Source organism: Rattus norvegicus, chromosome 17, assembly GCF_036323735.1.
Source record: "Rattus norvegicus strain BN/NHsdMcwi chromosome 17, GRCr8, whole genome shotgun sequence".
Classification (NCBI taxonomy): domain Eukaryota; kingdom Metazoa; phylum Chordata; class Mammalia; order Rodentia; family Muridae; genus Rattus; species Rattus norvegicus.
Window position 1 is genome coordinate 41500961 of NC_086035.1, and position 119199 is coordinate 41620159.

General features: G+C 42.6%; 4 protein-coding genes and 1 pseudogene across 22 annotated transcripts in view; 3 read left to right on the forward strand and 2 right to left on the reverse strand.

Moving 5' to 3' along the window:
- The window catches only part of Carmil1 (capping protein regulator and myosin 1 linker 1), a 280386-nt gene extending 265142 nt beyond the window's left edge, over nt 1-15244 (forward strand). For 3 of the 19 annotated variants that reach the window (XM_008771642.4, XM_008771644.4, XM_063276424.1), the window contains 5 exons: nt 1436-1517; nt 2826-3038; nt 5192-5332; nt 8093-8236; nt 14229-15244. In XM_008771642.4, the coding sequence (XP_008769864.2) occupies nt 1436-1517; nt 2826-3038; nt 5192-5332; nt 8093-8236; nt 14229-14362 (714 nt within the window). In that variant the 3' untranslated portion in view covers nt 14363-15244. Of the gene's footprint in view, nt 1-1435; nt 1518-2825; nt 3039-5191; nt 5333-7724; nt 7750-8092; nt 8237-14228 lie in introns of those variants that run through there. The other 16 variants (XM_063276422.1, XM_017600541.3, NM_001191692.1 and 13 more) reach the window with 12 other exon arrangements.
- An 18353-nt stretch (nt 15245-33597) lies between these two features.
- Nucleotides 33598-75565, forward strand: Scgn (secretagogin, EF-hand calcium binding protein). The gene is made up of 11 exons (NM_201561.2): nt 33598-33808; nt 34852-34922; nt 42866-42958; nt 45908-45997; nt 49221-49277; nt 50009-50086; nt 61622-61677; nt 66651-66696; nt 67347-67406; nt 69259-69327; nt 75032-75565. Exons 1-11 carry the CDS (start codon nt 33727-33729, stop codon nt 75158-75160), a joined length of 831 nt encoding a protein of 276 aa, NP_963855.2. The 5' UTR covers nt 33598-33726; the 3' UTR covers nt 75161-75565.
- LOC100909739 (uncharacterized) lies at nt 62367-98244 on the reverse strand (annotated as a pseudogene).
- Nucleotides 98235-98712, reverse strand: H2ac1 (H2A clustered histone 1). Its single transcript, NM_021839.2, has one exon. It carries the CDS (start codon nt 98685-98687, stop codon nt 98295-98297), a length of 393 nt encoding a protein of 130 aa, NP_068611.1. The 5' UTR covers nt 98688-98712; the 3' UTR covers nt 98235-98294.
- A 239-nt stretch (nt 98713-98951) lies between these two features.
- Nucleotides 98952-99421, forward strand: H2bc1 (H2B clustered histone 1). Its single transcript, NM_022643.1, is given in 1 exon segment — nt 98952-99421. A coding segment is annotated over 1 exon segment (384 nt). The 5' UTR covers nt 98952-98992; the 3' UTR covers nt 99377-99421.
- The last annotated feature ends 19778 nt before the right edge of the window (nt 99422-119199 follow it).

A 119199-nucleotide genomic window follows, 5' to 3' on the forward strand; every position in this document is an offset into this window, starting at 1 on the left:
GCACCCTCAGGGGCTGAGAGACCACTGCAAGGCTACCTCCTAGCAATGATCAGCATGAAAACCAATGTGTCACGGCGAATTAATCACCTACACTATGGACTGGATGCCATATTGAATCTAGAAGTGGGTAGCGGATTCTTGCTTTTTAAATGAGGAGTGGTAATCAGGAGTGGCTGTAGGTCAGAATACCTATTGCTTTACCTAGTCACCTCATTTTTGTATTTTAATGATTATTTAAAAAAAATTTTTGAGACAGAATCTCACACTGTAGCTCAGGCTGACTCCAATCTCACTATGTAGCCCAGGTTGGCCTTGAATTTGGCCGTATGCTTCTTATTTCAGCCTTCCCACTGGTGAAACTCTAGGCAGGAACCAGCACCCCACATTTTGGGGTTATATGACCTGATCATGCAGGTCATCCTTATGGGATTCTTGGATTTTATGCAAATGCTGGGCCTTTGGTTCCACCCCTTATTTCAGCCTGGCTTTAACATGGCCTTCTGCCCTATGCGGGGGGGGGGGGGGGGGAGCTGCTTTTCCTTCTCCAGTTTCAGCTCATACCCTCAGACTGCTGCAGCCTGCCCCTCCTAGGCTATCCCAAACTCCTCTCTCCAGCAGGTTCTTAAAAATCCCATTGGGAGCTGAGGTATAGCTAGGTGTTGTGTGTTTGTCTCACGTGTCAGGCCCTGGGTTTCGTTTCCATCACTAGAGCCCTGTCATCTGCATTTGTCGCCTACTGGCAACTCTATGTCCTAAGGTTCTGCTTTAGTGACAAGGGAGATCAAGCATACTGAAGGCCCTTAAGCCTGCGTGCTACACCAAGGGTGGAAAAGCTTCAATTGTGTTTAAATCTTTATGTATTTCATGTGTATATGTTTGCATGTGGTATGTATGTGCCACGGTGCATGTGATGAAGTTAAAGGAAAACATGCAGGAGTCAGTCCTTCTGTCACCTTAACACAGGTCTTTGCCTTGGCAGAAAGCACCTTTATCTCCTGAGCTGCCTCTGTGGCATCTCTGTTGCTTTTAAAACTAGATTTCCTAAAAGCTTATGGCTAAAGATCCCGCATTTGGGAAGATAAGATTGTAGGATCATAAATTTGAGGCCAGCCTGGACTGCGTATAATGAATTCTAGAGTAACCTAGGCTACAAGGCTGGAATCCAATCTTAAAACAAACAAAAGCAAATACAGACATACAAAGAAGTAGATTTCCTCCTGGCCAGGAAACCTGGGATTCTCTATCTTTCTAGATTGTGACCCCTCGTGTGGATCTTGTGGGTACTGCAAGCCCTCGTGCTCTTCAGTGATGGTCCCTTCCATAGTGAGAGAGTGCAGGAGCCATTATCTGTTGTTATTCATTATCTGCTTTACTGATTCTTTCCCATTATATTTCAAATGTACTCGGGGGGGGGGGGGTGTCTTGATTTTTTTAGAAGCTTGGCAACGATGTCATCTCCCAGGATCCCTCCAGCCCAGTCATGAGCAACACAGAGCGATTAGATGGAGGGGCAACAGGTAAGCAGAAATATTGATACATCCCCTGAGGAGAACCATTCACCTTCTGATTTTGGGACTCACCTGTGACTGGAAGAATACAAATACAAGAGCAAGCCTCAGTGTTCTCCCCTCTAACCTAAAACACCAGCTCCTTCCCATCCTGGGTCCTCCTGGGGTGTTACTCCTGTCTCTGTAGACATCTTCTTAGGGAACATTTTTTTTTTCTGATTTCCCAGATGTAGGAAATTCAGATTAATACACAAACACACACACACACACAGACACACACACACACACACACACACCATTTTGTTTTTTTTAACAAATTCCTAAATTGTGGGCATTCTGAAGGGATGAGGTGTGATGTTTTGAGCAGTAAGCTTTGTGCATGGAGTATGGAGGGAGGGCCGGGGTTTTGTTTGCCAGGAGGAAATACTTTTCTCCTGTAACTCCGGTGTGGATGGAGTCCCCCAGGCTTTGCTCCCCTGGGGTTTTAGGTATAGTAGATAGAGATAAGCTTCACTGGATGGAAACTAGAGGTAACTTGTAAGTCCTCTTAGAATGCTTACCGGTCTTGACAGCTGCATGTTAACTGCAGACAGCAACTGTAGGGAAGGATAAGGTGACATTTCTGGAACCGTTTTCTCTATTAAGCCTGAGATCAGGTCCTAACCCTTCCTTCAACTTGTACCCAGATCCCTAATGGGTTGGTTGCTGATCAGAACTGAGGCATTTCCTGTTGTTGTGCCTGTCCCGGCAGTCAGATATCAGAAAGACCCAAAGGCTTCAAACTTCTGAAGAATCACCTTTACTTGCATATGAAATTAGAACTGCACAGTACAGCATTTTAAAAAAATGACATCTGGCTGCAAGCATCCCTCAGTTCTTGTCTTCCAGAAGGAAAGAATTCAGTGGAGAAAAACAAACTGTTGAAGCCGTTTATTTAAAGCAAGCCCTTCACAGAGAAATTGAAGTGGGTGGTCTCAGAATGGGTGATGAGCCCAGCAGGTTCTACAGACAGGAAGGACGACTGAGGCCGTTATAGGAATCCTTTCCCCAGCTCTGCCCCTCTGTAAGCTCTGCCTTCTACCTGGCAGTCTCTGAACCAGTGAGACCCTTCTGAGACATGCTATCAAGTCATCATGTTTCTATGAAGAAAATCAGCCTTTCACTAGTGTTTGACTTAAAAACCCATTCATGGATACTTTTGTTCTGAAGATCCCTGATGAGGGATGCTAACCAGAGTCAATACCAGAGCTATATTTAAATGATTGCTTTCTTGACCTTTGATGTTCAAAATGTGTTTTGGATCACGTCTCATTTTAGTGCCTAAACTGCAACCAGGTCTTCCAGAGGCCCGCTTTGGTTTGGGAACACCAGAAAAGAATGCCAAAGCTGAACCCAGGGTGGATGGAGGCTGCAGGTCCCGAAACTCCTCCAGCATGCCCACCAGCCCGAAGCCCCTCCTTCAGTCCCCTAAGCCCAGCCCTGCAGCCCGGCCGTCTATCCCTCAGAAGCCAAGAACTGCCTCCAAACCTGGTAAGGGCATCAGTAGTCTGGGAGTCAGACTGGATATGGTCTGGCTGCATCCACCGATGGCCTGCAAGAGTAGGTGAAATGTGGTAGACACCTTGGAGGGGCTGGAGGTGGGGGGCGGAAATGGGTAGAGAATAGGAAACTGGAATTGGGTAACACTTGAAACCTGAAGGACCTGGGAACTGGTGAGGACTAACAGATTCAACACCAAGGCCCACCGTATATGAGGGATGGGACCCAAGACTTCCCTGGTGTCAGGAAAACCACCCAGGGTATGCTGACCATTGCTTCTGAAATCATCCCCCAGGGTATTCAAACAATGCAGAATGCAAACAAAGGCTGCCAATGAGATCAGCGCAGGCTTGTGTGGCTGTACATCATAGCTGCCAACATATCAGAAGTTTAGAACAGACTTTGGCAAACTGTGGGCCTGTTTTGAAAATAAGATTTCCTCAGATGGCGTGAGTGTTCTCTAGGTGCATTGTTGATGTGGCCATGTGCTAAGTACAGCCAGGGCTACCCAAGAGGTTAATCCTCTGGCCAGTTACAAAGGTGTTTGCTGATGTAGAAAGTCTTATAGAAGAAACTTTAAAATATTAGGAAGGGGTTGAAGTCTGCCTTAACTATTTTATGCAAAAAAAAAAAAGTTATGTATCAGGACTTCTTAAAAAATACTGTAAAAAATTTTCAAACCCTCCAAAGTTGAATCAGTAATGTGATGAAATATGATGTGCTCCCCTCCTCTTCTCTATAATTTCCCCAGAAAACCTAAGAAACAGGTAGACCTTCACCATCTTCTTCAAATTGTCGTCATCTTCCTCTGCATTCTCAATTGAGAAGCTAAGGCGGGAGAATTGCTGAGTTTGAAGTTAGCCTGGGCTGCATAGTGAATCCCAGATCAGTCTAGTCTACAGAATGAAACATGTCACAAACAGACTAAATTCCTGGAAAGCAGGAGTTTGCCAGCAGAAGGCTTGGTGGTTTTCGGGGCTGCATGTATATCTTATCTGAAGTAAAGGGAGCAGCCCGTAACATCTAGCCTACTTCCTGGAGACTCTCCATTGTTGTGAACGTTCCCTTTCGGCTGTGCCATTTATCACACAGTACACGGTACACCAGGAGCCGTTACTCACCAACTCATGGGTGCTTTATGAGTCAGCATTGTTTCAAGTCTGTCTTCTGGGTAGCTCTTCTTCAGGATTCTGAGGGATTATTGGGTCTCCAGGTCTTGTCATAGCTTTACATCTGAGACTAGAAGTGGGGATGTAAGGCCAAAGAGAGCCTGCGCTATCTTCTACACATGTGTAGGTGGACACACTGCCTTGAAAATCCCACATGCTAATGGAGCAGAGAAAGCATAGTTCTTTAAGTCCTTTCACATAGAAAGAACCTAGAATTCTAATCCTGGCTGTCTACACCTTCTTAGCCCAGGAGATCATTTAGTCTCTTTAAGGGTCCAGAAACCAAAGTCCTTGATGGGCCCAAAAGTCCATGATTTCAAATTACTCCTAAAGCACTGGATTCCACATATGCAGAAACATATATATGTGTATGTGTGTACATGTGTGTTGTGACTTACTAGCTCTGAAAACTGATAAAGGCATTGTGTTACATACAGTGCATGTTTTAAGACAATCAACAACTTTATGTCTGAGGCAGAAGGAACCTATGGTTCACTCATTGTCAAATATTAGCTCATTGAATATTTGCAGCATAGATTCAGATCTGTATGTATTTCAACTTTTCATAATTGTCACTGCTTTTTCTTTATTGTTCATGAATTCTAATTACTTCACTTAGCAGAAATACAGAAGCGGTCTTTGGCTGGGACCAGTCTATGATAACTTTTCTTTTTTTATGAGTCATGTGTATATAAGAATTTACCTGGCCTATATGGTGAAGTGATGCTGGCTTTCAAATAAGAATGGAGAATTCTAATCCTGCATGTCTACACGTTTTTAGCCCAGGAGACAATTTAGTCTTCTTGTAGTCCAGAAACCAAAGTCCTTGATGGGTCCAAAAATCCATGATTTCAAATTTGTCCTAAAGCACTGGGTTCCATGTATGCAGAAACATGTACATATGTGTATGTATGTACATGTGTGTTGGAATACAAATTGTAGACCAGTTTGTTTTGTGTCTTTGTACTCCTGTAGAAGATACCCCAGACTCTCCATCTGGTCCTAGTTCCCCTAAAGTTGCCCTTCTTCCACCCATCCTCAAAAAAGTCTCCTTGGACAAAGAGCGTGATGACCAGAGCAGCTCACAGTCCAGTCCTAGGACCTTCTCCCAGGAAGGTAAGAACATTTTTCCTTTTATTCTCCCCAAAGAGTGTCATTTCAAAAGGAAATAGTTAGTCCCAGTCCTAGGCGGTATCTTGAAGTTCAAGTCAGCATGCCTTGGATTTAACAATGGGAACCAGCAGGGCTCATGAATTGTCATTCTATTAGGACTTCATGTAAAGAACAGCTGAGCCACCTAGCCAGAGACCCACCTTCTCTACAGGAGTAATTGCTAGATACTACTCCTCTGGCCCAAAGCATGTTAGGGCTCATGGATAAGTTTCTAGATCCCATTATTTCTAAGTATATCACCACTGTCACAGTTGAAGGGCAGCTGTAGTACATTAACTTTGCCATGGCTCAGAAGCACACCATCTGCCCTGTGGAACCTCAAGGTTCACTGGACTCTCTGGGTCATGAGTAAATGTTCTACCTTTTTAGAAGTGTGGGCCCTGTGTAGACAGACACTCCCAGAGGATCACTGTACACTCAGTATCACTGAGGTGGGAATGGTGTTTTCCTTTGATTTGCATGCTAGTCCCCGTAGCCCCCCAAAACAGACTGAGTGGGGTAGGAGAGACTGGGGTAACTGTAACGTGTATGTTGTTTCTTTCATTTCTACTGCTTATTTTATTTATTTACTTTTTATTTTACATATTTTTGTTAGGGTCGTTTGTTTGTTTGTTTGTTTGTTTGTTTGTTTTTTGAAGCAGAGGTCTCATCATGTTGTGGCTGGCCTGAAATTCACTCTAACTCAGGCTGGCTTCAATCAAATTCATGGTGAGTCTCTTGCCTTAGCCTCTCAAGTGCTGGCATTACAGGAGTGAGTCACCATGCTTGGCCTTTCTTTGTTATTTCAAATGCACAGTTGGCTTTTGGGTAAAGTGTCCTACAATGCTGTCTCTAAACCAGATATGCACTATAAAAAAGCAATTAATCCCCATGTCCTGATCCTTGCTGTGGTTTGGTCTGCATTGCTAACGTCATGTTTAGTTTGGTACTTTAGGATTCTGTCATCTCTCTGGCTCTGGTAGCTCGTTTTTCTTCTCTTGGTAATAGTCTTAGGCCGGGTTAATGGAAGGCAGTTGCCTATTATCCTTGTGGCTTAGGAATCTAATAGAAAAGTAAATAATGCTGTTTGCTCTTCTGTCTCCACTCTGCAAATTTTTTGATAGGTGGAAGTCTCTCTCTCTCCTATGTTTAGAGGCACATGAAGGTGAGGATTGGACAGAAGCTGGGAAACTGCTTTTGTCACAGAAGCTAAAAAGGGAGCTGGTTTTACATTCTCATTTCACAGTGAGGGGGATAGATGCTATACTTGCTATCACAGCTAGAGCTTTGGAAGGGGTCACTCTACGGAGAAGAGCCTTTAGTAGTGTCATCCAAAGCAACCTTACGGCCCCCAAGAGTCCCTCGAAGCCAGGTCTCCCACCCAGTGCCTCTCCATTGGCACCCTTCTTGTCTTCCCTTTCTGCAGTTTCTATCTTCACCCCTTAGCTTTTAGAGAAAAACAAAAACAAAAAAACAAAAACCTTTGAAAAAGCCTGAGAGGATTTTAATGGGGAGAAATGGGGGAAAAGGTTGTGTTGTGTGGGGACATTCATCTTATTAAAACCAATTGAAATGCCCGTGAATTTACACATAACAGGGTGGGTAAGGGCCAGAGAGTTGTAAATTTCTGAGTAGAATATTTTTGTGAAAATGATCCCTGCCTGGGAGTGTCCATTTTATAACTCAAGAGCCACCTGCAGCTGAATTTGGCTGAGAGCAAATATGACTGCAGCTCAACACAAAACACCATTTTACTTTTAGCAATTGGACTTTCAGCAGGTGTTTGTGGTTTTGTTTTTAACTGAATTGCATAGTTCCCAAGTGTCAGAAAGTTGGACATACCCAATAGGTAATCAAAACTGTCAGGAACCTCTGGTGACAACGCAAGTAACACAGGATACCACTAGCAAGCTCAGAGCTGCTGTGGAAAAGTGAGGAACTCCAAACAGAGGAGCCAGCCCCTGGAGAATCCAGTATTAGGATAGGTGTTTGAATCAGACCCTCCTTCCCAGCAATAGCAAGTGCTAGTGACGCTTTATCTGCTTGTCTGCTGGGGGTGGACTGAGACTGCAGAGCCCTCCCTGAGCTTTCTTTTCTATCTGGATCCAGAAGGAACTACTGACAGTCTTGGTGCTCTGTACTGATGTCAGACTGAAACTACACCAAGTGTAAAGATGTTGAAGGGGTAAGGTGCTGGCCAGCCAGTGAACTAGCTGGTCATTGGTGGGATAGAAGACATGGCAACCACTCCTGAGCTCTGCCTTTCTCTCTAGAAGCCGTTCTATTCTCTCTTCCTGTTGTGTGTTATTTATGCTGGTTACTTCATTTCCTTGTTCTCTGCTTCCCTCTGGATTAGCGTGCCCAACTAATTTCTGAAACAGGTAAATGACTGGAATTCTCCCAGATTATTTCATAGTAAATGTGATTTTTTTTTTTTGTTAATCCATCTTGGAATCAAAATGATAATATGGGGGCATTTTTGTTACTCTTTCTGGGGCAGGATCAGAACGCACCTCATTTTGCACATTCCCATAATGTTGGCTGATGAATTCTGTAGACAACAGTAGATCTATCTGCCCAGGACCAGCACTCTTAAGTTCTTTGAATCCTAACTTGGGGTGAATGAGCTGATTTTTAAGTTTTAACATTTATCATTTTAACACGGATGTCAACACATTGATGTATTTGCTACTATAAAGGGTAAAATGGATCCCTTTTCCCCAGTAGTGCAGAGAGGAGATCATTTCAAAAGGCATTCAGATCATGACAAGCCTTCCAGTAGAGGGAAAAGATCTTCAAAACTCTGCTTCGCCATTGCGGAAGAGGAAGTGAATGCACCTGGGTACAGGAAGTCACAGCCAACAAATGGTTAGAGTCTTTGGTTTTCATGCCTCGCTGACCTGAGCTGACGAACTGGCACTAACAAACGAGCTTTAATTGAGTAGCTGTTGGTGGGGGCTGGGTCAGATCCTTTAGAGGACTGAATTCTTACTCTATACAGTAACAGGATGGTCCCTCCACAGGGAAACAAATATTAAATCAAAATCTAAAACTAGACTATGGGGAGCTTCAAGTTACCTTGTCTATTCAAATGTTATTGGGCATGAATATTAATTTTTCTATTTGGGATCATCTATCTTCTTTCTTTCTTTTTTTTTTTTTTCATTAAGTTTTCATTGGAGTTAAGCTAGAATTTCATAGAACAAGTAAGAACATGTCCCTATAGGACATACTCACTGTTAGGAAAGATCAATGAAAAGCACCCAGTGAAATGGTAGACCTTGGGTCACATACATGATTTTCCTTACCTGTTAGCTTTTCCATCTTAAAAGGCAATTCATTTTAGCTTTTCCACCTTAAGAGACAGTTCATTGGAAATACCAGCATGCTCACTTTTCTGCTCTCTCTTCCATTAGGCCCTATGGTAAACTTTCCTCCAATGAGAATTGTGCCAAGAGACACAAAGGGGAGACATCTGGTGTTACCCTGTGGAGGGAAATTTTACAGTCAGTACTGCTGCTGACTTTGAGAAAACGCATTCCAATGATCACAGTGCAAAATTCATGTAGAGGAAAATGTAGCAAATTGTGGAAGAAGAAGAATATAACTAAAATACTCTGCTATGTGAGATCTCCTTAAAGAATGTCTGCCCTTGGAGTAAGGCTCTTTTCTACCCATAAAACTTTATCAGAGGTTACCATGTGCAAGCATTTAGATGCCTGTGGTCAGACATGAGGCCCAGCATTCCAATGTAATGAACACCATGACCTTCATTTTCTCTAAGCATTCTGGAAAGAAGCTGATGAGCATGACTTATGATAGGGAAAGCTTACTCTTAGAGAATGTGCTTGGGGACAGATGCAAGACTCACAAAGTCCCTACCAACCCACCATCAGCAAGAACACCCAGGGCCTGGCTTATAAGCCAGTGTTATCAGAGGACCCTTTTGCCTGCCGCTCAGATATTATAGCCAGATAACAAGGCAGAGTTAAGGGATAGCCCACAGCACAAAGCAAGAAGAATAACTCATAGAAGGGTAGAGCATTCATTCTCTCTGTCCAAGTAGCATTTGTTCTGTAGAAAGTCAATTTAATTGGTCCTTTATTTGTACTGGACGTGGTCAGTGTGTGCTGTGCTAAGGATAGAATGGAGGACCTTGCACCTGCTTAATGGGCTCCATATGGCTCAGCTACACTCCATACCTGGGCTTTACTTTCAACTGATTCCCTGTGTAAGAAATGTGTTTTATGACAGAGCTGCGGTAATACTTTGAGTTATATGAAATGTAGTCTTATGTTAGCAAAAAAAAGAAAGGAAGAAAACCTCTTAATTTCAATCATAAGAAAGTCACATCAGTGAACAGCTACGTATATAAACAATGAAGGAGTTATTTTTTGAGATTTCATAGGACAAAATCTCTAGTCTTTTATTAAGCACAGTTGAGGTTACATGGAACTCTAGAGCCTGGAAATTTACATTTTCAACTATTAGATCCATTTACAACTCTTACTGACAAGGTTCCCTTGGTGCAAAACCAGAAACCCCTGAAAGCACTCACACAGCGCACAAGAAGCCACCCCTGCGACCACATCTATCAGCCAATAAAACAGAGTAATAGGGGATAGCAGTGAGAAGAAGCCCTGTGTCCATTTCTGACTTCCCCATGAACTCAGTAGTTTGTTTACCAGTCTCTTTGTGACGAGTTGGGTCAAATTTTGGTAAGATTAAAATGGGACCATCTTGTATTAGCTTTTCTACCTTGTTTCTTGAAAGAGGGAACCCCAAAATGTTCACAGGTACTTCAATTAAAGTGGTTTGTGTCTACTGTGTCGTTTTGTTAGTGCCTATTCTCCTTGCTCTGCCTTCACCTTTGAGAACGCCATAGCCTCTGCTTTTTCAATCGTTCCTGGTTAGTTTGATTTTAATACATTTAACAGAGCAACTGAAAGAATCATGGGTTGGACTCTCAAGTCTTTTAAGAGCAATCTCATTGACTCTAAACCTGCTTCTTAATTTCCCGAGCCTTGTGTTTATGAAACAAATGAAAGCTATTGTTCTCAAAGCACGCTGCATATTTAATCACACTGGATGTGGTTTAATCATGTGGCTATTTTGATACTGATTTCGTGTTCTTTCCTCTTTGATGATAAGATGTGATGTTTTTGTTAGCACTTATCCTATTTTCTTGAAGAAAATAGCCATAGCCGTGCTATTGTTTGGCTTTGTTTGTGTCGTGACCTAATTCTGGGAGTCCCTTTCTATATCCTTTGCTGGTTCCAGAATCCAAACTGCAGCCACAGACTCTTGCCTGGTCTCACAGTCTGTGAGCTAGTGCCTGGCTCGACTTTCTTTCCCTGGCTCCAGATCCAGGTTCCACTTCCCACTCCCCCTGTAAGACTTCTTCAGGAGCAGAAAACTATAGAGGTGCACACCTACAATCCCAGCATTTGGAAGGTAGAGTAGAGGCAGGAGGGTCTAGAGTTCAAGGTCATTTTCAACTACACAGAGAATTGGGAATAACATAAAACTCTGTCTCAAAACAGTTAACACATTTTCAGGAAAAAGTCAGCAGTTGCTTGAGATTTTTTTCCAACTATTGCTAGAAAGATTTTAAAAATCAGGGCCACCCGCAGAGTATTATTTTAAAGCAATGCCCTGTTTTATCCTAGTAGATATATATCTCCCTTGAGTTTATGATGGCAAAATTATTTCTAAGCTTGCATCTGAATCTCTTAGCTCCAAGTCTGTATGCATATTTCAGAAAGCTTAAAATTTGCATATATACATATGCAAAGTTGAATCAGCTTCAAGAAAAGAAAACCTTATGTTTGAGGTTCTCAGCTACACTTATCTCCACCTCAGACAGGATTTGAATATGTAAGGGAGTATTTCCACTTAATAAGTTACCGTTCAGTTCACATTCTTGAGTATCTTTTATCCAGCAATAGTACCTGGGATGATGATAGTTACCTGTATAGATATCTCATACCTCAGGACACCCTAGCATCCTTAACTCTACTGCAATTGGCATCTTAATAGCATGCTATTAAATAGACATCTTCCCTACGGGCTGGAACATTCCTTCTACAAGGTTATTTGCATCAAGGATTAGGATTGAATAGATTAGAAGATCAGTAGGGTGCTGAGCTTAGTTCTTCAAGTTCTATGGTTCTTCTTGCCTGCATCTAATACGAAGGACATGCCAGATGCTACTAGGACCCTTTTCACATGCAATCACAGTTTAATCAATGAAGGTGAATGTGTTTAGAATGAACTTTCACCCATTGGTCCTAAGTATCAAACTCAAGGCCTCACACAAGCTCTGCTATTGTGCTCCACCTCTGTTCTAGGATGTACTTTCAGTGTTCTAATCATAGTGAAATGTATAGCCTTCTTGAAACTGTTATTTTTCCTCTTAGTCACCATTGTGGTTGTTACTTTTATGGCTAAGTAGGATTGTGTTAGCAACCAGAATGGAGAGGATTAACTTGGTGATGTTTGCTCTCCCTTCCTCCCCACTGCCAAATTTTGCTGCCCCCCCCCCCCCGCACCCCTGGGGCCCACATCCCACCTCCAATTCCCTAACCTGGAGGACACAGAAGCCCAGTATCAACTTAGAAGGTCAGTTCCTGGCTGAAGTTAAAAGAAACGTGCTGCCTTTTCCAAGAATATTTCCATCATGTATCCCTCTAGATTTCATTCATGCTTGCTGGTATGGCCCTGATCTATGGGGTTACTTCTGGATTTACCTGACATAAAATTTTGGTTCCTGAATGTCTTCATATTTAAAAAGTATTTTTGTGTCACTCCATATAAGATGGATTGGACTGTGTTTCCGGGAAATTAAAAAGTATTGTGAAGGATGGGAAGGTTGATTACCTTAATCTAGGGACTCAAGCAAATGAGTTTTCTCTGAAGACAGATGCGCTCCCCCTTCCCTGATTATTTTCCCTTGAATTTCCCACTGGAGACATTCTTCCCATTTCTCTGTTATGGAAGAACAAGGTTTTGGGTTAAATTTGAATGCAGAAGTTCTACGAGACAGCATAGGTCCCCTCTACTTTTGAGGTTGGATTTCTTGCCAAGTGTCCTCAGGATAATTTTATTTCTTCTCTGACCCCAGCATGCACCCAGGCTGAAAGCTTAAAGACTCTGTGGGTATGAACATCAAATTGCTTTTCTGATGAAGGGCAAAATATTTAGACACACCTATTTATCTTTTTTTTCCCTGCAAACCTGGCTTGTCAACAGCTTCCAAAGGGCCAACCACACAAGTACATTTAGATTTTTTTTCTTCCCCCTCCCAAAAAGAAAAAGGCATTTAAAAGCAACTATTTGTTTCTAATGTCTCAGTCCTCTCTGAAAACTTGCCGAAAGCTACTGTCAAAAAGGAGACACAGTTTTAAGGGACTGGAGAGAAGGTTCAGTATTGTAGAAGTCAGTCAGGAGTTTGCTTTCCAGCATCCAGATCAGATGGCTCACAATACATCCAGCCTTTATAGGCACCTGTGTGCGTGTGTACACACATACAAGTCATATCTTTAAAAATAATTCAGTTACTTGTTTTTATCAAGAGATGGAAAAGTTGTTTGCCCTCCCTCTTCATTTCAGGAATTTTGATGATTTCAATATAATGCTATTAACTGAAAATCACGATGCTTTTTGTTAAAAGCTAGAATCTGATTGTGTCAACTAAATTCGAAAGAGATATAGTTGTGCATAGGTTTTGATTGTCCCTTCCTGAAACACTAACTTGATGTAATCATTTAAACCCCAGGACCCCTAGCAAGAGGAGTTTTAAAAATATAGCATAAATATCAAAGTAGTCAGAAGCAGCGAGTGAGTCATGTGTCCGATGTCTTTCTCGGGAGCAGAGACTATTCCTGCTTGGACTCCTGGGGTTTGAGTGACAGAGCAGCTATGCCTTTGTTTAAGCAGTTTTCCACGTGGCGTGGGTTTGGTATTTTCAGCTCAGATGGCGTCTCAGCAATAGACATAGGAGAAATATTAAATATTACTAAATATTACTGGAGTTAAGCCTCTGATCCAACTCTCTCCCAGGAGTGATGACAGAGAAACCAGGATGTAAGTAAAATGAACATGGGCTTTCAAGAGAAAAACAGACAAAACCTACCTATGTAATTGGGAAGAGCACCAGCCATGACTCGGAAAGTTCTAGATAAATAACAACAGCCCAGTTCCAACCAAGCTCAGCCCTCACTGCTGTGTGAACACTTCCAGATTACCTATCACCTGTTACCAGTCAGAAACAAGCAGTAGGAATTCGTGCTTTACTTGCAGGGTTGAATCTGTCACCGGCTTTATTTAATGCTTTTCACAGACTTAATCTGTAGGGAGTGAATTCCAGGTCAGGTGGCCTGAGGCACAGAAAGTAACCAGCCTTCAGCCCTCTGTCTAAGGCATGGCATTGGAACACAGTCCAACCAGCATCTCTGCAAGCCTCTGTGTGCCCTATCCTCTGTGCTGTGTAAAAGGGCAGTCTTGGCTGTGGAGGCCACCCGGCTCGGAGCAGCCTCGGTGACTCCTGACAGCTTCTCCCTCTGCTTGCCTACCATCTCCTCCTCCAGTTCTCGTTCACATCTATGCGGGGCTCACCCCATCATAGACTGGTCTTGCCCATGTCTGTTTGCTTGTGTTCACTTACCTGTGGCTTCATTGGTTTGTCCTCAATTTCTGTCTAGAGTGTGTCGAAGCTTAATGCAGGTTTGTTACTGAAGTAGTCCATCATGACCAGGCCCAGCCCCATTTCTCATGGCCCCGCCCCTTGCCCAACTGTTCATCAGATACTTTTAATTGCCTTGTCAATAAACTGTTCCTCTTCCTTACCCTCTGATTTCAGTCTCAAGGAGAAGCTGGGGCCCAGCCCAGGAGTATCAAGAACAAAAGCAACGGAACTTGGGCAAAGATGGTCACCAGGGGAGCAAATCCAGTGACTCTGGAGAAGAGGCAGAAAAAGAGTTTATTTTTGTGTAATATAATGGTGCCCACCCCAAGCCTTCCCATGCAAGGTGCTCTCTGCAGCCCTCAGATGCAGGGTTCTCTCTGCGGCCCTCAGAGCTGGGAGCAGTGCCTCTTGTCTCTTCTCTTGGTGCTTTCTTCTTTTTCTCCTTTTCTTCTTTTTCTTATACCTCTATATTAAAACAAATTTTTGGTCTTCTCCCCTTCTTGGCATTTGATTTCTAAACATTGTTTCTTATGCCTTCAACAAAAAGCCAGCAATTATTCCATGGGCCCTACTTGAATTTCTCTAAGGCAGCTACACATTGCCCTGCACGGTGAGTTGTTTTTGGAAATTAATGAAGTAACTGGACTCACACCCAAGTAACTATCCAGGAGATCCTGGAGTGCTACAGGGTGTGTTTGTGTCAGACCCACACATGACTCAATATAGCAATTTATTCTTGATGTATGCAATTGCACATTGTAATTATATTAACAGCACACTAATAAATAATTTGTATAAATTATATATATATTAGATCTTGGGCACTGTTCTTAACATTCTTTTGTGGGACATTTCCTTCCCCATGTAGAATTGTACATTTAAAGCTTGTTTGGTAATATTTGCAGACCATCAGCAAGCACAGCTAAGAACAGAGTGTGTGAAGCCCAGATTCATGTATATAGTTGATTGGAATGAGGTCTTATGAATATTCATGTTTTTGAAGGCCTTTAATTTCTGTCTGCTTATTAGTTTTTAATGTGTGGTTTTTAAAAGAAAATGTTGGCACCTGTAAAAAAAAATCTAAATACTACTCTTTATAAATCATCTCACAAATATTCACTTACATTACAAGCTGAAAGTATTTTATTCATATGTATATTTATACCAATAAAATGATTTTACAAGTGGAACTTGACTTCTTCTAGTTCTTTTGTTAGGATTGACTTATACAATGAACCTGTATCTTATTAATAAAATTTAGAATAAATACAGCCCACAGATAATCATATAATCTAGAAATTATTACTTTCAAAGTAAAGATAATTTGATAATTCCATAGTTTGTGCTTTGCACTGGAACACAGATGAAATTTACTGAAAGGTCACAGAGTTCTTTGTGTGCTCCATGAATTTAAGGTCATATGAGTGGTGCTTGCTTGAGGCAGTATGCTTACAGGATGGTGGGGGAGGGGAGGACCAACAACACAAATGGGGCTTCTGTGGTGTCAGTTTGCTTCATCCTCTTCCCTTTACCACCCCTGGGTGACTGACCTGAAAGTGGCTTCCTACCACTTGATTTCATCATATGACCTCATGGTAAGACAGATGACTATTCTATTTATGTGTGGCCAGTGCAGACATGACCAGACCCATGTTGGTGCTGCAGTGGGAGAAGGATAATGGGTGTGGACCTGCAGGCTGTTTGGTGGTGTAGTCAGCAGAACCACAGTCCAACTAAGCCCACACTTGGAATAATCAGTCCTATTGAAGACGTCAATTTTCCCTGCCTCCCAAATTGAGATGTTCTGGAAATCTCAGAAAATGACATTATACAAAGCCTTGAAGTGACACCTTTCTAAGTACATGGACTGTGTCTGATTCATAGGTATACTGTATTATTATTTGAAGACAATTAGGACTGAGGACAAGTTCATTAGCATTTAAAAGGGAAAGCTCAGATAGCTGCCACAGAAGGGAGAAGAGAGAAAGCCATGCCTTTGAGTCAGGAAGCAGCTGCATGGCAGAAGGGAGGTAACTTCAGAGAATTTGTGAAAACAGAACAAAGGACCACAGAAAGCATACATAGGCTCGGACCAGCATCACAAAGAAAACAGCAAATTGGTACACCTTTCTGAGTGAGGACCAGAGAAGTCAGGCAGACATAACAGAGCACCATGGTGGTTCCATAGTGGCTCTGTCCACTCCCTTAAAACATATATAGCCTCAGATTGAGTCATAGGGAGTAGTAGGACAGTATACAAAATGCTGTGATCAGTCATAAAGTCAACGGTGATCAAATTTGCCAGCAAGGTACACCTGCTGCCCATAACATGCCTGGGGTTTCAGTGTAGGAGAAGACCAGGCTGTGACTATCTGCACTTGCCTCTGCAGTAGAAACCACTGTCAGTTTTTAAGCAGTGATGTGATCAGAGCAAGGAGCCGTCACTGAGTACTGCAGGCAGACAAGGACCCAGAGAAATAGGAGAGTAAGATTAGCTATTCTGTAGGGCAGAAGGAGCCCGCTCCTCCTCATTACCCCTAAGGTAACATGGTGACACGCTAGGCTGACAGCCCCCAGCAGCTGGCTTTCAGCTTGGCTGAGGTGGCCATGCAAAGGGTAGCCTTTACTCGTAGGCCATCTACTGTCCTGCCCTGAATATCTGCCTTCTCAAGTCTCCATTGCTTCTTCCCAGGCTCCTTCGTGGTGACCATCAGTGTATAAATGTGTGCTACAGGTATTTCCTGCCTCCGATTCCCTCCAGCACTGTTCTTTATAGGATCCTCAGAAGCATATCTGTAGGCTCAGCCCATCTCAGCATCTGTTTCTCAAAGATTATGGAGTGATTCATTTCTCCATACCTCATCATCTTCCATCAGTCAGTCCCCAAGAGCACAGGAGGAAAGGCCACCTAGGACCTGTAACCAGAGGCCATCTGCCGTCATTCCTAACACTCTTAACAAGTTCAGTGAAGAGCACCAGTCTTCAGTTAGAAACGTGGTGGAGTCAAATGCTGGGAGAACAACAGAGTCTTCAGCTGCAGGATCCAGAATGGGAGACTGGAGGAGAGCAGGGGCTTCTATAAATCAAAAGGCCTGTGTGTGCAGAGCAAAAGGACCCTTAGGAAGAGCCTGGGATTCTAGCCCAGTGCTGGGCTGCATGGCTTTAATTTGTTCTGCTTGTACAGTATGCAGACCCAGAGTTAGGGGCAGACATCTCGGTGATGTGAAACAGGGGACACTTACATTGTGTGGCTTTAATGGAAACTAGTTTTCCAATTTTTTTCTTTGCTTGGCTTGCCATTGGCCAGTTTGGGTCAATTGTCAGTCATACATTACAAGTAAATTTTCCATTAAAAATTGGCAACTGGAAAACTTGAGGAGGATCCTGGATGGGATGATGGGTTTATCAGGAAGAACAGTATTCGAGAGTGGAAGCCAGCGCCATCTTGTGGTGGCGAATGTTATAGTAGAGGGCCGCTATATTCGAGAGACAAAATGACTTTGACCCTTTCCTGTGGTCGGCTCATCTTGTTGATTACTTGTTTGAAAACTCCATTTACCACCCAGCCCTGGGTTCTCAAAGAAGAAATCTCTGCCCCCAGCATGGCATTGATTTTTCAGAGGAGTTTTGCCTGTCAGAATCCTAACTTGAGATGACTTTGGAAAGATGGTTCTACTCTCTTTGCACTTGCTAGACTGAAAAAACACTACCATAGTAGGTCTGCAGTGAATACCAGTACTCAGGAAGTGGAGGGGAGAGATCAGGAGTTCAAAGTCATCCTCAGCTACATAGTGACTTTGACATAACTTAGACGCTGGCTCAGTGCAGGGGAAGACATTTCTCAAAATCAGAAGAAATGGATTGTGTTGCCCAAGGGCACTGTTCTTGCTATCCTGGACTGATGACAAATTTCAAGGCAAGTAGGAAAATGCAACCATGCTTCATCCTTATGGCCTGCACTAGATTCAGATCAGCAGAAGATGAACTTAAGCTCCAAGACTCCAAATCACTGCAAAGATTCAGAATAAAAATGCATGAACCTGCATGCAGGAGCGCATTAAATCCTGTAGTGACCAGGGAGGAGGGCACCATGCAAAGGAGGAAATGCTAGTGCCAGGAGAACCTCAGAGGAGGGACATTCCTATACTGATCCTGGGAAGTCAGCACATCTCCCCTGATCTTCCCTCAGCAGTGTCTCTTAAACACTGGCTGCTTCCCTCTTCCCAGGAGCACATGCTCTGTGGACTTCTGGGCTCTAACAGCACTGCTCACATAGAGCCCCTGGCATATTTCTCTGTGGTCAGGTCCCTTAGAGGCTATCGCTTGTCACTCTCATTGATGTTTCCTGGTCTCTCAATGCTAACTCTATACAGTCAGGGTATATCATGGGACATCATAAACTCCTTGAGCCCCATTACTGAAGATCCATGAGTATAGTGGTCCCATACCATGCCCATGAATGTCATATTATCTCGAGATGTTTCTAGGGATCATGAGGCTGCCAGAAAGGACCAGAACTACATCACCCTATCATCTAGAGAGGACAGAGATACCATGCCTTCCAGCTCTAGAGACACATGCTACATCTCCTCCCATGCATCAGTGATGAGGCCTTCGCTGTCCAACTACAGAAGAAAACTCTGGCCTTTTTCCTTCCAAACCATCAAGGACGTGATCTGTTAGCTTAACTGCTAGGCTCCAGGAAAGGGTTTCTGAGCCACAGCCAGTCCCACTATGGCCCAGGCACACTTAACAGAACACAGCTACTTCACTGGTGACTTTAAAAGCTCAAGACAGGGACCTTTGGTAATCCACAGTCTAGGGAGGATTTGGGGTGCCTGAGAGCTTGAGTTCTAAAACTAAAAGCTTCATTCTGTTGAACTTAATACAAAACTGAAAGTTCCTTTATGAGTGCTGTGATCCCTAACGTCTGACAGAGATTAGTTCCAGAATTCCATGCCCATGGATATCAAAATCCACAGGTTTACATAAGGCCTTTACATAAAATGGGATCATATTTGTATATAACTTACTCACATCTCCTGCATTTTAGGAATCTCTAGATTACTTATAATACCTAATAAAATGTAAACACTGTGAAAATAGAGTCTATGTGATACCGTTTATTAAATAGTGATATGGAAAGTCTCGGAATATCTTCAGCATACGATTCCTATTCAAATAGAGTCTGACAGTGTATCCTAGGCTAGCCTCAAACTCACCATGTAGCCCAGGTTGTCCTTAAACCTCTGCTTGCTAACTGTAAGGATTACAAGCATGTTCTACCAATCCCAGCAGACACTTTAAAATTTCCTTAATATTTACATTCCCCAAATGCTGGATGTGTGGAAACAGAAGGTTGACTGGACATGCTACAAACCATGTTATTTGTACCTTGGACAGTATAAATCACAGATAAGATTGTAATTGGCACAGGTATGACAAACATTATCACAGTCATCCATCCCTACTTCACAGTTGTGGTACTTAGAGACTACACTCTGCTATACTACACTCTGTTAGTTAATGAATTAGTAAAAAATTTCATCCATTTCTAAATTAGTGTGTATTTGTGGTTGTGTATGTGTAACATGCATATTATATGCTATTGATAAATTGAACTCTAGGCCCCAGCTTTAGAATGTTTTAAACTATATTTCAGCATAGCTAATTGTCTTCGTAAGACTCTCCTCTATTTTATTCATATTGAACTTAATTCTAAGCAGTTCCTAAGCTTCACATGATAACCCCAAGGGTTATGGACAAAGATGTCAGGGCCAACTCAAAACCTTCTACTTAAGCCCAGCAGGACAGAAAAATGTATGTTCTCTTAGATGTTTCTGGAAATAAGTTAGAAAGGAGTATGGTTCCTTCTTCTGCCTTCCATGTACCAGGTATTTCCCTGCAAATCTTTCTCACTGGGTTGGGAAGATGTGTCAAATTTATGTCAACAGCTATTTAGAAGGAGATAGTGTCTTTCAAAGTTGGAACAGGGATACAGACTTCAAAATATGGTGTCATCTCAAAGGCTCTCAGGAGGCAGGGTGAGTCAGCACTGTGTGCCTGCTGCCTCTGGACAGACAGGAGAGAAATTATTTTCCTATGTCCAAAGGAACACTGAAGACATTCTGTCTTCCTAGAGATGGCCTAAGAGAATAATGTCATTCCTAGAGATGGCCTAAGAGAATAATGTCATACAGTTAAGACTATATGATAAGATCTTATCTCAAAATACAGGAGAGAAACTGAGGGGTAGGGAGGAGAGGGAGGGAGACAGAGACTGACTCCCAGTTAAGTGTGTAGTGTTCTCTATGCAGGCTCACGTAGGAACAGTAAGTTTGATCAGGCAACAAAGGGAGCAAGGCCTCAGATTGAGTTTTCTGCAAGAAAGGATGGTGAAGTCGGGTGTCATAAACTGAAGGTGAAGTGTCCTCCATAGGCTCATGTATTTGATTTGGTCTTCAGCTTGTGGCACTGTTTGGGGAAGCTGGTAAAGTGGTCACTAATAGGTGGTGACTAATGGGTGGTGACTTACAGGTGGTCAGTTACAGGCAGTCACTTACAGGCAGTATCTTTCAGGTGGTCACTTACAGGTGGTGACTTATGGGTGGCCACTTACAGGTGGTCACTTACAGGTGGTCACTTACAGGTAGTCACTTACAGGTGGTCATGTGCCATAGACCAAGCTACTCTGCTTGTCTCCCCCACCATGATGGACTGAAATCCTTTTGAGACTGGGAGCTGAAGTAAACCCTTACTCCCTTAAGTTGTTTCTATCACTTACTTTGACACAATGGTGAGAAAAGTAGCACAAAGAGTACCAAGGCTTGGGACTGGCTCATTTAAATAACTTTAATTATTGGACCCCAGATCTTCATTTAGGGATGTATGCCTTTATTCATTCATTAAAGCTACCACAGAGTCTTTTAGCTACCACAACTGTGCAGTAGATAAGTATAGGGGTGATTTGTAGAGTATCAGGAGTTGTCTAGTTTTCTAGTACCAGATCCTAAAGGTGAATAATTCAGGGAAGTATGACCCAGAGCACGAAGGCTGCTTAGACTCAGGAGGCTTTGGTGAGCAAGAGACTGAGGTGGTCTAGAAGCCAGGAGACTGTGGGGACCCAAGGCTACGGAGGAAGGAGGTTGGAGGGATATGCGGCACAGGAGACAATGGAAGCCAAAAGACTGCAAGACAGGAGGTTAAAAGGTATAAGAGGCAGTAGGAGGCAGGAAGCTGGATACCAGAGCAGGAGACTTGCTCCCATGTGGACTTTATTATCTTTCAGGACTGACCAGCTTTGGGAGCTGTCAGCAAAACCAGGATTTACTGTCAGCAAAACCAGGATTACAGAAAATCAAAGGTCCCAATGATTTAAAGAAGCCACCCAGAAGCCCAGATGAAGGAGGGCTTACTCTGTGAGCATGTCTGTCCCCACAGCTCATCTTCCATGAGGAGTGACCCAAGTCCCTGTGCACAGCCTGTTGTTTAGATGGAATGGTTTTTCTGGGCATCATCCCAACCCCTTCTGTCCCTACCACGAAGCCCATGTCCTCCTGCTAGAGCAGTGAGCTTGAAAGAAGCTCAGCTGTCCTGGCTCCTGGCCCTAGGTAGTTTGAGCTAAGCAGCAGAAGGCTAGAGAATGTCTGGGACTAAAGTAAGCTTGTGGTCCAGAAGTGACTGGCCTAGAGAAAGCTGGTTCCACAGACTAAGCCTAACCTAGCAGAAAAGCAGCTGCCCAGTCTTGTTGACTTTGTGATGTCACTGTAAGAATGGCTTTGATTAAGCCTGGCTTGGAAACCACTCTAACTTTCCAATAATGCAAAAAACAAAATCCTCTGTTACTGATGAGTTCACCGGACAGTAAAAGACAGGGATGAAAGGGAGGGAGAGGGAGCTGCAGAGGGACAAGGAGAGGAAGTGGTGGGGTGAGAGAAGGGACTAGTGAGAGAGGGAGGGAAAGGCTCTCTCTCTCTCTCTCTCTCTCTCTCTCTCTCTCTCTCCCCCCCCCCCACCTCTCTCTCTCTGGAGCACAGACATGGTAATTTGATTGGTTCTTCTGGAAAGGGCAGGAGGAAGGAACTCCAATCTTTAAATCTGATTGCACCTAATAGAATACTGACATTTACTCTAGATGCTCATAACAAAGGCCCTGAGGAGAATGTGGAGTGTCACCCAGTCTGGATGTCTGATTCCCCTGTGCTATCAGATGCAGGGGAATGGAGCTGAAAACATCACACCCATGGAGATGTCTAGAAAAATACATCTTGCTTTGGGCATTCTAACTGCTGGAGGGCTAGGGAGGAAGGCTGGGCCGGCACTCACACTGATGCCTCAGACTGCCCCTTGTATCCTTTAATGTCCTGTCCTGCCTCCCACTGCTTCACAGACTGTCAGCTCCCTAAAGGGCTTGCTTAAAGTTGTGTTCCTTTTCTTGTTGGTACCTCAAATGACTGAGTAAAGCAGAAATATGAAAGTCCAACCCCTCCACAACACCATTGTGAAAGGGTCCATCTATCTTCTGAATGCTACCTCAGGTAGACTGTGGCTTCTTGTGGTACAGCACCGGGTCATGGTTCTCTCTGCTCACATGACTCATTCATTTCCAAAGAGATTGGCCTGAGTGTGACTCCAAGAGACTTGGACTCCATCTCAGCAGTGGCTTTCTGGAGAATATTGCCTGGGGTGACATTGAATTAGTTCCCATCTGGATGGTGTGGAGTAGAACAGATTTCCAGTGTGTAGCTGACTGGGCAGGTGTCACAGACTGGATCTCCCAAGTCAAACCCTCAAGCCCTTCCCAGCACAAAGTGCCAGTATGTTTCTTTCAGGATCAGACAGTCTTCTCTCCTCTTCTCTACAACCTCCTGGCACTTCCTGGTGAGAGGGAGGGTACATTTAGGGGACAACTGGCACCCCTGAAGCCTCTTAAGGGGAGAGCTTTACAAAAGCTGTGCTGTGACCTGGTCATTAGCCAGCAAGAAGCACTGAATGACTGCTACATGCTAAACATTAGCATCCGAGTCTCCCATCTCTGGGGGACCAGAGACCCAACACCACAATTGGCTTGTCCAACCACAGAGCTAGGCATCCAGACAATTTTGCATGCCCAACAGCTCTGCCACCTGCCTTTGTTATGGTCAGGATTCCTGGCTCTGGAATCTGGCAATGTAGTGGCTGATCACTGCTTGTTTAACCCCCACGTGTTGCCTCTTCTCCTTGCTGATGGGTAGCTGTGGTGGAATGGGATGTAGTGTGTGGTGCAAAGCCCAGAGCACAAAGACTGGGAGAAGTGGAATGCACACTTGAGACAAGACCATAATACAGAGATGTTGGAAAAGGGCCACAGGCTGCCACCGATGGGCAGTTGCAAGGATGAGGCCAGGAGGAAAGTAGGATTCTCATGACGTTGGCTGCTGGAATTAAGCTAATTACTCTAACTGACATAGCCTGCCATGGTTTGCATATAATTGTCCCAGAACTTGTGCAGAGGCTTAGAAACTTAATGCCTAACATCTTAATGATATCAAGAGGGTAGAAACTTAATCCAACTATTGCGTTAGAGGTGGAGCCACTGGGAAATGATTAAATTAAACTCTTTGGGGTAGAGCCCCATAATTGAGTCGGTGCTTTCATAAGGAGGAGAGAGATGGTTGTTTTGGAGATATACAGGGGCTACTGCCATGAAGTGATCAGCCAAGGGAACTTATGCTATTTGTGCTTCCAACCTCCCAATGAGTGAGTTAAATAGACCTATTTTCTTCATGGAATAGTCTGCCTCGGATATTTCACTGTAAGAATAAAACTCAGGCTGACACACTAGAAGTTTTTCATCTAGAAGCTGGATATATTGAGTTTCTATCTCTTAAAGTCATTGTAAGATTAGAATATTAATTCACAAAAAGTGCCCAAAATCTAGGAAGTTTTGACAGCAATATGGACTGAGTAAGATAGCCCCACTTGGCCTCAGCCCGGTTAATGTTGTCTGTAGTTCATAAGGACTACAGAAGGGCTCAGGGGATTACCCCACAAAGCTGTATCAGATAGATTGGCTCTTGGGGGAGGTAGGGCAGGGCAATCTTTGTCTGCTCTAGGGAAACTTCACATGTATGAAAATTACCTCACTGATGGCGATACTGATCATGGGATTTGAGTCACCAATTTAACACATGGTCACTCTGTTCTGTAACTGTCACATGTCCTGGGAGTCTAAATGGGTGGACTCCGTGCCTTACTGTTTTCTAATCTTCTAATGCAGTTACTCATATTGCTACTTTTATATTGTGTTATTATGAATTATTTTTCTTATGTTATACCCAGAATATGACATTCTTACATTTGAGAAACAGTTTTATTGAGACAATTCACATACCCATCCATATTCAGATACTTAAAACATGTGATCCAATGACTCTTATTATTCTCACAGATCTGTGTTTGTATTACCACAATGGGTTTTAAAATATTTGCATCATCCCTAAAGGAATTCTTCTCTCCCTTGGCTCAGATTCTGCCTTCTCCATCCCCCCCACCCCCAGCACTAGGCAGCCACTGATCTGCTCCTCAACTCTGCCTCTCTCCGGGTTTTCATAGGTACAGTGAAACAATGTATCCTCTTTTGATTCTGCCTGCTTTCATTCAAAGTTCAAGTTTCTCCCACATGTATGTAGTACATGTCAGTTTTTCTTTCTTTTTTAATAGCTGGATTCTATTCCATCACATAAATATATTGTGCTTTCTTTTTCTTTTGTCCTTTTTCTGTTCCTTTGCTTTTTTTCCACTTCTTACCAGGAATAACAGTGTCAAAACCTGTGCATACCCTTTTTGTAGATGGGCTATATTTTTGAAAACTAAGTTATATATATATATATATATGTATATATGATACATATACATGCATATATACACACTAAGTTATATGTGTATGTGTATGTGTGTGTATGAGTGTGTGTATGAGTATGTGTATATGTGTGTATGTGTGTGCATGTATGTGTATGTATGTGTGTATGTGTGTGTGTATATGAGTGTATGTGTATATGTGTGTATGTGTGTGTATGAATATGTGTGTGTATGTGTGTATTAGTATGTGTGTGTATGAGTGTGTGTATGAGTATGTGTATATGTGTGTATGTGTGTGCATGTATGTGTATGTATGTGTGTATGTGTGTGTATGTGTGTATATGTGTATGAGTGTGTGTGTATATGAGTGTATGTGTATATGTGTGTATGTGTGTGTATGAATATGTGTGTGTATGTGTGTATGAGTATGTGTGTATGTTTGTGTATATGAGTGTGTGTATATGTATGTATGTATGTATGTATGTATGTATGTATGTATGTATGAATGTGTGTGTATGTATATCTGGGCTTGAACTTAAGACCCTTCTCCTAGCTCAGCCTCCCCAGTGTTAGTATCACAAGTGTGTGCAGCCACTTTACCTGGATCTCCTTTTTTTGTTTGTTTGCTTTTCCTCCCAGATTTTCTTTCTGTATTTAAAAATACTTTGTTTAATATGTATACATATGTATAATGTATTTTAATTAAATCCATCTTTATTTCCTCTCTTCAATCCACCCCTCCATACCCCACCACAATCTTTACTTCTTCACTTGATGTGCCCTTTTTTTAATACCCACCGAGTCCATTTACTGTGCCTTTGTTTGCATGGATATAGGATCATCTGCTGGACCTGGACAGCCTCCCAGGGCCCATGTGCCTAAAGAAACTGCTTCTCCCTCACCCAGAAGCCATCAGCCATCAGTAGCTCTTCAGATGGGGGTGGGTCTTCACATTAGCATTGTGAATTGGCTTGAGCTTGTGTGTATAGTTCCTGCTGCTATGAGTTCATGTGTGCCACTGCACTGTCCTGACCCACAAACTGGTCAACACACAGAGAATTGGAAACTGTGGCAATTCTTTCCTCTTCCTTCTCTTATACTTCATCCTGTGTGGTCACAGTCACTTGCAGACACTGTGGACTCCATCTTGGGAAGAAGTTGTCATCTGAGTTCTTATCCAAGGCCACCATTCTCTGATGACTGACACATGTCTCCTGTAGGAACATTGGATTTATCGTGCTTCTTCAGCCTTCCCTAAAGGAAGCCATGAACTCACACATTCAGAACAATCTCACCATATGGCACGATTCTCAAGAATTATGTACTGTTTTGTAAATGCACCCCGTGCCTTCTCCTTCACCACCGCATAAAACTCAGTCTATCTCTCAGGACTTTGGACTTTCTGATAACGTAGATGAAAAACATAGGGGAGATTGATGTCGCAGGTACCTCGCCCTGCTCTTGCAGCTGGTATCCTCCCTAGTGGCTCAGTGCCATCAGGCTGCTGTTTGGATCATCACCTGTCTGGCTCTGTGACTTATTTCTCAAGCAGGGAATGAGAAGAGTGCTGTTTAATGCTTCCCTCCCTGGAGCAGCTGGAAGCTGGACCCTCTGGCCAGCATCATGTGTCATTTCTAGTCTGTGCTTTAGCTCCGTCTTCCAAATCTGTGTGCCTTTAGACAATCCCAGCAACTTAAGGTTTTGAGATAATAGAATTCATTTTTGGAATACGGGGCCACCCACAGGCCACTCTGCTTTTTCCATTTAGATCTAGTATAGCATCTAGGTTCGCCTTTTCTCCCCAAAGGAAATATCACATCAGAGGATACCAGAATAACAACTTGAAATCCCCCCTGTGTAAATATTGACATATCAGATCTTCCTGCAAATAAAGTAGCCCTACAAAATGTGTTCTACTCAGTATAGAGTCAGGGATACAAGGCAAGGAAGGAATTCTAGATTGTTCTTTAATGGGACGCCTAAGTCTCACTCCAGTGGAAGTCTGAGTGGATTTCTAGAAAAAGATTTACTTTTCTAAAAAGAGGTTGCTCTTAGCTGTCACTCAAATATATTCTCCCAATTCCTCTGGTCAGAAGTTAGCCCTCCTCTGTCCCAAGCAGGGACTCGGGCTCCTACTGGAATGTAGAGCTGAACTTAGATTTTCCCAACATGCACCTAACTCAAAGCCTCTTTCTTGTCTCCAAATGGAATAGTGCAGCCACCAGAGCATAAGCTTAGGCTGACACTTCCAACATTTATAGTGGTGGCAGACACTGCAGTCCAGTCTTGACCCTGAGCTCAGCGGACTCCCAGTTGGAAGGAGGCAGGACCTCGGGGGAAAACAGGCAACCCAGAGACCCTGCAGGTCTTCATCTCCCAGCTTGAGGACTTAAAGAACTTGTAGTCTGTTCCATGTGATTCTTCAGAAGATGCAATCCCTAACGCCTCTTTCTTGCTCTTCTTGCTCACCACATGCCCATAACAGCCAAGTACTATTCGTGGACAAGGAAAGTCACAGAAGGCATGCTCTTCTGCCATTCTTCCATAGTTGGGAAGGGAGGACAGAGTGCTGGCCCGTGTCTTATTCTCCTCATGTCCTCTAGATAATCGGTGTCACCCAAATCATATGGAACATTAGAATCCCATAAGCAGCTTTTCAAAATCCCGATTCCAGTGGGCATGGAGGCACATGTCTGTACTCTTAGCACTATAGAGGCTGAAACCAGGGGGATTGTTAATTTGAGGCTTGTCTAGGTTATACAATGAGCTTTTTGTTTCAAAACAAACAAGCAAAACACATAGAGCATTGAACAACATAATTATTGTATTTGAAGCTGGTAAATTCCATACTAAGCGCAAGTGAAATATTTATGAAAATTTAAAGGAACCATTCAATAATGTGCGTGTGTGTGTGTGTGTGTGTGTGTGTGTGTGTGGTGTGTGTGTGTGTGTGTGGTGTGTGTGTGTGTGTGTGTGTGTGTGGTGTGTGTGTGTGTGTGTGTGTGTGTGTGGTGTGTGTGTGTGTGTGTGAATATGGATATATGCATGCTGCAGCAAACATGTAGAGGCCGGAGGACAATCTTGGCCATCTGTCAGTCTTTACTTCTCACCTTTTCTGAGGCAGCCTCTTATTCACTATTGCATATGGCTGGCTGGCTGGCTGGCTAGCCCTTTAACTTTTGGGGACCTTCCTGTATTCATCTACCATCTCTCTCTGGGAACACTGGGGCTATATCTGCATGTTATTGTACCCAGCTTTTTGTATTTTCTGGGGTTCAAACCCAATTCCTCATGCTAGTGCAACAAGCATGAATCCCGTCTCCAGCCTCTTATACTGTTTTTGTATTATTAAATTTGTAATAAGATGCTGAATAAGTAGCTGGGAAGACAGTCCAAGTTTCTACTCATGTTAATAGGCCTGAAGACATGGAAAACGGTGTTGAGCATTAGCATACATTGTCTGTCTCTTCTGATGACTTAGAAATTGGTAACTCATTAAGGGAAAAATAAATCCCATTAGGACAATATAAAACAAAAACAAAAAACAAAAACCCTAGACTGTGCATGAGGGATTTCACAGGGACATATGCACATCACAAACGACAGATAGCTCAATTCTTTAAAATCCAAACTTTAAACAGTCACCATAAAACAAGCCGATTTATTTTAAATGTTGAAATAACTTCTCTAGAATGAATGTCATGGAGGCTCTGTGCTCACTGCTCGCACAGTGGGACAGGTTCTGCCTTCTCCTTTACTGGGAGTAGAAATTCAAGGAGTCGAGATGAGAATCCATTCTTAACTATATATGTTAAAGGCTTCAAATGTTATATATTGTTCTGTCCAGTATTTGTTTGAAACTATGTAACAAGGAAATAATTATGAATGAACAAATACTTTGCTGATAGTGAAAACTGGGTGACAAAACAGGACTTTAAATAAATTATAACGTCACCACTGAGATGACACCATAGGAGAGTATATAATGACATGACTCATGCCATTCAGGCTAATGACAGTAGACAATCCAATTTTTGCACATGTAAATAAGTCTAGTAGTATGTATAAAATATGTTATTATTGCTGGCTATCTCTGGGAGTTGAAATTATAAAGATTTTCCCCATTTTTTTTGTTTCTGAACTCTATCATTTAAAGGATGTATACTAGTTGTAGGATTGGAAAGGAACCAAAAACAGAAATATCAACAGATATTTCATTGCTCTCTATCCAGTGCTTTAAATTTTTCTTATGATAAAAACTGTCCCATTTTGTATCTTCTTTGTTTACTCGTCAGTAAAGATGGCTTCTTTCAGTGCTAAGTTGACTGTGCTGCCTGTGAGGTGTCTACTGAGTGTGAGGGTTCAGTTATGACCAGGAAATGATGACAGAGAAAGCAGTTCGTGTTCTGCTTTGAGTTTATAAAATGGTGTAGATATTTCAGCCTAGAATTGAATGCGTGCATCAGGGTTAATTAGCAAAGCTTCAAATTACAGACTACTACGGCTCCTTCTACTGCTAACCACTGATTAGCTATGCTAATGAGGAAAGCGGGAAATGACTACAGGAAAAAAAAGGCCTCATCAGCTAGGGGAAAGAGAAAAGGGCTTCATTTCAGGCCTCAGTTTCAACCACTGATTGTTAAAACAAAGTTGACCAGAATGATTTAAAGCATACACTCTTGTTCTTCTTTGTTTTCAAAGTAGAGGACTAATAAAAGAAAATTACTCGCTTAGACATTTGTTTTCTTTTCAGACAGTCCTTCCGAAAAGCCATACCAAATAACAATAACGAAATGACCAAAATGTAAAAAACAAAACAAAACAACAACAACAAAGCAGAAAAACAGCGGTAAAAGTGTGGTCAGGTGGTTGTAGTACAATCCCCAGCGGGGAAAACATCACTTGGATTTTGACCTCTAAACCATTTTATCTAGAGTCTCTGTGGGAGGAGACGAGTCAGTCAAGAAGCAACATGCTTCTCCAGCTGATTGATGCCGTTGTGTTTTATAAAACACCGAAGGAACTAGGATATGTTTGGTAGAGGCACAATATAATGAGGTGGAAGGGGGTGCCCCTGCAGATGCTTGCTGAGGCTTCCCTTCCCCTGAGGTACCAGCCTTTTAAACTGAGGCGCATCTGGTTGTTGCCAGGTAACTGTGGGGCCGAGCCTAGAAGGAACACTAACACCAGCTGCTCTTGGCTGGATGATGAGCCAAGGAAAGCTTACCAAGCAGCCTTGGCTCCACGGCTTCAGTTCCCACCTTCACGTAATTGTTCCTTTATCTGCCCAGAATCTGGATGACATTCTCAGAAGAAAACTCTACACAAGGAGTGGTGGATACTCAAACAGAGCCTACCTATTGCTATGATAGATGTTAGCATTAAAAAGAATATCACTCTGGGGCTGGCAAGATGGCTTAGTGAGAAAAGGCACTGGCTGCCAGTCCAGTGAGCTGAGTTTGCAAAAGTTCAATTCCTAGGACCCACATGGTGGAAGGAGAGAACAGACTACCCTGGCCTCTTTGTTCTCTGTGGCACATACACGTGTGTGTGTGTGTGTGTGTGTGTGTGTGTGTGTGTGTGTGTGTGTGTGGTGTGTTTAAATAGCATGTAATAACATAATATAACAATGTAAAAGTAGCTCACTGGGTAGAAACGGGGTTTACTCAGAAGCTCCAACTGCCAGCCTCCACTTGAAACTTGTTGATTCCTTGCTTTCCAGTCTCCAGCAGCTCCTTAATGGCTTTCTCTTCCATTACTGTTTATCTTCTAATTTTGCTTTGTACAAAGATGCTTCTGTTGTCTCACAGAATCTGATCCAACTGTATGTACACTTTTGCAAATTGCATTCTGATATTAACCTTGTATTATGAGGTTTTATTTGTTTTTTTGTTTTTTTGTTTGTTTGTTGAGATATGGTCTCTGTATAGCTCAGGCTTGTCTGGAAACCATAATCCTCCTTCCTTGGCCTCCTAAATCTTGGCATTCCAGAAGTGTGTTATCATGCCTAGCTCCTGAGAAATGCTCTGTACCATAGGTTTGTTGTTTACCCCACCATGGAGATCTACTCCTTCAGTTCCTGCCCTGCTTTACCTCACACTGATTTGGTCTTTGCTGTGCTTTCCTTTCTTCCATCACTCATCAGAGAGCTAGATCAGACTAGTCATCAACTTATTGATTTCACACAGGCTAATGTTTCTTAGGGATGCTTGGAATTGTGTACCATAATTTCCTATGGTTGGTAGGCTAGTTCTTCACCAGTTAAATGGGCCAATTCAAGCATTAGAATATATTAAAGATATTAAAGGCAGATTTATTGGGAAGCTGCTCTGGAGCGGATGAGGTCACTGTCCCCAAGGAAGGAGACCAGAGAAGTTGTCTTGGGGGAGAAGAAGGGTTTGTATAGGCAGAGGGAAGAGAGGGAGAGGAGAAAGGGAGAGACAGAGAAAGGGAGAGGGAGAGGAAGAGAGGGAGAAAGATGGAGAGAGAGGGAGAAAGATGTAGAGAGAGGAAGAAGAAGAGGAAGAAGAAGAGGAAGAAGAAGAAGAAGAAGAAGAAAGAGAGAGAGAGAGAGAGAGAGAGAGAGAGAGAGAGAGAGAGAGAGGGAACAATGTCTCAATTATATAGGGTGGCGCTCCTGTGGGGGAAGGGCAGCCCAGGTTCTGGACTGCAAAGTTCAGGGTTAAGGACAGGGTATGCCAGTTAGGGACTGAGGGTGTTGGGAGAGATGGGAGGCCAGGTATGCTTTTGATAAGTAAAATATGTACCTCAGTCCCTTGTCCCAGGGTCTGAAACCAAACAATGGTTACATAGAATCCCTATAAATTCTGAGTCCTTTCCCTGTTCCTGCCTCTAAGCCTTCTCCAGTTTGTGAATCTAGCACTTTCTCCACAAATGAGGGTTGTAGTTTTCGTCCCTTAACCTAAACAATACTCCTCAAAACTCCTAAAGATCATTTTACCAATAAGTTTCTACGGAAGACCAGCCATTTTAGTATATAATTTGTACTGTTTACTATATATTGTGCTAAGAGTTTATAGCATCATGTATTTAACCATTATAACGAGGCCACATGGCAAATGCTATTAGTCTCATACAGCTAAAACCCAACCAACCAAATGCAGAGATTTGCCTAGCATCACACAACTAGTGAGTGGCAAAGCTGCATTTTGAACCCACAGCTTATGTTCCTCTAAACTATTTTAAATACCATTCTATACAATTCATATTTATTTGAAATTTTGAACATCACACTTAACATCATGTCACACTAGGCTGCTCTTGGCTATAAGTTTTTTAAACTTTTCTTATGTTTCTTATGTACAAATCCTTTTTAAGGAACACAGTCTCTCTGTCTTGAGGCACAATCCGAAGACTGCTGTGATTCACTGGGCACCTTCAAGTGTTTCTCTGACCCTCTCAGCAGCCCTCCAAAGCAGACTTTGTACTGTTCATTTCAAAACATAAAAGCTAAGGCTTGGAGAGCTAGGAATGGTGGTCCACCCCAGAGCTACCATTTGGTTCAGCCAGGATTCTGAGCTAGAATGATTGAGTCTCCTGCTCTTTTACTACTGTGGTTTAAATAGCTTATATTTGTGTGCTCTTTAAGAACCAGTGGAATGCTAACAGCAGGCCACAAAGAAACTCTTACCTTTCTTTTTCCATTCTCCCCATCTCTGTGGTGAGTTTCACATAGCAGCACAGGCTGGCCTGGAACTCAGTGCTCCTCAGCCTCTAGAATATTTGCAGTTGAAAGTGTGAGTCACCACATCTAGCTCAATTTTTGCCTAGCTCCCAAACTCCTTCTACAGATTCCCTAACAAGATGTTTTAAGTTCAAAGACACCAGGATAGTCTCTTCATGCTCTCAGAAATCAACGGGTCAACAGTTTTAATCACTAGAAAATGTGTGCCTTTAAATAGTGGCTGGCATTTTGTCTTAAAGGTCTCAGAGGAGTCAAATACAAGCATTTGAAAACTCTACCAAGATAGCACATGTTGGGTAGACCCTTTTTTGGTACAGTGTGGTTAGGTTTATTTTTGTTTCAGCATTTTGCTTCTTTTTGAAGGTGTTTTGTTTTGTTTAGTTTTTGAGACAGAATCTCACTTTGTAGCTCATGCCGCCCTGAAACTCACTGTGTATCACAGCAGTCCTATTTCAGACTCTATAGTTCAGGGGCTACCAGTGTGTGCCACCCGTGCCTGGCTCCCTTCAGCAGCCTAATGGTGCCACTTCAAGCCACAGTGACAGAAGTGTTCTGCAGTAGTAAGTCCCTACGGTACACTACATTTCAGCAATGTGTTTTCTGGTGCCTCGCTTGGCTCTCAGAGGCTACTTCTGAACACCTTTATTTCTCTTCTTCTTCCCTCCCCACCACAGTATGCATCCATCTCATCCGATCCATAAGGTGCCAGCACTGACATTTCTTTCAACCGTAAACATGGACAGCCCTTTCCAGAAAACCCCTTGAGACATTAGTTGGAAAGGTGAGTCAAACTGAAAAGGTTTTCGTGAGTTTGACAAACAACTTAAACGGAAAGGCAGCCAGGCTTAGACAGGAGAGACAGTACCCAGTTTCTTTCTGTCTGATCCAGCTCCCTACAGCTAACAGGCAGGAGCCCCGCTGAGATCTGCCAGGCGTGTGGGGCGGGGCTGGAGGACGCCTGCGAGTTGCCTCCTAGAGCCTGACTTCTTAGGCTGCGACCTGCTCAGCGACACCAAAGAGCTGAAAGCCCTAGAGCCTGCTTTGCCCACTGATACCTAGCTAGAGAGGGAGGAAGTGGACCAACGAGTCGGGAAATACTGCTAGGCGATTGTTACTCCTATCAGCACCATGGACAACGCACACAGACAAACTCAAGCTCATTTGGATGCTGCCTGCTTCTGGCAGATCTGGCAGCGCTTCGACAAGGATGGTGAGTACCATGGTTATTTGAGCACCTAGCATAGGCATAGAGGGAAGTGGAATTCCTCTTAAGCGCCTTTCCCTATAGGAAAAGTTGACTACTGTGTGCCTTATCTAGTACACTCAGCATATGCTGGTTTTACATACCAAGAAAGCTTCTGAGAAATTCTGAGTGGGCTGAAGACTTTCCTGATTCCCAACCTGTGACTGTGTGAGTGACGTGCAGATAATATATTAACAAACATCTTCACATATATATTCTAGGATGCTTGGCTGAAACTCAGCAATCTGTGGTGCTTTGTATATGTGACAGCTTTTCATTAGTGAATGTCACATTACCCAGTCTCCGTTCTTTTCTCTACAAAGGAGGATGAATTTTAGCAACATGCAGATTTATGTCCCTCTACTTCAAAACATGTTCTTGAAAATTAAACAGATCTGTTTGTTACTTGGCCTTGTCCATCGGTAATTACACACACACTGCCTGAAAGGCATGTTTACACACAAAAGCTAGGATTTAATATTTACCCCTCTCAAGGTATCAGTAGACAGATACTGAAACAAGTATGAGTGTTACAGAGATGGCTCAGCCACCGACATTGTCTGCTCTTGTAGAAGACCCAGGTTTGGTCCCAGCACCTATGTTGGGTGGTTCCCAACCACCTGAAATCAACTCCAGGAAATGTGATGCAACCTCTGTGTCTAAGGGCACCTACACTGACTTGCACCCCACCCTCACCCCCAAGACGTACTCACATTCACATAATTAAAATAAAATACAAACCTTTTAAAAAGGAAAATAGGAAATATAAACCAGACTCAAATCTAAATAGCAAGATATGGTGGCATGTGCCTGCCATCCTAGCAATTGGGAGGTAGAGGCAGGAGGATCAGGAGTTCAAAGTCTTTCTCAGCTACATAGCAACTTTGAGGCTAGTCTGGGTTCCATGTGACACTGCTTCAAGCCCCACAGCTACAATATTCTTTTAAACAAACACTGTCACGTTTATTCCATATTAGTGACTATTATTCATGTTTGTTTCCTTGCATTAGAAAAAGGTTACATAAAAGAGACAGAGCTGGATGCCTTTTTTGACGATTTGCTGGCAAAATTTGGAATTGAGGTAAGTACTCATAGTGCAGAACATTAGTGTATGTGTCTCTCAGCAAAATATAAGCATCAGAGATGCGCTGATTTGAACCTATAATCCCGTATGACCTCGTTTTTTCTTTGCATGTAACATCTCTCCCTCTCCTAGCAACATAAAGAGATTTAGGCAGGTTTTATAAAAGGTAACATCACATTAGGCATGCTGGCCACTGATTTTCATTGAAACATCTGTCATGCACTTAGACTGCCTACCTTTTGTGGACACAATCAACTCTCCCTTGGTTACATCTCTGCTAATGGATTTCAACAAGAGATAGGGAAACTCATAGATCAAAAGCACAGAGGAGTAGAGAAGATATTATGAGTTTTAAGGTTCCATGTTCCCTCATGAGAAACAAGCCATTTAAAATCATTTCCTCATGATCTGTTTGATTAAATGAGGTAGTAGATTTCTCATGAACTGCTAGAACAAAACCAGTATCCTCAGAATCAGGTATAAATGTAAAGCAGTTTACTCAGTGGGTAAATCTGGCCTAGAGAGACATAGATTTGTTCTAGAAGGTTCTTGTACCAAAGGAGAGGGGAAAAAATAACACAGAGACACCAAAATCCTGTGTATTGATGTTCAACACTGAGAGAACTCCTTTGAATGGGTGGTCATCTCAGGAGGAAAGGTTCTGGGACTGGTGTGTTTACATAAATTGTCTACCTCTAGGCTTCCATACTCTACTTGGAGAAACACTAAGGGTTACAGAGTCCCACTTTGGAACCATGGCCATGGCCATGGATTCTCCACCTTCAAAGAGTGCAGGGAAAGGTATTAAAGGGTGGGACAGCCAGCTGAGAAATGAAAACAAAAGCAAAGCAAAGCAAAACAAACCAGAATCACACCTTGGTCTCCCTGTGTTTGCCTCTCATATTTTGTGCCTCTTTTGTCTCTCATTGCTTTGCCCACTTCTGTGTTCTAGACCTTTCAGAACTGCATTCCTATCTCCCCAACCTCTCTGTGTCTCTGAGTGATCTTTGGGTATTTCTTTTATTTCTTCAGCCCTCTTCTGGCATTGTATACTTCCACTTTACTTTTCAAAGTCTTCTCTTGCCTTTCCTATCCCCCAAGTCTGTTATTTCTCTGTTGCCATCTTTCTCTTGTGTCTCTGCTTCAATTCTATTTCTGCTTTTTATTTTTTTTTTTGTCATTATCTTCCTCTTCTCAACTCCTGGTCTCCCTTTCTTTTAATCTCAGGGTCTCTTTCCTTATTGCCTGGTCTCCCTCTCCCTCTCCTTCCCCTTCCCCCCTTCCGACTATGTACAGTCTGTAAGGCAAAGGGTGGCAGGGGAGAGGCATAGAGTTATGCATTCCTTCTGTCCCCTGACCAGATCTTTGTATCTGCTTCTCTGCAGCCTTCATTATTGCTTTTTCGTGAGCCACGGGTCTAGCTGAGGAGGAATTCCACAGCAGAGGCTCCTATTATCCCTTCATCACCCAAGTTCCCATGCCAGCAACCCACTCTGAAGCCTCTGAACTTAAATAATGCTCAGGCTATGGTTTTGCAGGAACTCATGATTCAGACGTTTAGTCAACTGTGGATGGGGGATATTGCAGAAAGCACATAGAGGAAAATCAGATCATTCAAAGCTCCCAGACTCTAAGACAGGATGACTATTTCCAAAAAGAAACATCACTAATACCCCAGAGAAAGGATTTTGCTGCCTAGGGTAGCTCTATTGTTAATGTGACTGCCTAACACATATAAAGCCCTGGGTTTTATGTCTTGTGCTGTGTAAGCCAGAGATGGCAGCAAACACCTTCAATCTCTACACTTGGGAGGTAGAGGCAGAGGGGTCAGCAGTTCAAGGTCATCTTCAGCCACATAGCATAAAAAGTTAGGGTCATCTTGAGCTACATGAGACCTTGTCTCAAATAAATTACACACACACACACACACACACACACACACACACACACACACACACACACACACACACAGAGTGTTTGTTTATTCTGAGAGGCTGAGAGGATTCTAGGGTTCCTAACAGTGAGCTGTTTGCTCATCCATCTCAATGAGCACTCAGACTACACATACTTGCCTCTTCTATAAACCTCTGATGGGGCTAGACTAAGGGGACCATCAGCTGTTGTGGCTGCTCTTTGTTACCCCAACCTCACCCTCCTGCATGGTGATGATCTGAAACCCTATCAACCTCAGTATGGGGTGTTGAGGAAATGAAGAAGGGACAGACACAGGCACCGACAGATGTACTAAAAAGCACTGGGCAGTCAGGTGGGCTGTATAGGTCTGATGGAATCCACTCCTAGTTATGTAATGCTAACCTGAACTCTCAGTGTTTTCATTATGTACAACATATGCTAGTCTTGGTAGAGGGTGTCTGTAGGTGAGCAGGATCAGGCTGTAAAAACCTGGGAGAAGGAAGCTGTGGCTGCTATGTTTTGCACAAACTGCTGACATTTGCACTCAGATCAGAGGAAGACTTTGCTGTTTTCCCTTAGAGTGTCATCCTAGGTGGGGGAATTTGCCAATGTCCCATGTGTCTGAGGCATTGGTCTTTGATATGGCTGTGACCATGTCAACAATCCACATTCAGTCAGGACTTCATCCTCTCTTTATGCATTCATTCAGGGTTCCTTGGCTCCCCACAAACCTTTTCTTCTCACATGCTGGTCTCTACATTGTAGCTTAAGCTAGCCAGCCCATTGTTGAGTGTCAGTCTCCACGGACTGACAACATGCTGGCTTTCTTCCTCTGCTCTGCAGGTGACATGTACAGTACAAGGCCTAGGGAGTCCCACAAGGGAACTCCGAGTTCTTTGGCACTGGGTACAAGAGGTAGTCAGGGGCTCAGTGGTTAGAGATCTAAAAGGATGGAAGTTAAGGCTCAAGCTAAGGGTGACTGCTGCTTTAATAGTTTCATGTTGACTTGCCTTGACATCTAATTTTCCACTAACACAGCCATGTTGTTAACTTCCCATGACAATCCCCAGACCAGTATAAAGAATAATTTATTCATTCAACAGAAACTCTGTTCCAGGATGAATAAATGCTCACTGTCCTGGCATGAGTCTTAATTTTACAGTTAACTGAACCTTGAGCTGAGGCTTCCCCAGTTCAGTTCATTTTCTGTAAGCATGCACATGCGTTCTCTCAAAGAGAACCAATGAAGCAGCTGCATCGATCTGTGATGGTGGATTACAAGGGAACTGCCTTCTGATTGGGTAGGAAGCCTCTGACAGTGACAGCATGCCTGTATGTGAGTCTTAAAGCCTCAGAATCAGGAAAACTGACAGCCTGTAGACCTCAGTCAGAGGTAGGAGGCCTGAGAACTCAAGGAAAAGGTGCTGAAGCAATCCCTGGAGGCCAGGGACCAGAAAGCATGGGTCTCTGATATTCAAGGCAGGGCATGAATGAGTACTTTGCAGTTTTTAAAGCATAGCAGGGAGGCGAATTTGCCTTCCGTGTTTATTTTCTCTATCCCAGCTGTGAGGATGGTATCCACTCATACTTCTGTGCTACTTACTTTGTTATTCCGTGAAAAAAAAAATATGTGACAAAAGCAATTTAAAGAAGGAAGGGTTTATTTCAAGTTTAATAGCTTCATGTTGACTTGCTTTATTTAAGGATAATTGACTAGTTTATTTAAGGATACATACAATTCATCATGCTGGGGAAAGCATGGTTAGTGAATGATGTTGCTGGTCATCCATGTGTATCCATGGCTACAAAGCGTTGAGAATTGTGTTCTGGTTCTCAGCTCACTTCCTCAGTTTGATTTAGTGCCAGACCTGGGATCTTGGGGTGGTGCCATCTACATTCAGGGATGGGGGCGGGGTGGTCATCACTCCTTAGTTAAACTTTTCTAGAAACACCCTACAGACTTGCTCAAAGGTTTGTCTCCAAATTCCATCAGCTTCACAACTAAGATTGTCTATCACATTCTCCTAGTCTACACAGGATCCTATCATAAAATTCCCTGGGAATACCTCACAGATGGACTCAGTAATGTATGTCAAGCTTCTAAGTATTCCTTAATCCAGTCATGTTGGCACCTAACAGAACCACCATCACCCAGACAAACAGATGGCCTATAGGCTGGAACCAACATGCTTCTGAAATACCCTGGTGTTTGGATTTTGATGTCCACAGAGTTTGAAAAACCATGTTTTACTCTTCCCATTTCACAAGGAACCAGCGTGAGTGGTGTGTGCATTCTCGCAGTTGAAGGGCCTGCCATGCACATGCTGTAGGTTCTTGGGTTCTTATCCTTCCCAGCCTTTCCTATGCGGCCCCTTTGCCTAATACTTGTCAATGGGTAACTGAAGGTATATTTCTTAATTGAGAAAACACCTTTGAGATTGAAAACAAACAGTGGCGATTTTTAGCTTGTGAGAGCAAGTTTTTCAAGTCCCAACCTCACTGCCCTCAATGTCCTCACTGTACTGGTTCTGAGAATAAAGAAAAACTTGTAGGAAGAGAAGGGGGATTGTCGGCATCACTGCAGGGGCCCACAATATTTGCTCAGTGTGACACAAATAATACAGCTATTGCTTCCTGTTTTGTCACCAGAGGCTTTGGTTTCAGCTCACTAATGTTCCCTCCCACATATTTTCATTTGGTGTGAGTTCACTTAGGAGCAACAAGGCCTTTCGCTATTCCTCGTTAGTAATCCTCAAATGAATACATTTGGCTGATGTATTTACAGAGTCAATCTGTCCCAGTCCTCTTATTTTAATCATTATTTTAATCATTCTAAATATAAGACCAAAGACATCAGCCTGGCAGATGGCTTTGGTGTGGCTACAGCATACGAATCCATTTGATTAATAGATTGTCTTGATATAAATACTAGTGGTTCTTCTTTGGCTTAAAAATTAAAATAACTGCTATTTTAGTTGATCCTCACTTCCTATTCTGTGAAGATCTCTTTTGGTTTTGGCAGAGTCTTATCTTTGTGAAGTTTATTCCAAATGAAACTTATTCCACATTTGCATGTGAACAATTGATGAGACCTTGATTTACTTGCTTCTTTCTCATGCATGTACTTCATTGAGCTTTTATGTTTGAGTCTCCTCCTTCCAAAGGTAACAAGTAAGAAACAATGACATACAACTCCATTTAACATTTTAAGATTTTATTTATTTTTTTATGTGTATCAGTGTTTGGCCTGCATGTGTATATACCAGTGCCCTCAAAGGTCAAAAGAATGGTTCAGGTCCTCTACAACTGGAGTTATAGATGGTTATGAGACACCATGTGGATACTAGGGACCCTAACTGAAGTCTTCTATAAGAACAGTAAGTGCTGTTAATGGCTGAGCCATTTCTCTAGTTGCATAAGTCCATTTTTATACTTGTTGATAAATTTGCTCATGATTAAACATGGAAGAGGTAAGTATTGATCAACGGACACAAAACTCAATAGATTCCCATATTTCTCATGTCTACTTCAGTCTGAGAAGCATGGGAAATGACCATGATCTTAGTTTTAAGGAGCTTTTTGCAGAACAGAATGTTTTACCATGCTCTTAGAGGATCTAGTAGCTCAAATTATCAGTTAAGAGCATTTTCTACCTTGTTTATAACTCAATATCAAACACACATTCTGTATCTTCTTCCTGTAACTAGTGAGACAGGAATGCAGTTCCAGGGACTATGTTCTTGAAGTGATGTCTGGATTTTCCTTAGCATGAAGTTGACTCTATTGACCAAAGTACCAGGGCTTTCTAGGATGGGCTTTTAAGCTTCAGGGTCTTGTGCAGTTCAGAGCTATGCAAGGATGTCCACGGGCTGCCTCAGTTCAAAGATAGCAATGAATGACATCCAACCAAAATTGTAAATGTAAAAATGATATTAATTTTCTTGATAATTTGACTACATGGTTCTCCAGGGTGAACTTTGTAGATGACAGTGTCTTGTCACATGCCAAATGGTTGGACACACCTGAGATATAAACATGTTGTTCAACTAATTGTTGAACCTTTCCTGAAAGAAAAAATATCAAAGCAAGTCACCAAATTGTCCCTGGATTGTTTGAATTTCTTGTTTAGAAACCATCTGATTCTAGGCTTTAATGATTCTGCTGAACAGCCTCTGTTCTACCAGAAGTAACAATGTTACTTCAGGGAAGCACAAGAGTATACTTTTCAAACTGTCCTATTAGTCTGGGTCTGCAGTGCCCAGCTTCTCAAACCATCCTTTTTTCCTGCGTGGAGGTGGGCACAAGGAAATAGCAGTCTTCTGAATCCCAAGACAAAGGTGCCTCAGACACCCTGACCATTTTCTCCTTCAGTCTTCTAAACCACCAAAACTGATCTGGAAGAACATACACCTGATTGAGAGTAGCAACATGAATTGGATTATTCCTCTTGTCACTTGTCAAGATGAGAAGGGGAGTTGGTGTTGTTCTGCAACCTAGTTTTACACTATTGGAAACAAGTGCCACATGAACAGCCCAGCTGAAGGGACTAGTGCCCAGGACAAAGGACATTGCTGATAGGCCAGTCAAGTAAAAATAGAAACACAAATCACAGCCAACACAACACACACACACACACACACACACACACACACACACACACACACACCTTCAAAAAAGAAAACGTCAGGAGATTGGGAGCGAAGCCAAGGCCTGCATGGTACAAGGACATTTTGCTGCCTCCCATAGCCGTTGTGAAGACTTGATGAGTTACTCTTTATGGAAGAGCCTGGCTTTATGCTCATCTGTTTGTTACGCCCCCCACCCCAGTTTGTATTTTCCTACCAATCGTCTATATTTTGAACTCCATCTAGGCAGTTTCCCTTCCTACCATCTCCGGCTCCTCATCATTGTGGACACCTCTCAAAGAGAAGTCCAGTAGAAGGAAAATCAGGATAAATATGCCCCCTGGCAATCTGATGGAGGGCATAGGCCAGGCCTGTCTTATGTCATTATGTGTGACAAATATGTAGTATTCAGTAGAAATCAGTGTGTCTTGGGTTTGTACTGGGGGCCAAATCTGGGATGAGCTAATTTGTTTTGGGGCATCCTGTTCTGGATGAGATAGGAATAATTCCAAACTTCTTTTTTATCTGAAGACCTTGATTTCTCAGCACTGTCCACTACTATTCTCAGGAATTGCAAGGGAGAAAGGGTAGCATCTAGGTAAGTCCAAGGCCAACATGCAATTTCCCCACACATATAGAGATGAGTGTGGTTTCCAGGGGGCCTTTCAGAAGCCAAGTCAACCTTACCACAGCACCAGCATGGATGGTAGACCACAGGTCACACCCCTTTGGCCCTGGTAATTCATAGATGATGGACTTGGAGCCTTCTGAGAGCGATGCAAAGGAGAAATAATTTAGCATAAATTCTAATGCCTATGAACTCAGAATTAGATAATGCTTGGATCACCTCTACCTCAGCTCTTGCGAGCCAATACCTTCTTCACTGCTAATTATATATGTTATATCCCCTGCACTAACCTTGACCTCTTTGGAGAAGATGACTGAAGAGAAACAGGTGTTTAGAAATGTTATACGTGGGAGGAAGCTGGGATACCTTCAGTAACTCAGCATCAGCTTTATCTCTTTGTGTTCCCTTTTAATTATTTAACTTTGAGGAGCCCTCAAAGCTGGGCCTTTTAGATAAAAAAAGAAAAAAAAAGGAAAAGCTCAGAATTCTTGGAAAGAACTCTTATATATTAATTATAACCACTCTTTCCTCTTACCCAAATAAATGATATTTAAACATGTTCTTTTAATACCCACTGTAGTCTCTAAGCTTCTTTAACAGCCAGTTTACTTAGGGAGGATATTGATAGGTGAATGATTGATCAAGAAATATCTGTCTTCTGAAAAACACAAAATCATGAAATGATCAGAGCAATGAATTATCAAGCTGCATGCTTGGGATCCCATGCTTGGGATCCTGGTGGCTTTAACATAGCTGTCTATGGTTTGTTTCAGGACACTCTTATGGAAGAAAATGTGCAGAAAATGAAAGAACAGTTAATGGTTGGCCATGACATCTCTAAGGAAGGTCGCATACTGATGAAAGAGGTAGTTCCATGTCTACACCCCATGTCTTATATTCATGAGGAGCCATTTCTTTTAAAAGACAATGGAAGCCAGCCATGCTAACTCATATCTGGCATCCCATCATTTAGTGTGCTGAAGAAGGAGGACTGTTGCCACTTCAAAACCAGCCTGGGCTATTGAGTGAGTTCTAGGCCAGCTTGGGTTATAGAGGGACACCTTGCCTCAAAACAACAAAACGACCAAGGACAGCAACAGAAGAGACAGCAACATCTTGCAGTCAACTGAGAAATCAGATTTTTTTTCCTTGCAAGGTTGTTGGATTAGAAAATATTTTTGAAATAATCTTTCTTTTGTTATCCACTTAATAGTAAAGAATCTTTCCACCTCCCACCTGTTTATGAAATTGGATCTCAATTAGCCCAGGCTAGCTTGGAACACAATGTGTAGCTGAGGATGACATTAAATTCTGGACCTTTCTTCTTCCACCTTAAGTGCTGGGATCACAGGTGTGTGTCGTTGAGTACAGCCGTATGATTCTTTCATTTTCAGTAGATTACCCAACATTGACACCTGGTCTTGGAGCGGTCCTGATCCAACATTTGTCTGTATATCATCTCACACAAATTGAATCTTGACAATTAGAAATCATTTACTGAGCATGAATTTAAACTTTGTTATCAGCTCCTAGGGCAGGGTGGGAAAATCTCTCCCTGAAGATATTAAGAACAAAACAGAGGTTGAGTGTGGTTGTGTTTGACTTTAATCCAGCACTAGGGAGGCAGAAGCAAGCAGATCTTTAAGTTGAGACCAGGTTGGCCTACGTAGTGAGTTCCAGGACAGCCAGGCTGTTTCAAAACAAACAAACAAACAAACAAACAAACAAACAAACAAATACATACGAAAAGCCCAACCAAACAAAATAATCAAACAAAGAGCAAAACGGAGGCTAAGCGTGTAGCTCCTGCCTAGCAGGTGTAGAGCCCGAATCTGATCCCCAACAATACAATGAACAAACACATGCCAGAAAACCATTTTTTACTTTAACCCCTTTCATTAAACACCTACTAACGCATGACCATGCCTTGGCCATGCAGTGCCTGCTTCCCACAGTCCTCATCTCAGCTGATTATTTCTCTTCCCATTAGAAACCATTTCACTGTTCAGAAAACACCTTCACCTACAGTCACATATCCCTTATACTTATCAATAGGATATGTTGGGAGACATTCAAGGTTAGGCAATTTTTGGTTGTATAACTTCAGAGAACATGCTTGTAAGACCTAGATGGCATAAACCAGTCACTTGGTCCATAGTCTGACTATGATTATATCAAGGGTAGGTGCTACTGCTATAATACAGCTTATAACTTTACAGTAGGTGTGTGTGTGTGTGTGTGTCTGTCTGTCTGTCTGTCTGTCTGTCTGTCTGTGTATGGTGTATATGGTATAGATATGTATATGAATATGCACCTATGAACACCCATGGGAAAACCAGAGGAGGACATTGGGTGCCTTCCTTAATTGCTTCCCATTTTATTCCCTTCAAATAGTCTCAACTGAATCCAAAGCTTGCTGTCTTGGTTAGGGCAACTCACCATGAAGCTCCTAGGATCTGTCTGTCTCTGCCCCTCAACACTTGGGCTATAGGCGTAGAGCCATTATACCTGACTTTTCCATAGGTGCCAAAGATTTGAACTCAGGTATTCATGCTTCATTCACATCAAGGGAACAGTGCATCATCCTTGCAATTAAAATTAAAAAGTATACACTAAACGATGAACCTATTGTAGTAAATATATTTTCAGAAACACATTGATATTAATTATTATCAAGACTTTTGTACTGTAAATAATTGGATGAGCTACACTTTGATATGATTGGCAGTACAGTGGGTACATTATATCACAAGCACATGAGTAACTGGTACCGTCTGGGCTCACTCTGTGACACTGAAGAAGACCCAGAGGGAATTACTTTTACATATGAGGACAATTGAGAAAGAAGACAATAGACACTCTAATGATCCCAGTAGAACCTACCTGTGTGCTGAAGTAGTATATGATCACTAGGGATCAAGACATTACATTAGTTCATGGACCATGTGAAGTAAATCAACCAAACTGGAGTTTCTATAGGAGGTGGCTGGCTGAATCAACACCTTGCATTTTGTAGTAGAAGATAGACACAAATCACGTTAAACAGTATAAACCATAGCCAGCACTCTGGCATCTCGGCAGAGAGCAGTCATTTCTGCTCCCACACACGGCACTGAAGAACTGTGCATCTATAGCATCAACCAGTAAAACATGAAGGTTCAGTGTTAGCTTGACGTTGCTTATCTGTGAGATAGATTCCACCATTTACTGTAATTAAAAAAATACTAATAACAGTGTGTGTGTGTGTGTGTGTGTGTGTGTGTGTGTGTGTGTGTGTGTGATTTATAGCTTCTTGTTAGGATTGTTTGAATTTTACCAGGTTTGGTGGCTTACTTTTATAATTCCAGCACTTGGGAAGCCGAGGCAGGAGAATTACCATAGGTGCAAGGCTGTTCTTGGTCAGAGATTTAAGACTCTGTCTGAAAAAGCAACAAAACAGAATAAAATGAACCAGGACTGAGTCTGTGTGTATGAACCTTAGAGGAACACTTATTTTCTAATATCAATAAACTATCAATTTAACGGTGGAGGTGCAGAGGGAAGTGTGTTCAACATGTTAAATGATAAACAAATTTATCATTATCACCATTGCTGCTGTTATTTTCTATCATGAGCTATCCACAGTTTTATATGGAAATATGGTCCTTTTTTGAAACAACCAATAGTTAATGAACAATCATTTGGGGCTTAGAGCTGCAAGCTGAGCTCTCCATCCTGGGAGGTCTGAACACGTCTCCTGGGTATGTACACTGCATGCTTTACTCCTTAATGGACACTGGTAAGAGCCCCTGACTATTCCTCTTTGCTTCCTGTAGCTTGCCAGTATGTTCTTATCTGAGGACGAAAATTTCCTCTTGTTCTTTCGCCTGGAAACTCCCTTGGATAACAGTGTGGAGTTTATGCAGGTGAGTACTTGTCTCCATGAAGAAAGAGGGTGGGACTGCCATCCATTCCTCTGTCTGGTCCCTAAGGGAGAGTAGCATCCTTTGAACAATTGTTTATCCTGTTGTTAAACTACATAAGCATGTGCTTAGTAAACTCAGAGAACTTAGCTGAATGGACCATAAATATATTCCAGGAATCCAAAGACAAAATAATTATATTTTTTAAAGCAATAAAAGTGGTAAGAAGAATGTATAAAAACAGGGTGAAGGGAGCAAGTCTCCAGATAGCTGCTAAGGTTCATAGGCCTATGCTGTCATGAAAAGTAACTGCAAAGATTCAGTCAGGACCAGAGTTAACTTTTTAAGAGTCTCTTCCTTTTGTCTGAATGATTTGGTGTCTTATGAGTATTGCCCCGTATTATGGACTCATTTATAGAAGCATCAGAGAAAAATCCCATTGCTGAACACTGTATCACTAAAGAGCAAATCTCTACAGAATAACAACAGAGGATGTTTAGTATTACAATGAGTATCTCCCTTGACTGCTGTCCACCTCACCCCCTACCTCTACCTACCTATCATCTATCTATCTATCTATCTATCTATCTATCTATCTATCTATCTATCTATCATCTATCCATCCATCCAACCATCCATCCATCCATCCATCCATCCATCTATCCATCCATCCATCTCTTCTATTTGTTGACTTATTTAGTTTTGCAATGAGGCCTGTCCCCAGAATCTTCCTGTCTCCACCTCTCAGTGCTGGGGTTACAAATTTGTGGCATCACATATAGATTTGTCACATAGGTGCTAGGGATCTGAATTCAATGGGTCAGCACAGTAAGCACTGCACCCACTGAACCATCCTCATAGCCCCTTTTTGTATCTTAAATGTCCTTCTTTGTGTTCTTCCTGTTTCACAGGCTATAACCTTTTCTATGAGTCTGTTGGCTATATGCTTTTTCTCCTTGCCTGGACATCTTTTTATCTTATGTTCTTAAAAATGGGTTTACTGAATATTCACATAAAATCTTCAGTCCTCCAGTGATTCAGATGCAACAATATTATAACATCATTAAATGGAGACAGCTTGGAGACAAGCACTGTAAAGATCTGTGTTTTTTAATATTACTTGAAATAATTTTAAAATTATTTTCACCATTAAGGTATACTTACATTTAAAATTTAGACTGTGGATCATATTTAGTACAAAGATTTTGTAAGTCTGGCTAATAATAATCAATCATAAATTACATAGACCAAGAGAAGTGACATTTCTGATTAGTTCTCTCATTAACTAGTAGTATCCCAGGACCAGTGTCTCCCATTACCTCTGCAGGTTCTACAATCTGATTGTGTGTAGAAACTGAGACCCTGGCAGTTGATGTATTTGTTAGTCTCCTGATGCTAAATCTCCAACAAAAAAAAAGACAAAATGTCCAGCTAAATCAGGTTAAGGAAGGGTTTGTTTTGGCTTACAGTTGGACCGTACAGTCCATCATAGTGAGGAAAGGCATGGTGGCAGGGTGGAGGCAGCTGGTCACGGGGTCTGTAGGTAGAGACCTAACCAGGAGGTAGAGAAAGATGGATAAGTGCTCAGCTGGCTCTTGTCCTTTTATTTAGTTAGGACCCCCCATCTGTGAGATATTCCCGCACACACTCATGGTATTCCTTCCCTTCCCAGTTAAACCTGTCTGGAGTGACTCTCAGATACAGGACAAGAGTATCTCCTAGGTGATTCTAAACTACTAAAGTTGGCAATAAAGATTAATAATCATGTTTGATAACAGACACCCTGACTATGATGGAATAATTTTGTCTACTAAAACTCAAAAACAAAATCAAACCACCCAAACCTTCATAATGCTTTTCACCGTGTGGCTCCATGGAATAGTCAGACATGGTCAAAGTATCAGCACTAGAGCCACTCACAGGTGGTCAGTTGTTGTCTTCCGGTTCAGTATGCAGTCACATCAGCGCTTGCCTCAACCGTCAAGAGGAATGGCTTGCCTCTGTGAACTATCAGTGGCGGTTTATCCCCTCTATTCGGAGTCAAGGCCACATAGCCAAGAGTCCTTAGAAAACTTTCCATTGGGTGTGTGTTTTCTTGGTCATTGTTTTAAGTTTTTCTGACACAGAATCTCTATGTAGCCCACACTGTCCTTGAACTTGTAGTTCCCCTGCCTCATTCTCCAAAGTTCTGAGATTTTAAGCATGCACCATCAGGGCCAATTGCTTGTTTTGTTTTCATTTTGGCAGGGTCATGCTGTGTAGCCCGACTTACTTAGGGCGGTGCTAGGGTGACATGAGCAACCTTGTCATGTTCTTATTCTCTTAGTATCTGTATTCCCCAACCTGCACCTCAAGTTCATCAATTCACCAAGATATCAGTCTTACCAAGAGTTGTAGTGGTAAATAGGTAACAAACACATTTTTTTTTCACTTAGTGTTGTATCAGATTTGTCTCCCAGGAGTGCAGGTCTCTGAGTGAGCCGACTTGTGTGGTCTGAGCTCAGCAGAGTACCTAGAACACATTTTATTTGTTTCTTTGTCATGTGGGCTCTCTTAGAACTTCTCTCATGTTCTTGATAGCTGAGCTCTGTACCTAAAGCAGTATTTATTTACATAGTATCTTGCATGTTGAGATTTTTTTTTTAATGCAGAGAAGATAGTTCTGCGTTCTATACTGTCCTCAATAGAAGTCTCTCAGGATTCTATTTTGAGTTTTCTAGTAGAGGCTGGGTCCACTTGAGTGGTTCTGCATCTCTGTTGAGTTCTACCCAAACAATTGCTGTCACCACAGTCAGTCTTGAATTTCACAGAAAATGTTTATTTGCATCTGAATAAGGACCATCTTCAGATGCTGGATCACAGGAATCCAGTATAAGTCCCTGCTGAAATACCCGAGGATGTTCAGTGTTATGCTTTGAAAATAGGAAATCCTTCCTGGAGTTATATGTTTGAACACTTGGTCCCTGTTGATGACATTGTTGAGGAAGTAGAGCCTGACTGTTGGAAATAAACCTGTCCCTACCTGTTATCTATTTTCTGCTTCCTGACTGTGGACGCAATGTGACCGGCTGCTTTGAACTCATATAGCCAAACATTCTCCACCACCGTGATGAACTGTGTTCTCTTGAACCATGAGTTGAAATAAGCCCTCCATTAGGCTACTTCTTTGTCAGATAACAAGTAGTCAGGCAGCTAAGACTTGAGATGAATGTCTTTTGTGTTTCAGATTTGGCGCAAGTATGATGCGGACAGCAGTGGCTTCATATCAGCTGCTGAGCTTTCTGTGAGTGTTGGTGGGAAGTAACACTGGGCAACGGACTGGTTTGGTCATCTTTAGAATATATACATGTATGCACACATACATATATGTACATATGTGATATATATGTGTGTAGTGTGCGCATGTATATATGTATGTATGTATTTCTGTGGACCCAAGACATGTGCCTTTGAACTTGTTTCTTAAAAAACAAATTCCTCCTTAACAGGAGAAAGTGAATCACTGAAAAGATTTAAAAAATGAGCTGACAAGGTGCCTCAGCCCATAATGACATAAGTCTAATGTCCTGAGCTCAATCCTTGGAACCACATAAATGAGGTAGAAGGAAAGAAACAACCATGAAGTTGTCCTCTGACTTCCATGTATTGTTGCACATCCTACATGTCATGTGCATGTACATGCATGCATTCACACACATATGCACATACACTTGCGCACACAGCACAGTACAATAATAAATAAATAACAAGGGTTAGGGAAGTGCTAATCATGCAGCTGTCTTTGGGAGAGAGGTGAATGAAGCTTTTAGGATATGTTTTGTGTTTGGAGTTCCACTCTGGCTTCCAAGAGCATCTTTCAGTGTCAACTCTCCACTCTAATTCTTAATGCTTATTTAACATTTTGTTTCCTCCATGAGACAAGTTACAATCCCCATCCCTATAGAAAAGACCTTGAACAAGTTTATATTTTATTTGCTCACTGTATTCAATGTCACTTTTCTCTTGGTGGCACAGAACTTTCTCCGAGATCTTTTCCTCCACCACAAAAAGGTCATTTCCGAGGCTGAGCTGGAAGAGTATACTAGCACCATGGTGAGTGAATGACTGTGGGCTCTGTTGGGAGCCTACCTGTGCCTCCTCGTTCCCCCAGGAGATGTTTGCTGATAGACAGCTGCATGGGAAGAGCCTGTCTCTGTAACAGTGGCTAAAACTGAGCTGTTGTAGCTTCTTCCTTGGAAAGAGATGCGTACATTTGAGAAAGAGGGCTGTTTAGCTGCCTTTGAAGAGACCAGGAACATCCAGGAAATACTAGGTTTTTATTAAACACCTTGCTAGCAAACTCACTGGTCATTAGAGTTACACAGAAAGAAGTAACCATGGACTTGTACCATTGGGACCCAACAGATAGATATGGTTTCTCACAACGATGGTGATTCTACTCATTGAGCTCCTGGTCCCAGAGCAGAGGAAACTCAGATGGGGGTGTGCATGCTTCCTGTGGCTAAAACTAGTGCCTAGGTAGTGCCAGGCAAAGGGAGCTGATGGCTGTGAAGCACTTTGCTTTCCATGGAGAACACGTGCCCGAGAATGGCTGGCTCATTGCAGTTCATGTCATTATCTTACACTCTTCTTATGGTATTTTTGATTTAAATCACTGTGAGATGATTTCAGTGTCGAGATCCTTGAAAATGATTAGACAGGAAAAGTTGTGTTTCGTGGGCCCCTCACCACTCTGCTCCAGTGTTCACACAGAGCTCTCTATAGCTTGTGTTGAATTGCCCCGTTTACTGTGCCAACCTCTGCCCATCTCTAGGCCTATTTTATTCTCACGATATCTGATTTCTTAATCAGTAAGCAAGTGACTTACAGGCATAGTCTTAGTTGTGCACTGTGGGACCGTCCCATTTATTTTATATTTTTAATTTAATGTGTTTTAGAATTTCATGAGTACTGTATTCACATCACTGTTTAAAAACAACAATGTCTCTGTGTTACATTTAGATACAAAGAATTCTTGAGCAGAGTTTATGAGGAGTTGGAGTGTATCTAACTGAGAACAATATGTAGGTTTTTGTTAAAATGTGGGCTATTAGGCACACACAGACTTGTGGTGTGTGTGTGTGTGTGTGTGTGTGTGTGTGTGTGTGTGTGTATGTGTGTGTGTTGGAAGTATGCATGGTGAAGGCATCAGGTCAGTCCTGGGTGTCATAAAAATTAGAGGTGTCTCACTGACCTCAGGTTTATTGGTTAGCTGGCTAAGTTGGTTGACAAGTGATCCCCAGGGATCCTCAAGATTGTTTTCCCAGTGCTGGGACTACACTCAGGCTACCATCCCTGTACTTTAAACTGTGCTCTTGGAATTAAACTCAGTTCCTATGTTTGCAGAAGCTCTTAGCCCACTGATCTATCTCCCCAGCCCTATGTACAGGATTTTAATTGGGGTGCTCAAATACTGAAACTCATTTTAAAGATTAGCTAACCAAGAAAAGCTGTTTCATAGCCAAAGGCACCATAAAGCTATACTTCCTGGATGTCAGCCCTGGAAAAATCTCACTCTGGACTCCGGCCACTCTGAGTGCTGGCTCTGGAACTAGTCTTCCCAGGGAAATATGAAAACTGTTTTGACCATGATGACTTCTAAGTAGGAAAAGATAATGTCCAAGAGAGAACCAAATCCCAGGACAGGATGTCAAGGAAGCATTTTGGCTTCTTACAATGCTATTTGTTCTAACTGAATGCAGGATGTTTTGGGGAATCCCGAGCAGACATGAGCTTAGCATTGAATGAAGAGCAGGGATCTCCCAGAGCAGGAAGCAGCTGTCTTTGTTCAAGAGCCTTAGAGACCCTTCTGACCTAAGCTCTGGTGAAGCTCTGTTGTGGAATAAACATGGAAGGGAATTCATTGGCATCTTTCCGGGGGTCAGACTAGAAGGCCTTGAGCATATTTTAAACATCAGTTGAACAGAATGTCAGCCTGTCTGTTATCTCAATTGAATTAATTTGTAAAACATGAACTACACGAGGAATATATTTACATTTAAATCTCTAGTAGCTTTCCAGAATTTCTTCCAGCTTGAAGCTGAGCAGAAGGTTCTTCCCACCTCCAGCTACCAGTTCTGATCTCCATGTTCTGCTTCCTAATATAATGCAGCGATTTTTTCCTAATTTTCTTCCTCTGGTTCTTGTGCATCCTTCAAGGTTCAGATAGATGCTATCTTTCCCTAGGAAATACTCACAACCTCCTTTCGTAACGAGAACCAATCTCTGGCCTGTTGTGCATGCCAGCACTTTAACACCATACTCATTTACTTATGTCATCTCACAGATATTGTTAAGTGCTTACTGTGCTCCAGGCATGAGTCTAATCACTGGGGATTCAGCAGTGCATACAATAAGTAATAACTTATTTCGCATGACAGAAAATGAGAGGAAATGTAGAGATGGATATGCTAGCATGATAGAGAATTGAGGGTGTCCTAGTCTCATTTATGTTGCAGTGATAAAATATTTTAACAAAAAGAAAATTAGTGGAGAAAGGGACTTATCTCAGCTTATAATACATCATTGTGGGACAATCAAGACAGGAACTCTAAAATGCTGGTCACATCGTATCACATCCACTATCAAGGGCAGAGAGAAATGACTATGCTTCTAAGCTCACTTGCTTGTTTTTGCTTAGCTTGCTTTTTCAACTCTCATATAGGCTATGGACTCCTGCCTAAGGAATGGTACCACCCATGGTGGTCTGTGTCTTTCCACATCAATTAACTTAATACCTCATGGACATATCCCAGGCCAGCCCAAATATAGATAATTCCTCACTGTGACTCTCCCCAGTCAATTTGAGGTTGCATCAAGTTGACAATTAAACCTACATATCATATCCTTATGGCCTACTTCTTATCTCCAAGTCCCTGCCCTTACAGGAGTCTGGCACTCCTCAGGCTACTTACTATAAACTGAACTGAATTTTCAGTTGTCACCTAAGAACCAGCTATGACTGAACCAAGATAGAGTAAGCAATGATTCTCTTGGGGATCCTCCTATATCCCTTGCTTGTGCTCCTCATGACCCTGCATAATTCACATGGGAGATGCTTTATTAAGCATGGTCCTATGCTTTTCCTTTCCCTTAAACTTAATGTTCCAGGGCCAGTAGACATGGAATCTGGCAGAGCCAAAACTCACTATTTATGGCTTTTTCTGCGGTTCTTTTTTTTTTCCTGTTTCTTTCTGCAGGCACTCAGCGCTATGAGTTTTCCTCTTAGCACAGCTTTCATTGTGTCCCATAAGTTTGGGTATGTTGTATCTTCATTTTCATTAAATTCTAAAAAGTTTTTAATTTCTTTCTTTATTTCTTCCTTGACCAGGTTATCATTGAGTAGAGCATTGTTCAATTTCCACGTATATGTGGGCATTCTTCCCTTATTGTTATTGAAGACCAGTTTTAGGCCGTGGTGGTCCGATAGCACGCATGGGATTATTTCTATCTTTCTGTACCTGTTGAGGCCCGTTTTTTGACCAATTATATGGTCAATTTTGGAGAAAGTACCATGAGGAGCTGAGAAGAAGGTATATCCTTTTGCTTTAGGATAGAATGTTCTATAAATATCCGTTAAGTCCATTTGGCTCATGACTTCTCTTAGTCTGTCGACATCACTGTTTAATTTCTGTTTCCATGATCTGTCCATTGATGAGAGTGGGGTGTTGAAATCTCCCACTATTATTATGTGAGGCGCAATGTGTGTTTTGAGCTTTAGTAAGGTTTCTTTTACGTATGTAGGTGCCCTTGTATTTGGAGCATAGATATTTAGGATTGAGAGTTCATCTTGGTGGATTTTTCCTTTGATGAATATGAAGTGTCCTTCCTTATCTTTTTTGATGACTTTTAGTTGGAAATTGATTTTATTTGATATTAGAATGGCTACTCCAGCTTGCTTCTTCTGACCATTTGCTTGGAAAGTTGTTTTCCAGCCTTTCACTCTGAGGTAGTGTCTGTCTTTGTCTCTGAGGTGTGTTTCCTGTAGGCAGCAGAATGCAGGGTCCTCGTTGCGTATCCAGTTTGTTAATCTATGTCTTTTTATTGGGGGAGTTGAGGCCATTGATATTGAGAGATATTAAGGAATAGTGATTATTGCTTCCCTTTATATTCATATTTGGATGTGAGGTTATGTTTGTGTGCTTTCATTCTCTTTGTTTTGTTGCCAAGACGATTAGTTTCTTTCTTCTTCTAGGGTATAGCTTGCCTCCTTATGTTGGGCTTTACCATTTATTATCCTTTGTAGTGTTGGATTTGTAGAAAGATATTGTGTAAATTTGGTTTTGTCATGGAATATCTTGGTTTCTCCATCAATGTTAATTGAGAGTTTTGCTGGATACAGTAACCTGGGCTGGCATTTGTGTTCTCTTAGGGTCTGTATGACATCAGTCCAGGATCTTCTGGCCTTCATAGTTTCTGGCGAGAAGTCTGGTGTGATTCTGATAGGTCTCCCTTTATATGTTACTTGACCTTTTTCCCTTACTGCTTTTAATATTCTTTCTTTATTTTGTGCGTTTGGTGTTTTGACAATTATGTGACGGGAGGTGTTTCTTTTCTGGTCCAATCTATTTGGAGTTCTGTAGGCTTCTTGTATGTCTATGGGTATCTCTTTTTTTAGGTTAGGGAAGTTTTCTTCTATGATTTTGTTGAAGATATTTACTGGTCCTTTGAGCTGGGAGTCTTCACTCTCTTCTATACCTATTATCCTTAGGTTTGATCTTCTCATTGAGTCCTGGATTTCCTGTATGTTTTGGACCAGTAGCTTTTTCTGCTTTACATTATCTTTGACAGTTGAGTCAATGATTTCTATGGAATCTTCTGCTCCTGAGATTCTCTCTTCCATCTCTTGTATTCTGTTGGTGAAGCTTGTATCTACAGCTCCTTGTCTCTTCTTTAGGTTTTCTATATCCAGGGTTGTTTCCATGTGTTCTTTCTTGATTGCTTCTATTTCCATTTTTAATTCCTTCAACTGTTTGATTGTGTTTTCCTGGAATTCTTTCAGGGATTTTTGTGTCTCCTGTCTATGGGCTTCTACTTGTTTATTTATGTTTTCCTGGAATTCTTTCAGGGATTTTTTTGTCTCCTGTCTATGGGCTTCTACTTGTTTATTTATGTTTTCCTGGAATTCTTTCAGGGATTTTTGCGATTCTTTCAGGCGTTTTTGCGATTCCTCTCTGTAGGCTTCTACTTGTTCTCTAAGGGAGTTCTTCATGTCTTTCTTGAAGTCCTCCAGCATCATGATCAAAAATGATTTTGAAACTAGATCTTGCTTTTCTGGTGTGTTTGGATATTCCATGTTTGTTTTGATGGGAGAATTGGGCTCCGATGGTGCCATGTAGTCTTGGTTTCTGTTGCTTGGGTTCCTGCGCTTGCCTCTCGCCATCAGATTATCTCTAGTGTTACTTTGTTCTGCTATTTCTGACAGTGGCTAGACTGTCCTATAAGCCTGTGTGTCAGGAGTGCTGTAGACCTGTTTTCCTCTCTTTCAGTCAGTTATGGGGACAGAGTGTTCTGCTTTCGGGCGTGTAGTTTTTCCTCTCTACAGGTCTTCAGCTGTTCCTGTGGGCCTGTGTTTTGAGTTCACCAGGCAGCTTTCTTGCAGCAGAAAATTTGGTCTTACCTGTGGTCCTGAGGCTCAAGTTCGCTTGTGGGGTGCTGCCCACGGGCTCTCTGCAGCGGCAGCAACCAGGAAGACCTGTGCCGCCCCTTCCGGGAGCTTCAGTGCACCAGGGTTCCAGATGGTCTTTGGCTTTTTCCTCTGGCGTCAGAGATGTGTGTGCAGGGAGCAGTCTCTTCTGGTTTCCCAGGCTTGTCTGCCTCTCTGAAGGTTTAGCTCTCCCTCCCACGGGATTTGGGTGCAGAGAACTGTTTATCCGGTCTGTTTCTTTCAGGTTCCGGCGGTGTCTCAGGCAGGGGTCCTGCCGCTCCTGGGCCCTCCCCCACGGGAGCCCAGAGGCCTTATACAGTTTCCTCTTGGGCCAGGGATGTGGCAGGGGTGAGCAGTGTTGGTGGTCTCTTCTGCTCTGCAGCCTCAGGAGTGCCCACCTGACCAGGCGGTTGGGTCTCTCTCTCACCGGGTCTGGGAGCAGAGAGCTGCTGCGGGCCGGGATCCTCGGGTGTGGGACTTCCGGTAAACACAGAACGTGCCTGGTCCTAGAGAAATTCTGCTTCCGTGTGTCCCAAGCTCACCAGGCAGCTTTCTTGCAGCAGAAAATTTGGTCTTACCTGTGGTCCCGAGGCTCAGGTTCGCTCGTGGGGTGCTGCCCAGGGGCTCTCTGCAGCGGCAGCAACCAGGAAGTGCGGTTCTTTACTTCAGAAAAATTCTCAAGCAACCTGAGCACTGGTTATGAATCATGATGACTCCCTAGGGCAGGGCTGACTAGAAAGAGAGGGCTAAGAACATGTCCTGGTGGACCAGGATTCATATCATACTGTTTGTTTCCTTAAATTAAGTCTGTGGTCTTCCCTTTGGACTATGTGCGTGTAATGCCCATAGTCAAATTGCAATGGACAGGGAGCAATATTGACAGAGATATAATACTATGGGAGGCATATGGGATGTTAAGGGGAAAGAGAAAGGGAGGTATAGTATTGATATAGGAACTATATAGGACATATGGAATCCACCCACAACAGAAGGTCCTGTGACATCATTCTTAACTTACTTTGTCCCCTATGCCCACCTTCCAACAAATGAATTACTTAGTTTCTTCACGGGAGTCATGCTTGCCTTCAGATAATCCTTGTTTGTACCAGCCCCCAAGCATTAAAGGGCCCTCGAGGTCACACTCATCTGAGCATTCTGGTCTCTTCCAATATTTATCATTCTGTTGAATGGCAAGAACCTTAGGAATGGCAAAAAGTGTTTCAGGGCCATGGTGTTAAAGTCCCCTTTTCCTCGGTGATTATACAGACCTCAAAATGTCTCAGAAGAGCCCCTTTCCCCTGAGGGATATCACTCTGAGGAATGTTTCCCCTGTGGTTAAATTTGACCTGGTAAATCAGTTCACAAAAACATGTGAGTTCTGTCCCTGACAAATGTTTGGGGAGAAGTTGAGAAGAAAGATATAGTAGTCCCTGCCTCAGCCTTCGAACCTTCTTCAGGAGAAATCTGGAGAGGCAGAAGAAAGGACCACAAGCTCTCTGGTTATTTCTGTCACCCCCACTGTGACTGTCACCAGCACAAAGCATCAACCAGTAAGAGGAGTTGAGTCTAAACTTTCTGCCCATTCTTCATTGCTAATGTTACCTAGTCCTGAGTTTAGGAAGCTGTCTACCTACTGAGGGCTGAGAGAGTCCCGTGAGTGAATCACATTTCTGCTGCTTTAATGACTTCTTATTGAGCAATGAACACAATCATTGCAAAGCTGCACTGAAGATTTTCTTTGGAGGTTTAGCATGAAATGTTTTACTTAAGAGCTGTAACCTACCAGATGAATTCAAATTGACCCTAATGAGGATAGCTGCATTTGACAGCTGTGTGAAGCATCGCTAACACATGAGCCGAGGGTGAACAGCCAGTCAGAAAAGATAGGCTCAGACATGCACAGCACATCCTGTCCCAATCCTAATTAGTGTTCTGAAGGAGGAAGGGAGGAAAGGATGCTACCAGCTCCAGGCAGGAGGAGAGACTGTGTAACGAGATAGGATATCATTAGGTGGTACTTTATTTCGCTAAGTGCAAGCTAATGACTCTGAGAGTTACTATTACAAAACAACAAATGAAGTTCTGACACTTTGACAGAGAAACTTCTATTTGACTAAGCTGGTCTTATGACTGGTATGAAGTCGGTCCAGTCCGAGGCCTGTCTGGATTCATTTGTGGGATATTTTCTCTTTCTATGTCTACTTTCTACATGCTGATGATGTCAGCCAGTATTAAAAGAAAGCCTTAGTTTATGTCTCTGACTCAATCTTTCTTTTGAGCTTCTCGAATGAGGATGCGTCTCTCCTTTCATACCCAACATCTCAAACATAGCTGGTCCAAAGCTGACATTCTGACTTTGTCTCACATAGTCGGCTGTAAGGGTGGCTTCCTTCATTTTGATTGATGTGTCAAAGCAATCAGTCTTGATGCCTTCTCTGACACTCTAATTAGCCAATCCTATTGACTGCCACATGTCACTAAATATTAGAAGCACAGTAATATGTAAAGAAAAGAGGTTTATGTAGCTGTCAGTTAGGGAGGCTTCTGGTGAGGAAGTCACAGTAGGTGCATCCTGATGGCAGAAGTGTATGTGAGCCATAGCAGAGTGAAACCAGAAGCTGACAGACATTTCAAGGCCGTGCTTAGTCAGCTCATAACAAGTGATTCTTCTTGGAATCAAGTCACACTAGACCTACACCTCTAAATGAGCTGACCACCTCCCCCTGGGTCCCACCTCTTAAACTTTCCACCACTCAATACTAGCTATCGGGAGATGAAGTTAAATTTTCCTACCTCATCATTGCCTCCTAGAGACTAAGCTTCCAGCATGTATTCTTTTAGGGGTGACTCACAACATAGCAGCTATATTAAAATTACATCATGAATCTGGCCATTCCCACCAGGTTCTAAGCCACAAGGATGGGTAACTGGAGAGGTTTCATTACCTCCACTCTTACCTTCTATGCTCTCTGTTGAACACAGCAGTCTGTGATCCTGTTACATTGTAGCCAGATCACAGCTGAGATTAAACCCTTCAAAGACTACTGTCTTTCAGAGAAAATGACAAAGTGTTACTACCTGCTTACTTACCAAGCTGCCATTTGTCTCAATTTATCTCCTTTTATACACTTCTATCACGTGATAGACTTTTCCTGAGGAGAGAAAACACATCTCTCTACTCATTCCAAAAATGAAAGCTACAGCAGGCCAAAGTGAACTAATGAGTTTTAATGTGAACAGAGTATAGGTGAGGGGCTGCTGTAAAGGTAGAGGGATGACTCAAAGACAGTTACATCACTGAGAAGCCCACTCCAACATTGGCTGTGACTCACAAAAGTCACCTTCCTCGAGTTCTTTAAGACTGTTTCCCCTGTAGCTTCATTGGTCTCTGCTTCTTCCAGGCAGCTTGGCTGCTCTAAGAGTCTCTAACTGGCTCTGCTGGTCTCAGAGTGCTTCTCAGCACTCCTACTGCTTATATAAACTTGATGGGTCTAGAAAATCTAGTCAATTTCAGGGACTTTCTGAAACTATTGAGTTGTTACTTCCTGAGTTTTAAGGGGCTTCCTGCAAAATGGAATGTTTTACCTTCTTTTAGAACATCCTGAGTCTTAAGGAGCTCCCTTCCAGGATGGAAGGTTTAATCTCAGAGGATGTTGCTATGTAACATAACTCAGGTCTTTCCATACTTCTGCCAAGTCCACTTTCCAGTAGGTTCACCAGCTAAGTATTGTGTCATGGCTTGCATGCCTTCTATGTGCACAGTACCCTTAATCCAGAAATGCATATGACTTTCACTGCATCTCAAACTTTGTTCAAAAGCTGCCTCCTCCCTAAGGGTGACCGTTATTGTGAAATGGTTCATCACTGTCAACTTACAATCACCTAGAAGTCAAGTCTCTGAGAGCGTCTGTGTGTTTTAAATCTCTTGTGTATGTGGTATGTTTGTGTATGTGCTTGTGTGTGCATGTGCAAGCTTGCTGGTATGTAACTGCATGGCCTCCCATGCTATGGTACACATATGGAGGTAATAGGATAGCTTCCAGTGTCAGGCCCTCACCTTCCACCCTGTGGGAGACAAGGCCTCTTTGTTGTCCATACATGCTATACATGCCCGGCTAGCTGGCAGTCCAGTTCTTAAGGTTATCTCCCATGTCTGCTGCTTCCCATGCCTGGATGGGCACCAGGGTTACAGATGTAACCCCCAGCCTCGCTTTGATATGGGTGCTGGGGGGGAGGCGCAAATTCAGGTCTTGGTACTTATATTGACCGACACCTTGCCACTTGAGCTCTCCAACTCTGACTTGAAGTAAACTTCGAAGCCAGTGTTCACATAAGGCAGAGGTCTAACTGACCAGACTCTCCAGTTCTCCCTCAAGCACCTCCCAGTCTAGAAAGTTTCCCTTTTGAATTTGCTCAGCAAGAGTCAGTCCCATATCTTTCTAGATGAGGTTACTACTTGCTTAGGTCTCAATTTAATCTTGTTTTCCATTACAACAGAACCCCCTGCAATGATGACATCATAAAGGATGAGGTACAGGCTACCCTCAAAACCTGTGTCATTATCTGACTAGATATAGTAGTTACATTTAAAGAATATGATAGAACATTTGAGCAGTCCCAAGAATCAATTGTACCATCTGCCACTTCTCTGGTTTTGCTTTTTAAAACTGGGTCTATGTATACCAGGTTGGCCTTGAACTTGGACCAATCCTCCTGCCTCAGCCTCCAAGTGCTGGGATTCTAGGCATACTATAACAGGTTCATCTCTGTTTTAGTAAGTTCTATAATGGGCAATTTTTGATGACAAACTTTGGAGAGAATAGGCTTTCAAACTAATTTCAAATTCCAAAAAAGACCAAACTGAATTTGGAGAAGGAGAAAGAATGTAAAACAAAACAAATGTATTTTTACATGTGCTCGTACCTCTTTTGCCTGTGCAGTCTCCTCACCTGATGTGTCCACAGATACTCTTGAGCTCTGGAGTGTGAAGTCACATTCCAGCTCAGACATAAAAAGGAGTGTGTCCTCTCTGTATTACCTAACTGTAGGTCTTCTGCTCTGAGCTTAGAACACAGAGTTTTCCCATCTCATCTAAAGTCATGTATAGGCTAATAGTGCATATAGGTTCTTTGGACAATGCTAGGTGTCTCTTGCCCTCTGCTCTGCTCAGTGAGACATCATCTATAAGAGTCCTGCACCCAAGGCTTGGTTGCTGAGATGCCAGAGATGAATATAAGATATTTAAAAGTGAAACACTGGATTTTAAGCTGTCACATTGTGCAGAATCTTCTTTTACCTACTAGAAATGAAGGTGTTATTTCTGTCTTCCACCAAAACTACACCTTTTCTTCCAAGCACATGGTGGGACTGACCATGCTACTCCTTTGGAGATAGATGTGGTCAGTAGCTTGCTTTGGAATGATGAAATTTTAACCTGTAAGTGAGCTTCCACCTTTCTTTCTGCCATGACACCCAGGCACCAGGGATGTTGCCCTGAATTAGCTGCTGTGAGGGTGGAGCCTCCAGCTAGCCTTGGATCTTCTACAACAGGAACAAGACTTGTACCTGTATTGACAACACAGAGGAGTGATCACTGTGACCTACCCCAGCCAGAAGCTGAGCTGCCAGGCCCTTGGTAGCAAGCACTCATTTCGCCTAACGTAGATGGGTCCCTCAACTCAGATGGTTTAGACAGAGATGTTTTAAGGGCTTTCAAGATCATAAGTGGTGGTAGTGCTCACCGTTAATCTCAGCTCTTGGAAAGCAAAGACAGGTGGATCTCTGTGAGTTTGAGGCCAGTCTGACCTACAGAGTGAGTTTCAGGACAGCCAAAGTGACACAGAAGAACCTGGTCTTGAAAAACAAAGAAATAAAAAATAAAAAATAAAAAAGAACTTCTGTTCCAAGCATTTGTCACATCCATGTTCCTTTCTGCCTTTTAGATGAAGATCTTTGACAGAAATAAAGATGGTCGTTTGGATCTTAATGACTTGGCAAGGTGAGTGGTGCAGAAAAGTGTCGAACTCCGAAGTTCCTGTTCCTGGGTCTGATGGTAGGATACACACATCCTTGAAATTTGAGAGCCACTCTTCCCTGGAGTCTAAGAAACCAGGTTCATCTTACTAAACCAACTGTGGTGCTTTTGAACCACTCTGGGTAACAGATTCCTTTGTGAAGATACCCAAATCTCCATCCTGCTTAAATACACCATGCATATGTTATTATATTATATTATATTATATTATATTATATTATATTATATTATATATACTAAGAATTCATGGATGGGTCATTGGTCGATTTTGCCCTCAGAGGACAGGAACTCAGTCCCACATTGGGATACCCTTCCAAATCCAAAATGTAGCAAAACAAAAGCAATAATGATGACAATGATAATAAAATAATAATAAATGAAAGAGAGAAAGAAACTTGAAGCTATTCATTGACTTTGGGAATGTTAAATTGTTAATTCGGAACAGTAAAAACTGATTAAACTTTAGTAGAGCTATCTCTCTGCTGGCCTTTGAGGGTTGACTACCCTGAGTTCTACCTGAAGGCTGAGGGGAAGGGGGAGGACGAGAACGGGAGCAACATAGCCCATGAGTGTGAGGTGACTTGGCACTGATGGTTTGCTATGTGTGTTGTCATGCAGCTTTCTACTACTGTAATGAAATGTCAGAGGTAGGCTAACTTATAAAGAGAAAACATTTAATTATTTCACCGTTTCAGAGGCTGGCTATCAAAAAAGCATAACACAACTTCTAGGAAAAATTTCTTGGCTGTGTCATACCATGGTGGGGACATTTAGGTATTGTGTATCTCTGTGTGGTCCTCCATCCGTTTCTTGTTCTTGATGATGAATCCACAGCCTTTGAGTATGCTGGGCTCAGCCCCTGGTCTTGAAGGTTGTCTGTGAATAGAAACAATAGGAAGACTCTTGTCAGTCCTGGCCATAATACTTAGTCTGGTACACTAGATGGATTTCCATGCCTCCTAGGACCAGTTGTATTCCTAATGGACTCTCCACAGGACTGCCATCTGAATTTTGGTCACTTTGATGAAAAAGGGACACCGAGAGACCAGTCAAAGAAGAATAAGTGTTTCTCTCCATAGACCCAGCAACGGACCTCAACCCCATCCTTGTTTCTGCTCCCTCCACCTCACATGCTTTTCTTGAGCATTTGAGGCAACTCTACCCCAAGCAAAGTCAGAAAGATTTGAGAATCACTCCTAAGAAGAAAAGTCAGTGTCTGGAAGAGTCTTTGAAATCAGGGCAGTATAGGTGACAAGAGCTTTCAGTCTCATCGTTCCCTCCATTGAAGTCTGCCTAGTCTCTGCTTTCCATACAAATAGAAACAGAAAACGTAGCTCAGCACTACATTGGTGCCTGGCATGTATAAGACTGTTAAGTTCAACTACACATATACACACTCACATGTGCACACACATACACATACAGATAGAGGTAAAGAGAAATATGAATATAAGTAGAATCATGCATGTGTTTTTCAGGTCTAGCTATGTTACTTGCAATAATGTGTGTCTATTGTGACTGACCATTGACCCAAGAATTTCTTGTTGTAGCTGGATAGTCTGCTGTATGTCTGTCATATTCTGCCCCTCTATCAGCTGACACACACTTTGTTCACATACTATGAACAGTACTGCTGTGTGAGTATGATGAGCCTTTCTTCTTGGTTATATTCTTAGAAGTAGACTTTTGGTTCATATGGTAATTCTATATTTAATTTTCCATGACAGTGCCAAGTAGAAACACCAGTCTGTGTGGCCTTGATGGCTGGAGATTTGTACTAACTTTTAAAGTGTAGAGTCCTCCATTTTTGTTCTTCTTAAAAGTCGTTCTGGTTCTTCTGGTCCTGTTTGCATATCTTGATGTAATTTTAGGTTCAGATAGTCAGTTTCTGCATAATGGCAACTCAGATTTCCATGGATTTTGCTCTGAATTTGCTGTTCAAATTGGGAAATATTGTCATCCTAACAACATTGTCTTCAACTTTACAAATGACAGTTATCTTTCCATCTTTCCAGGTCTTCAGTTTCTCTAGAAGATATTTTGGAGTTTTCAGTCTATAAGTTGAGCCTATTCTGTTCAATTTATTCTCAATTATTTGATCTTTTTTGATGATGTCATATATGGAATGGTACATTAAATCATGTCTTAGTTTTTTGTTTTTCTGTTGCTGTGCTAGAACACCAAGACCAAAAGCAATGTAAGCAGCTGTTTTGGTTTACAGTTGCAGAACGATAGATCTAAGATGACTGGGAAAGCATGGTAGCAGGAACAGAAAGCTGCTTGGTCACACTCTCATTCACACACAGGAAGCAGTGAGAGAGAACAGGAAATGTGGTGAGGCTACAAGATCCTCAAAACACTCCTTCAGTGATGTACTACCTCTGTCAAGGCTACACGTCTTTAAGGTTCCGAAACAGACCCCAAACAGCATGCCTAACAGGAGACCAAGTGTTCAAACACATGAGTCCACAGAGGGACATTTCTTTTCAAATCATCATAGTTCTGTTTTATTTTCCTTTTCTCCCCTCCCTCCCTCTCTTCCTCTCTCCCTCCCTCCTTTCTTCCCTTCCTGCTTTTCTTTTCTCCCTCCTCATTCATTTCTCCCTCCTGTTCTTTCATTTCTTTCTGATTTGATACAGAGTCTCCTTAGTCAGGCAGGCCAGCCTTATACTCACACTACTCCCACCTCAGCCTGTAGACTGCTGTAACAACAGGCATGTGTGTGTTTGCCTTGCTCATTTCTAGTGTACAGAAGTATAATCGAGTGTTCTGTGCAGAGTGCCTCTCATAACTGTGCTGCTCTTGTATATCAGCTTGAATAGGTTTGGGTTTGGGTTTTTGGATTTTATTGATGATTAGGCCTCTTGCAAATAGCAATAGCTTGTTTTATCCTTTAAGTTTCGCTAATTTTTGCTTCTAATGGAGTTGTCAACAGCCACACACTTACTGCAGTTACTGATGATGTCAGCATTTATGATGATGTTAGGATTTATGTTTGCTCTTTTTCTGAGTTTGATCTGTGTTATTGTTGTTCCTTTCTATGTTAAGTAGATAAGTTTTAATGATCTTTTCATTCTCTTGTTTATTTCACTATTTACATATTTTGTGTTATTTTCTTAGTGTTTCTCTGGGGGCTTACCATTAACAAGTTGGATTAATAGCAGTTTATCAATATTATAGTAAATTTGTACTTGTTTACAGTTCCAGTCCCCCATGTTTGAAGAAAGCACAGCATTACATGCTGTGTACCCATCAACACCTATTTTTCTCTTTCTCTTTCTTTTGTCCTTCCTTCCTTCCTTCTTTTCTTTCTTTGATAGGCTATTGCTATGTGTTCAAGGGATTTCCCTGCTTTGGTCTATTGAGAAACTGGCAGTATGTGAAGCTGCCTGGGGTACACATGCTGAATAATTTCTTGATGGGGCTAAAATATTAAAACCAACAAAAAATTACATTCATTGTGCTTCTTTTCAAAATATGTATGTATGAGGGCTTTGGCAGCACGTATATGGGGAGTTGGCTACATGTCTGTATGTCTGTATTGGCAGCATGTCTATGTCTGTATGAGGGCTTTGGCTGCATGTCTGTATGTCTGTATGGAGGCTCTGGCTGCATGTATGTAGTCTGTATGAGGGCTCTGGCTGCATGTATGTATGTCTATATGAGGGCTTTGGCAGCACGTATGTGGGGAGTTGGCTACATGTCTGTATGTCTGTATTGGCAGCATGTCTATGTCTGTATGAGGGCTTTGACTGCATGTCTGTATGTCTGTATGAGGGCTCTGGCTGCATGTCTGTATGTCTGTATGTTTTTATGGCTGCATGTATGTAGTCTGTGCATCAGTCATATGCTTATTGCCTTCAGAAGCTGGAAGAGGGCATCAGATCCCCAGAAACTGGAGTTACAGAAGGTTGTGAGCTGTCATGTACTGGGAATTGAAACTGTACCCTCTACCAGGCAACCTGTGCTCTTACCCACTGAGCTGTCTCTCCAGCCCCTCACCCTGCCTTTTGTTTGCTCTCGCATGCACCTGTACTATTGCTTTCTACTCTTCAGTGGACTTCAGTTTCTGCCTGGTGTCCCCTCATTTCAGACTGAGGAGTCTGTTTGCTTTTCCATACAGGACATATTTGTGGGTGATGATACTTTTGTTGTTCATTTCTTTGGTGGCATTTCTTAACTAGTTCCATGGAGTCTATTCTCTTCATCATGTGTATCCACTCAAGTCTCTTCTTGGGTAGCTCAATGGTCAATTCATGGCTGAAAAGAGATGGTTAGGTTTTTTTGTGGATGAAGTGGGAGCTGGGTATAGAGGCCTTGCTCATGATATGCTACTTCTTAACCATTAAGCCATAGTCTCAGGCAAAGACTTCCTTGGTGCAATGACTTCCAAATCTCTCCTCAGGGGCTCAGTGTACAGGTGGGAAAACAAAATGCTCCAACATTTCTTGTTCTTGCCATGATGTAGCTAGCTTTTCTGTTTGGGTTTTTGTTTTATTTGGGTTCCTTGAGACAGTGTCTTTGAAGATCAGGTTGTTTCAAACTTAAAAGTCTCCTGCTTCACTGTCCAGACCTATAGACTCGCACTACCACTCACTCCATGCTGATTCCTCCTTTTTTACAGAATGAGCACTCCCCAGACTGCCAAAGACTTTTGCTCTGACCATTCTGTTCAATTTTCTTATTGCATTTGTGGGGAGAACTTTCAGAAGCCTACAGTCTAATTTCCCATCAGGAAGGGTCTTTAACATTTTGTAGAGTGAAGGCTAATCTCTAGGAAGGCTTGCCTAGCATTCTCCTTGCATTATGTGCCTGTACTAATCGTCAGGATAATGTAGAAACCATCAACCTTTTCTTCTCTCTCCAGGCTCTGTATTTGCTGACTGATGGGAAAGTTAACAGAGGGTCATGTGGGTTCTATTCTTTTTCCCATTTAGGATTCTGGCTCTTCAGGAAAACTTCCTTCTTCAGTTTAAAATGGATGTAAGTGGTGACATTTCTTTTGATTGGTTTTTGCTACCCGTGCTTCTTTATATATCTGGAAAATATGCAGAGAAGGAACGAAAGGATGGTAAATTATTTATTTTTCTTGTCATTATGATAAATACCTGGTTAAAGTAAGTAGAAGGAGGAAAGATTACATTGGCTCACAGTTATAGGGATACAGTCCATAGTGACCATCGTGGTGGGGGAGGTTCCTGGTGGCAGGAGCTGCTTGTAACTGTGGACATGGGAGCTTGCTTACCTCTGAGGAGAACAGGAAGCAGAAATCCAGTAGGGAGTAGGGTTGTGCTATGTAATCTAAAAACTTATTGCTTGGTAATTTACTTTCTTCAACAATGCCCCCACCCCACCCCCATCTCCTAACAGTTCTATAAGCTCCCAAAACAGTCCTACCAGCTGACAAGTAACTGCAAACACATGACCCTGTGGGGGACATTTCCTCTTCAAACTATAGCAAAAGGCATCCATTTGTCTTTTAACTCTTTTAGAGGCTGGAGAAGCTCAAAGTGGAGTCAAGAAACTTTAAGGGTTGTTGATTCAAAGTTGATACAGATTACCCAGCATCCCACGGAGTTATACACCTGTGGCTATGTGCTGCTGTACTGACATAATGTTTTCTTCACACCTAGGCTTCTTCTACTGAGGAAAGGAAGAGGGACTTTGAGAAAATCTTTGCCCATTATGATGTTGTAAGTGAGCCTCATGCTGTGAAGCCGTCTCTAGGTAGAAAGCCCAGTTTGTTCCTGTGTGACACTGCTGTACCAACAAGGTCTAAACTGAGACAATGAATTGCAGTCCCCTGTAGGTGTTGTTAGGTAGGCCAGGCTGCCCATCTTCTCTATATGAACAGACGACTGGGTAGAGAATGGGCAAAACTGATTTATCATTAAACAGGGATGAACTCATGATTCTATTTTACCTCATAAAAATATGAGAAAGAGTCTTTTTTGTAAGACAAGACATCCATTTATTGTGTGTGCAAAAAGAAACAAACAAACAGAAAAATCCTCCCTATCCAACTAAAGGACTGAGGCACAGTCATTTCTGCCTGGTGGAACATGGCTTCTCTTATAGAGTAAGTGACAGCCATTCTTCAGGTAGGGATAGTCATTCTAAAACAGCAAATGGTACAGGGTTGAATTTCTAGAGATAAAGGTGGGATAATATGAGAAAGAGGAAAAATGAGCAAAAAGGTGGAAAAGGTCTAAGAACCCTGTCCATGAAATTAATGTCCCAGAATAACCAGGCTGCATTCTGAACACAAGCACTAAGGGGGGAGGGGGGGCAGCACCTGGCTATTTAGGGTGTGTCTGTTGCTCAGCTTTCCTTCTGGACTGGTCAGCTCTGTGAGCTGGGGTGGGTACCTCAGCTTCTGTATTCTCCCCACCTTCCCCCGACCCCAGCTGTAAAGCTAGGGTGATTAGAATAAGAATGGATCTGATGGCGCTAAGTTAGCTAAGTGAGCTAAGCGAACTCCAGGAGCCTTTACAGAAGAGCTCAGCATGCAGCAGGACTGCTAGTGAATCCAGCCAAGGAAACCAAGTTTCAAAACAACACCTTAAAAGTTGAGGACAAAGAAAACATGAAGAGAACAGACAGTATACAGGATTGCTGATTCTTGCCTCTTAACCCAGAACTCTGGAGGTCGAGGCAGCAGGATTTACTGAGTTCAAGACTAGTGTGGATTACAGTGAGACATTGTCTCAAAAATTAAGAGATAGGGAGAGGCTAGAGAGATGGTTTGGTGGTTAACAGAAACAGCTGCTCCTCGGGAAGACCCATGGTTCAATTCCCAGCACCCACATGGCAGCTCACAAGTGTCTGTAACTCTTATTCTAGAGGATCTGGTACCCTCTTCCAGTCACGACAGGCACAAGGCGCACAACAGTGCATAGATATATAGACAAACAAAACACCCCCACACAGAAAATAAAAATAAATATGTTGAAAACTTTGTGAAGTAGAAAGCATTATTATCTCAGATACTTCAGGACAAAATGGACACATTGGAGTGTCTGGGCTTCATTTTACTTTCGTGTTGACAATAGATTACAGAATGAGTAGGAAGAAAACATCTTATATACAAAAAAAAACAATGTTTCATATATTGATTTAAAATTTAAAATTTTACGCTATTTAAAATTTACACTTTCAGCAATCACTAAATGATTGTTCTGTCATAATGCAAGCATTTTAAATATTCAGCCTGTCCCTTTAAGGGCCATTGCTATGCAATTAACACTTACCCCAACAGAAGCCTTCATTTGGGAAGCAGATGGCAGTAAGTTTCATGTCAATGTTATTTGCTGAGGAGAACAGAGCAATGGTTCCTTATTTGGGGGCAGGAAGCTATTGATGAAGGATTCTTTTCATTCCTGCAGGGCACTCATATCCCATGAGGCTAAAACACAGAACATTTCATTCCTAAATTGGTTGGCAGTTACAAATGAACACTGACTGGCTGATTTGTCAAATTTATTATTTAGCTTTTCAAATTACGATAATGATATTTAAGTGGTTGGATTTTTTTTTATCTTTCAGAGTAAAACTGGAGCCCTGGAAGGCCCAGAAGTGGATGGATTTGTCAAAGACATGATGGAACTGGTCCAGGTGAGTTCAGGAGTCTGGAAGGGTTAGTCCCATCATGCATTGGGTTTGACACTGTGACAAATTGCATTATTTCTGAGAATGAGTGAGGGTGAAGATTAATACTGGAGAGAAAGGTCCAGAGGCATTTCCATTTAATAACCATTGATATTCTATGAGACTCAACAAATTCCTTTTGTTTTCTTTAGGCTACATGAGTTAAAATAACATATTCTTAACACAGAACTGTCTTTTAACCATCATTTTAAAGTCATTTGCTTTACCCAAATAGTCCAGTATTACTGTGTATTTTACTGTTTTATTTTTCAGCTGCCCGATGTCTTTTCTCCCCTTTACTTGCCTCTCTCAGACTTGCTTATTATTATAACTACAGTTCTAAATTTAATTTCATATAACGTGTTTTGCATCAAGGGCTTTTTGAACATCTAGCCTAGGATGGGCACTTCCTCTTAGGTATGGCTGAGGCTTGGGCTGAGATGATTTAGGTTTTAATATAGCACACAGCCATTTTCTGTAGGGTCGACAATGTTCTTAAAAAGGTAATCTCCTTCTTTTGAACTTTACTCTCTGTACTGGTTTATAATCTCCTTAGGCAGACAATTCCAGCTTCTCTTTCTCTAGGGAGCAGTGTAGACAGTGGATTTAGTCGCCTTTGTACTTAGGGATTACTTTGAAGTACATTATTAGATGCACAATGACTGCATCCTGGCTGTCCCAGACAGCAACAAATTAGAGTAACAGTTGTTAATTACATTGAGTCTCAGAATAATTTGCATATATGATTAAGATGAGGAAACCTTGCAGTGGTTATCATTTTTTTTTTTTTTTGCACAGAGCTCCAGAAAGTTGACATTCTGTGACTGAGCAGACACAGGCACAATTCTATCTGACATCCACTCAGGATCACTGACTGGTACATCTTCTGGGCTCCCAACTTATTGTCCTCCTCACAGTGATCCCTCAACTGTTCCCCCCTTTGTTCCATGGCTTTAGCTGTTCTCCCCCTTGTCCTCTGGCTCCTGCTGAAATACATGCATTTCCCTGTCAGAATAAATGACAGATATTTGTATGGTGTTTCCTTTTGAAATGATAGTTAAAGGACAATCCCGCTTTGTCTACTACCTCTTCTATAGCTTAAGTAATGGGAACAAAGGAATTATCTCTGGTATATTAAAGTTTCATGGCAGATGGATTGATCCAACTTGAGTGTTAGTTTGCTCTGATGGACTCAATGCTATGGCTTGCTGCCTAGGTTCCTCTGTGTCACAGAATCAGGGTCCTAACTGATTTTAGGCCTGTGGATTCCTTAATCAGGCATGGAGCTTATGCTGCTATTCCTCCCATGGTCTTGACACAAGGATGAGTCTCACATGTGGAAGTAAAATAGATCTATTCTGAAATCCTCTCCCTCCTGTGTAGAACTTGGAAAGCATTCTCCAGACACTTCATGTCTTAGTTAGGGCTTTATTGCTGTGAAGAAACACCATGACCAAGGCAACTCTTAAAAAGGACAACATTTAGTTAGGGCTGGCTTACAGTTTCAGAAGTTTAGTTCATTATCATAGTGTGGGAAGCATGGCAGCATGCAGGTAGCATGGTGCTAGGGGATCTGAGATTCTCTATCTTCATCCCAAGGCTGCTAGGAGAGTACTGTTTTCCATAGGCAGTGAGGAGGAGGCTTTCTTCCACATTGGGTAAAGCTTGAACATAGGCCCTCAAAGCCTAGAGATGCTGTAGACAGCTACCATAGTCCCTGAAGACAAAATGACTCCCCCAAAGTAACACACTTAGTGTCTGATCCTCCTCCCACATCACCTACTATCTGTTCTCCTCTTCCTTCCTTCTTGCTTGAAAAATTTTCTTCTGATGACACATATGCATTGTTGTCCCATTTGAGATCAGTTATTTATGACTTGATACTGTGAACAAGTTTCTTAAGCCTTCTGTTGCCTGACCTGTCACCCACAAGAGATGTCCAGTGAGACCTGCCTTCCAAGGATAAGTGGTATCTGTAGACAGCTATCATAGTCCCTGGAGACAAAATGACTCCCCCAAAGTATCAGTCTTTGTTACTGTTTTAGAGCAAATTGGCCATCATCATTCGAGTGCATTCCTGAGCTGGAAAATTATAAAAATATGGGAGGGAGTTTCCCAAAGGAATCTTTAATCAATGGATGACCATGCCATACAGGATAATCTTGACTGAAATCCAAGTGTGCCAAAGGCATGCATGACAGCCTCAAAGACAGGATGTTTGTGTCCAAGGGCAACTGATAACACCATAATTTTAAAGCATTTGCCTCCTTTTCTGATTTTTAAATTATTTCTACATATAAAAATGTTGAAGAGCTGGAGTCACAGTACAGCAATTAAGACCACCCTTGGCTCTTGGAGAGGACCAGCATGTGGTCTCCAATAACCACACTCGGTGGCTCACAACCACCCTATCACTTAGGGTGATAACTCCAGCTCCAGGGGATCTGATAACCTCTCTGTCCTCCTTGGACATTGTGCATATGTACACATACACAATACCACACATATACACAAACATACATGCACACATACAAGTAAAAATAATTAAATCCTTAAAAGTCATTAAAATTATCAAAAATAAAATAAAGTAAAATTTAAGAAGCCAAGGAGACTAGAGCCTAAGAATTCTTGTCCTAGGCTGTCTGCCTGGTATTCCAGGCCCAGGCTCACCACTGGCTGGCAAGGTGATCACGGGTATCAGCATCTACAGACTTCAGCTTCTTCTCCTGCTTGTCTTTTATTTTGCTTGTCATGATTGGGATTGAAGGCTGGACCTCACATATTCTCAGCAAGCACTTTGTGACTGAGCTGAAGTCCAAGCCTATTCTTATTTATAGTTTGAAACAGAATCTCACTAAGTTGGCTGGGCTGACCTTGAGTACCATATATAGCTCAGGCCTATGATGTTTAGAACATGTCCAGGGTCTGTGAGCCAGGATACCTAGCACAGAGCCTGGGGCATGCTGACTGATGGGCTAAATACCCTTTTACATTCCAGCTTTCATTCTTTCAGGAAGCTGGAATGTAAAAGGGGTGGGGTGGGATAAAAGCCTAATGGTGACATTGAGGGATGCAGTAATCTCACATAAATCCACACACAGGACCAAGCACCAGCTATGGGTATGCCTGGAGTCAGAGGATCAGTTTCAAAATACTCCAACTCCCAAGGTGCCTGAGAGGCAGATCATTAGTTTTCAATCTGCTGTACTGGGGCTGGTCTCAGGTGGTCATTTGAGGTGGAGGAGAGAAAAGGTCTTCATTTAAAATGAAAGCTGCTCATTTGCTTCTGGCTGCCTCTGAAAGATCCCCAAAGGGAGACCCTTACTCAAGTCTCGGGAAGTCTCGGACCCCAGACACACGAGAGACCATCTTGATGCAATGCGCAGAGGCGAGGTTTATTTCGGAGAGCTCCGGGTCGACAGGTATCCCACACAGGAGACAGAGGTGTCGACCCTGAGTGGCTGGGAGAAGGGCTTTTTAAAGGAAGAAGTCACAAGTCCCAGGAGATGAGGGGATGTCAAAAGGAAATACCAAAAATGTCACAAGGGGACACTCTCAAAGTCACAGGATTGTTCTTAAGACTCTAGGGTTTAAATCAGGGGAAAGGTCAAGCCCTCATTCTCCTGAGAATAGATCTTGATTCCTGTCCTTTAGGGTAAATGTCAGAGTTGATGAAGCATCTGTGTCTGATACACATCTGGTTAGGCTTCGGCCCCGGTTTCCTGGAATACTATCTGCAGGACACAATGGCTGGAACATTATCTGTAGGGCACAATGGGGGCTTGAACAAACATCACAGGGGTAGAACAGAACCAGTTACTCATTTACCCACGTCCAGTGACATACGGAGGGTCAGTGAGTCTGTACCAGTCCTTCTGCATTTTTAACCATCTGTCTTCCTGAGTTAGATCCTGTTGCTGAGTTTTGAGCTAATTTAAAACTCTATCTCTCACCTCTTGAGTCAGCAAGGCAGGCAAGTCTTTATGGTGCTTCTTGTGCAACTGGCTGAACATCTAAGACACATTTCTTTGAGCTGCAACACACGCCCACCTACTACTAAGCCCCAGGAAACTGTAATTTTTGAGCACACTGAAAGGAACCTGGCAGTAATGCATTTCACTTCACTCCTGTAATCTGATGATTCGCAGAGGTGTGAGAGGTCTGGCCCCTCCCACTCCCGACCCTGCTCTGCTCCTCCATTTGCTACTCTTTTCTCTCCTCCTGTTTGAGGACAGAGCCACAGTCAGGAACACATGCTGTGTCAGTCAGGCATTCTCCCGGAATGGAGTGTAGATTAGCCCTACTGGTTGTGACTCTCTAGTTTGGGAATGGAAAGCTTTATCCCCTATTGAAGTGTTTTGTTTTGTTGTTTGTTTTTTTTGTTTTGTTTTGTTTTATTTATTTATTTTTTAGAGGTTTCTTTGAAAGTAAAGAAAGCATGGACAGGGCTGGGGTGGGGATGGGAGTCAGGAGTGCTTCCCAGGGGCTCAGAAGTCTCTCAAGTAAAGCTGCCTTTTCCCCCCCTCTTAAAACAACTCAAGCAACTAAGAAGAATGAAATCAGATTCACTGATTTTCTTTGGACATCCGCTTTGCAGTTTAGATTCATCCTCTTCCCCAGCTTTCTCTAGAGCAGTGTGTCAGTGTGAGGTGGCAGACCCAGGCCATCAATCAGGAGACCTGGTAAAAAGACTTCAGCGCTCTCCGTTGGAAGAAGGCTGAGTTCTTCTGAGCCTCTCTTCAAGCCTGGGCAAAGGCTGTCACTATGAGGTAGTGTTTGAGGCAGTCATTCTGGCACTGTGGCAGCCCATGTACAGCCTGGGAACTCGAAATGCTTCTCTGGAGTGCAGGTACCACTGTCCCTCCTCAGTCTGGAAGCAGGCCTGGAACAAATCCTCAGTTACTTCTGCCTTAGTTAGGGTTTTACTGCTGTGAACAGACACCATGACCAGGGCAACTCTTATAAGCACACATTTAATTGGGGCTGGCTTACAGGTTCACAGGTTCAGTTAATTTTCAAGGTGGGAGCATGGCAGCATCCAGATAGGCATGGTGCAGGAGGAACTGAGAGTTCTACATCTTTGTCTGAAGGCTGCTATGAGACTACTACCTTTCAAAAAGCTAGGATGAGGGTATTAAAGCCCACACCCATAGTAACACACCTACTCCAACAAGGCCATACCTTCAAATAGTGCCACTCCCTGGGCTAGGCATACCCAAATCACCACAACTACTTGGATCTATAACATGGAAACTAGATTTTTATTTTGTCTGAACCTCGTTTAAACTAAAGGTGCTAAATGTCCTGAAGATGGGTCATGAAGAGCCAGGGACAATGATAAAATGTTTTCCCCCATCAGTATAATGTACTCAGTTCAATTGCTAATAAGGCAGGCTTTCTTCAACAATAGTGGGAAGCAATGTGGAAATCTTTTTTTTTACTTTAAATCATTTTTTTTTTACTTTAAAATAATTTATTTGTTTACTTTGCCTGAAGGGGCAAGCTGAGAAATCAAGACATTGCCAGCAAACATTAAGGACCTGGGTTGGGTAAGGAGGCAGTAGCTGTCCCTGGCTCTCATCTCTGGCTCCTCTTGGCCTATCCTCGGGGAGGGCACTGCAATCTTGGACTGCCACTGGACTTCCGAATGACCATGTCCTCTTGTCCTCAGCCTAGCATCAGCGGTGTGGATCTTGATAAGTTCCGGGAGATTCTGCTTCGACATTGCGATGTGAACAAGGATGGAAAGATCCAGAAGTCTGAGCTGGCGCTGTGTCTTGGGCTAAAAATAAACCCCTGATCCCCAACTGCCCTGCTCTCTGCTTATGTGTCTGTGCTCTTGCTGTGAGAAGTGTGCTTGTGCTTTGGGGACCCACCTTAATGGACTTTCTCCCTGACAGTTTGGTACTCTTGATAGGGGGAGGGGCCCTAGGGTGCTGCTTCCAGAGGCAGCCATGATTTTATCCCACGGGAAGCCCTCAACCGCTTCTTCCATGTTCGTTCCTTGACCTTGGCCTATCACCTCCAGGGCCTCAGTTTACCTGCTGGTCCTGCTCTGTTCAACTTTCCCTATTACCCAGTGATCCATTCTACCATCTCCCATTTGTCTTTGACCTTTCTGCTCAGTTAGAATGTCACCTGTGTCATGCTGTCACTTCTACAAATATGTCTTCTTGTAGAAATAAATCTATGGTCAAGAATGAAGATATGCTTGACTTTGTGTAAGCTTTGTCATGTTCTGATGGTTTTCAGGGAAGGCTTAGCAGAGAGTGAGGGACATCATTCTGAAGCAACTACTGGCTGCAGGGAGCTAGCAATAGCCCCAAGTTGATAGGAAGAGTAGAGCATTGTGGATCATGTTTCATTGTTTTGTTTGTTTCTTTTTTGAGGCAGTGTCTCTAGCAGTTGCTGGCCAGTCATCCTAGCTTAGTGGATGAGCTCCAGGTACAGTGAGAGACCCTGTCTCAACAACAACAACAACAAAACAAAAACAAAAAGCCACAGTGGAAGGGATAGAGAAAGACATCTAGTGTTGACCTCTGGCCTCCACAGGCACATGTACACACAAGCACACATACACGGAAATATTAAATCACCATGGTTACTGGGAAGATTGTATTAATTGCCAAGCTGACTTGAGTATTTCATATATGTAATGTACCACATGAACAGTAGGTGAGATAGTGGCAGTGGAAAGAGCGACTTTGATCTTCCATCAGCATCTTGCTTCCTTGCTCCATCTATCTCTGCTTATAAATACCTTGGGTGTTCTCCCCTATAGTCACCCAGCAAGTAGTTCCTCACTGGTCTGGACATCAAACATTTCTCTTGGCTATCAGTTTTGACTTTGTATGCTTACGGTCACCTCAGAATTCATTCTTGTGGTTAACCCATTTATCTTTTACCCATATTTCTTATTCCCAAATTTAAAAGAATAGCGAGTCTTTGCAGTTTTCTCCTTGAGGCTCGAATTTGGCATGGGATTTTGGCATGGGATTATGGGATATGCACACGCCCACACATGGCAAAGAAAAATCAAAGGACAAGAAGACTTGAATATTATTATCACTACAGTCATAATCACACTGTTGACATCCAAATAGTTGTCATCACTATCCTCATCCTCAGTATCTCAGAATTTACTCTGCTTGTAATTAATTCACTTCTCTTTTAGATTGGTTCTTATCCCCAAATTTGAAAGGGTAGTAAGATTTTCCAGATGGCCCATGACACTTGCATTTAATGCAAGGAATCTAGGGACATCTTGGTCATGCCCTTGTATAAAGAATACAGAAAAAGGCTCTTCATCTTACTGAAGAACTGCATTCTCAACAAAGGAGGGGTTGTGCTGAAGATGCTATTATTATTTCTGTTTTGCCAATTATAATATTTATCATCAAAGACAGTAAACAGATGACTAAAGTCTCTTAGCTAGGAAGTGTCCCATCTCATCTCTGGGTTTTGACCCAAGGCTTAAGTGGCTTTGACACAATGGCTTAAACATTCTTTGTTTTCATTGAGAAGGTAACTATGGCAGTTTTGGACCATACTAGTAACTGTCAGCTAGAACATGGCCAGTTATGGAACAAGTTGAGATACTCCAGGTGCGAAGGCTGAGAATCACAAGCCTTCTTGGAACAACTCTTATAATAAAGGATTTTTGAGTCAAGGACATAATCCCAGATACTTAGGACACTGGTAGGAAGATTGCGAGTTCAAGGCCGGCCTGGGCTATGTAACTAGTTTAAGATCTGTCAGAGAAACTTAATGCTGAAGATGTAGCTCACTGGTAGAGCATTTGCCTATCACATGTAAGGTCTGGGTTTTGTACCACAAAAAGAAAACAGAAAAACAACTAAGCAAACAAGAAAACCTTAATGTCATATTTAAATAAGTTACAATGTACAAAACACAGCATGAAAAGTATGTCATTCAGTTAAATAAAGACAGGGTCAGTGTTTCTAGTATTTGTTTCAGGCTCTGGTAGGGAGGTTTGCCTTTATGATAAGTGTTTATTGTGAAATTTTAATTTTAGGAGGCAACTATGCATTTTCAAATGTGTGTGTGAAAGAGAGAAAAATGGAGACACACACACACAAAGATATATATATATATATATATATATATATATATATATATATATATATATATGGAGAGAGAGAGAGAGAGAGAGAGAGAGAGAAACAAGAAACAGAGAGGAAGAAAAACAGAGACGGACAGAGACGGAGACAGAGAGAGACATAGAAGAGACAGAGAGATAGAAAGACACACACAGAAAGAAACAGAAAGAGACAGAGAGGAGGAGAGGGGGAGAGAGAGAGGGCGAGAAAGGAAAAGTCAGTCTGTGCACATGAATGCAGTGCCCACAGCGGTCAGAAGAGGGCATCAGATTCCCAGGATGTTGAAGGTGTTAAGGCTGTCATGAAGCTTATGTCATGAAGGCTGATGTTGATAATGCAGCTCCTTTGGTAGAGCAATCTGTGCTTCAACCACTGAGCCATCTCTTCATACTCGTTAACCACTACGTACTTGTTAATCACCAAATTACTAATTTTGCAGACCCTATTGTCCCATTGCCTTGGTCTATATAAGTCTTCCAAAAATTTCTGTTTCAAAAGCTTCAGAACTTAGTCTGCAGAGAAGACACAGAAGGAAGAAGAGATTTAGGAGAGTAGAAATCAGTGGACCTTGGAGAAGCAGGAGGGCAAGCCAAGCTCCTTCCTTTGCAAGTAGAACAAAAGAAATAGACCTGGTTTGGAATAACAGAGTAAGCTCCTTGGACCCCAGAGCACTGGAATTGTAGCTAGCTTCATAAAAGAAAACTATAGAAACAGCACAGTTTTAGAGAGGAATCTTGGGTGTTCCCAATTCTCATTGTGTTTCAAGTGTGACAAAGAAAAAGCAGAGAGCCGGAAGACTCAAACATCCTCATCACCACCACCATCGGCATTATCATCATAATCAGCATCCCCACCATCAGCAGCAGCGCCATTAGCAATGGCAGCAGTATCTTCAGCAGCAGTTTCACCTCCACCATCATTAGCATCATCACCATCATCATCATCAGTAGCAGCACCATCATCATTGTCATCAATATTTCCAATATCAGCATCTGCATACCACCACCAGCAGCAGTACCATCACCATCATTGTTAACATCATCACTATCATCACCAGTAGCATCAACAGCATCACTGCCACAAGAATCTGTAACATCAGCATTAGCATCATTACCATCTACAGCAGCAATGGTACCACCACCATCATCATCACCACCACCACCACCACCACCATCATCTCATTGTTACCATCTATCAAAATGTAACTCCCACTTTAACCAAGACATAGAAGAATCATTTCTTCTTTTCAGTTTTGTAGAGTGCAGACAGTAGAACAATTGGGTTATAGAATGTTGTACACAGGGTAGTAGGGAATTAGTTGCGTGTAAACCCTTGCTTTGTGTATGCGGTGCCATTTACAAATCTGTGTCACTCTGAGTCAGCACTGTTCACTTCAGGCACAATTATAGTAATCCTGGAGCAAATGTTAGCGCTACAATGATGTTGCTTTGCAAAGTGATCATCTGAGAGCCCTTCTCAGCTGCTGCATCAGGCTCACAGCGCTTGTGTAGCTCCAAATTACTCTAGAGATGGGAAAGGCAGCATTTGTTCAGTCATCAAAGAGGGCAGCCTGCAATTAGATTCTGCATGCTGTCATCAGGGGGCTGGCAGGCCTGTTTCACAGGCTGGAGGGCTGGCGGTGACCTTTAACAGATGTAGAGTCTCCACAAAAAACCCTAAAGGCCGCAGCAAATAATGAACTGCACTTTGTAGCCAGCTGATTCATGTTTTTGTCTCTGCCTCATAAGCATCGGGAGGGAGGGCTTCCAAATGTCATTCTTCAGATCTCTTAAAGGGGTCAAAAGAGCCAGACTCACTCATACTTGGTGATCCCGGAGGTCAACTGAACCTAAATTGCACACTTTTGCTTGTCCCTTGACCAATTTCTGAGTACCTGCTTTTTAATTTTTTTTTAACCTGAGTTTTTTGTCTCATACTTTCTGGGTACACAGACTGATCACACCTAATACAGAGATTTGGGTAATTCCTGTGGTGGGTAGCCTTGGGACAGAGAGGCTCACTACAGGTCTGGTCCACTTGTTAAAATTAGCTGAATGTCTTCCCCTCCCACTCCCACCCATTTTCAAAGAAGCCTGCCTTTGATTATGGCCGTGTCTAAAGTAATCTTCAGAGTAATCTTGAACGATTCGCTATTGGACATAGACTTTTATCTCTTGCACATTCTATCTCTTACATTGCCCATGTAAGAATGTTTGCAAACTAAATTAGGAAACAGTTTTAGCCCAGGATTTTCTTGAATGGGTCTGCTGGCCCATCCAGGCTTCCTGGTAACCTCTGTGTATACCCTACTCTGCATTCTCCTTCCCACAACACATGTTGGTGACCTTTAAGCAAAACATGGAGGTCATCTCTTCCAGGAGGGCAGCCTGGACTATCAAGACACAAGTGATTGAAAGGCAGCTGGTCTATCATGAGATCACACTGTACCAAAAGTCACAAGATCTGGATCTTGGCTTTTCGAGGAACCCTCTGGAGAGCTACATTTATTTCACCATTCTGCCATATTGAAGTGCCATGAACAAGTTGACTTAAACACCAAAATGTATAGATTTATGGCTGTGAGGGCTGGGGTCCAGGAGGGAACATCGTCAGGGCTGTGAAGGCATTTGTTCCAGGTGCAGCTCCTGGCTGTCTGTGGTTCTCCAGTAATCTTTGGTGTTCTTTGCTGTAGAAAAATCGTCGAATCTGCTTTTATGTTTGCATGGCCGGCCTCCTGGGTGGATGCTGACCTGTTAGTCAGTATACCTTCATCTTGTGGATCACATTTGTGATGGTCCCCTTTCCAAATCATATTCTGAGGTACAAGAGAGCAGGACTTAAAATATGTGAATTTTAAGAACCAATTAATTAATTTTGTATGGGAGGCATGTAGAGGTAAGAGAACAAATTAGTGGGTCCCACAGTGTAAACTCACGTTGTCAGTCTTGGCAGCAATCACTTTTACCCATTAAGCTAGTTCACTTGTCCTTAACATAGGAGTTTTGTGGGGTCACAACCCATCCCAGAGTCCTTGGGAAAGTCCCTCTTGGTTTCCTTACTTGGAGATAGGTTAGGACCAGCTACTTACAGAACCCTTGGAAGGTTAAAGATGGGGTCTAGTTTATATCCCTACAGCAATATTCTCCCTTTTCATCCATGTGGCTGATGATGACATTTCTAGTTAAACTCTGGTCCTCTGATGGAGTTTGCAGTGTGTTGCCAGCCTGTGAGAACTCTGATACCCAGTCCAGGGTATCTGCATTCTTTTTCCCCATTATGTTCAGGTTTACACACACACACACACACACACACACACACACACACACACACACACACACACGCTGGGGAAAAGAGTGTGAAATTAAGTCTGTGGCATTTGATATGAATGTACAAAAGCACTGACTCATGACAAATCCAAACTTTAAAAAAGGAAATAAAACCTGTTTTGTTGTTATTGTTTGTTTGGTTGGCTAGTTTTTTTTTTGCTTCAGGGAACTTGTATACCCTGTACAAGGTCATTTCTTGTTAAAACTTAGGAGAAAACGTCATTCTGAGAGCTCTGTAATAGTGAATGACCCTAAGTATACAGAATGAGAGTAACAGGAGTCTCTGCTGGGAAGCGCAGGCATTGTCCTGAATGCAGTCAACACAGCCTATTCATTTCCTTCTTTCTGGCAGTGCTGGGGATCCCACCCAAGGCTCTACACATAGCACATTGTTTTCCTCATGGATCCTGGGACGTGTGGGGACTTTTAGGAGCCCACTGGGCATCTGTAACCACTGGTGCCTGGGAACATGGCAGGAATGGTGTCAGGTGTGTGGGAGAAGATGGCGTGCACTCCCCCTCCTCGAGATGGAGCCCACCACAGCCCTCTCTTTTAGGCAACTACAACTGGATTTCTAGCCAGTTTTCTCAAAGGCCTGAATGCTCAGCAGCCGCCTCTCGCTCTGAATTCAGAGATTCAGCGAGGAATATGGTGCTAATTCCATGAAGCTGACTGAGGCTCAGTGAAAATCCAGGGTGAGTTTCTCACGACTGGATGACTAATCTTCTGAAAGGCTTCCTTCTGGAAACAATTAAGGGATATGACTCAGCTCGACCTTAGAGGTTTTTGTGACACAAAAGCAGCTTCATGCTGAAGGCAAAGGGGTGGGGGTGGGGTACAGCATGAAGTTAAATCACCTGTCCGGGTCTTCGTGCAGAAAGACTGCCTGAGTTTGCTTTGGATTCCATTTCAAGTGAGGGAAGGTGAAGGGGAGGGTGGGACAGAGGGAGAGAGGGAGGGGTTGCAGAGGTGGAGGAGGGAGAAACAGACACATGCACACACACATACACATATACACACGCACATGCACGCATGCATGCATACGGTATATGTGTGCAGCCTTCTGCCCAGCCCTGGAGCTTCGCTTTGGTGAAATGGTTCCTCACCATGGATGCAGTTTTAGAACACGATAGTCCCAGAAAAAGGTTATTTTTGCCTCAGACAAGAAAAGCGATCCCACGAAAACACAAAGTACTGTGAAAATTGCTCCTCGGCTGGAGTGAGATGTCTGCCTAGCCATCCAGTGATGCACGCTGATAAAACCTGACCACTTTCAGTACCACTCTCCTTCCTGCCATCCCTTTTGTACTGTGTTTCAGTAAGTGCTTTCTCTGCATGCCTGTTTTTGACTCACCTAAATTTTCTTACCCCATCAGGCAGGATAGGAACACTTACCATGTGCTGGTTAGTTTTGTCAACATGACATAAATCAGAGTCACCTGGAAGGAAGAGGGACTATCAACTGAGGACCAGCCTCATGTTGGCTTGTAGGCATGTCTGTCTGTTGAGGGTATTTTCTTCATTAGTGATTAATGTGGGAGGGTCCAGTTCATTGACTGTGTCACCCCTGGGCAGGTGGCCCTGGGTTCTATAAGAAAGCAAGCTGAGCAAGCTATGGAGAAATGTCTTCACCATTTCTTCTTCTCCAGACCCCTGCCTTGAATTCCGGCTTTGGCTTCTCTCAGTGATATACTGACTACAAAGAAACCCTTTCCTTCCCCGAGTTACTTTTAGTCCTAACACATAGGGCTCCCTGCCTCCATCCCTTCCACCCTTCTTTCTAATTTATGGATTTGTCTTTCAGGATGTTTGGTGGTGACTAAGTGCAGTTGAACCAGGAAAAGAGACACAAATCAAAATTTGGAGGATAGGCCCTAGGAAGCCACCAATCATATTCTAGTCTCTAAGCCCTCATCAATAACAAACATGAAACAGACTTTGGATTTGTGTTTGGACTATGAGAGGAAGCAGTTTAGAGAAGGGCATACAGGCATGAAGTGATTAGAAGTTAGCTTTTGGGTATGATAGCTCATGCCTGTAATCCTAGCACTGGGGAAGCTGAGGCAGGAGGATTGCTGTGGGTTTAAAGCATGGGCTATTTAGTGAGTTCCAGGCCATTCTGAACTACACAGTGAGAATCTATTTTGAAAAATAGAAACAGGAAGAAGAGGAATAATGGAGAGGAGAGAGAGAGAGAGAGAGAGAGAGAGAGAGAGAGAGAGAGAGACTGACTGACTGACTATTTTGGAATTTGCCAATAAAAGGTCAGAGCATCACTAAACTAAATGAGCTTTGACATGTCCTTGACAGTTTCTAGAATACACACAGTTCTCAGTGGAGAGAGGACAGACATATTGCTGCCCTCACTAACTTCTGTGATTCTGGGTAAACTGAGTGTGGTAGTTTGACAACATCCCCCATAGTCTCAGGCATTTGAATCTGGTCCCTAGCTGATGATGCTGTTTGGGGAGGCTCAGGGGGTGTGGCCTTGTTAGAGGAAGTATGTCACTGCAGTTGGGCTTGGAGACTTTAAAGATGCCATTTCTAGTTCAGCTTTCTGTTAGTGCTTCAGGATGTGAGCTCTCTGCTTGTTATTCTAGCTGCATGCCTGCTCCTTCCCTTACTCCCTGGAACAATAATCCAAATACAGCCTTTCTTTATAAATTGCCTTGGTCACAACATCTATTACAGCAATATAAAAATAAGTAATTCCCTAAGGTTCGCAGCTTTGACACTAAAAAGAATTTCACAATTAGTTGATTTGTAATAAAACGGGGTCATTTAAAACTTATATAAAACCTCTAAGATTTTTTTTAATTACTTTTAATTTTGTACGTGAACACACTGTAAAATTTCTGGGGCAGTGTAAGAATACAGAAGACAAAGAGAGACCAGAGTCTGACCTTCAACGAATAGGCCTGGGTTTATTAGCATGCACATCAAGGGCAGCCTCTCAAGTAAGGAACTAAGGAGTCTACCTGGGAAAAAACCTGGCTCCAGTCCTTTACAGGTGTGAAGTGAAAGGGTTGGGAATGAGGAAATTGTTACAGCCATAGGAGGCTTACAAACAATTTCCTACTCTCTTTCCCCCCCAATTATGTACTTCAAGCAGGACATTGTGTGAGGAGACAGGTTATCTCTGCCAACTTTCCTTCTGGGATGGGCAATAGTGGCTGCTTAAGGTTCTCTGCGATCTCACAGGAATCCTGCTGTACCAAGGCACTCTATCATACATGAGCCCAAGTAACCACAGAGGTGGAGTTACAGACGTCTGTGGGCACCCTTACACAGGTTCTAGAACTATCACTCAGGACCTTTGTAAGATCTTTTAACTTCTGAGCTTTCATTCCAGCCTCTGAGTTTGGAATTTTATTAAAGATATTTTAAGATCTATTTGGATTTTATTTATGTAGGTGTTTTGCCTGCATGTATACCAGTGCGCTTTATGTGTGCAGTGCGTGCAGAGGCCAGAGGTGGGCATCAGACTTCCTGGAGCTGGGGGAGCTACACAGAGTAGTTAGCCTTCAAGTGGGTGCTTGTAAGAGCAAGTCTTCTTAACTGCTGAGCCATCTCTCCAGCTCTCCAGACATATTTTAATGTAGGCTTAAATGTGAAAGTTAAGAGAAAAAGTGGTGTTCAGGAGAGAGTAAAATACACCTAAGGACACTTTCTTAGGGAAAGTAGCTCAAAGTGAGACTTAGTTAAATGTGGGCACAGGCTGATCCAAGAGAGATTAATTAATTAATTCGCTGTCTTGGCATCAGCCCTGAATACCTTTTGGGTAGCTCTCTGGTTACATCTTAAAATGTTGCCAAGAAACCGTTTTCCTTTTATCTTTCTTTTGATAAGAAAGATGTGTGAGGTGGCCTGAGGGATGCCTAAAATGGAATTACTGTCTGATAAAGACAAAATTTGGGAGAGTTGCACAGGCGTTTAGAACACATCCTTTGCCTGTAGGTGGGGCTTTTTGTGATGTGCATTAAAGACACATTAAGGAAAATCTATTTTCTTCTGTTGGAGAGAATGGATCTCTGGCCCAGATAGAGACCTAATATCCCATAAGGACCAGTCAACCGCTGGCTAAGAGACTACATCTGAGGAAGGCAGATTCACCTTAAGATATGCTAAAGAGATGGGAGAAATACTAATCCTTTTCATGGGATGACTTCTTCTCCTCCCAAAGACATTCTCTGTTATAGCCACCAAGGAACCACTAGGAGGTTCTTTTGAGTCTGCTCACTCTTCTGACTCACAAAGAGGTGACCTTTTCTTTCTCTTTGCCTTTGTCTCTTTCTTTTGGATGATGATGGCTAGGGTGTTCATCTGCCTGTTGTAGGGTCATTTTCTCTGACTCCGAAACTCTGCTTTATACCATGTAGTATTAATCCCACAGATAAGAGGAGAAAGACCACCAACCCAAATCATGGCCAAATTATTAAATTAAATTAATTAAAGCAAACCTTTAAAAAAATTCACATAGATAGACTGACTTTCCTGAAAGGGGGAGGGGGAGTTGAAAGGTCAGCTTTGGATGTGGGGACAAGTTTTTACACCTCAAGGTAGGAAGTTTCTAAGTGGGAGCTCTGGCAGGCAAATAGGCAGGGTTACAGAACATAAACATAACAAATTAGTCATAAAGACCTCCTGAAGCAAAGACCAATTGGTCATAGCCAGGTTGTTGTAACAACAGGTCATCATAGTAACCCTTTGAAACAAAGGCATGGTTACCCTTTCCTGGAACAGGCAGTGCAGAAGCATTTGTATTTTCTTCACAAGTTTTCCCCAATAACACATTTTCCAAAAAAGGAAAGAAATGGAAATTGACCTCTGAAATAGAAACTTCACTTTTACTCATCTATCCCAAGGGGAGAAAACTGAACACATTTCTATGTAAAAAGAAGTTTGTTTTTAGTACTATGTTTAATTGGAAATCCCCTTCCAAACCTTTAAGTGCCCAGTGGTAGGGAAATTACTAAATAACAGGTGGGGCCAAGGCTATCTGTATGGTACAGCCATCCCAGAAGGGGTGATTTCAAAGAAAGATGCTGTAACATCTCTGCCCTGGGAAGAAGGCTTACTGTTTATGTTTTTTAGCTGGAGAGGTGGCTCAGTGAATAAGAACACTGACTGTTCTTCCAGAGGACCTGTCAATTCCCAGCCCCTACATGGCAGCTCACTACTGCTTGTAACCCCTGTCCACTGGAATTCAGTGCCCTCTTTTGGCCTCTGCAGGTACTGGGTTGTTAAGTTTCAAACAAGCAGCTATTTAACATATCAAAGCAGTCCTGGCCTCCATGTTCTCCCAGCATCCCTCAGTCCCTACTTGTTACTGGGTATAACTAGTGCACTCTGGCTTCTACCCTGAACTCTCCAGCCTAGGATCTCGGCTGCCTTTCCCCCAGAGGTTCTTCCCTATGTAATCCAGGCATTTTGCTCCTTTTATACCTTCCACTGCTGTTCTTAGTCCCACCCCCCACCCCACCCCGGGTGGTTCAGGGTCCTGACCACTCTGGACTCTCCCAGGTGTGTTTGCTTCTGGCTATGCTCTACCACTTTTTATAATAAACTTTCTCCTCCACCATAGCTAGGAGTAGTCGTGTCCTCTCCTTTTTGTTTTCTTTCTGGTTTTCACTCATGGGTACCCTGTGGTACACAGACATACAGGCAACCAAAATACCCATACCCATACAAATTAAGTAAAAAAAAGAAATTAGGTCTTGGACATCAAATTTTTGTTTTTCCAGCAATACTCATTTGGCATTTGCAGGTAATCTAGGACATTTCATAAACGTTCCAGGTCAAGAAAACAAACTGAAGCATTTTTTGTTAGCAGCCATCTTCTTGTGAAGGCTTTTGTAGGTCAAGATTAGCCTCAAATTTATTCAGAATTAGGAGCCAGGGAATTCTATGACTTAACAAATTTGGGAAACACTGACTCAAAGTCTACCAATAAAGGTCTCCCTCAGTCTGGGGTAAAACGGTATACCTTTGGGGCTTCCCCACTTCCCTGTACAATGGTGGCAAGGTGGTTCAGAAAGCACAGTCTATAACTTCAGAGATGAATTTAGAAAGGACCCAAAGCGTCCATCTAGGCCATAGTGTCTTGTTTTCTTGAAGGGCTTGCCCAAAGGAAGCCCGCTGGATGTTGGGCTCAGCCCTGGAGAGAACCGATAGCAAGACTGGAAGCTGCAGCTCACAGTCACAGCCGTGAGCTTAGAAACATCTCTCCAGGCATACAGTCACTTAACAGGTTGCAGCTCAGGTAACAATGTGAGTTCAACCTCAGGAGAGACCCTGAACCAAATCGTACAGAAAAGATGTCGCCAAATTCATGAAATAGTGAGTTTTCTGTTTAAGTTACTAACAACTGACTTGGATTCCCAGTAGGAAAGGTGGATGGAGAACTGGGTCAATCCAGAGCTATTTGCTTTGGATTGTTCTGAACAAGGAGTGTTCTCTGAACTTTCTGCACCTTTCCCATCCCCACACTGCTGTCAGGCATGGCTGTAGTATTGATCAGCTATTCCCTCATTGGAAAGATCTTCATACTTGTTATATTGTATTTGCAGAACATCAGATAGAATCTCTCAGCTAAGGACATTGCCATTGGGTGGATGACTCTTTGTGGAGGGAGGCTGTCCTGTGTACTGTAAGATGTGAGCGATATCCTTTTCTGTATTTAAGAAAGGTCAGGCCTGGGCTGGAGAGATGACTCAGTGGTTAAGAGTGCTGACTGCTCTTCCTGAGGTTCTGAGTTCAATTCCCAGCAACCACATGATGGCTCACGACCATCTGTAATGGGATCTGATGCCCTCTTCTGGTGTGTCTGAAGACAGTTGCAGGGTATTCAATACATGAAATAAATAAATCTTTTTCTTAAAAAGGTCAGTCCCACCATCATGCTTGAATTAACTGAAAGTATCTTTAGATATTATAGGTGTTCGCTGGGGATCAGGATTGCACTGGGCTGACAATTGCTGCTCTGGGTGAAGAAAACAATAGCACACCTGTTTATGACTTTGACTTCATCTTAGAAATTCCATGAGGTAGGAATGGCAAGGGATGGCTCTGAGACACAGAGAGCTCTGTGTCTAAACCACCCAGCTGAAAAGTCGACAAGGCAGGTTCCTAACAGGCCTGTCTGAATTCTGTGCCCACAGCAGAGAGAAGAAAACTAGCAGTCTCTGTGTAGATTTGTCGGCAGCCTGTGAAGCTGTTGGAGCTCTCATTCTTGATGTGTATTTTTCCACTTACAGATGCTGAAGTTGAAATGAAGTTAGAAACCTCGAGCACCAACTTCTAATTTTCTCCCTAGACTCACTCAATGAGATATGCGGACTCTGACTGCTCAGTCTCTTCACTGTAGAATCGGATCATGATAGATTGGCTTTCACATACAGTGCTTGCTTGGCTCCCGTGCTGTCAACTGGGGTTATATCTGATTTCAATAGAGTGCATGTGTAACCACATTTCAGATTATCAAGGAATTTGATCTTTGGTGCACACAAGTGTGTATATCCAAACACACACACCACACCACGTACTCCACGTGGACTAAATATTCAACTGCTCTGTAAGACTCCTGTATTCAGAGTTTAGAACTATGCCAGGAAAGGCTTACTGTGGCTTACATTTTTTAATGCTGAAAAGCAACAAAAGCAAAATTGTTGTTTGTCTTTTTAAAAATTTTCATAATTATGTGATATGAAGAGAAACAAGATTACAGTTTAAAATTTTGAATAGACCCAAAGAGACATTGTGTAAGATAGCACTAACTGATACATGTATGTATACAAACACACACACACACACACACACACACACACACACACACACAAACACATTCCATATACAAGCATATAAATCACACATATACCACACATACAAATATATAAACTACACATACAAACCACACACATATATAGATACAATCATACAAACCACATGCATCACACATACAAATATAAATCACATACACGTAAACTACACAGACATCACAACACATTATACACTCAGACATATACAAACACTATGATATACACAAGCATCACATATACATCACACACCACATACTCATGATCACAGAAAAACACTATGCACACACACATAACACACACACACACTACACACACATCAGACACACAAACCAGTTATACACACACATATCACAAACTAATATTCATACATATACTCACATAACACACACTCATATACTATATACTTACATACATGCTCTACACATCCTACATGCCACACACTACATACATACTACATACACCACACACATCACATATTATGCACCACATTCACCACACACTTATACCACATACACACATCACGCACACATCACGCACACATACCGCACACTCATACGCATAACACATACATGTTAAATCTCACTCTGAACAAAAGAAAAGCAACTTAAAACTGTAGAGCTTTAGCCTACCCACTAAGCAATAGTCAGTGAAATAGCATCAGAGTTTGTGAAGGAAGATGCTTTGCTGTCTCTTTTCTTTCCTTCAGGATCACCATGTTAGGCTAGTGTTACAACAGAACTACATCCCCTGCCTATTTTGTACACTGTGTAGTTAGTGAGGGTCTCACTAAGATGCCTGGGTGGCCTTCAGCATATGTATGGTCCTCCCTCATTAGCTCTCGATAGAGAACAGAATTATGGGGTCAGATGCAGTTATTGACCTTGGTGTGTGACAGAGAAAGGAAATGGAGGTCAAATAACCCGCAAGGTGTATGTGTGTGAATGTGAATGTCAGTTCAGGGATACGGCAGAGTTCCAGGAGAGCAGTGCCGTAGAGTAGAGAGGGAGAGTAGAGCAGCACAGAGAGGGAGGAGGAGGCAGTGCTACCAGAGAGTTTTACAGAGACAGATGAAGAGAGAACAAGCTAGACACATGTGAAGACAAAAGGAACCAGAGAATAAGGAGCCAGAAGATTAGGAAAGATTGCTAAAGTTAGTATCGAAAGACCCTCAGACAGGAGACTCTCGCTCCGGTCCTGAGGACACCCACCACCCCACGAACACACGGGACTCAGTCTCGATGTAAAAACAAGAGGTTTACTCGGGATACCAGTGCACTGGGGCTCGACACAGTCCTCAGGCAGGAGGGATGTGAAGAGCCCCGAACAGCAGAAATGTACAGTCTATATAGTCCCCACAAGGTCACACAGCCTCATTAGCTCAGCTATTTCAGTGCCAAGGATATCTGACTAGGCAGATGTTTCTCATCCTGGAGTTCCCAGGACAAAGCCACAGCCATATCAGCGCAGCTATTCCAGTACCAAGGACGTCTGACTTGACAAATGTTTTCCTGTCCTTGGGTACCCAGGACAAGGACCAAGGATATCTGACTTGGCAGATGTTTCCTCTCCTGGGGTACCCAGGACAAGGCCACAGCTATATCATCTGTTCTTGTGCCCAGGTAGCTTCCTGGAGCGTGGGTGGGATGTGCTTTCTGTACTTTCTGGTCTAACGTCTAGGGGCTAAGCAGAGGCCAACTTAAAATTTTTCATTTTTAAGAAATGGCTACACTAATGTCAAGAGGGGATCTTTCTTTCTTTTCTTTTTTTTGGGGGGGGGCTTTGTCTGCTTTATTTCACTATATTAAGCAGTAAGGCAAAATAGTAACCTGTTATTTAAGTCAAGGAGTGCCTCTCACCCACCAAGGATTCTCATTACAAAGACGCAAGGATATTTAGTGCAGTATGCCTGTAACATGTATTTGGAACAAACGAAAAATTTGTTTGAGTGTGAATCAACTCACAAACCCAAAGTAACTTAGCAGTAAGCATCCAAAATTGTAGTTTCAAGTGCTAAGGACGCCTGACTCTTGACTTGTGTCTTGGTGCACATTGACTAGTAATAGAAACCCTGCACCTCATCTAATACAAAAAGTGACAGTCACAAGTCCTAATTCACCACCTGCAGGTGTCGAACCTTTCCTAAGAACATAAACAAGACCAGCTTGCACTAAACTTACCTTGAAACAGTGTAGAGCTGATATTTTTAAGTTAACTTGACTTCTTGAAAAACAAAAAACCAAAGCCCCCCCCCCAAAAAAAAAACCCAACCCACAAGTGTTTTTTGTGTTTATCCCACAGGAGTGAAGAGCCCCATTACTTCAATGTTTTCCTAGGGAAGAAGTATCAATGTCACTGCATAAAGGCATACAGACAGAGACAACTGTGCCAGTCTCCACATTATGTGCTCAGCTGAGGCTATCTGCACTTTGATGTGTGCCCCTTCCCCACCCCCAAGACCCTGAATAGTGGCTTCATAGTAGGCCTTGTGGAGTTGCAGAAAACCACTCTTTCTATAGTTTGAAACTCGTAATTAACCAACTTTCAGCTTCAGCTTCTAAGAGGCAAACATTATTGTTCCCATAGTATTAGAGATCAGTGTTTTCTTCTTATATTCTAGTATATATATATTACTCTGTGGGAATATTGTTTCATAAAATTGGCTTGATCTTAAGATCTTCAAAGAACAAAGTGTCTTTCAACAGCTTCCTTAAGTGTTTTCTTCTTAGATAAAACTAACAAAGAGTATTCTATCTGTAGTCCAGACTATACATTCCTTAATACAAAATAAAACCCCCAGAGACTTAAAATGAAAACCAAAGCAGGATTTGTAAACAGGAACTTTTTCTTCCAAGGTCTGTTGGTCATGTACTAGGAGTACTTTAAGGAAAAGTGCAGCTGGTTTACTCTGTCAACTCTGATTTTAGAAAACAACTCAATGTCAGTATTTGAGAAAATCAGCAAGTCTAGGTTCAGGCTGGCATCCTGGCTACTTGCTGAACTTCTATGGCTTACAATCACAATGGTCTCACTTCACACAACTGCACAAGTCTTATATTCATTAAGGGAATGGTTCTTTTTCTTTGTGTCCAGTTTTAAATTTAAGGGATTGAAAGTTAATTTTTCCTTCAGTTCAGCAGAAAGAACATTAGTTTGGATCATGCTAAAAGTTAGTTTAAAATGTTTTCTGCATTCCAGAAGTGATGCAGCAAAGTGTCCATATAAACTGTCCCAGCTCTTTCTAAAAGCCCCAATGTTAGAGCAATTTCTTGATTTATAGAACAGGGCAGCGAGCTGAACATGGTTGCAAGGATCTTTAATCCTAGCAGCTTGAGTTCCAGGCCAGCGAGAGTTACACGGAGCAAGCCTATCTGAAAAACGAACAAACAAACAAACAAACAAACAAACAAACAAACAACAGAGGAGGGCAGATAGTGAGATTCATAAAGTTTGTTTCCCTGTTTGTTTCCCTAAGGCAGCCTTAGCCCTTGGGTATTGTGGTAATATTAAAACAAATGAATTTCATGACATGTAACTGCTTGCCATTCAAATTCTTAAAAGTCCCATATACTAATGAGGAAAATGACAAGCAAGTGACAGGTATACTGTGTTCCTTTGGAAGAGACAGACAGAGTGCCTTAGGAAAGTGACAGGTTGCCCTGCCATCACTAGGTTAGAGACACACTGACAGTCCTACTGCTCTGTCAAATGGAAATCATTGGCAAAGTGAGAGCCAGGGCCAAGGCCAGTGAAGGGTTATGATTTCAGGGTTATCCTTAACGGCATACAGAAAGCCATTGGAACACTGAGACCAAAGCTGCAGCACAAAGACAAGGTCTGCTCTGGATTACCACCCTAAGGCTTTCTGTCAAACTGTGACAGGTGCACAGCATGTTTCTTAGGGAGTAAATACAACGCCCCTCCATGGAATAGCTACTCCTTTACTGTGATGGAACGATGCTGTTACTCAATGTGCAGGGCTCAGAGAGACACAGGCTTACTGGTATCAACAGCAGTTACCCTGTGCTCCGAACCCTGGCCTGCCCTCCACTCCACAGGATTCAGTAGTACATCTTTATAAACATGTCTGGTGAAGCAGCAGCTTCCACACTGTTGAGGGCTGTAGTGACATGGCTGGGTGGGATCTGCCCACCAGGTAGTTTTGTTTTAAGGAAGAAGAGGGCCAAAGCTCAGTTCCACATGCTGAGTGAGCCAGATGACTTCTGTGCCCTGGTCGCTTTCTCCCATAGGGCGGATGGGGGCAGCCAGGTTTTTAAAATCATGTTTCATCTTGAAGCACATGGTCACTTCCCCTTCCTCATGCTGTGGGGTGACTTTGATGAAGATGCCTACCTTGTTGGCTTTTCTGAAAGCTCCAATGTCAGGGTCATCCTGGAAGTCCTGGGGCTCTGCCAGCTCATCGTACTCTGCTGCTGCATCCTTGCTGGCTAAGATGAGCTCTTTGGGAGACACCACCACCTTAGCAGTGCTGTTGATGTTATCAGGGTCCCCTTCCTCGCACTCCAGCAGAGGTACATGGGTGAGGTTCTCCACTGGATTTGTAAGAGTCAAGAGGACCTGGCTCTCCTTCATGTAGCAAAGATTGGGGATCGACATGCTTCTCACTTCTGGAATATAATTGACAGCAACCAACTGGATTTCGAATTTGATGGATGTTGGATTAAATTCTGGCTTGCTCAAATTGTGTTCACATTTCCGACAGCACAGGGACCATTTGATCAGAAGGTGCTTGTGTCGAGGATAAAGCTGTGAGGCCAAGACGGGCTGCAGGTCAGGTTGTAAGAGGCGCCGCTGAAGGGTGGTCATCTCTGTCAGGTTCACTGGTCGTGTGTAATAGTCTTCAGGCAGAGGCTCCACTTCAGCGACAGCCTGAGCTGGCTCAATCTTTACCTCCTTCTGGTCTTCTCCTTCTCTAAGGGAAAGTCCGGCAAGTGTACTAATGGATGTACCAGCTCATGGTCACTGAAGCCTGGTCCCAAGGCTGTACTTGCCTGAAAAAGCCAAAGGCATATAATTTCTTCGCTGTGCCAGTTTCTTGCGATCTCGTTCAACCTTTTCCTTCTGGGCAAGCTGCTGGTAATATTCAATCAACTTGTTCATCCGTTGTGCGTGAGGATTTTCTGGTTCTTGCCAACCACCACTAGCTACAGATTTGTCTGCCATGCCCACATCTCTAGATGTTCATCGACAAAATCCACAGGCCAAATAATAGGCTTTCTTCATAGTGGTTTTGGCTGGGTCGTCTGGAAGCTGTGTGGAGATGCTTGTAGCTCAGGTGGAAAGGGTGTGCATGCATCCAGGACAGTCAAAGCAGTTGGCACATTTTTCTTTTTTAATTTGGCTTCAGCTGATGGCATGTTTTCTAAGCAGCTGGGACAATAATTCGAGTCCACCTTGTGTGGCATACATTCTAGCGATCGAAGCTCACTGCAGTATCGGCAGAAGTAGAGCTGTGAGAGTGGGCCCCGAACTTCTTTTCTCCTTGGACGAGATGGAGAACCCACTCCGACTGTAGCAAGGATGCCATCTTGGTGAGGGAGGAGCCGGAATCTTTCAGTATAAGGCCAGGCAGAGCAATTTAGAGAACTGAGAGAAGCCAGATTTAATCATTCAGCTGGGAGGGGAGTTTGAGCCAGAAGAGCAGAGTTCAAGCATACAGCCATAGTTTAGAAAGAACTTGAGAGAATGAGCTTATTCAGCAGTAAGTCTCAGCGGCTGAGAACATTTTAGGTCTAGATTAGATTGTACAGAGGTTAGAAGCTTTCAGAACTAAGCCTAGGTCAGCCTAGGGAAACAATAAACCTGGGTGACAACAATTGCATCAGGAGAGCAAAAGTTACTTTTACAATGGCCTTTTGCTAAGTTGTAGCCTTTAAAATCCCTGGAAGTTCCTATATTTGTCCTGTCTATGTTAGGCTTTGCATTCTGCTCATCCAGAAAGAGTAGTTGTGTGAGAAACAGTTCCTATGAAAACCATGTGGTTGCAGGATTATGGATTGATGTCTATATGCAGGTGAAGGCAGGCACAAGATAAGACAAGGCCTGTGATTGGGCATTGAAAAATTAAGGTGGGCACAGAGTTTTGAACAGGGGAGAAGGGAGGAGGAGGGAAGAAGAAGAGAAATGGAGGAGAAGGATGACCCACCCCGTGTGGCTTTAATTAGCCACAGGTAGCTATGGATGGATTATTATAGGATAATCTGTCTTATCTAGATGGACAGTTTATATCAATATAAACTGGCTCTGAGTTTATTGTGTGGACATTTTGTGGAGTGAGAATTTACTGATATAAATCTGATTGATAAATTACAAGCTTCTAGAGTTTTGATTTTACCTGGACACTGGAATTGTGACAATAACCACAGGGGGCAGATGCTGTGGTGAGCAGAATTTGAAGCAGAGAGCAGAGAGATAGACGGGCCTAGTTATGGAGGCGGGAAGATTGCTGGAGGGCCCAGAGATAGCTAGTAGCGTGGGATGGAAATTGGGAACTGGGAGCTGAGAGGACCTTAGGACTCAGAAATCTCAGGACTTAGATGAAATGCCCTACAGTGGGGAGAGGGAACTTGTAAAATCCACCTCCAGTAGAAAGACAAGACATAAAGTGGAGGGATGGGTAGCCATCCAACAGTCAATAACTCTGACCCAGAATTGTTCTTGTCTAAAAAAACTGCAGGGACAAAAATGGAGAAGAGACTGAGGGAAAGGAGGTACAGTGGCCAGCCCAAATTGGGATCCATCTCAAGGGGAGTCTACAAGACCTGACACTATTACTGAGGTAATAGCTTACAGACCTGACATGACTGCCCTCCTAGAGGCCCAACAATCAGCTGACTGAGACAGAAGCAGATACTTCAACCAATCAATGGACTGGTCAGGGACCCCTGTGGTTGAATTAGGGAAAGGCTGGAAAAAGTTGAGGAGAAGGGCAACCCCATAGGAAGACCAGCAGTCTTAACTAACCTGGACCTCTGTGATTTCCGAGACACTGAAACACCAACCAGGCAGCATACACTAGCTGGTCAGAGGCCCCCAACACAGACTGCCTGGTCTGCCCTCACTGAGAGGAGATTCACCTAACCGTTGAGAGACTTGAGGCCCCAGGGAATGAGTATGTGTGGGGGGGACATCCTCTTGGAGATGGGAGTAGGAGGAATGGGATGAGGAACTTTTGGAGGGCAGAATGGGAAGAGAATAACTATTGGACTGTAAAAAAAAATTAAAAGATAACAAAACAACAAAAATGGGCTGGAGAGATGGCTCAGCCATTAAAGGCTAGGCTCACAAAACAACAAAACAACCAACCAACCAACCAACAAAACCCCAAACTCTTTACCTCCAACAGATTTTTAGTACATTTTAATATATACCCTCTAAAACTGGGTATGGTACTGAACCTGTGTAAAGCAGCTCTCAGCAGGCTGAGAAAGGAGGAGCCAGTTCAAAGCAAGCTCTGACTACACAGGGAGATCTGTCCTAATTTTTAAAATGTCATTCTCATGAAAAACTAATTTGATGACAGCACTTTGAGATTTATTTTGCCTCATAACTTGAAGATAGTATTTAACCGTTCTGACTTCAGTGGTCCCTAATAAGAAATACATGAATTTTCGGAGGAGACAAAACTACCTTTCCTTTAAGATTTTTCATTTGGTTTCAAGAATTGTTAAAATCAAATGAATAGTAAAAGTATGTATGAATACATTTGCCATAAATGATATAGAACATAATGGTTAAAATCTAGCTCCATTTCAAATTGAATTTCAAACTGAGTTAATTGTGTAAAAAAGAAAAACCTGGGAGTCAGCAGGACCTTAGTCTTAGCCTAAGGATTGTTAACTACAGGTTACCTAGACAATATGCTGGGGCAAGCCTCATCAACAGTTGAGTCTGGACAACAATTTGAAGAGGAGACTGGTCTTAGAGCCACCTCATCGCCCCAAATTGTTTTCCCTTCTGCTTATTGTGTAATCGTTACCCTAAAATATTGACCAAACACTCATTCTGCCTCTGTAATCTCACCTAACTTCTGCTAGTTTGGGGGCCGGTGTGGGGAGGTATTTCATTAGCAGAGTTCCCAGAGTTGAGAGCCGTGGTTTGTGCAGCAGCTTTCAGATTGGCAAAGGAGGCTTTTGTCACAGCATTACTATAAATAAAATAAACTCGTTTTTAATCTTTTAAATTGAAGTTCTGTGTTGCAGGATATTTGATCATACTGTGATTGAGATTGTGTTATTTACTTTAAAAACCTGTTGCTAGTTGTGCTGTGGCTCAGCCCTTAGCACACACCTTTAATTCCCACTGGCTGGGATATAGACAGGCCCTTAGTATGACACCTTTAATCCCAAAACAGTTTGTAACTGTTTGTAATGAAGATAAGCACTTGTGTTTGAAAGTGATGTCTAAGGGCTGGGGATTTAGCTCAGTGATAGAGCGCTTGCCTAGCAAGTGCAAGGCCCTGGGTTCAGTCCCCAGCTCCGGGGAAAAAAAAAAAAAGTGATGTCTAATTGAGTGCCAAAGTGCTGATAAAAATTTGACAGAATAGGATGCCCAACTCTCCCGAAAAGAGAAGAAAGGGAAGCTACTTAAGGGGCAGAGAGAAGAAAAAGTTTTATTGGGATAGTTTCACAGAGGTTGAGGAGAGGACAAGTTAGACACAGGTGAAGACAGAAGAACCACAAAATTAAAAAGGAGCAAGATTAGAACAGATTGCCAAATTAGTATGAGGCCAAGAAGAGCAATTCAGTGAGAAACTGAGAGAAGCTAGATTGAATCAGTCGGCTTGGAGAGGAGTTTGAGCCAGAACAGCTGAGTTGAATCAGCCAGCCAGAGATCAGAAAAGAACTAGAAAAGATGAGCTTACTCAGCAGCAAGTCTCAGAGGCTGAAAACATTCTAGGTTGAGATAAGATTGTACAGAGGCTAGAAGCTTCCAGAGCTAGGCCTAGGTTACCAGATGGAGGCAGTAAGCATTTACAAATCAAATGGTTCTATTTTCTAGCTAAAAACTTAATATTCCTGGATTTCAAAAAAGTATGACAGTTGGGCTGGATGGAAGACAAATATTAAAAACACTTGCTATTGCAAAGGATCTAAGCTTGGTTCCTAGTATCCCTATGGCTCCCAATGGCCAGGGGCTCCAGTTGTGAGGCATCCAACCTTGTGTCCTCGGTAAAGGATACTCCATGCAAACATTCATAAAAGCTACAAGTTGATATGTCTTGTACTTCAGCCCTCAAAACTGACAGGAGTAACTCATTTTTCCAAATGAGCTTGTGTGATCATTCTAGCCTTCTTATTCCTTTTGTTCCACTGATACAATAGTTTTTAAAGGAGCTTTTGAGAACTACTTTCAGCTAGGAAGGAGCTCAATTAATGGCTTACTTTTAATTCAGTGACACTCAAGTCCCTGAAAGAGCACTGCATTCACACTACCCTAAACACACACCACCACTTTCCATGGAAGGCCTTACCACTGTCTTGAGTTGATAAAATTGAACAGCTGGTTGAGGTCAAACGAAGCCGGAAGTTGAGTCATTGATTATACCTGTTCAGGAGAAAAATTGTCATGCACAACTTTTCGTGAAAACGAAAGGTGGCTCTGAAAAGAGCCTTTTTGTTTTAAGCTGTTAGCTGCTGTCACAAGTGCGGGAGTCACTTGGTCTGGGACTTGTGGTGGCTCTCGGTCTTCTTGGGCAGCAGCACGGCCTGGATGTTGGGCAGGACGCCGCCCTGCGCGATGGTCACGCGGCCCAGCAGCTTATTGAGCTCCTCGTCGTTGCGGATGGCCAGCTGCAGGTGGCGCGGGATAATGCGCGTCTTCTTGTTATCCCTCGCCGCATTGCCCGCCAGCTCCAGGATCTCAGCCGTCAGGTACTCCAGCACGGCCGCCAAGTACACTGGTGTGCCAGCCCCAATTCGCTCTGCGTAGTTCCCTTGGCGAAGGAGCCGGTGCACACGTCCCACAGGAAACTGCAAACCTGCTCTGAAAGAGCGGGACTTGGCCTTGGCACGAGCCTTGCCACCCTGCTTTGCACGGCCAGACATGATTCTTCAAAAGCCTTAAAGCCGTAGCGGAGGTAGTGCGTCCACGCCTATTTATAGTCTAATGGCAAATTACACTCACCACCTGATTGGCTGATTGGTGATGAATTAACCAATCAGAAAGCACCACTTGAATTCCCCTTATTTGCATACAAGGAACATTTATTGTCCAATCATCTTTCGCGTGCTCATACGTCATCCAAGGCCCACGCCTATAAATACCTCTCTTCTTGGCCTTCAAGCGGTGTGTTTTCTCAGCAGTTGGAACTGTTTTGAGACGTTGGAGTGGACAAACTTATTTTTCCACGATGCCGGAGGTGTCGGCAAAGGGGACTACTATTTCCAAGAAAGGGTTCAAGAAAGCAGTCACCAAGACCCAGAAGAAGGAGGGCCGGAAACGTAAGAGATGCCGCAAGGAGAGTTACTCCATCTACATTTATAAGGTGCTGAAGCAAGTGCACCCGGACACCGGCATCTCTTCCAAGGCCATGAGCATCATGAACTCCTTCGTGACAGACATCTTCGAGCGCATCGCGGGCGAGGCATCGCGCCTGGCGCATTACAACAAGCGCTCGACCATCACGTCCCGGGAGATCCAGACGGCTGTCCGCCTGCTGCTGCCCGGGGAGCTGGCCAAGCACGCTGTGTCCGAGGGCACCAAGGCGGTCACCAAGTACACCAGCTCCAAGTGAGCCCACAGAGCTCACAACAGACCCAAAGGCTCTTTTCAGAGCCACCCACATCTCCTGTTAAGAGTTGTGCTTGCTTCTGTTCCTACACTGCGGTTGGGCATGCGGGCTTTTGACTAGCAACGCCTGGCTGAGCCTGTGTCCAGGGCTCTGTATTGCCTGCCACTGAAGCAGCTTTTCAAATGTGGCTTTCACAGGACCACATGACACCAAAGTAATTCAGCACTTAAAGCCAAGGGCTCCCTGGCCTGATCTCTAGTAAGGGAGTCACGTGTTAGCTTAGCTGGAAATAGAAGTCCCAGGGCTGCCTTGTGTCAAATGTTTCATAGCGTAATATGTTAGCCTTAGCCAACTGACAAACGGTAATAACGGCATTTCTTGCTCCTGCCAAAATGGCAGCTTCGGCGTATGCTTTTGGGTGAGGCTATCTCTAGTCAGGGCCGAGTTGTCAGAAAACACTGAGCTATTTCTCCAATCTTTCTGATTTTTTAAAACTATTTTCAAACTAAGGTTTTAACGTAATGAAAGCATTGAAGGTTCAAGTTAAATCTTCAAAATAGTCTTTTTTTAATGTTGATTTGCTCTCTGAGAGACTAAAAATGACGAAGAGCACATCTTTTACTCAGAATCCCCTAACTAGAATATGAATAACCTTTATTCCCATTAGTACTGAGGAACACAAATACCACAAGAAAGGATCTTGCCATAAAGGTGAGCCAAGCACAAATTATGACAATGCAAACTGGCAGGCTCAGTGGGAAACTGTTGATTTCCATTACAAATTATTTGAAACAAGATTTCACATTCCTACTTGGATCTGCTTTGTAAGGAGACCTCAACAAATGTGCAATGTTAGAATACTGTCTCTATAACTTGGGCTTAGTAGCTCTAAAGGGGCTGACCTACAGGGTATATATCCCTCTACACATTGACAACAGAGAAAATCTTTGGTCCTATGGTAGGCTTCCCCAAACCAGCAGCTCTGGCTCTTTTGTCTCTGGTAATGCTAATTACTGAGAAGGCCCAGGAAAGGACAAGCCAGCCATGCTTTCATGCAGAATATCCCAGGCTTTCATGCAGAACAGCCCAACCTGATTTACTTGGGATCTGAATTTTCCCAGAAAAATATGGCAATAGTCATTTAGATAGTTAAAGATAGTCTGATTAGGAAGCAGTTTTGCCTGATGAGCCCACCACATCAAACATTACTGCTAACACCAATTTCGTTATCCAATCTATGAGGTCCAGGCACACTACCCAAGTCAAAAGTATGTAGTTCATTATAATATGTGTGAACTTGATATGGCTGTTGACCAGTTTTATTTGGACACTGAATAACTGTAAATGACCTCAATCTTGAACATGAGGTACTGGGTCAGACATGAAGCTGTGTCCATCTTCCCCACCATCACAGGTAGAGGCTTGCTGAAACATGTTAGACACACATTCCACCATGCAATGCAGAGCTGCTGATGGGTAAGAGCTTGGTATCCCTGTAAGGCCCCTTTTAGTGAGGTGCAGACTCTGACTGCACCTTGTGCTTCCTGGCTCTGTTGAGTGCCAGTAGTCTTCTGGAGCATTTGGTGGCAAGCCTGGCATGACTTAAATGAGGCTGTGGAAGGACAGCAAAAGGCAAGTGGAATCTGAGCTGGAGTGAGGAGTGAGATTTATAATGACCAAGCTCACAGGACCAGAAGCAGGTAGGCAAATGAGGTAGTACTGATAAGTCTTTGGGTTGCTAAGAGACTAAGTGTCTACTAAGCCACAAATCTGGGTTTAGTGTCAGGGTGGACAGGAAATGTGCTTTAATAGTCAGTCACCCATTTTCTATTTTCCATTTAACAGCTACATTTATGGGGAAGTGAACAAAGATTAATTGCAAGGGCCCCACAGACTCGCCCCACAGTCAGCAAAATAAATTCTGTTCCAGGGTGCCTGAGCCGTTGAGATCACAGTCAGAGGAGTGAGATCTGGAGCTGGCCTGCAAGGCACCTGGCCACAAGAAGGTGGCCACCTTCTCTGTCTGTATTCAGCTTGCAGAAATGAGGACAAACTCAAGTTGTTTGAGAGGAGAGATCATTGCTATGAATGCTGCCTTCTCCTGTGTGCAAATATTAACTGCTCAATCACACTTTTGAGCAAATGAACATCCCCCACATGGCAAAGGCCAGCCAGTGATCTGGACTTGGATAAGGGGAAGCTGAAACCAAAGAATCTTTTCAGAGCTGCTTGCACTTCCACAAAGAACATAGCTGGATTGCAGGATCACAGAGCATTTGATTCATAGGTCATAAGTTTAAGAGACCACTGTTTACACACAATAACATGACTGTGCGGAGAATTTAGTACTGGTGGTGGGAATGTCTGAAGGAGTTTTCTCTCCAGTGGTGGGTGATTCGAGGGTTTATGATCATGGGTGAGGCAGGTAAACCTGGTCAGAGCAGATCCCGGTATGATGTTATTACTGGGGAAAGGAACGGGTCTATATTGGACATTGTTGCAGTGATCTATACAGTTCCCAAGAAAAAGTATGGTATTCTAAGGGTAAAATAGTAGCGAAAGATTGGATTAGAAACAAAATTAAATTTTAGCTTAATTTTGGAGAACAGATGGACAGCTTAAGCAGTAAAGCACCTCTCACATCCAGGTGGCAGTCGTCAACATCTGCTAGCCAAGACCTTTGAGGCATCCTGCATCTGTAACTGGACCATGAAAATAAAAACATGAAGACACTTGCAAATCTGTGAAGCCATTTAGTGAAAGAATAGTTTCAGTTCTTTGTATTAAATAGGGGTTATATGTCAAGAAAGATGTTTTAATAGTGAAATGTGTCTGATAGGAGGTTCTAGTGCTGGGTAGGAACACTGATCACTGAAGACTGAGCAGTGAGAGCAAGGCAACAGGCTCCGTGATTCCCAGGCTCTGTGATTTCCCAGCACACACCATAGTAAAGAGAAAGAACCAGTCATGCAGCCAGCAGAGCACAGAACAAATCGAAACTCTGCTGTGCCAAGCTGCAAAAATTCCCTTAAACTTTACAAAGCTAACAATTGTCTTAATACCCAGACCTACAGAAATGAACATGAGACACCGCTGAGGGAAATGACTAATCTGAGAGCATCATGTTGATAGAACTGGAACATAAATTCAGAGATCGTTTTAAAGTTCTAGGGATATAGTTTGAAAGAATGTGAACATATTTTAAAATGTCGATGTAATGCAAGCCTCCCTACCCACAATGTTTAAGGTGACTCTGGAAATCAGCCAGAAGTGTGATGGGCAGGAAGGAAGCTGAAATCAGGGGTGGACTTGCACCCACACACCAGCTTAACTGCTCACTCTTAAAACTTTAAGGAAAGGACTAATGGGGCCAAATAAGTGGTTACAGATCATAAAAAAACCCTATTTTTGTTTTAGATATATGGTAAGATCCAGTGAAAGCTACAGACTGTTGATACTGTGGAGTTCAGCAGAGCCTCCATTGTATGAATCTACAAATCTTTAATATGAATGACAATAACATAAAAACGACAATACAAACCAGAGTCCATCAAGGAATACAAGGATGCTTGAATATTGTATAAGATACAAATGTTATTCATTTTATAAAAGTAAGAGAAAAGAATTCTATGTTAGACTCAGTAGATGCTTGACTTACTGATTATGTTGGTTAGTCTTAGGTCAGCTTGACCTGCAAAGTAGAGTTACCTGAATGTCAACTGAGAAAAATGTCTGCATAAGATCTGGCTGTAAGGTGCTTTTTAAATGAGTGATTGATGGGGGAGGATCCTGCCCATTATGGGTGGTTCTATCCCTGGGCTGATGGTCCTGAGTTCTATATAACATAGCTGAACAAACCATGAGGAGCAAGCCAGTAAGCAGCACCCCTCCATGGCCTCTATATCAATTCCTGCCTTTCAGGTTCCTGCCCTGTTTGAGTTCCTGTCCTGACTTCCTTTGATGCTGATCAACAATGTGGAAGTGTGAGCCGAGTGAGATCTTTCCTCCCCAACGTTCTTTTTGGCCACTGTGTTCTTTTGAAGCAATAGTAACTGGGATTAAATACTTGTAGTTATTAGAGGACTTCCCCTGCCACTAGTAATATTCTAGTATATCAGATAAATCTTTGAAAGGAAGTTAGTAATATAGAACACCTCAGAAGAAAAAATAACATATCAGTGACTTTTGAGGTATAATGCCACACAAAACACAAAAGTCACATTGGGATGGATCATTCCTCTCAGAGATTCATGATTTCTGAGAAAAGTTATGGTTACATTTCAAAATAAAATTGTTCCAGTGAATAACGTGTGCTTGATGTAATAATTGTACTCATTTCAAAATGCCACTGTTGCTCTCCTTAGCTCATCAAAAATATACTATATAAGATAAATTTTTTGGTACAGAGACAGGCAGATAGACCAATGGAACAGAACTGAAGACCCAGAAATGAACCCACACACCTATGGTCACTTGATCTTTGACAAAGGAGCTTAAACCACCCAATGGAAAAAAGATAGCATTTTCAACAAATGGTGCTGGTTCAACTGGAGGTCAGCATGTAGAAGAATGCAAATTGATCCATTCTTATCACCCTGTGCAAAGCTCAAGTCCAAGTGGATCAAGGACCTCCACATCAAACCAGATACACTCAAACTAATCGAAGAAAATGTGGGGAAGAATCTCGAACACATGGGCTCTGGGGAAAATTTCCTGAACAGAACACCAATGGCTTATTCTCTAAGATCAAGAATCAACAAATGGGACCTCATAAAACTGCAAAGCTTCTGTAAGGCAAAGGACACTGTCATTAGGACAAAACGGCAACCAACAGATTGGGAAAAGATCTTTACCAATCCTACATCTGATATCCAAAGTATACAAGGAACTCAAGAAGTTAGACTCCAGAGAGCCAAATAACTCTATTAAAAGTGGGGTACAGAGCTAAACAAAAAATTCTCAGCAGAGGAATATTTAATGGCTAAGAAGTACCTAAAGAAATGTTCAACACCTTAGTCATCAGGGAATTGCAAATCAAAACAACCCTGAGATTTCACCTCACACCAGTCAGAATGGCTAAGATAAAAACTCAGGTGATAGCAGATGCTGGTGAGGATGTGGAGAAAGAGGAACATTCCTCCATTGTTGGTGGGATTGCAGACTGGTACAACCATTCTGGAAATCAGTTTGGAGGTTCCTCAGAAAATTGGACATTCCACTACCTGAGGACCTGGGCATATACACAAAAGATGCTCCAACATACAACAAAGACACATGCTCCACTATGTTCATAGCAGCCTTATTTATAATAACCAGAAGCTGGAAAGAACCCAGATGCCCTTCAACAGAGGAATGGATAGAAAAATGTGGTTCATCTACACAATGGAGTACTACTCAGCTATCAAAAACAATGGCTTCATGAAAGTCATAGGCAAATGGAATGAACTGGAAAATATCATCCTGAGTGAGGTAACCCAACCATGGAAAAACACACATGGTATGCACTCATTGATAAGTGGATATTAGCCCAAAAGTTCCATTTATGCAAGATGCAATCCACAGACCACAGGAAGCTCAAGAAGAAGGATGACCAAAATGCAGATGCCTCCACTCCTTAAAAGGGGGAACAAAAATATCCTTAGGAGGGGATATGGAGGCAAAATTTAGAGCAGAGACTGAAGGAACAGCCATTCAGATCCTGCCCCACATGTGGCCCATATACATATAGCCACCAAAACTAGGTAAGATTGATGAAGCTAAAAGTGCATGCTGAATGGGACCAGATAAAGATCTCTCCTGAGAGACACAACCAGAGCATGTCAAATACAGAGGTGAATGCTAGCAACAAGTCACTGAGCTGAGAACGGGACCCCTTTTTGGGGAATTAGAGGAAGGATTGAAAGAGCTAAAGGAGCTTGCAACCCCATAAGAACAACAATGCCAACCCACCAGAGCTTTCAGGGACTAAACTACTACCGAAAGACTAAACATGGACTGACCCAGGGCTCCAACTGCATATATAGCAGAAAATAGCCTTGTTGGGGCAACAGTAGAAGGGGAAGCCCTTGGTCCTGCTAAGGTTGGACCCCCAGTGCAGGGGAATGTGGGGGAAGGGGGAGTGGATGGGGGTAACAACCTTATGGAGGAGGTGGAGGGGATAGGGTGCTTATGAATAGGAAACTGGGAAAGGGAATAACATTCAAAATGTAAATAAGGAAATATATCTAATGAAAAACGAGATAATTTTGGTGACAAAAACATTTTTAGTGAGTGTTGGCCGTTTTTCACTTAAAAAGTAGAAGGGTAAGTAGTAAAAGATGGAATGTTCTACTGCAATGAGGCTGTGGGAAAGGGGATTAAAGACTAATGAAATTGAGAACAAACAAGGACAGACAAGATTTGATCTCAAAGCCAAGGAGAACATAAGTATGTCTGATTACTCTCCAGTATGGGAGAATGAGGAGCAGAGAGATTAAGGGTGGATCGTCTCTAGTGTCTTCTTAAGAAAAACCCTAAAGGGGAAACTGCCTTGCTGATGCATATCTGGGGGGGGGGGAATGCAGAGAGAAGCAACAGTACAGAGATCTCACATACAAAACGTGTAACAGGGTTGAGAAGTTTATAAAATTTTTCCCCAAAACAATCTAAGAAATATCATTTGTATCCCAATCACAGTCCCCTTGCAAATCTGTCCCTCATTAATTGGAATATAAATACATTATTGGGGGAATACCATTTACTGTAAGACTAAGTCTCAGAAGAAGTACATGTATATGAATAACAGGTTGAAAAAAGGTTTTCTAGGACAATCTGCTATGGTAGACAAATCCTCAAATTATTCTAAATTATTCAGTTTTGTCCTGTTGCTCTCTCATGTATCACACAGTTGGGAACACCAGGAAAGGACTGTACAGCCCAGCCCCCACTGTTGGTTCAGAGTACAGGAGCGTTGAGTCATGCGATCCAGTGTAAAACAATCTGGTTTACACTAGATCTTCCCAGAGACTTTGAGACAGGAAATCGAAAGGGTCACATTGGTGGTGTACAGGGCAATTTGAAGACTCAGAAAATGAGTGTAGGGTTGTCCCTCTTCCTGCAAGAGCCGCAGTGCTTGCCCTTGTAGTAAATCACATAGATTAAAGTGTCATAAGAAGTAAGAAACTCTGGCTGTTGGCGGAAAGGGTGGAGTACGGTGTGTTTCAGAATCCTCTCAGCAGATGTCGCCAGTCCCAGCAGCCTCTGGTCCTGTAGTAAGATGAACAGTCCTTTCCATGGCTTCTCTTTGTTTATTTAATCTAGTTCAAACAGGTCCTTTCATTGCATAGACATCTCTCCAACAACCTCAAGCAATAGCTTTGAATTCCGCACAGTGAAAGTCCTCCCACCCCTGACCCCCAGGATCATGGTCGACATATCTTCCTGTACTGCCTTGTTCTATAGCAGAGCGGAGCACAGGCAAAGGTAGAGAGTAATGGGGAAGCACAGATTTAAGCTGGCAGATGGCAGATTTATCTCTGCATCTGATAGCAGAAGGCAATCAGAAGAAACATTCAGAATCAGACAAGAACAAGAAGGCACAGCTGATCCTTTGGGGGAAGTTTGTTCACCCTGATTTCTTTTCTTGGGCTCATTAATCCAACCTCCCCTCCTGCTGTTAAGAATCCAAGAGAGCTGTGGATGTCAGGCCTGCTAAACAATTCCTTTTGCTGTGCTGTGGCTTCTGAAAGCCTGAGATGAATTAAATCTGGACCATATTTAACTACATCTGCCTGCAGGATCCTATGTAGCAGCAATAAAATCCACAGCCCATCGTTTCCACCTGGGCTTGCAGTTTCTTCTATGATCTAAACTCTCTTCTGTTAACCGACTACTAAGGCATGCCTATTGTGTGGCATGTATCAATGACCATTGTGCTGGATAGTTTTATGTCAGCTTGATGCAAGCTAGAGCTTTCCAAAAAGAAGAAATCTCTGAAAGATCAAGATTAAGGTATATTCTTAATTAGTGATTGATGGAGGAGGGCCCAGCTCATTGTGGGTGGTGCCATTCCTAGCCCAGTGGTCCTGGGTTCTTTTTTTTTTTTAATTTTTTTTAATTTTTTTTTAATTTAGAGAATACTTTATTAGTTTTTGTAATCAAACCCACGTATATAAGACCTTACATATTTAATACAGTGTGTTACCCCTGTACAAATGGAAAAAACTTAAGTTCAACATTTCTAGACCAATATGGCTGTTAATTTCTGTAGAGTGCCAACTCAACACAGTAAACGGGGATACTTTTTTCCAAAGTTGACAGCACAGGTAAAGTTTCAAAAAATTCAAATTATATATCTGTATATATATATTTATATTTATATAAAAAGACCAATAATAGCAGTGTGTTATGCATCAACAGCAGCAACAGCTTTTCCAGGTTCTGCAGTCATCTGAACAAAACTGTAGAGACATCCAGCACACTCCATTAAAAAAAAAAAGTAAAAAAACAAAACCCGAGAAAACAGCACAGTTCTGTTACTCTTGTGGTACCTGGCACCATTTTTTTTTTTAAATTAGCTTCTCAATCATCATCTGGAAAGAAAACATTCTGAGCAACATCATTAAAAACAGCTCTGATAAAGCACGGTCACTACTACGTATCATAAAGCAGGTACAAGCTATTTTACATCCACAGAGGTATGATACAGTACTGTCCTACATCTATAATACTAGAGGATACAATTTAAAAGGCATTATTTGAGACTTGATTCTACTTTTCCAGCAGAGGGCCCAAAGGATGGTGTGACACAGCTTTGTAAAGAAACATACTCTAGACAGGATTTCCTTTCACTAGTGGCACACTTCTAAGGATTCATTCTCTCCATGAATGTCAGCTAAAACCGTTATTAAAAAAATGAAATATCCCTAGAACAAAACCGTATAACCACCGGATTCACATGAAGATGACCTAGTGGAGACAAGCTGGACCTCACCTTACCAACAAGCTATCAAATCTGTTATGTTTAAACAGTGAGACCTCCAAGGAAGGAGATGCCAAGTAGTGCTTCAAAGCTTCGGACCACAATCAAACACAGCATCCTTTTCAACAGAAGCAGAAGCTCATCTGAATATGCTCATGGATGCTGACATCAACATTTAATCATCTCCTCACTCATCCAGGAAGAGGGGGAGATCAGTTACTACTGTACTTTATTGTGTTCAACCAAATCACCATGTTACAAAAATAGCAAGCTGCCATAATAAAAAATAAGGCTCCTCTATCCAGCACCAGATAGCATCATTTTACTTTCAAGCCTAGAAATTGCACACTTGTATATAAACCAATCGAAGATGAGGATTGAGAGTTCATCTTGGTGGATTTTTCCTTTGATGAATATGAAGTGTCCTTCCTTATCTTTTTTGATGACTTTAAATTGAAAATTGATTTTATTTGATATTTACTCCAGCTTGCTTCTTCTGACCATTTGCTTGGAAAGTTGTTTTCCAGCCTTTCACTCTGAGGTAGTGTTTCCTGTAGGCAGCAGAATGCAGGGTCCTCATTGCGTATCCAGTTTGTTAATCTATGTCTTTTTATTGGGGAGTTGAGGCCATTGATGTTGAGAGATATTAAGGAATAGTGATTATTGCTTCCTGTTATATTCATATTTGGATGTGAGGTTATGTTTGTGTGCTTTCATTCTCTTTGTTTTGTTGCCAAGACGATTAGTTTCTTGCTTCTTCTAGGGTATAGCTTGCCTCCTTATGTTGGGCTTTACCCTTTATTATCCTTTGTAGTGCTGGATTTGTAGAAAGATATTGTGTAAATTTGGTTTTGTCATGGAATATCTTGGTTTCTCCATCTATGTTAATTGAGAGTTTTGCAGGATACAGTAACCTGGGCTGGCATTTGTGTTCTCTTAGGGTCTGTATGACATCTGTCCAGGATCTTCTGGCCTTCATAGTTTCTGGCAAAAAGTCTGGTGTGATTCTGATAGGTCTGCCTTTATATGTTACTTGACCTTTTTCCCTTACTGCTTTTAATATTCTTTCTTTATTTTGTGCGTTTGGTGTTTTGACAATTATGTGACGGGAGGTGTTTCTTTTCTGGTCCAATCTATTTGGAGTTCTGTAGGCTTCTTGTATGCCTATGGGTATCTCTTTTTTTAGGTTAGGGAAGTTTTCTTCTATGATTTTGTTGAAGATATTTACTGGTCCTTTGAGCTGGGAGTCTTCACTCTCTTCTATACCTATTATCCTTAGGTTTGATCTTCTCATTGAGTCCTGGATTTCCTGTATGTTTTGGACCAGTAGCTTTTTCTGCTTTACATTATCTTTGACAGTTGAGTCAATGATTTCTATGGAATCTTCTGCTCCCGAGATTCTCTCTTCCATCTCTTGTATTCTGTTGGTGAAGCTTGTATCTACAGCTCCTTGTCTTTTCTTTTGATTTTCTATGTCCAGGGTTGTTTCCATGTGTTCTTTCTTGATTGCTTCTATTTCCATTTTTAATTCCTTCAACTGTTTGATTGTGTTTTCCTGGAATTCTTTCAGGGATTTTTGCGATTCCTCTCTGTAGGCTTCTACTTGTTCTCTAAGGGAGTTCTTTATGTCTTTCTTGAAGTCCTCCAGCATCATGATCAAATATGATTTTGAAACTAGATCTTGCTTTTCTGGTGTGTTTGGATATTCCGTGTTTGCTTTGGTGGGAGAATTGGGCTCCGATGATGTCATGTAGTCTTGGTTTCTGTTGCTTGGGTTCCTGTGCTTGCCTCTCGCCATCAGATCATCTCTAGTGTTACTTTGTTCTGCTATTTCTGACCGTGGCTAGACTGTCCTATAAGCCTGTGTGTCAGGAGTGCTGTAGACCTGTTTTCCTGTTTTCTTTCAGCCAGTTATGGGGACAGAGTGTTCTGCTTTCGGGCGTGTAGTTTTTCCTCTCTACAGGTCTTCAGCTGTTCCTGTGGGCCTGTGTCTTGAGTTCACCAGGCAGGTTTCTTGCAGGGGAAAAGTTGGTCCTACCTGTGGTTCCAAGGCTCAAGTTTGCTCGTGGGGTACTGCCTAAGTCGTCTCCGCGGCGGCAGCAACTGGGAAGATCTGCGCCGCTCTTTCCGGGAGCCTCCGTGCACCAGGGTTCCAGATGACGTTTGGTGTTTTCCTCTGGCGTCTGGATGTGCACAGAGTGCAGTCTCTTCTGGTTTCCCAGGCGTGTCTGCCTCTCTGAAGGTTTAGCTCTCCCTCCCACGGGATTTGGGTGCAGAGAACTGTTTATCCGGTCTGTTTCCCTCAGGTTCCGGCGGTGTCTCAGGCGCAGGGATCCTGCCGCTCCTGGGCCCTCCCCTACGGGAACCCAGAGGCCTTATACAGTTGCCTCTTGGGCCAGGGATGTGGGCAGGGGTGGGCAGTGTTGGTGGTCTCCTCCGCTCTGCAGCCTCAGGAGTGCCCACCTGATCAGGCGGTGAGGTCTCTCTCCCACGGGGTTTCCCTGGGTTCTTTAAGAAAGTGAAAGACCCTCAGATTAAAAAGCAGGCTGAGTAAGCCTTGTGGGGCCGTTCAGTTAGCAGCACTTTCATGGCTTCTGCATCAACTCCTGCTTCCAGGATCCTGCCCTGCTTGAGTTCCTATCCTGACTTCCTTTGATGATGGACTATGATGTGGAAGTATAAACCCTTTCCTCCCCAACTTGTTTTTGGTCATGGTCTTTCATCACAGCAATAGTAACCCTAGCTATGACAACAATTGTGTGCTACCCAGTGACACAATGATAATAACCAAAGCTTAAGCCCGCTGCCTTTGCTGAACTGCCACAGCCTTATTGACACTTTCCCTTTTAAATCTATAGTAAATTAGAGACTAATCAATGAGCATGCTCTCCACTTTCTCAGAGAAATCTAAGTAGTATGTCATACAATAGGCCTTATTCTTTATTTTCTTCTTAGTAACTAGACCAGAATCACGAACACAAATGAAACCAAGCTTATTACTGGCTGAGATGGAAAAGTCTTTCTTCAAAATTTTATTCATTGATTGATTGATTATGGGTGTTCTGTCTACATGTATGCCTGAGTGACAAAGAGGGCATCAGATCCTGTTATACATGATTGTGAGCCACTATGTGGTTGCTGGGAATTGAACTCAGGATATCTGGAAAAGCTGCCAGTGCTCTTAAGTACTGAGCCATCTCTCCAGCCCCAAGCTGGAAGAGTCTTAAATGGAATGACTACAAGTCAATCAAAGGACAAAATTTAGGACCAGATGGGACTCAAGCATCTCATTAAGAAAAAAATACAGTGTGAAAGTACACTTAAAAGACATCCTTCCAGGCACTGGACAAGTGTTATGAGCATGAGGACAGAGAGTGCCACTGGGAAATTCATTGCACATTAGACAGTGTTTCAAGGAGTTTGTGTATAAAGAAGTGAACAAACGAATCAAGTGAGAGTTAGAAAAAAATCCTAAGTGTGAATGCGAAGCTGCAGCTACAATATATTTATATACAAAACTTGCAGAGACTGTGGGATTGACGTCTGGCTCTGATTTAAAGGGACTGGAGAGTAAGATAATATTTCCAAGGAAGAGAATGTTCAAGCCACATCTGGAGGATTGTGTCAGAAAATGCCACTCAGGGAAATGGTGAAGTTCAGTGAGGGACAGGGAAGAACAGTCACCAACACTGAGGTGTGGCTAGAGACGAATTCTCTGAGTAATAAGAAGTGATCTAACCTGACTGGGGAATATGGGGAAGCAATGGGGTGACATGACTAGGGAGCAGCTGGAGGTTGCTTGCTGTAAAGCTTTGGGTGGCTAAGGAGTTTGGAACATGTAATCTAAAGTGACAGACGGACAGCCAGCCAGACAGCCAGCTGTGAAACAGATGGGTGAGGTGTAGGGAGCTGGTGTCACCTAAGGGAATCGATGACCCATGGGGATGGATGATAGTGGGGGCAGGGTCTAAAGGAGGAAGAAGTCCACTTTTCCAGCATCTTTCATGTATACTAGAAACCTGGGCATCCCCTGAAGCATAAGACACTACCCAGGGTTCAGATTGCCCAGAGACAGAGCCAATGTTGTGAGTGCTGATGATTAAGCTTCACCATTATTAAAAAATTAAATGGCATAAAATCACAATAGAGGAAGTTAAATCCAGGACAGTGAGAATGCCTGCTTGCTAGTACCTGGGGTTTACTGCCTAAGCACACAGGCTGCTCGTCAGTGATTCTCTCTGAATCCGAGCACTGCTGAAGGGCATGCAGATATGTGTGGCTCCTGAGCTCCACTGTGGGGTGAGTGACTTTCTAGTAGTCTGTAATCAGGCCACATTTGGTTCCACTCTAGAAATCAAAACTAAAACCCATAACTTTACATATTCTTTTATTGTCCAAACTCATAAAAATCTCAGAAGTGTTAAAAACATAGATTGAGCTTAAAGATATGATGGTGTATCTATAGTTACATCAGAAACAGCCTCCAGTATGAAGGAAATGTTCTTTTGGTATTTAAAAAACTGAACTGTTTTGGAAAAGGAATTGATCATTCCAGTAACACCTGGGCAAAACTCCAACTCACTTTCATTGTTTGTGGTGAGTTTGTCCTTTCTTTCTTTTCTCAAGAACCAGTACTTGTATCAGGATTGAGCTCATTTAACTGGGGTGAAGTGCCTACCAGAAACACCCCAGGGAAGGAGGATTTGTCTAGTTCACAATGAATATAGTGAGCTGGCTTTATGGCCTCTGGCCCTGGAGTAAGGCGTCTGGCAGGAAGGTGTGGTACAGCAAATCTGTTTACCTCTGGGCATCAGGAAGCAGAAAGAAGAATAATCAGGGACAGGAAGTGGACCTTTCTGTGGCATAGGCTTTCCAATTAGACCCTTACCTGGAAGACTTTCAACCACTTCCCAGTAATACTGTCAATTTAGGAATCCCTCAGAGGACCAATCCACAGGATAGTCAAAGCCCTCGTGGGTCCAATCACTTCTCAGAAATTGAACCCACCACTTGAGGTCCACATCTCTAACACTTTATATCCAAATTGCAACTGTGAGTGTGTGGGTCACTGCTGTAATGAAATGCTAGTGAGGTGCCAGCTGTTCATGCTAACTTTGTGGCACTTTTGTTGACATTACTTTTGTGGAAAGCAGATTTTACAATAGACGCTAGTTCTTGTAAAGCTCTAAATCAAACGTCGGGGAAGCATTCTACCTGAACACTTGTTTAAAATTACATTAAGGGGTTGGGGATTTAGCTCAGTGGTAGAGCGCTTGCCTAGGAAGCTCAAGGCCCTGGGTTCGGTCCCCAGCTCTGAAAAAAAGAACCAAATAAATAAATAAATAAATAAATAAATAAATAAATAAATAAAAATTACATTAAGAAATACTTAAGGGGCTGGAGAAATGGCTGAGCAGATAAAGATATTTGTTGTGTAGTCCCTGGAACCCACATAAAGGTGGAAGGAAAGAACTGACTCGCCAAAGGTGTCCTCTGGCTTCCACACATGCACCGCGGCACCTGTGTTGACACTCCCCATCATGGACATACAATAATAAAGGAGGATTTAAGGAACTGAAAAAGAGAAAATTTCATTAAAGACTTTTTGGAATTTGAATGGTATGGCTGTTTGTGGTCTGTAGGTTTATATGTGTATATGTTCATTTTTTTCTTTTTTATCACCCAGCGCCTACTCTAACAAGCACCAGCACTTTGCTTTTGTGTGTGTGTGTGTGTTTCATAGATGCAGTGTTTACAAAATCTGATCACTAATACTTTTTTTAATCACATAAGTGAGTATTATAACTTACTTCATTTTTTTATCTTTATTAACTTGAGTATTTCTTATTTACATTTCAATTGTTATTCCCCTTCCCAGTTTCCCTGCCAACATACCCCAACCCCTCCCCCTCCCCTTCTACATGGGCTTCCCCTCCCCATCTTCCCCCCATTACCACCCTCCCCCCAACAATCACGTTCACTGGGTGTTCAGTCTTGGCAGGAACAAGGGCTTCCCCTTCCACTGGTGCTCTTACTAGGCTATTCATTGCTACCTATGAGGTCAGAGTCCAGGGTCAGTCCATGTATAGTCTTTAGGTAGTGGCTTAGTCCCTGGAAGCTCTGGTTGGTTGGCATTGTTGTTCATATGGAGTCTCGAGCCTCTTCAAGCTCTTTCAGTCCTTTCTAAGATTCCTTCAACGGGGGTCCCGTTCTCAGTTCAGTGGTTTGCTGCTGGCATTTGCCTATGTATTTGCTGTATTCTGGGTGTGTCTCTCAGGAGAGATCTACATCCGGTTCCTGTCTGCCTGCACCTCTTTGCTTCATCCATCTTATCTAGTTTGGTGGCTGTATATGTATGGGCCACATGTGGGGCAGGCTCTGAATGGGTGTTCCTTCTGCCTCTGGTCCAAACTTTGACTCCCTATTCCCTGCCATGGGTATTCTAGTTCCCCTTTTAAAGAAGGAGTGAAGCATTCACATTTTGGTCATCCTTCTTGAGTTTCATGTGCTCTGTGCATCTAGGGTAATTCAAGCATTTGGGCTAATATCCACTTATCAATGAGTGTGTACCATGTGTGTTTTTCTGTGATTGGGTTCCCTCACTCAGGATGATATTTTCCAGTTCTACCTATGAATTTCATAAAGTCATTGTTTTTGATAGCTGAGTAATGTTCCATTGTGTAGATGTACCACATTTTCTGTATCCATTCCTCTGTTGAAGGGCATCTGGGTTCTTTCCAGCTTCTGGCTATTATAAATAAGGCTGCTATGAACATAGTGGAGCGTGTGTCTTTGTTATATATTGGGGCATCTTTTGGGTATATGCCCAAGAGAGGTATAGCTTTCTTCCACAGCTAGGTATTAAACCTTCACTAGTACATTACAATCTTTAGATTGTATATTTGGCAGAGGTCTGTAGATAGAATGCACATGTGTATAGGGGACACAGAGAGTCAAACGGAAACATTAGCATCTACTGAACCAGAAGAATCCTTCAGACTAAGCTAGAGCCTGGGATGAGCAGCATCTCCTGAAGTAAAGAAAAATAGATTTCCTAAGTTAGAGCAATTTTCCAGCTTTTCTATGTCCTTATATTACAGACCCATATGACAGTTCATCTTTAAGATAACAAACCTGTGATAGACTTCTCTCCTGGATCTAAACACATGCACACGCACACACACACACACACACATGCATGCTTGCACACACATATATGTTTATGTTTCTGTATACTTATAAATTATATATACTTAACTTTAAGATATCCATATCTCTGTGTGTAGGTATGTGCCATTGTGCCCATGTGGAGGTCAGAGGACAAAGTAACCTATAGAATTTGGTTATTTTTGGTACATGGGACCTAGGAACGGAACTCAGGTCCATTTACGTGGCTTCTTTACCCACTAAGAGATCGTGTCATGCCTACTATTTGAGTATTTATAGCTTCACATTTTATTTTTTAATAATAATAATAATAAATTTTACTACTGTGTGAGCGCTCTCTCTCTCTCTCTCTGGTGTGTGTGTGTGTGTGTGTGTGTGTGTGTGTGTGTGTGTGTGTAAAAGGTACTCATGGATGTGGTGGTCAGGAGCCCCCTTTCGGAAGTCAGTTTCCTCCTCCCACCATGGGTCCTGGAGATGGAGTTTGGGTCTCAGGCTTGCACAGCAAGAGCTTTTACTGAGTCATGGTTCTGCCTTTCTTTTTTTTTTTTTTTTCTTTCTGGGGCTGTGGACCGAACCCAGGGCCTTGCGCTCGCTAGGCAAGCGCTCTACCGCTGAGCTAAATCCCCAACCCCGGTTCTGCCTTTCTTATTTTGGGAAAAAAACCCTCTTTTTCTATAAAAAGTCCTGTTAACAGATCCTTAGAAATGCATAAGAAAAAGTTTCTGCTTCAGAAAACTTTACAGATACACCTGGAAGCCAAGCTGTACTTGCCTCAAGCAGAGAGGAGAGAATCACACATGAGCAACCTCTGCAGCTCTAACACAAACCCAGCTGGACTCACCCTGATGATCTGAACATTCACTATATCTGTATGTAAATCCAGCAAAGATGTTCTGTGTCTTACAGAATTAACTGCATTATTCACAACAGGGGCATGTGTTCTAAGGGACAGGAGTTAATGGCAGCTCTTAGTTTAGAAGCTTAATGCTCAACAGTGTCATCCCTGATGATCTAATCAACTTATTTGAAACGTGAGCACCAGACAACTGCCTCACAGGACTGACTCTGGAATGCAAAATATTCTTGATCTCCAAAAAAGGACACCCATAAAAGTGACTCAGGAAACACAATGAGATCAATAAAACGTCATATTCATAAGAACAGATACTGAATACGCACTGAGATCTTAGCTATGTCTGTTGTAGTTGTGTATGCCTTTAACTCCAGCACTTAAGAGGCTAAGTGAGGGAAACGATAGTGTGAGGCCAGTCTGGACTATATAGCAAGACTCTGTGGGAGAAAGGAAGGGAGGAAAGAAGGAAAGAAGGAAAAGGAAGAAAGATCAAAACGGAAGGAGGGAAGAAGGAGGAAATGGAGGGAGGAGGAAAGGGAGGAAGGAAGAAGGAAAAATAGGAAAGAAAGGAGCAAGGAGCTAGTTATAGCTTGTTCAAAGTTAAAAATGTTAGTAGGTTGGAGATCCTGATACAAATTCTAAAACTGTTGAAAAGATACATTCCCAAATAATTCTAAGAGTGAGTTCAGCACTGAATAGGTTAATTTTCACTGGAATCATCACCTTGCCTCTACAAATATTCCTATCATCAGCACATGTCTTGAGGAGAATTAAGCCCAGAATCTAACCCATTAAAACCTCGATCACCATGATCCTTTTGGATGACTGAGTCGCATACCCATCTTGTGAGGTAGCCAGTTTCCAAGGCAGCACCACATGTCTCTTGTATTTTGTGTTGCTCCCTGCCTGTGCTAGTTGTGTGTCCCTGGGAGTAGAGCATAGAAGTACTTCTTTACTTCTGCATAGAAGTAAAGAAGTGATGATGCGTCGTTTTGGAGATGGTTTTGTAATAGTGACTGCAGCTTCTCTAAGTCACAACATGAAAGACAGAGTTGACCCAGCAGTTGATTGATTGACCAGCAATAGACTGCTGATAAAGAGATACCTTATCGCCACCTTGACGTTAATTCTACTTAGAAAGAACCTTTGATACTGAAAACAAAGTCCGTTCAAAACAAATTTCCAAAAGTATCACCAACAGAGAAATACTGGGTACTGTGGCTATAAAGAGGATGCTGGCATACTTGTAACCCTATGTCTATGAAGGCAATGATGGGGGTGTCCTTGACATTCTTTAGCCAGACAATCTAGCCTAATCCATGTCCTGGGAATTAGAAACACACACACACACACACACACACACACACACACACACACACACACACACAGAGAGAGAGAGAGAGAGAGAGAGAGAGAGAGAGAGTTTTTAAAGGTTAAAAAAAGAGAGAGAATCTAAAAGAATGAGTAATAAGCTTAGGTTAGGAGGAGCCACCACATTTTGGCCCAAATAGAACCTCAGGACAAAGACCCTGGCCTTGCTGGAGAGTAGGCACAAGTAGAGTTCAAGTGATCTTGTGGAACTTGCTGGGCATCGGGCCTTTCTGGTGCGTGCATGTGTAACTACATGTGTGTGTGTGTGTGTGTGTGTGTGTGTGTGTGTGTGTGTGTGTATGTATGTGTGTATGTGTGTGTGTGTGGCTGGTGGAGGGGCAGCAATCTATCAATCAAGCAAGCAGTAAACCTAACTTGAACCTTTGTCAGCCACATGAGAATTACAAATTGTTTCCTTCCAGGTATGTTTGTTAATCTACTCAGGAATTTCTCTAAGTTTCAATATTTTTAACTGACAAAATGTTTAAACATTCTCAAGAAAGTGTACTTTCTTATGGTTATTAGAGAAGTCAATGAGCTCATATATGTAAAATCTTTGAACAGAGTCTATTCCATATTGAACACCATAGAAAGGCCGATTTTGTGGTCTCCTTACAAACAACAGCCACTCATGTATGCTCTACACTCTCAAGTGTAGTTGCAGGTAAAACCTAAGTTTACCTGGAGTTCAATTCTCAGCATATACATTAGGTGGCTCACAGTCATATATAAACCCAACTCCAGGGGCCTCTGAAGGAACCTACAGAATTGTGTACAGACACATACACACACACACACACACACACACACACACACACACACACACACACACACTCATACACACACACACACACACACAGAGTTTTTAAAGGTTAAAAAGAATAGAGAACCCATGTTTTGACCACGTGTTGAATGACTGGGTCAAAGTATCTTGGACTTTTAAATAGAGTGGACTTCTCAGAGTTTCTGTTCTTATAGAGACCAGAACAACTTACAAATTCATTAGATTAGTCACTTCAGGCTGTTAGGACAAATCACCATGGACTGGGTGGTTTGAACAATGGGAAATTAAACTCTCATAGATTTGGAGGCTTCGAATTCCACAGTCAAAGTCTGGCTGGCTAAGTGTTTAGTGTCTCCTTCCTGTGTTCTAACATATGTCCCCATATGACACAGAGATAGGGTAGAGAGAAGGGAGCTGGAGAAGTGAAATGGATAGAGTAAACCCAGGCTCCTCTTCCTCTTCTTCTTAGACACTAATATTGTTGCGGGAGGGGGTCACTCTGGATCCCTTATCTAAAACTAATTATATTTGACAGGCTCCAATTGTGTCTTGTGGAAAGTTAAGGCTTCACATCGTAAAATTTGGGGATAGAGCCATTCAGTTCATATTACCCATCAACCATGAATCCGAGCCAGTATTTCCATAATTTCTAATTCTATTTTTATCACATTTTTGAAAATCTACAATTTCAG

Coding starts and splice junctions, on each gene's coding strand:
- H2ac1 (NM_021839.2), bottom strand. CDS start 98,687: ATGTCTGGCCGTGCAAAGCAGGGTGGCAAGGCTCGTGCCAAGGCCAAG.
- Scgn (NM_201561.2), top strand. CDS start 33,727: ATGGACAACGCACACAGACAAACTCAAGCTCATTTGGATGCTGCCTGC. Junction 42,959..45,907: donor GTCGCATACTGATGAAAGAG/GTAGTTCCATGT, acceptor TGCTTCCTGTAG/CTTGCCAGTATGTTCTTATC. Junction 67,407..69,258: donor TCTTTGCCCATTATGATGTT/GTAAGTGAGCCT, acceptor TTTATCTTTCAG/AGTAAAACTGGAGCCCTGGA.